Source organism: Lampris incognitus, chromosome 12, assembly GCF_029633865.1.
Source record: "Lampris incognitus isolate fLamInc1 chromosome 12, fLamInc1.hap2, whole genome shotgun sequence".
Taxonomy (NCBI): domain Eukaryota; kingdom Metazoa; phylum Chordata; class Actinopteri; order Lampriformes; family Lampridae; genus Lampris; species Lampris incognitus.
The window spans coordinates 24,871,310-24,988,359 of NC_079222.1; the positions used below are offsets into that span (position 1 = coordinate 24,871,310).

The 117,050-nt window shown below is 44.1% G+C and overlaps 5 protein-coding genes across 7 annotated transcripts; all 5 read right to left on the minus strand.

Annotated features, from left to right (window-relative positions):
• Positions 1 to 17,441: 17,441 nt before the first annotated feature.
• On the minus strand, positions 17,442 to 43,273 carry LOC130121815 (uncharacterized). 2 transcript variants are annotated; one of them, XM_056290731.1, is made up of 17 exons: positions 43,104 to 43,273; positions 42,733 to 42,833; positions 39,803 to 40,513; positions 34,902 to 34,983; positions 34,256 to 34,604; positions 32,113 to 33,255; positions 31,673 to 31,753; positions 31,451 to 31,563; positions 26,267 to 26,325; positions 26,024 to 26,113; positions 25,878 to 25,921; positions 25,519 to 25,691; positions 23,331 to 23,401; positions 22,995 to 23,140; positions 22,681 to 22,825; positions 20,454 to 20,600; positions 17,442 to 18,508 (listed from the first exon to the last, which is right to left on the minus strand). In XM_056290731.1, the coding sequence occupies exons 3-17, from the start codon at positions 40,310 to 40,312 to the stop codon at positions 18,218 to 18,220; spliced, it is 3,444 nt and encodes a 1,147-aa protein (XP_056146706.1). In that variant the 5' UTR covers positions 40,313 to 40,513; positions 42,733 to 42,833; positions 43,104 to 43,273; the 3' UTR covers positions 17,442 to 18,217. The 2 variants fall into 2 exon arrangements, with proteins under 2 accessions (XP_056146706.1, XP_056146707.1); XM_056290732.1 differs by lacking the exon at positions 31,673 to 31,753.
• A 4,859-nt stretch (positions 43,274 to 48,132) lies between these two features.
• LOC130121949 (proteinase-activated receptor 3) lies at positions 48,133 to 49,094 on the minus strand. The gene has a single exon (XM_056290940.1). The coding sequence runs from the start codon at positions 49,036 to 49,038 to the stop codon at positions 48,151 to 48,153; it is 888 nt and encodes a 295-aa protein (XP_056146915.1). The 5' UTR covers positions 49,039 to 49,094; the 3' UTR covers positions 48,133 to 48,150.
• Positions 49,095 to 51,779: 2,685 nt separating this feature from the next.
• sapcd2 (suppressor APC domain containing 2) lies at positions 51,780 to 72,382 on the minus strand. 2 transcript variants are annotated; one of them, XM_056290939.1, is made up of 6 exons: positions 71,343 to 72,382; positions 61,811 to 61,944; positions 57,165 to 57,311; positions 56,197 to 56,298; positions 54,776 to 54,892; positions 51,780 to 54,160 (listed from the first exon to the last, which is right to left on the minus strand). In XM_056290939.1, exons 1-6 carry the CDS (start codon positions 72,151 to 72,153, stop codon positions 54,032 to 54,034), a joined length of 1,440 nt encoding a protein of 479 aa, XP_056146914.1. In that variant the 5' UTR covers positions 72,154 to 72,382; the 3' UTR covers positions 51,780 to 54,031. The 2 variants fall into 2 exon arrangements, with proteins under 2 accessions (XP_056146914.1, XP_056146913.1); XM_056290938.1 differs by having other exon boundaries at positions 54,776 to 54,895.
• A 6,246-nt stretch (positions 72,383 to 78,628) lies between these two features.
• Positions 78,629 to 82,211, minus strand: tmem141 (transmembrane protein 141). The gene is made up of 5 exons (XM_056290932.1): positions 82,064 to 82,211; positions 81,808 to 81,874; positions 81,510 to 81,593; positions 81,262 to 81,372; positions 78,629 to 80,999 (listed from the first exon to the last, which is right to left on the minus strand). The coding sequence occupies exons 1-5, from the start codon at positions 82,115 to 82,117 to the stop codon at positions 80,938 to 80,940; spliced, it is 378 nt and encodes a 125-aa protein (XP_056146907.1). The 5' UTR covers positions 82,118 to 82,211; the 3' UTR covers positions 78,629 to 80,937.
• Positions 82,212 to 92,766: 10,555 nt separating this feature from the next.
• zmynd19 (zinc finger, MYND-type containing 19) lies at positions 92,767 to 111,667 on the minus strand. The gene is made up of 6 exons (XM_056291023.1): positions 111,463 to 111,667; positions 107,187 to 107,246; positions 105,963 to 106,069; positions 104,759 to 104,899; positions 95,202 to 95,382; positions 92,767 to 94,472 (listed from the first exon to the last, which is right to left on the minus strand). The coding sequence occupies exons 1-6, from the start codon at positions 111,511 to 111,513 to the stop codon at positions 94,329 to 94,331; spliced, it is 684 nt and encodes a 227-aa protein (XP_056146998.1). The 5' UTR covers positions 111,514 to 111,667; the 3' UTR covers positions 92,767 to 94,328.
• Between the last annotated feature and the right edge of the window lie 5,383 nt (positions 111,668 to 117,050).

Here is a 117,050-nt window from a genome sequence, read left to right on the forward strand (position 1 = left end):
GTTGGATCTCCTCTATTTGCATTGCGATTGGTCGATAGGTTCCGGTAGCAGTTTTGCCACAAAACACATTGTATTTCCTTGTTTTGCTGCCCTACCGTTTCCTTTTGCGAGCAGTCATAATAGAATAAGCGAATCTTTTGTTGCAAAAACAAACTTTAAAATACAACACCGACAACAAACTTAGTAATGTTTTAAATAGTTAGCAGCAACGTCGTGTCCGTGTTTTGTTTCTTTCTAGTCCTCCTTACAGGGGCGTAACATGTATGCCCCTGTACACACACACACACACACACACACACACACATTTGACTAAAGTATAGCAGCACTGTCTGGTAGTCTTCTAATTTCAGACTTAAAAACTTCACATGGGCATCTGACTTGCATAACTTATAAACATAAGAAGGGCATCAAACTTACATGACTAACTCATTGTATGAGAAATGTAATCACAGTAAAATGAAATGGGGAAAAAAACCCTTTACATTTTAGTCTTACTTTTTTTTTCACATGCAAAAGAATTTCCACTGAGTCATATTGCATTTTTTGCTTCTCTGCTGTTCTATTAACAAAACATTGACTACAGTAGGGCCGATTCGGCAGGGTTCTCTTACACACACACACACACACACACACACACACACATACACACACACACACACACACACGACAGGATCAGGGTAGAAATACACACAAAACACAAGGAAAACAACACGGGAAGCATAATCATAAGCATGCGGAATCACAGAATAATAATACTGAATAACAACAGAATAATATGCTAACATTAACTTTAGGGGAAACCACAGGAAATCAGAAATCAGAATTTACACATATAATGCAACCATATACACTACCGTTCAAAAGTTTGGGATCACCCAAACAATTTTGTGTTTTCCATGAAAAGTCACACTTATTCACCACCATATGTTGTGAAATGAATAGAAAATAGAGTCAAGACATTGACAAGGTTAGAAATAATGATTTGTATTTGAAATAAGATTTTTTTTACATCAAACTTTGCTTTCGTCAAAGAATCCTCCATTTGCAGCAATTACAGCATTGCAGACCTTTGGCATTCTAGCTGTTAATTTGTTGAGGTAATGTGGAGAAATTGCACCCCACGCTTCCAGAAGCAGCTCCCACAAGTTGGATTGGTTGGATGGGCACTTCTTTGAGCAGATTGAGTTTCTGGAGCATCACATTTGTGGGGTCAATTAAACGCTCAAAATGGCCAGAAAAAGAGAACTTTCATCTGAAACTCGACAGTCTATTCTTGTTCTTAGAAATGAAGGCTATTCCATGCGAGAAATTGCTAAGAAATTGAAGATTTCCTACACCAGTGTGTACTACTCCCTTCAGAGGACAGCACAAACAGGCTCTAACCAGAGTAGAAAAAGAAGTGGGAGGCCGCGTTGCACAACTGAGCAAGAAGATAAGTACATTAGAGTCTCTAGTTTGAGAAACAGACGCCTCACAGGTCCCCAACTGGCATCTTCATTAAATAGTACCTGTTAGAGCCCGTTTGTGCTGTCCTCTGAAGGGAGTAGTACACACTGGTGTAGGAAATCTTCAATTTCTTAGCAATTTCTCGCATGGAATAGCCTTCATTTCTAAGAACAAGAATAGACTGTCGAGTTTCAGATGAAAGTTCTCTTTTTCTGGCCATTTTGAGCGTTTAATTGACCCCACAAATGTGATGCTCCAGAAACTCAATCTGCTCAAAGAAGTGCCCATCCAACCAATCCAACTTGTGGGAGCTGCTTCTGGAAGCGTGGGGTGCAATTTCTCCACATTACCTCAACAAATTAACAGCTAGAATGCCAAAGGTCTGCAATGCTGTAATTGCTGCAAATGGAGGATTCTTTGACGAAAGCAAAGTTTGATGTAAAAAAAATCTTATTTCAAATACAAATAATTATTTCTAACCTTGTCAATGTCTTGACTCTATTTTCTATTCATTTCACAACATATGGTGGTGAATAAGTGTGACTTTTCATGGAAAACACGCAATTGTTTGGGTGATCCCAAACTTTTGAACGGTAGTGTATATAATATATACAGTGGGTAAGCTGACACACTGGAAGGGTGCCAGTTAGTGTTCTGGCTTCAAGCCAGGAAGATGTTTTGATTCAGCACACAATTGACCTTTCGCAAAGTCCCGCCCCCCTTAGTTACTGTTGCTATGCCCATCAAGCATTTCAGAATTATCCAGGAAGTAGCCGGAAAACACCAAAACATGAAGGAAGAAATCAGCGCATTGTGTGGGTAGAAGTAACAGTAATAATACGTTAGCTGTATTAGCTATCAATAATAGCTAGCAGCAAGCTTAGCTTGGAGCAGACAGGTATTTTTGTTGATTTTGGATGGTTTAAGCTGGCCATGGGGTCTGCTATACTGCGAAATCTATTGCCGACATTGCGCTTCTTGCGTTCTGGGTTTTGGGAAGGGAAAGAAAATTACACCCCCTCCAAACTTTTCAGATATCTAGTATCCGATTTGCAGATCCCATAGGCACACCGTTTCAGCATTTTGTTGTGTTTGAAAGCTCGACGGACCGTTGCTAAGGTAGGATTGGACAAACACCGTTCTGGGACGGTACTTTGCGAAAGGTCAGTTGGCAGAACTGGTTGCAGAAGTCTGCGTGTGTGTCTTCACTTACTATGCTCATGAGTTCCCCTTTCTTTCCCCTACCTACATATCCTATCGCTTAGCAACAAAAAAGGAGATATTGTAATGTAAATTATTTTTGTACTTATTTGTGGTGTTTTGATTATTAAAAGCAAACACTTCATGGCAACAAGTGTTAATACACACCTGGGGAGCAGTTTTTGTACAGGTCTCCAAATTGCCTACAGGTCTCCAGTTTGTACATCTTGTAGTAAACTGCCTTACGGGACACTGAGAATGTTCTCCAATTTGTCACACCTGAATATCAAAAATTCAGACTTAGAATCTTATATGTAAAAACACACATTCAAACATATGCAAGGCTGGAATTCATCAACCAGCTGACCAGGCCAAAGATACAAATAAAAAAAATCTGAAGTTCAAGACATACATCCAAATATGTAACAAGGTACGCCAAAGCTACGAGGGAACAGTCGTCAAAAACACCGTGATGAATGGTCAACACAACTGACTGAATAAAGTTGTTGTAAGCTTAAGCGGGCGCTATTAGACTGTCTGTGATTTGCCATACAAGCAAATCAGACAGTGTGCATCAAGCATTGTAACCTTGCTGCCAACAGGAAAAATGGGTACACGACAAGAGGAGTAATTTCCAAGACGTTTGTTTACAAAAGTGGACTGGCCATCCGGAAAATAGTCAGCATTCAGTAGTATATGCATGCATGTTTTGCACAATGAAGAGCAAAGACGACTTGCTACTAAGCCAAAAAAATGGGCACGTCTCATTAAAGCTTCTCTTGTGACAATGTCTCGGAAGTGAGTGCACACCAGGGCCAGGCTAAGAATGGCACCGTCACCCTCATGGAGAACCACATCAATCAAAATGTCCTCTAGAACAGATGCTGGCAACTGTAAGCAAATAAAAAGGAAATTTAACAGGATGCTGTGAGGTACAATTTTCTACAATGTACAATTGCTATTGTAGCGCTATCTATCCCTTTTAACTGTCAAGGACAACGCTCCTGAGTTCTCTATACAACTCGGTATCCAATAAACTATTGAAGTATGCTAACGTCGCTTCTTATGTGTTTAAAGTATGTTCTAAAGGCTCTAAAGGTCTTACAGTGTCATCTGGTAACTCCAACTAAAAAGGGTGACTACCCCTTTAAGGCGCTTAAATATGGCGTATGACCCCTTTAAGGCAATCTAACATGGTCTAGACACCTCAATGTGTCACCGAGTAACTTATATTAAAACGGTGGACTAGCCCTTTAAGGTTCTAAAATATGGTGTATTAGCCCTTTAAGGTTATATACTATGGTCTACACATCTCTGGGTGTCACTAGGTTACTTTCAGTAAAAAGGTGGACTAGCCCTTTAAGGTTGTCTCAACATGTCACTTACCATAGCCTAGACACCACAGGAATAAACACACATGAATAATCCACACTCACACAGGTACATAGAATTATATATACAAATGTATTATGAGTAATAATTATTAGAATGAATGAAAGTAATAAGCCTCAATGGCTAACAAGCATCTGCATTCATATACACACAAATGAATCAGACCAACACATTAGCATACAGCTCAATAACCCTATAACTAAGCCGGCAATAAAAATAAAAGAAAGTCAACCCCCAGTTGCAGGCCTGTTTCTTTATCGGGTACGTTGGGGCCCTAAACAGCCCTCTTCGCTCCCCTTGGAAGCCCGCACATCCAGCTTGTACTCACAAAGAATGAATGCTCCTCTTCGTCTCGCGCTTCCCGCCGCAGTGCACGTCAGGCCGGCAGCCATCCTAGCTAACTGGCTAGTTAGCCGTTAGCACCATCTCACGGTCGAACCGTGTGCTCGCCTCGGCAGCACAACACGGCAACAGACGACTCCTTCTGCGTTCCTCGATGGTCGCATGAACACACCACTACACTGTAACTGATAACGTTACTTCGCTAAACTAGAAGACGGCCCGACTCACTGTGGGGCAAGCCCTTACCGCATCCAGTCCATTCGCCCGTCTTGCTGTGCTAGCAACGAACACCGACTGGCTAGCTCGCTCCGTAACGTCGCTGGGTCCACATATGGGACTGACGAGTAGTCAGTTTGTCTCCCCAGTCCACACAAACAGTTCCCGGGATGGGTCTCGGTCAGACACCCGTACACATAACTGTTCACTAAACTTCAATTACATTTCTCTCACCGCAAAATAGCATATAACAACTCGACATCAAACTGCTCCGTTTGGCTCACACAAGGGACGAGTGACCTCCTCTCTCTCACTGTTCAGTCTGCTTGCGCTGACGTTCCCCGCTGCCCTCTCAACCAATCACATTCAAGGTAAGTTATTCTCTCCACAGCCAACCAATCACAACAATGGTAAGTTTTCAACAATAAAAGTAAATGCATTTCACATTGGTAAACAACTGTTTTGCAGAACAATATCAACAATATAATATATTCATATTCAAAAGGTAAACAAAATAACCAACATAGGCCAAACTCTTATCTAATAGTGCAATATAATATATCTAAGGCCTATAATTTAACCACAGGGTTACACTATGGATGACACTTGTCAGACATATCAAACCATAAAAAGTCCGTGGTCCTCGGGACAACCATGATGTTCTTGATAGGCTTTCCTAAAACAGTAAATGGCATCAAACACTGATCAAAGAAAGAAACCTGAAAAGAAGGCATTGCTTTGCGAAGCTGGTTCTCACCTTCCATGGCTCATGTAGGTCCGTAGTATGTTCAGCCAGCACCCTCTAATGTAAGGTATGTCGGGCTTTAATAAATAAATAAATGAAAAACACAAATTGACATAGTCTGACCTAACCAATTTCCAAAATAAATGCAAGGCTCTCATCTGAGTGAATATCCTGCCAAAAAATCCACAGTACAAAATCTACTATGTACATTTTTCATTGATGAAAATCAGAAAACAGTGTTGAATGCTGAGCATTAAGTATGGCTGAACTGATAAAGGGATAACATGGCTGAACTGATAAAGGGATAACACTTTACAAAATGAGGCAAGATTGAACAAACAAATGAACAATTATTGCATTAGCTAGATGAATGTTTCCAACATAGAGTATGGGCTGTTGTATGTGTAAGGGATTAAGAAATCGCCTTCATTAACAGTTTAGAATACCCCCCCCCATTTTATCGCCTTCAGTAAAAGTTTAGAATACCTCCCCCCTATTTTTTAGATTAAACACAATGTGGGTTTACACCACCGAGTCAGTAGGTGGCGCTGCAGCGCTTCTGGGGATCAGTACGAAAGCGAGCAAAGCTTCCTTAAGCCAGACCAAAAAATAAACTGGCGCGAGCTTGAGTGACAACGTATTTTCATCGTGCCTCTCCTTTTGATTCACAGATCCACAGTGCTATTTAGCCTGTTTATCGTTTGCTGCCGCTCCGGATATCCCCCAGGTCTGGAGCTGGTAACAACTGGGGGCTCGTCCGGGATTTAGCACCGCCCACTTGAGGAAGCAGTAATGATGACAAGATCCTGTGCCCAAAGCTTCAGGGAAGACTGCTACAACACGCGTCATCCAGAGAGCCATAGCCACAGGTGTGAAGTCATGGTGTCGACTGTAACCCCCCGGAGCTGCACAAAAGTTGAAGTGATGGTTGCAGAGGTTGATATTAATAGCTGTAGTTTCAATTTTGTTATCCAGTGTTAAATAAATGAGAAAACATACATTTTCAATTGAGCACAAATTGTAGGCTTTGATGGAAATGCTTGGTTTTGATGGGTGTGTGACAAGTTTTGAGAAGGTGCACAGTAAAATCCTGAGTGTTAATTTAACTTCCTGAGTGTTAATTTAACTCTGAGAGTGTACAAATGGACCCGAAAGGATTCATTTGTACACTCTCAGAGTTAAATAAACACTCAGTGTTTTACTGTGTGGTGTCATTCTGCAAACATTATACGTATAACACCTCTTTATACAGCTCATCTCTAGTCTTCTTACAGGAAGAGAAGTATGCAGAGGCTCAGAGTAGCTTACAATGATGCTATGAGGTTGTTTCTTAGAGCTAACCGATTTTAACGAAGTAATAAATCATAACTATAATATGAAATAAAATAAAACATGAACTTAAAACAATTTGATGTTTATAACTTATATAGTTTTTAAATCAGTTTCTTTTTCTTTAACCCATTATTTCTGGCTGGGTTACACCTTCTCTAAATCTACAGACACAATGTAACTCCTTCTGACCTTCTCTATACTTCTCAAGCAACATTCTCAAAGCAAACATTGATAACCCCCATTCCAATATTGTCCAAATCGGCCAAGCAGTTGTCTATAAAGTTGTCCATGAAGGTGATTATGCTAATTAATGATAATTATGAAAATTGCCCAACATATGCAAGATAGCATCCGGGAGTTTCCAAGTGCTGGGGACCTATACTGGAAATTTCTATCATAAAACTTTTGGGGTACTCAACATTTCCGGGTTCCCATTGCTGGCAAGTAAACTATTAGCCAAGGTTTAGCCTAAACGGCATGCTAGTTGTGAATCTTATACATTTCAAGTAATCTGGTCATTATGTAATTATGTCATGAATTAAACAGTTTGGTCTAAAATTGGGCTGCATTTAGCATGACATATTCTGAGCATATTGGGGTGTAGTGCTCAGTGGGTGATATCAAAAATGTTACTTAACACAGCTTGAAGTGAAATTCTAGACATTTCACATTCAAGATCAGTTTTGCCAAATACTTGACTACTGTAGAGAGAGCAAAACTGACTTATGACAGTAAGTCCATAACCTGCACATGGGTTAGATTTAAATATTTTTTTTTCTTTGTTTAGAGTTATGACTGTACAGAACAGGAAATCCTGCCCTGTCACAGCAGAGTCAATAGAGCTCATTCACAGATTCACTATGAATGTAAAGTGGTTGAGTGTCAGAACGATAATGAGTGATAATTTCCACAGGTTGAAATCCCAGCGAGCTATGCAGTGCAATAATTTAGTGTTTAGTTCATATTGATAAAAAAAAAAATAATATATATACTGGGCCTGTATACAATCTAATTTATCCTCCTTTTCTGCTGTTCCTGTGTGGCAAGTAGAAGTGAGCGTGTCTGGGCTTCTGTGTGTGTGTGTGTGTGTGTGTGTGTGTGTGTGTGTGTGTGTGTGTGTGCGCGCACGTGCTCGTGGAGTGTAGGCGTGTCGTGTAGGCCTAATTTTTTTTCTTTCTATTGTTGTGTATTGTTGCTTTTATGCTATGGACCGGCTGTGTGTCCGAAATAAAGATTATTAAAATTGTATGCCGTTTTGGTCATTTTGTCTTCTGTTAAGGGCTGTGTGAGCTGTTTTGAAAAAGTAAACTGTGAATGGAATCGAGAAAAACTGTAGTACAGCCACGCACCGCACAATGTGTCCCTGAACCATTTTTTGATTTTCTAATGTCCATTTTTAATGTTTAATGTTGTTGAAGATATCGCAGATGTAGGCTTGCATGTTTACATGTTTAGACCGGAAGAAAAATGCACCCACCCCGGCGCTCTAGGTAAGGGCGGAAGTTTTTGAGATATTGACATGTGTCAGTTGTAGCGCCCCCTATGGACGAAATTTCACAAAATTTGGCAGGCTTCCAAAGAATGTTGTGGCGATTGTGCCTGCCATGTTTCGTTAAGTTTGGACAATCACATCCGTCTCTGTTGGTGGGTCACTCAACAGAGACGGCCCTCCTTGCAGTGACAGAATCACTCAACTCTGCGAGAGCAAACTCTCTCTCCTCTGTCCTGATACTCCTGGACCTGTCAGCTGCGTTCGACACAGTGAAACACCAGATCCTCCTCTCTACCCTCAAGGGGCTGGGTGTCACAGGCTCTGCACTCTCAATGTTTGCAATCTACCTGATGGGTCGCTACTACCAGGTGACATGGAGGGGATCTGTGTCGGAGCCTCGCAGACTGACTACAGGCGTTCCACAAGGTTCGGTTCTGGGTCCTCTCATGTTCTCCCTGTACACGACATCACTTGGTTCTGTTATTCGCTCTCATGACTTCTCTTACAATTGTTATGCCGATGACACCTAGCTGATAATGTTCTTCCCTCTCTCTGACACACAAGAAGAGACACGCATTGCTGCGTGCTTGACTGACATCTCGGAGAGGATGGCGACACACCACCTGAAGCTCAATCTGGACAAGACAGAACTGATGTTCCTCCCGGGGAAAGGTTGCCCACACCGAGACCTGGCCATCACCATTGACAACATCGTGGTGACGCCAACTCGGACTGCGAGGAATCTGGATGTGATTCTGGACGACCAACTGCTGTTTGCTGCAAACGTTGCATTGGTTGCTCGCTCCTGCAGGTTTCTCCTCTATAACATCAGGAGGATTCGCCCATTCCTCACCGACGAGACGGCACAGGTGCTCATCCAGGCTCTGGTGATCTCCCGGCTGGAATCCGGCAACTCCCTCCTTGCTGGCACCCCGGCGTCAGCCATCAGACCTCTGGAGCTTGTTCAAAAAGCTGCAGCTTGTCTGTTGTTCAACCGCCTTAAGTTCTCCCACACAACCCCCCTTCTCATGTCCCTACACTGGCTCCCAGTAGCTGCTCGCATCCAGTTTAAGACTCTGGTGCTAGCCTACAGGGCAGTGAAAGGAACAGCTCCTTCCTATCTCCAGGCCATGGTCAAGCCCTACACCCCCGCCTGACCACTTTGTTCTGCTGCCTCGGGACGCCTGGTTGCCCCGTCGCTCAGAGGCCCCTGCTGCCGATCGACCCGGTCACGGCTCTTTTCTGTCCTGGCCCCACAGTGGGGGAATGAACTCCCCACTGGTCGCTGCCCATCATTTGGCGCAGGCTGAAAACTCACCTCTTCAAGAACTATTACCCTGTTACTTGCTCGTAGCACTTATTGTATTCACTCAGTAAAAAAAAAAAATCACTTTCTTGCGCTTTCACTTTAGCACTGGTTTTGCAGTGGGAATGTTTGGGAAAGGATGTATGAAATATCTCAAATGCGTTCCTGTGTTCAAATGCTGCTGAACGATATGTAATTTAATAAAACATTGTCTTTTTTTAAACCAAAAACCTCTTGACTGTGCCTCATCCCAAACTGTCTCCCTCTGGTGGACGTATTACATCAAAAATGCAGCACTCAGTAGCCTATTATTTCCTCACACAAGCAACCTACCGGGCATTACGTGGTAACTGTAGCCTATTAAATACTTATTTATTACTTATTTGATTATAATGAATGATACTTATTTAACTAGCCAATAATTAATTAACTAATTCTGTTATTGCACTCTGTGCGTCTCCGTCCATATTCGCCAGCTGTGTGTTATTAGTGTGAATGCTTCACACTATTGCTTTGCAGTTCTTCATTTACTTATTTTTCTTCCGCCCATTTTTTGACACTTTGTAGCTCCTTTATACTTTTAGCTACTGAAACCATTCAACTATGAAAATATTCTACTCATTAGGGACATTAGTGGTAACGGCCAATTGTGTCTGCAGAGACGCCTGACCAAACCTGAGATAAAACGGGGATTCGAACCAGCGACCCCTGTGTCGGAAGGCAGCAGAATAGACCGCTACACTGCCCGGGCGCACAGTTAATAGCGAAATCAACGGAGTTGGAAAGGCACACCTTATGGCGGTTGACAGTAATTACGCTGGCAGTTGAGTTTCAAATTGATATGTGCATCGCCGGTATATATCTCTGTCATCCGTCAGATCATCAGAGAGGACATGTCCAAGATATTTTATTTCTTTGCATGTTAATGTAAACTACTAATAAGACACGTTAGTCCCTAGCTAACGGGTCTGACCCTTTAGCCGAGCGGTTAGTGATGTCGCTTACATTACATTACATCATTTAGCCGACGCTTTTATCCAAAGCGACTTACAATAAGTGAATCTAACGTCGGAAATCAGGAGAACCACTAGTCATCAGAGGTCATAAGCGCATCTTCTCTCTAAACAAGCTTCTAAGAGCAAAACCAGTGTTAAAGTAAAAGCGCGAGAAAGAGATTTTTTTTATTTTGTAAATGAGTGAATACAATAAGTGCTAAGAGCAAGTAACAGGGTAGTAGTTCTTGAAGAGGTGAGTTTGACGTCAGCGGGGAGTTCATTTGTGTATTTAGTTGTACAGTCGTAAACACACTTGCGGAGTTTCATAACCAAATCTACAAACGACTAATCCCTGTGCATCATTCCCAGGATTTGGACACACTGTCTTTCTTCAATGTCGATAAAGAGGGAGCCAGTCCCCCCCCCCCCCCCATTCAACTCAGCTTTTGGGGAGAGGCTGTCGGTGCACCAGAGCAAGTTAGTGGCCGGTAAGAGCCTACACACTAAAAAGTACCCGTTGCCCGTCTAGAACAGGTTTTGAAGACCAACTCCACATGTATCGGAGGAGGCACGTGGTAGTCCGCAGCCCTCCCCCAATCGGCAGAGGGGGTGGAACAATGAGCGGGACGGCTCGGACGAATGGGGTAATTGTTAAAGTACAATTAGGGAGAAAAAGGGGGGACATTTTCGAAAAGGAATTTTAAAAAAAGAAATAAAAGGGCTCAGATTGTGGTTGACTTTAGGTTAGTATGGGTGCAATGGTAACAGCCAGCACAGATTCATATTCACAGCAAAGTGCCACCAGGGACTATTTGCACCTACTTCGAATGTTATCAGTCGATCAGATGGCCGTTATCAGTTGTCATCAGACCATAGATATCAGATAGTACGGGCCTACTCTACCTCCTCGTTGGCTCAGTGGGCCGTTATCACCGATTCGTTCGTTTGATCACGGCACGTCTCATGTCAGCGTCCATGTCAAGTGATTGTTTCTTTGCAGCAAAAACAAACTAACGTTAAATGCCTGACATATATTTAGGGTTAGTTTGTTCATTATCATAATAATGAACAAACTAATCATCATATACATTCACTCAATGAAGATTATGAAAATAAAATGTACATTTCTCGAACGCATTTTAATGCAGAAACCATCTTAAAATACTGCTTTTTCAACCGAGAATAAAAGAGATGTCAGCCATTTAACGTTAGTTTGTGTTCGCTGCAAAGAAACTGTGACGTGGACGCACATGCCGTGATCAGAGCCTTGGCTGTGATCAAACGAACGAATCGATGATAACGGCCTACTGAGCCAATGAGGAGGCAGAGTAGGCCCGTACTATCTCATACTTGTGGTCTGATGGAAGATGATCCCTCTGGCAACGCCCCCCAACACTACTGGGGCACTGATGGCCTCCACGACTCCCCAGAGTCCTTAAGCCCAGCCTACAGCACTAACACGAAGCAGGTAGAGCAATTATGCCTCCCTGTAACACATTTTTAAAAAGATTATTCTTCGTATCGCTCCATCAATATGTCACCTGTTTACCATTTTGAGTGTGTGAAGAACATTTATCGTTTCGAGTACAGTGTTTATGAATCTAAAGACTACAGTGGGTTCCGTTCACTTGTTTCTTTTAATTTAGACTGATTTAGAAGACTTTATTTAGCACAATCTATTTTTCTCATTATCTTGCCATTTCAGATTAATCTAAGCTGTATAAACATTAACACAACATGCAATTATTTAACCAATATTCACAGACACACTAATTTCAATTTGTGTATTTAGTTGTACAGTCATAAAAAGACATGTTGAGTTTCATAACCAAGTACAATTTTTAGACAAATCTACAAACAACCAATCCCTGTGCATCATTCCCAGGATTTGCACACTCTGTGAATCTCACATTATGGAAAACAAAGCTCACAGAGAAAAGATTTGTCCCCTTCCCAACATGCCAGTCAATTGTTGATGATGGTGCCAGAGTCAATGCTGATGAGTATATGACTGCTACTGGCAACCTGCAGCAGGAGTTTGAGCATCGCTTTTCTGATTTTAACACTCACAGCACCACTTCCCAGTTATTTGCAGACCCCTTTCTGCTTTTACGTGGACCGTGCTCCAAGCACATTTCAAATGGAGCTCAGATTTGCAGTTCAACACTGAGCTCAAGGCAAAGTTAAGAGAGGCACAAAAAAGCAGGAGATGCTTGGACAGTTTCTCAGAGAGCTTCCCAAAACATTCCCACAGGTGTCCAAACTGTTCAGGCAGGTCATGTGTCTTTTCAGCAGCACTTACGTATCTGTGTGAGAAAGTGTTCTCAACTATTAACTTTAATACATCATAGTATAGGTCCAGACTGACCAGTGAACATCTCCAGGCTGTCCTCAGGGTGTCCACTGCCCTGTCCCTGAAAGCAAATGTGCATCATCTGTGTCAGCAGAAGAAGTGCCAGGTTTCTGGCAAGAAGTAGGCTACCTATGTAGGCCTAGGCCAGGCTACACTATGTGCATAGTTACCTATTCATGTGAAAACTCTGAAAAAATGAAATAATAACAATTTAAAAAAAGATCGCCTTGGGAGGTGACTGCTAGCCAAATTTCTTGAGGGGTTAGCTTTCATTCCTTCACTCACTGGATAAATGATCATGGCAAATGCATCCTGATCCTATAGTATGCACAAGACACATACTTGTGTTTGGAGGCTGGTCATGATAGATCCGGGGTATCCGCCAACTTAACAACGACGGAGAGACACGGAGAGTGGGTAACATTAGCTAACACAAAAAGTTCACTTACCTGTCTGTTATGTATGCACACATCGACAGTGCTGCATTTGATTTGGTGCTGTTCTATTGTGCTGGGATCGATCTGGTTGGCTCTCTCCAAGTGACTGTCCGCTATGGAACCAAGCTGGTGCCCAATGCAGTTTTTCATGTGGCACGCCGTGGGGCCAACCTGATGGGCCTGGACCTGTTCTCCGCTCTGGGGTTCTCCCTCTTAGACACAAGGGGGGCAGCAATCCTGATTGTCGCCACACCTTGGCAGCAGAAGTGGCCATCGCTGTTTATGGGGCTGGGCTGCCTCTCCGCCTTCACCCATCAACCTCTCCTCAACCCTTCTGTGAAATCTGTCATCCAACCACTGCGCCGCATCTCGTTGGCTCTCCGTGATGGGGTCTCCGCCGAGCTGCAACAACTGCTGGAAGCTGGCATCATTGAACCGGTGGACGCGTCACCTTGGGTCTCAAACCTCGTGGTGGCTAAGAAGAAGTCGGGGGGCCTGCGTGTCTGCGTCGATCTACGTGCAGTAAATAAGGCAGTGGTCCCTGATAAGTATCCACTGCCCACCTCAGAAGAACTCACTGCTCAGTTCTATGGCTCTGAGGTGTTCTCCAAGCTCGACCTCAGAAAGGGGTACTTACAGGTGCCCCTCCACCCCAGCAGCCGAAACCTCACAGCCTTTGTGACACATGCAGGAGTGTTTCGCTACACCAGGATGCCTTTCGGTCTCAGCTCGGCCCCTAGCTGCTTCCAGAAAATCATGGTCTCCGTGCTTGCTGGCATACCGGGCGTGGCCATTTATCTGGACGATATAGTGGTACACGGGCCCACCAGTGAAATCCACGACAAGCGCCTTAACATGGTCTTCGCAGCCCTGTCCAAGCACAAGCTAACTCTCAATGCTGAGAAATGTGTCCTCTCTGTGCCAGCCATCGACTTCGAGGGGTTCCGGCTGTCAGCGAGCGGTGTAACTCCACTACAATCCAACGTGGACGCCATTCTGGCCATCCCTGAGCCCAGCTCGGCCGCCCAGGTCGCCTCCTTCCTGGGTATGACAAGTTACTACCTGAGGTTTCTTCCCCAGTACTCTGCGACCACAGCCCCCCTGCGCCAGCTGCTGCGTAAGGACGAGCCATGGGTGTGGTCAAAGGCATGCAGTGACGCTGTGCGTGATCTCAAGACTCAACTGACTTCACCACCAGTGTTGGCTCACTTCGACATCTCCAGCTCCACCTTTGTGACCTGTGACGCATCAGCCACAGCGATAGGGGCCGTGCTGTCTCAAACCCAGAACGGTGTGGAGAAGCCCATTGCCTTCGCCTCCCGTGCCCTCAACCTGACCGAGCAGCGGTACTCCGTGGGTGAGCGTGAGGCGTTAGCCTGTATCTGGGCTTGTGAAAGGTGGCACCTCTACCTCTATGGCCGCTCCTTCACCCTCAGGACAGATCACCAGGCCCTGACAGCGCTGCTGTCCACATCTGGGACAGGCCACAAACCCCTGAGGCTGCACCGCTGGTCTGACCGCCTCCGCCAGTACAACTTCAGCCTGCAGTTCACCCCAGGCAGAGACAATGTTGTCGCCGACCTGCTCTCTCGCTCTGTCTCCACCCCAGCTCCACAGACGGACACTGACTGTGTGGAAAAGGACATTGTCCAAATGCTACACACACCCCTCCAGGCCACTGTCTCTCTGCAGGAGCTGAGAGCAGCCTCCGAACAGGACCCTGTCCTCTCCCAGCTCCGCACCTACATCCAGAACGGCTGGCCTCACAAGGTCCCAGAGGAGCTGGCTGCGTTCGCCCGAGTCAGACAGGAGCTCTCCTGCTGGAACGACACCTGCGTGGCACGTGGGTTTTGCATAGTGGTCCCAGCTGCTCTCCGTGCACGTGTTTTGAATACGGCGCATGAAGGCCACCTGGGCATTGTGAAACTGAAACAGCGCTGCCGAGACCTGGTGTGGTGGCCGGGGATAGACAGAGATATTGAGGCTCTGGTGAAGGACTGTTCTGCCTGCCTTGTGAGTGGCAAGACTGGCCACCAGGCTCCCCCACCCCTGCAACCTCTCGCCTGGCCCTCTCAGCCCTGAGAACACCTGCAGTTGGACATTTGTGGTGAGATCCATGGAGTTCCCCACCACCAACGCTTCATGGTGGTCGCCTACGATCTACACTCAAAATGGCCTGAACTCACCACTTCCGGCACTGTGACCTCACAGGTCATCATCGACTTCCTGGACTCTCTTTTCTCTCGCTGGGGCCTCCCAAAGGCCATCACCACTGACAACGGCCCTCAGCTGGTCTCTGCTGAGTTCACTGCTTATCTCGAAAGCAAGGGCATCCGTCATATATGCACTGCGTACTACCACCCCCAGGCCAATGGCGGCGTTGAACGTTTTCACCAGTCACTGAAGAACGGCCTCAGAGCACACATGGCCCAAGGGCGCTCTTTCACGCAGGCCATCCGTCACACTCTGCTGCACTATCGGGCCACACAGCACTCGACCACAGGCGTCTCCCCAGCCTCTCTCATGCTAGGCTGGGAACTGTGCATGCCCCTTGACAGGCTCCGCCCCTCCACACCTCAGGCACCTCCCTCTGGGGTCAGAGCCTCAGTCACTCGTCAGCAGACGCGGATGAAGCAACGGTTTGACCAGTCAAAACGAACCAGGGTGCCAGACATCAATGTGTCAGACTGGGTCAGGGTCCGCAGGCCCCACAGGGACAATAAAATGGCTTCATACTGGTCCTCTCCTCTCCAACTCACCCGTCAGCTGGGCCCAGCCACTTACCTCCTCAGCAATGGCACTCGGTGGCACTCCAGTCGTCTACGGAAGGTGTCAGCTCCGCCACACACAGCTGGTGACACAACCATAGCCATTCCCTCAGCATGGTGAGACGCCCCGGGGGCTTCATGCAGCTCCTACATGGGCCCCAGACATTCCTGGGCCTCAGCTTCCCCTGCCATCTCCCTCCCCACCTCGGCCTGCCCAGCCTCAGGCCGCCCCGCGACCTGTTCGCACACGTTTACGCCCTGGCCACCTAGAGGACTTTGTGTCAACCTTTCATGTTTGAAATCCTGCCGGGGGGGGGGGGGATGTTATGTATGCACACATCGACAGTGCTGCATTTGATTTGGTGCTGTTCTATTGTGCTGGGATCGATTGGTGATGCCTGCGGGCTCTGGGTTGTTTGATCGGGTCTGCCTTTGATGCTGTGTCAGTCTAAATAAAGAATGCCACGGAGAGGTTGTGTCGAGCGACAGCGCTGTGTCCTGACGTGATTTAAAAATACAATACATGGCTCTCCAAACTGGCTAGGAAACATCTTTGCAACCCAGCCACAAGTGCTTCTTGGAATACTCATTTTGGCCACAAGTGCGCCACAAACCTCAAATTATAGTTTACATGTTAAAAGTTTTAATATTGATACTGATTATAACAAAGCGTGTTAAGTCGTTTTTGCAGTAGGTTGTGGCTATGAGTGCACGAAAGCATAGTTGGTGATATTTATTTTTATTTGTTGTTTTTACATACTAGTTATTTTTTTTACGTGATTTTAATTTATTTCTTGTTTTTCCGTTCAATTATATTTAAAGTTCAAAGTCCTCGTGTTTTAATGGTTCAATAAACGCACATGCTTTCAAATCAACGAATAATCGTGTTTAATAATCGGCATTTCAATCTCAATCAAAATAATCGTGATTGTGACTTTTGCCAGAATCGTCCAGCCCTAACCTGCAGTCAGTTGAGACTGAAGAGGTCATTTAGATGAGTGATGAAACGTTTCTCTCAATAAACGTGTCCGGATGAACTGATTCAAAGTTCTGTGATTTTCTTACCTGGATTATTGAGCATGCATAAAGACATCACTTTCCTGCGTGTAATGCTGGACAGGGGAATTATGAAAGAATGTGTGTGCTTCTATGTGTTGTGTAAGTTTGTGGTGTTTGGGCATCCTGCTCTTATCGTCGCCCACCCCAGGATGACTGCAGTTCAACACGTCACAGTGAAGCGAACAAAAAGGGCCTGTGCTTACACACACACACACACACACACACACACACACACACACACACACACACACACACACACACACACACACACACACACACACACACACACACACACACACACACACACCTCTTATCGGGTCCATCTCAGCATTTGCTACCACGACGTATATAATGAAGCATCAATTCTTTAATAATTTACTTTTCAGAAGGTGATAGGTTGACAAATGATAGAAGACTTTTACAGACTGTATCGTCTACAGCAATGTAAAAAAAAAATGGATGATGAGTGGCGCTAGAAAGGAATCCCTTCAAGTGTATAATGTAACAAACAGAAACATAAGCGTCACTGATGAACATATTATTCCTGAATGAATCCGCTGGATTATTTCAAACGCACCACTTTAAAAATACTTGTCTGTAACAGCACACTTTGGATTCGTACCTTCATTCCTATACATTTCTTCTAACACAGTGCCCTCTTGTGGCGGAAACTTGACAAGGCTCTTTATGCCGTCGAGCCTGCAATGGCAAATTAAGAAAACATGGAAACTACCAGTATGATAAAGAAAAGCTATTACAAAGCAAAACATTTTAGGTCCATGTGTTTAGTTTAACTCACTAAACATAGAAAACGAAAACGCATTTGACCTTTTTAACTAGCTGAACAAAAGAGTATTTGAGGTCGGTCTTTTGAAAATTCAAACACGCAACTGTGACTGGAAAAAGAACAGAAAACATGCCGAGGCATCGGGGGACCAAGTACGACTGATGGTTCTCATCCTCCTCAATTATTCTTGCAAGTCAATCTTTTCTGTTGAACTGCATTACTTCACAAGTAAAACTATCCGGACTTCAGTACCCAAAGTGCATATCAATACCATAACACTCCTCATTTCCCTAGACCATGAAATAACAGCGCTTTAGCGGTTATGTTGCCACATTGTGAAAGACCCCTCAGATGTCTTTACTCAGCCGAGGAATAAAGGTCCTGCGATACGTCCGTCTTTCGGAAATGTTGCGTCGGACTTTGACCACAGGTGGAGGAGCCAGCTCCAGCTCCAGCGAAGGGCTTGAGTGAGACTTTTTCAGCCCTCCCTCATCACTCAGTATGACTTCTTCTGCGGAGTCTTTACACATGGCTCCGTCAAAAAGGTTAAATTCAGTGGTCTCCACATCGGTGTCAGCTGTCAGGTTTAAGCTCCTCCAGGCCTCCAGCACCTGGATGTAGACCTCATAGCGACATTTCTGTGGAGTTTGAAGAACACAAGGATGGGTATAGGATCAAGTTTTGAAACAACACAAAACATGCAATAAAAATACTCATAATTCAAAATACTACACAACTGCATATAGACGCCAGCTGTACGGGTGCTACGGAGCTTGAGCGCCCCCGATATTTTTTTTTAGGTTTTTTTTTTGTTGCCACTTTCCACCTTTATTGGATAGCGATAGTAGAGAGAGACAGGAAAGGCAGGGGAGAGAGAGGGGATGACATGCAGCAAAGGGCCCAGGCAGGATGCAAACCCAGGCCACTGCGGTGAGGACTCAGCCTTATGTGGCACGCGCTCTACAGGTGAGCCACCGGGATGCCGCCGAACCCCCAATATTTTTGCTCCCATCCCCCCACCCTTGCCTCCAAAAAACGAAATGAAATAAAACAATACATATGCTTAGCCAAATCAAAAAGACATTGTTAAGTTAATAAATATTTGTTAAGAAATGGAATGAGATTGGTTGTGTTTCGGGCAGCACGGTGGCGCAGTGGTTAGCACAGTCGCCTCACAGCAAGAAGGTCCTAGGTTCAAACCCCGGGGTTGTCCAACCATGGGGGTCAACCCAGGTCGTCCTCTGTGTGGAGTTTGCATGTTCTCCCTGTATCTGTGTGGGTTTCCTCCAGGTGCTCCGGTTTCCTCCCACAGTCCAAAGACATGTAGGTCAGGTGAATTGGCCATACTAAATTGTCCATAGGTGTGAATGTGTGTGTGTGTGTGTGTGTGTGTGTGTGTGTGTGTGTGTGTGTGTGTGTGTCGGCCATGTGGTGGCCTGGCGGCCTGTCCAGGGTGTCTCCCCGCCTGCTATCCAATGACTGCTGGGATAGGTTCCAGCATCCCGCGACCCGAATGCGGATAAGCAGCTTGGATAATGGATGGATGGTTGGTTGTGTTTCCAACCATCAAATATTTTTTTTTAAATCAAATAAATGACAGAATGTTAACTTTGTGACTACACTGATTATCTAACTTTAACAAATGCTACAGGCTACTTAAACCTCCCGGTTTTGCCTAAAGATTAAACAAAAAAATCAGACTGCTGACTGAATATCAGTAAGGTTACTGAGTATCAGTAACATCCAAAACTATATTATATTTTTTCATATGAAGGTAGACCACAACTAGTACTAAGTGGGCCTAGCTGAGCCGGACTGCCGGCTGAATCCGGGAACTCCCAGAGTATGTGGACCTCCTTTACTTGTGCGCTCCTCCCGCCTCTGTGCCCCTGACTTGTATTGTACAATAAATATCAATTCATCGTCAATGTAATTGTGAAAGCTATTCAGTAAGATTTGAAGGACAACTGCTGGAACCATGTTGAGTTACTTTGCTTGCCTCCCCACCTCCTCCCTCTGGCTCTGTGAACTCACACTGGCAGCAACCTTACTTTTGAAAATGACCAAGTAGGGGGGTGTCCGGGTAGCTTAGCGGTCCATTCCGTTGCCTACCAACAAAGGGATCACCAGTTTGAATCCTCGTATACCTCCAGCTTGGTCGGGCGTCCCTACAGACACAATTGGCTGTGTCTGCGGGTGGGAAGCCAGATGTGGGTATGTGTCCTAGTCGCCGCACTAGCGCCTCCTCTGGTCAGTCAGGGCACCTGTTCGGGAGAAGGGGGAACCGGGGGGAATAGTGTGATCCTTCCATGCGCTACATCCCCCTGGTGAAACTCCTCACTGTCAGGTGAAAAGAAGCAGCTGGAGACTCCACATGAATCGGAGGAGGCATGTGGTAGTCTGCAGCCCTCCCCGGATCGGCAGAGAGGGTGGAGCAGCGACCGGGACGGCTCGGAAGAGTGGGGTAATTGGTCAGATACAATTGGGGAGAAAAAGGGGGGAGGAAAAAAAGACACAAGAACAGAAACACACCCCTGCACCAATGAAAGTCTATCACATTCTCAGCCACAAAAATATTCCCACCTCATATTGCAAGTAGTCCTCCCTCTGGCGGTACTCCTCTAATTCCTTGGCTTTGGCCTTACGGCTCTCTGGTATGCTCTGTCTTAGGAAGGCAAGATCCTTCTGGAACGACTCAAGCATTCCTGCATGCGACTGCAGCTGACACTCCTACAAAACAGTACAAATATTCTATGTATTCAAAAAGGCATGTATATCAGTTTTTGAAGTGCTGTAAGAGATGGTACTGACTTAGCAAGTAGTAGTACACTGACTTAACTCCTCAGGCAAGTTGTTCCAAAGGGCAGGGGCCCTAATGACAAAATGTGAGTATCCCCCCCCCCTCCCAAAGTCTTTAAGAGGCAATCTGCCTGAGGATCTGACACTATACACGTAAGACTACACAACCGAATATTGTGAAATAAAAAGAACCTGAAATATACCTTGGAGCCAAACCTGCGTAGTGTCTAGAAAATTATAACAGAGATCAAAGTTTTTGCGACAGCTAAAGATAAAACAATTTTGGATTTGTTTTCATTGGGTTGAAAAAAAATTGAAACAACCAATATTTTGTGTCGCTGAAGCATATCTTCGGTGATTTGGCTGTTTGAGTCACTGGGTTTCAGAGTCATTTCTATCTGTGTCATACACATGATGAAGGAAGGGAAAACATGTGTTTACAGATTATATGACCAAATGAGAAACTGTACATGGAAATCAGAATGGGGCATCAAATTGACTGGTGAGGAAAACCAACATGTATTGGATGTTGAAAGAGAGGGGGTTCCTGCTGTGAGAAAGACAGTTTTATGTACAGTAAGTATGAACTAAGTTTAAATTTGATTAAACTTTCACTATTTCAGTCACAAAGTCTGACCTAAGATCTAAAAAAACAAACCAAAACAATGAACTTTCACCCATATCTGAAGCAAAGAAAATGTTATTTAATAGTTCAGATAGGCTGTTTTTGTGTTACGCATTGCACACTTTACACTTGTTTTTTAATTTTAGAATTTGTGGCAAATAATATTAAAAGGTATTTAGGTATAAAAATCTCCTTCTTACCCTTTTTCGGGTGGTGTGTGTCTTCCTCAAGCTCGGGTCCTCTACCAGGGGCCTGGGAGTTTGAGGGTTCTGCACAGTATCTTAACTAATCCTAGGACCACACTCTTCTGAACAAAGACCTCAGATGTTGTTCCTGGGCTCTGCTGGAGCCATTCTCCCAGTTTGGGGGTGACAGCCCCCCTACAGTGCTGCTATTACCACTGAGACTACTATGGATTTAACCTTCCACGTCTGATCTAGTTCTTCCTTCAGCCCTTGGTATTTCTCCAGCTTCTCATTGTCTTTCTTGCTGATGTTGCCATCACTCAGGATTGCTACACCGATCACTACTGCTGTCTTCTGTTCCTTGTCAACCACCACAATGTCCGGTTGGTTAGCCAGCACCTGCTTCTCAGTCTGGAACTTGAAGCCCCACAGGATCTTAGCTCTGCCATTTTCAACCACCTTTCGCGGTGTCTCCCATTTGTACTTGAGGACTTCCAAGTGGCTCCAGCAGATTCCAGGAACAACATCTGAGGTCTCTGTCCAGAAGAGTGCGGTCCTAGGAACAGCTAAGATACTGCACAAAACCCTCAAACTCCCAGGCCTCTGGTAGAGAACCTGAGCTTGAGGAGGACACACATCAACCGAAAAAGGGTGAATGAAACTACTATGTAAAGTTAGTAGTGTATAGCAGGATCTGGTTTATCAGAACGCCTTGAATGAGAACATTTTTAAAGCGAAAGCCACTTTATTTGACATTGTATTCTTACAATGAATGTTCTCTGCATTAACCTGTCCTACTGTATAGGAGCAGTGGATAGCTGCAGAGCCCGTGGACCAACTCCAGCTCTTCCTTCCATTTTCTTGGTGAGGGGCACAGACAGGAGTATTAACCCTAACACGCATGTCTTTTTGATGGTAGGAGGAGAACATGCAAACTCCACACAGAAAGGACCTGGGACAGCCTAGGGTTTGAACCCAGGACCTTCTTGCTGTGAGGCAACAGTGCTAACCACTGGACCACCGTGCCGTCAACTGTGTGAAATGCATTGACACACTGGGCCAAACAATGAAGTGAATGGAAATGGAAAATTCATTGTAAATTTGTTTCAAATTTGTGCTCCTAAATATGTATAAACCAAAAAAAGAGAAATAAATATAAATCTATATAAATGGGATTTTTCAGAAATATAGGAATATATACCACAGTGTTAGCAGACTGTGAAGCAGGCAGAATAGGTCTACAGAATCTCCTCTGGGAGCCTACAGCAGCAGGGAAAGGAGGTGAAGAGTGAAGAGCCGAAACCAGGTTGATACGGTTGATCCATGAACTCATCTCCAGTTTGGAGCTGAAGAGAGAAAAGATCAATTAAACCAGAGACAAGACAAGTTAGACCAGTGAAAATATACTGCAGGTTAGACCAGAGGAAAGACAAGTTGGACCAAATAAATGAGCCATGATTTCCATTTTTAACTGTAGGACAAACTTAACGCAGACACACGACCATGGCGACTTACGATGCCTGGAAGAGGAAGACCCTCCAATCTGCAGTCTGCAAACGGAAGACATGAGGTTTCTTAGTGTAGGCCGCTGCCTGTTCTGCCAAGGAGTGGTGAAGGCCTACTATCTCCTCTATGCTGTGGAATTCCTTCCTATAGTCATCCTGAAACACAGACAGGTAAACACACACACACACACACACACACACACACACACACACACACACACACACACACACACACATTAGTAGAAAATTATCATTTTTTAAATCTCAACCAAATTGGGTATAGGGATATAGATTTAGATGCAAATTATTGGATTGACTTGAAATTAGAATGGAACAAGCTACTGACCTTCTGTAAGTAGAGGACCATTCCCTTGAGCACTCCAAAGAAAGTCTTCCAGCTCCTCCTACCCCAGGGAGCTGGTACATAGGAGGAACATCAAACAGGTTAAGTAAATGATGATTGGAAAAAAACAGAAGTGGTGTCAAAGCCATCAATAAGTGCCCCTTCATCCTGATGCAGACGAAGCATTGTTAAAATGTACATAACATAACATTTTATAGAAATAGAGAATCTATTTTATCCATCCATTCATTATCCAAGCCACCTATCCCAATTGGGGTCACAGGATGCTGGAGCATATCCCAGCAGTCATCGGGCGGCAGGTGGGGAGACACCCTATCTAATCTAGTTTCTTTTTAATTATTATTATTATTGTTATTTAATCATTTTTTATTTATTTTATTTATTTTCTATCTAATGTATTTTATCTGTTGATATAGTCATGAAAGCTGGACCTGTCCTTTTCATTGTCAAGATGTAAATATAAAGATGAGCTTTAAAGTCTCTAAACCACTTAGTTATATTGAAACAAGCGCATCAACAAATTTCTGATTCATCAATACAGTGTGCATAACTGATATTTATAGGAAAACTAGTGTTACTAATAGTGGAAGGCAATATGATTTACTCAGCAGCACACTACTCAGTGCCCCAGTAACGAGTCTGAGAGAATGGGATTGATTTAACACCACACACTGAACAGTCATATTTCTATATACATCAAATCTAGCAACACCTCTCAGTTATATTCTCAGATTACTAAAAGCCTCTGGTCATCATCTTTTATCTTGTGGTTAAGTGCTAATGATTCCAGGTCGGGCCCCACAGGAAATATACTCTGTTGACGGTGAAATGTTTCTGTAACACCTTCATTTTTCCATTCCATCCGAAAGTTAACGTTCAGAAAAGCCAACAGTGTGGACAAAGACATCGTTTTTATATTTCCCAAGTTCTCGTCTCCAGCCTCTCCTAACAAGTGCCCGAATTGGGCTGCTGATTTGGACAAAGCTGCCCTAGCTCCTTTGATTTGACTACATCTTGGTACTTAAAAGCATTTATTTCTTAAAACGTTTGTGTAATTGTGCGGGTTTCAGCAGCCAGAGCAAAACAATAATTTTTGCAAAGTGCAAACATTGTGTAGTGACTCAGAAAAATCAAATTTATGTATTTCACATTATATGTAATATAAAATGAATTCTTACCCAGACTTCAACATGATTTCCTAATAATATGGTTTACTCTTGTATTTGTTTTGCTTTTGTTATTTCCACAGTGTCACCTCATTCACAGTAGGACATCGAGTCAGTGCTCAGGCACTGCTGGGACTCTGTAGGGGGCATTATCTTTCACTTCACCGGTGACTCGTGAGTTCAATATGCCCCGAGAGTCAATGGTGAAGCAAAAACAGCACCCCCTACAGACTCCAGTCAGCGCCTGAGCATTACTTATCGTGATGGGAAAATCACTCCATGACCATCTCCTCATCCACGTATAAGTTGCTCTTTGAACTTGAAATTTGACAGCTGTCAAACAAGCCACGCCATGCTGTGAAGAGGATACTTTCCTCTTTTTCTTTTTTAAGATTATTTTTGGGGCATTTTAGCATTCATCAGACAGATCAGAAACAAAAGGGGAAGACCAAAGGGGAAGAGTGCAGCAAAGGTCCTGGGCTGGGATTCAAACCAAAGTTGCTGTATTTAAGCCTTGCTTAAGCCAGCGTTTGCCAACCCAGTCCTCAAGGAACCCCTATCCTGCAGATTTTCATTGTAACCCTGCATAGGTAGCCCTGCTTGTACTTACTCAACCAATCATTTCACAGCACTTAATTATTTAAGGTGTGCAACATCTGACATAATTCATTGCTGATTGGTTGAATAACTACAAACAGGTACCTATTCAGGGTTGCAAAGAAAATCAGCAGGATTGGGAATCCTTGAGGACTGGGTTAGGAAACACTGGCTTAAGCTACATGGACCAGGTAAATCTGGCTCAGCCACATATACCAACAGGGAGTAGCTTTTCTAAATGAAAAGGAAAATGTAAACATTGTTACAGTGTGATAAATTTAGTGTATAGATGCAGTGGACATAATATAGAATGTCTGTTGCATCAATGTGCTGGTGCTGGATCTTCTTTTTGGTGTGATTAGAACCAGTAATGAAAGAAAGCACCAAGGGGTATAGGTCTCACTCACTGCGCTTGCCATCAATGTCCGCATGAGTTTTGCGCTGGAGGAAGCCCCGTTTGAACACCTTAGCCTCTTGGTCATGGGGCACATCCTGGAAAGGGTTGCTCTTAGAGCGCAGCATCGCATTCTCTTTGGTATTTTCTTCCGGTAATAGACAGCTTTTCAGTTCCTGTTCATCACTTAAATATGCATAGGAGAAAAAAGGATCATGTGTAACAGTTAAGAATCAGGACGATTTGTAGAGGAAGTACAGATGCCAAATCAACAGGCAAAGGTTTATCTTAATTGTTTGATTTTTTTTCTGGAAAAGAGAACATGACAGGCTAATGGTTCCAGTTTTGTGGTAGCTAGGTTGGTCTACTTACACAGCCCATTCCAAAGGCTCACTCTTAATGGAGTAGTAGAAACCCTTAAACACAAAGAATACTTACTTAGAGGATTTAGAGCAATGTAAATTTTACTTTAAGAATATCAGCGTGCTTCGTGAAACAAAAAGAAATAAGAGATTTACCTTTAACAGATCCTTGCTAAAGTTCTCTCCTTCATTCATCCCATCCAGGTTGGACACAAAATCAGAATTTGACATGGCTTTTCCCACATTCTATGAATCAACACAGAATAACTGATGACCATAATGCCATGTAGACTAGTTCCAATAACAATGCAACTTCAACTATTCACATCACAGCTTGGCAAAAGAATGTCATCAATTAACAACATTTCTAGCTGTGTTTTCTCTACATTAAGGACTCACCTGTCCATGCAAGTCGGAGTTGAGAAGCATCAAAGCGCAAGTAAGAGTCAGCACTGCCCCTGAAGATTAACACAAAATTGAAAAACATGCAGTTGTCATAACTCATTGTTCACAGCTATATCTTTAAACAATAACACGGAGTTAAATCAGTTTCAGCAGAACTTGAACTTGAAAAGCAACCAAATTCAGCAGCGAATGATGCCGAGACGCTCCATATTGTCGAACCTCCCTGGCGGCGGTGAGCTTGGCCGGGTCGAGGCACCGAGCCCGTGCTTGGCGGTGGAAGATGAGAAGGTGGGCTGCGTGAGGACCGGGAACTCAGCGAGAAGCCGGAGAAAATTGTCTGTGGCGGAGAGCATGCTAGACAGTCTGATGGAGTCCGCTCCGCTACTAGTACACCTGAAAGTGACAGCATCGATCAAGCAGCGGTTTTTTACATCCACCAGCAGCCCATAGGCGCATAGGAAATCGGCGCCGAGGGGGGACGACCACTTTTGCCGTGACAAAGTCCCAACCGAACCGCTGTCCTCCTTCTATGGCGGGGGGGGGGGCATATCCCATATCCGCAGCACAGGATGCTACTCTCGATGCGGGCAGGACACTCCTCTGTGCGTCCATGTCGCACAGGAACCGCTTTCCAGAAATGGAGTCTTTGATAAACAGCAGCCTCGTTCGGCCGACGCACAGGGCCACTACTGAGCGCCGGTATGGGTTCCATTCTGCTCGGGTACAACATCGACTCGGGGTCCTTCGACTACATATGACGTCACTGATTATGAATAGTTATTTAGCTGTGTGTTTTTTACAATCCACATTGACATAGAGTTGGTTACTAAAGGTGCGGACCCCCCCTCGGGGGGTTCAGATAGGCGGGGACCATTTTAGTTGCTGTTTTGTAAGCGAGCATCAAAGTTTTGAATTTGATGCAGGCAGCTACTGGGAACCAGTGGAGGGATATGAACAAAGGAGTGATGTGCTGTTTTGGGTTGGTTAAAGACCAGACATGCTGCCACATTCTGGATCATTTGCAGAGGTTCGAAAGTGCATGTAGGGAGACCTGCCAGTAAGGAGTTGCAGTAGTCAATGCGTGATATTACAAGAGCCTGTAGTGAGAGTTGTGCTGCAAGCTCAGACAAGTAGGGTCCAATTTTCCTGATGTTGTACAGGGCAAATCGGCACGACCGAGCAATCAAGGCCACGTGAACCTTAATGGTTAGTTGGTCATCAATCATGACACCCAGATTTTGGGCAGACTTTGTGGGCATGAGTTCGGTTGATCTGAGCTGGATATTGACCAGTTGTTGTAAGGATGGACTGGCTGGGATGACAAGGAGCTCAGTCTTAGATAGGTTAAGCTGAAGGTGGCGTTCTTTCATCCATGCAGAGATATCAGCAAGTCATGATGTTATCCGTGCTGAGACTGTGAGGTCAGCTGGCAGGAATGATAGGAAGAGCTGGGTATCGTCAGCATAGCAGTGGTATGAGAATCCATGGGAGCAGATGATTGCACCAAGTCAGGTGTTGTTTAATGAGAAGAGAAGGGGACCGAGCACTGACCCTTGAGGCACCCCTGTGGATAAGCCATGTGGTTTGGACACGTCTCCGCTCCATGATACTCTAAAAGATCTCCCTGAGAGGTAGGACATGAACCAGCGGAGGGCAGATCCTGAGATACCAAGCTCAGTGGGTGTGGAGAGGAGGATTTGGTGATTAACCATGTCAAAGGCAGCAGACACATCTAGCAGCAGTAAAGCTGAGGACTGAGCTGAGGATCAGCTCTAGCCAGACACAGTGACTCCATTACTGGCAGGAGTGCAGTCTCAGTAGAGTGACCCCGCTTAAAGCCAGACTGATTTGGATTGTACAGATTGTTCTCAGAAAGGAATTCACAGACTTGGTTAAAGACTGCGCGCTCAAGTATTTTTGATAGAAAGGGTATGAGTGAAACCGGTCTGTAGTTTTCAACCTGGGCTGGGTTGAGTGTAGATTTTTTTTGGTCAGCGGGGTGACCCAAGCTTGCTTAAATGCAGTGGGGAACACACCTGTCGTAAGCAAGGATTTGATGTGTGTGACTGTGACCGTAGGAGGTTGGCTGGTATCGGGTCCAGTGAACAGGGAGTTGGACGAGAGTCCAGCAGAAGCTTGGAGACTTCCTCCTCAGTCAGGGGAGAGAATGAGATGAGTGAAGCACTGTTAGCTGGCAGCAGCAGACAGAGGTGGTCAGGCTCAGAGAACTGGTTACTGATGGCAGAAACCTTATCAGTAAACTATGAGGCGAACATGTCTGGAGTGAGCAGAGTGGAGGTCGGAGGAGGAGGTGGAGCGAGGAGTGAGTTAATAGCAAAAACCCTTTTTCAAGCATCAGTGGCACCACAGATCTTGTTCTAATAGTAAGGGGCCTTAGCTGTTTTTAAGCTGGAAGAGAATGATGCAAAGAGACAATGATAGTTACTGAGGTCAGTGGACTCTCGGGTTTTACTGCATTTTCTCTCTGCCGCTCTGAGCCCCGCCCTCTTCTCTCTGATGACCTCAGTAAGCCATGGACTTCGAGGGGGGGGCGTTATGAGCAGGTTTGGATGCTAGAGTGCAGAAATTGTTAAGATAGGAGGGTAATGAGGAACAGAGTGCGTCTGTAGTCTTGTTGACAGGGAGTGAAGATAATTCATTATGAGGAGGCATGGAAGCCAAGACCTCATTGGAAAGCTGCGTTGGTGTAAGGGACGAGAAGTTTTGGCAGCAGGAAACCCTCTGTGGAGGAACATGACGGTGTTCCAGAAAGGAGGCCGTGAATTGAATAAAGATATGATCTGACAGATGTAGGGGGGTGACAGTCAGATGTGCTGTGAAGCAGTTCCGAGTCAAAATCAGATCAAGAGTATTGCCCGCTTTGTGTGTGGGAGGGGTCGGGACCTATTTGAGGTCAAATGAGGACAGAAAAGACGGGAAGTCAGTTGCTTAGGTTTTGTCAGGATGGATATTCATTATCTCCCATGACAATCAGTGGTGTGTCATCATCAGGAATGGCTGAGAGTAACATGTCTAGTTCGACTACAAAGTTCCCCAGTTGACACCCTGGTGGTCAGTATCTGACAACCACAAATAGCTTAATAGGAGCAGTAACCATGATTGCATGGTATTCAAGGGGGGGGTTGTTGCTTCATGGAGAAAGCTTAGTGAATTTCCAGTATTTGCAAATGAGGACACCCGTACCGCCTCCACGCCTAACAGAACGGGGGGTGTGTGAGAAAGCAGAGTCAACAGAGAGTGCAGCCGGTGTGGCAGTGTTTCCTGGATGTATTCAGGTTTTGGTCAGGGCTAGTACCTGAATGTCTGACAGATTAGCAAGTGCTAAATTCTGTTTTACTTACAGCCGATTGGCGATTCCATAAGCCAAAAGTAAAGGAATGAATAGAAGAGGCTTTCCTGAGTGAATAGAGGTTTCCATTCAAGGGTTGCATTGTCTGCAACAGATGCGATTTTTTCAATAACTGTGAATGACAGGGATGTCTTTGTAGCATATGGTGGGTGAGGCAGGCAATGAGAAAAAAATAGTAGAAAAGGGAATTACCAATCAGTGTCCTTGCTCGGTGGACTCGCACAGGTAGACTTGCAGGTCTTTACTCAATTCAGTCTTAACACAGGGAGGGCTGACACACAAGGGCTGATGCTTCTGCTGATGCTACAGCGCAGTTGTGTGCTTAAATACCAGGAAGTACCACAGCTGAACCCACCCCCATCTGATTTTCACAACAAAGGATGCAATAGACGGCATGACCCGTGTCAGCTGACCCAGCTATTGAAGCTCAGAGAGTGAAACTAGCAAGTGCTCAGCCTAACAAAGCCTGGTAACGGCCTAAATCCGAATCAAACCTCAAAACAAGTTTCAAATCACTTACCAACCAAATGCAATCTCCTATATTCAAGAACAGCGCTTGTTCTGCTGGGTTTAGTTCAATCTCTCTTATATACTGTTAGTGAAAATTATTTGTACAACACAAAGTGTCAAACATTACAGCAGTCAAACAAAAATGTATTGACGGAATAAAAAAGTAAGGCAGCAATAAAACACTGGTGCCATAGGTTTGAGAATTCTCAGCTGCCCTGCAGATGTCCATTTTATCCAGGGAAATTTTGTTAACATTACTATCAAAAATTAAATTTCAAATGAAATGTAATGTTTGGAGTAGTCAGACAATGCAGTAAAATTAAATGAAATTTAGACAGTAGTGTTCCAGGCAGTCCAAGATGGTCCTGAGCTGAGCCCCAGATGGTCAACTCCTAGAAATGCCTGTCTGATCATGTCGAAAAGCCCTTCTCTCTGACTTTTTAGTTGCAATGTGGTTGGCAAGGACAGATTTTGATTACATATTGGCTTGCTGGTTCTTTCTGAATACCCCAGATGTTTTCCCTGAATTTCATAACCTTAATATAACAACCTAAAATATAGTCACTTGGATATTAATGTACCAAATTTTCTGCTAATTGTTTTTATCTGAATTTTTAAAATAAGTTTCATTTGAATTTTCAAGATCTGATTTTCAAGGAATTTAATTTAGATCCATTATAATCATACTGAATTTTTTGAAAATCAATTTTTAAAAATCTGAGTTTTTCAAATCTGACTTTTCAAGATCTGATTTACTGATTTATTTGGTGAATTCACACTCAATATATTTTAAAATCTAAGATTCACCATAAAAATATCAATAACATGAAAATATGCTTAGTTTATTTGGTAACACTTTATAATAACTTTCATTTATATAAGCCATATTCACAAGCAGTTAATAATGAATTAAACATTAATTAGTCATTCCTTATTATATTATAGATGTAAGAATCTGATTATTATTATTATTATTATACATTTTTACCCAGGGATGAGCCCCTCCAGCTGGGGCTGAGTGCTGACACAGGCAGCTTTTTCTACATTTTTACCCAGATTTAACAAGATTCTAACATCTATGATATAATAAGTAATAAGTAATTTATATTCAATTCATTCATTAACTTACTTCTCGCGAATGGCTTGTAAAAAAAGTTATTATTACGTGTTACCATTTTTTTCAAGCATTACAATTTCAGCAGCTTCTTAAATGGAAGTTCCTCTGAGACTGAATTAACTCCATACAATACACCATTAGAATTTAGCATTCATAATGTATTTAAGTGGCTGAGACTCACCTACTGAAGAGAAGGACTGGGGGTTGCACTGATGGAAGCGGTACGCAAAATGCTGCAGCACTCGTTCTCTTTCCTGGGTCTCCCCAATCAATATCACTACTTTCAGGAAAGACCTGTTAAAGGTAAGAGAGAAGGGTGAACAGAGGTTTGAGCCCAGTGTCCTCACCAGATATGAAAATGGAATAGGCATGCAATCGACAGATCTACTCTGACTCTCCTCACCTCAGGGCATGGTCCACAGTTTGTCCAGTAAAGTCAAAGAATTTGAGGTACGCCTTTCCAACAGCTCGACTGAAGTTATTACTGTACAGAAAAAAAATCCCCATTCTATATCATCATCAGAAGCTTAGCGTTATCAATAGTTTCCTAAAAAGTCATTCAAGAGTTAATTGTAAACAAAATAACACAGTAAAATACAATTTTCATAATGAATTTATCCTTAAATATTGATTGCACTTATGATTATGCATACATTTTTTCTAGCAATGCCCTGCTTTACACTTTCAGTTACATACAGTCTACACTGGCAACCATAACACATGGCTCAAGTGAAACAGCTAACAAACTAGCTCCTATGCTCCTGTAGCTGCCGCCCTCCTAATATACAGAGTTTTAAATATTGAAAGTCCCAAAGTTGTAGCTTGTGTAAAATGTATCCTTACTCTTTATCCAAGTATTTGACCACATCTTTGCGTTGGATCCCGTCCAACTTTTGGAGCCTATCAGCCAAGCAAAATACCTTCTCTCTGTCCACCTCATCTCCATCCATATCAGACTCCACTGTCTCAGAGGAGTTGGACTGTTCTCCATTCATCATTGCAATTTGCTGAGTTGCATCGTTTGTGCATTGTACCTGCTGTGTCTTATTTGTCTGTTCATCTGTCAACTCAGTTTCAGCTATCCATTCTGAATCTTCACTCTCAACAGATTTCAGTTCTGTTATTTTTGACTGATCTCTCTGGTCAGGTTCTTCTGACGTCCCTGAAAGTATTGATGGCTTTGGGGCCCATGTGGGCTCAGTCTGCTCCAACTGTCCCATTTGTTGTGGCTGTTCTGTCACTACTAAGGGGTTTTCTGGCCCTGTGGTTTCGGTGCATTCTGTTCCATCTGACTGCCAATAATGTATCATCTCGTCTGCCTTTTCAGTTTGTTGTGATGTTTGTGGCTGTTTCATCTGTGAAGATTGATCAAGATGTTGTGATTGCACAGGCTGGTCAAAATATTTAACTGTCTGGTAAAACAAGTTTCTTTGATCTGACTTTTTGATTTGTTCCAACTGTTCAGTCTTTCCTAGTTGCACTGAAGGTTGTATTTCTTCAGAAGCCACCGTTTGTCCAGAAAGCTGTGTTTGCTTCGACTGCTGATCTACACAGTCCATGTGCTCTGGCTGTGGAGTCTGTTTTACTCTCTTCTGACAGTCTTCTTTACCCCCTTCACCCTCTGCCCCCTCTTCCTCCTCTGTGCTCCATTCCTCCTCCGTCCCCTCTTCATTTTCTGTCTTCTCTTTGTCTATTGGCTCCTCTTCCTTTTCTGTCCCCTGTAACTGAGAATCTTCACTGTGTTCTGGTTGTTGAGTGCCCCCTGACTTTTCAGGATGCTCCTTGCAATCTACATCTTCACATGTTGCTGGCTGCTCAGTCTGATTTGTGAACCATTTCAGGTCTAGTAGATTATGTTCAGGCCTTGTGTTGTTTCCTGACTGTCTCCGTTCCTTCGACTCCTCTGATCGTTCTAAATGAATGAGGCAATCTGACATCATTGTTGGTCCAATGTGGTCATTTTCTAGTTGCTCTCCAAATGTCATCCTAAAAATTAGGGATGAAATATTTAGTGATTTTTTTTGTCTTTCTAAGGAAAACATTTTTTTTTTATTTCTCCCCAGTTGTACCGGTCCAATTCCCCCACTCTTTCTTTTTAAAAAAAATAAATTTATTTCTGATTTTTCCCTTTTTCTCCCAATTTAGTGGCCAACCGCCCCCTATTCTAGTTCAAACACCAACCCTCGTACTGCATGCATTCGCCAACTGCATCTCTCTGGCCGGCCACTTTCGTGACAAGGCGAATCCAGGCCGAACCACTGCTTTTTCCGACACACACAGAGACGCTTTCATGTGACGAACAAAAGCCGACTCCGCCCCCCTCCCGAAGACAGCATTGCCAGTTACTGCTGCTTCATCAAATCCGGCCATAGTCGGATCTGACGAGGCCGAGGCACGAGCCCCAGTCCCCAGTGGGCAACTGCATCGACACAAAGCCAATGCTTAGACCGCTACACCACCGCAGACCCGAATTACCCTACTCTTTCGAGCCGTCCCGGTCACTGCTCCACCCCCCTCTGCCGATCCGGGAAGGACTGCAGACTACCACATGCCTCCTCCAATACATGTGGAGTTGCCAGCCGCTTCTTTTCACCTGACAGTGAGGAGTTTCACCAGGGGAAAGTAGCACATGGGAGGATCCTGCTATTCCCCCCAGTCCCCCCCCCCCTGAACAGGCTTCCCGATCGACCGGAGGAGGCACTGGTGCAGCGACCAGGACACATACCCACACCGGGTTTCCCACCCGCAGAGAATGGCCAATTATGTCAGTAGTGACGTCCGACCCAGCCGGAGGTAACATGGGGATTCGAACTGGCGATCCCCATGTTGGTAGACAAGGGAATAGACCGCTACACTAGCCGCGCAAGAAAAACAGTATTTAAAACTACATACATTACATACAAGCAGATACATACTATACATTCTTCCCTCTAGCTGTAAGGTAAAAAAAAGAAGATTTTATCACAATAGAATAGAAGATACTTACAAATCTCTTGGACAGCTGATGATGACAGTGTATGGCTCTTCATGTTCTTTATTACAGTCTGCAATTGTCATAGTCTGATCCTCATATGCTACAACTACATCCTCACTCTTCTCTCCAGTCTCCACAGTGTACGTAGTAGGGCACCAAGGCTCTACTGCTGAGTCGGTTCTTTCATTAAGCAGAATGTCAAACTGCTTCTGTTCTTCTTCTGATGTCAAATCTGAAGTCCCCTCCATCTTCGCCCCAGGTTCTGGTTTTATAATCTCTTTGGGCTCTAAAGGTGACTTGTCAGGTCCTGTATCAACTTCACCATCATTATGTGTCTCTAAGTCTGTCTTCTGCAGTATTTCTGAAAGACATGAGAGCTGGACTTTAAAGTAAAGTAGCTAAATCACCGTAAAACATTCTTTAAATGACGAAATGTAGGTGAATAAAATGAAGGCAAGAAATCACAAACATAAGTAAATCAAACACAAGTAACAAGTAATAAAATAAAATGTGATGTTTAAAATTAACTGTTTACTCATAAACGACAAAACTGAAGTGGGAGGCCGATTGACAAATCCCTAATCTCCAGTCCGATTCTTAACTTGATCAATTCTTAACTTGATTTCTCAATGATTTCTATGTCTAAGATAGCACGCACCATTATTTCCCGTTAACAGCTCCTTTGCTGGCTCCTTCTCTTCCTGTGTTGTCTGTTCATCCGTAGCCACCATATCATATGACTGGAGATTGCAGCACAGGTCATTGGTAAAACAGTATGTCGTGTGAGAGAACTTGTGATTAATAATGGGTTCATCAGCAGACAACTGTGATGAGTCTCATCTGACTGAAATGCTGCCTTAAAAAAACATCCAAACCTTTCGACTTTTCATGCATTTTATGCTGGTTCATCCTAAATTCAAAATGGATTAATTTATCTCTCCCTGGCCGCCCCCCTAGTTTTTTTTCTCTCCTCAATTGTACCCGGCCAAAGATACATACCAACATGCAGCTTCCCACCCGCAGACACGGCCAATTGTGTCTGTAGGGACGCCCAACCAAGCCGGAGGTAACACAGGGATTCGAACCGATATCCCCGTGTTGGTAGGCAACGGAACAGACCACTACGTTAGCCGGACGCCCGATTAATTAATCTTAACCCTGATCAACAGTAATCTATAATGTCAAAGTGGAATATTTTTACAACTCTTTACAAAATAACTTGAATGTCGAGTCAGAAAGGATGTAACACATTTGAAGTGACGTTCCATATTACGTCATCTGCATCTATGAATTGTGTCCGACTGTGGGTAATTCCATTAGTGAGGGATTTTTTTTTCTTCTTTTTTTTTAAAAGTGTTCTAACAGTGTATGTCAAAGCAGAAACTGTGCTGAAGAACTACCTCCAGAAAATTGTCCATAACATTTAGTGATTGAATATAAAGGAGTATAAACCTGTTAAAATATATAAAACCGTTTCAACTCTGTTTAGAGTTCAAGAGACCACTGTAGTTCAGAAAAAATTCCAAGAAGAAAAAAGAAAGAAAGTTGAATCAGTTGGGCAAAAGATTGGGGAAAAGATTGAGTTATCTGAGTGATAACTCAATTTGTCAGCTGTTGATGAAAAGAGATCAGTCTGAAAGAAACCAATCAGCTTTTCATCCATCTACTACCATCCCCACTGAGAAGCATGATGATGGCAGGATCTTGCTGTGGAGGTGTTTCTCACTGGTAGGAACTGAGAGTTTCAAGGGAAAAGACAACAGCGACCAGAGGTAAATTCTTGAGGAGTGCTAAAGCTTAGATTGGTAGGAAGATTTATGTTACAACAGGACACTCACCATTGATCTACAGGTCTTTGCAAAAGTATTCAACCCCCTTGACAGTCATCACTAATTTCTGGATTATAAAAGATACTCACACATCTGTTCCTGAACAATATTATTTTTAAAAACTAAAATATAGTGCTTGCATAAGTATTCAACCCCTTGTGCTCTGAAAGCTCCAAGTTTACACAAATGACAAATTATTCCTAAAACAAACTCATGTTAACACAATTGAACATACTTAGTGTGCACCTGTAAGATATTAAAGTAATGGTCTCGTTGATGGGTATAAAAAGCACTCTGTGTAAAGTTCATTAGCCAGCCATGAACTCCATCAGAAAATGAAGACAAAGAAGCATAATATTGAAGTAAGAGACAAAGTGATTAAAATGCAGAATGTAGGAAAGAGATACAAAACAATATCCAAGTGTTTGGATGTTCCACAGAACACTGTCGGATCCATTGTCAGAAAGTGGAAGCTGTATCACACCACCCAGACCCTTAGTAGGACAGGCCATCCCTCAAAGCGAAGTGTCCGAGCAAGACGTGAGCTGGTGAGAAAAGCCACAGATGATCCTGCAGTCACTTTACAGGAAATCCAGAGGTCAATGGCTGAAACTGGAGTAAATGTGCAAGAGTCAACCATATCATGGGTTCTCCATAAATCTGGCCTGTATGAGAGGGTGGCAAGGAGGACGCCGGTGCTCAAAATTATGCATATAAAAGCACGCTTGGCGTTTGCTACCAAGCACGACAGAGACCCAGTTAGGATGTGGGGCAAGGTTTTGTGGTCAGATGAGACGAAAGTTAAAAACCTAACACTGCTCATGCCATAAAAAAATACCCTCCATACAGTGAAGCATGGCGGCAGCATAATGCTAAAGGGTTGCTTTTCATCTGCAGGCACTGGGAACCTTGTTGAGATAAGAATGGTTGGAGCTTAATACAGGGAAATATTAGAAGAAAATCTGTTGCAATCTGCCATTAAACTGAAGCTTGGGAGAAGTTTCACCTTCCAGCAGGACAATGATCCTAAGCATAAGGCTAAAGCAACAATGGCGTGACTCAGCAACAAAAAGGTGAATGTTTTGGAGTGGCGAAGTCAAAGTCTGGTCCTCGACCCCATTGACAATCTGTGTCACAGCCTGAAAATCGCAGCCCAGAGGCGCCATCCCACCAACCTGCAAGACCTGTACAAATTCTGCCAAGAAGAATGGGCAAAAATTACTCCAGAAGAATGTGCAAAGCTTGTACATGCTTACCCCAGGAGAATGATGGCTGTTATTGCAGCAAGAGGGTACTCTACAAATTATTGATATGTGGGGGTTGAATACTTATGCAAGCACTATATTCTAATCTCATCTCATCTCATCTCATCATCAGCCACTTCTCCGGGGTCGGGTCGCGGTGGCAGCAAGCTAAGCAGGGCAATCCAGACGTCCCTCTCCCCAGCAACACCCTCCAGCTCCTCCTGGGGCATCTCAAGGCGTTCCCAGGCCAGAATGGACATGTAGTTCCTCCAGCGAGTTCTGGGTCTACCCCGGGGTCTCCTCTCAGTTGGACGTTCCCGGAAAACCTCTAAAGGAAGGTGCCCAGGAGGCACCCTAATCAGATGCCCAAACCATCTCAACTGGCTCCTTTCGATGTGAAGGAACAGCGGCTCTACTCCAAGCTCCAGATGTCCAAGCTCCTCACCCTGTCTCTAAGGCTGAGCCAAGACACCCTACAGAGGAAACTTATTTCAGCTGCTTGTATCCGCGGTCTCACCCTTTCGGTCACCACTCAAAGCTCATGACCATAGGTGAGGGGTGGAATGAAGATTGACTGGTAAATTGAGAGCTTTGCCTTCCGGCTCAGTTCCACCTTCACCACAACATTCCGGTACAACGTCCGCATTACTGCTGATGCTGCACCAATCCGCCTATCAATCTCCCGCTCCATCCTACCCTCACTTGTTAACAAGACCCCGAGATACTTGAACTCCTTCATGTGAGGCAACAACTCATCCCAAACCCGGAGGGAGCAATCCACAATTTTCTGGTACAGAACCATGGCCTCAGACTTGGAGGTGCTGACTCTCATCACTGCCACATCACACTCAGCCGCAAACCACTCCAGTGTGTGCTGGAGGTCGCGTTCTGATAAAGCCAACAAAACCACATCATCTGCGAAGAGCAGAGATGCAATTTTGAGGTTCCCAAAATGGACACACTCCTCGCCTTGGCTGCGCCTTGAGATCCTGTCCATGAATATTACAAACGGAATCGGAGACAAGGGACAACCTTGGTGGAGTCCGACACCCACTGAAAACATGTTTGACTTTGTGCCGAGAATGTGGACACAGCTCTCACTTTGGTTATACAAGGACCGGATGGCTTGTAGCAACTGCCCCAGTACCCCATACTCCCGCAGTATCCCCCACAGAGTGCCCCAGAGTACACGGTCATAAGCCTTCTCCAAGTCTACCAAACACATGTAGACTGGCTGGTCAAACTCCCATGCCTCCCTCAGCACTTCCGCAAGGGTAAAGAGTTGGTCCGTTGTTCCACGGCCAGGACGGAATCTGCATTGTTCCTCCTGGAATCGAGGTTCGACAATCGGTCAGAGCCTCCTTTCCAGCACCCTAGAGTAGACTTTCCCAGGGAGGCTGAGCATGGTGATGCCCCGATATTTGGAGCACACCCTCCGGCCCCCTTTTTTAAATATGGGAACCAGCAACTGCTGAAGCCACAGCCCTTCTGGCCTCCCAGTACCTGTCTGCTGCTTCAGGAGACCTCTGGGCCAGCCAAGCCAAAAAGGCCTCCTTCTTCAGCCTGATGGCTTCCCTCACCGCCGGTGTCCACCAGCGGGTTCTTCGGTTGCCACCTTAACAGGCACCGGTGACCTTATGACCACAGCTCCTACCTGCCGCATCTGCAACAGACCACTCAGATTCCATGTCCACAGTCTCCCACAGGATACACGAGAGCACTATACTTAAGCTTTTAATTTATTCTAAGTCAGCAAACATAACTTATTTTGGCTTTGGGAACATGCTGTTAGAGCTTGTGGGTTCACAAAAATAATATTGAACAGATGTGTGAGTATCTTTTATAATCCAGAAATGAATGACGACTATCAAGGGGGTTGAATACTTTTGCAAGGCACTGTAGAGCCAAATAAAACAGAAATGGTCCAGAAAAACCAAATGAAAGCCAGTTACTTAATTAATTAAATTAGCAAAACTGAAATATGTGTTTTCACTTTCCCATTATCATAGGACATATTTTTGAGATTATTGACTAAAAAAAAAAAAGAAGTTTAACCCATTTTGAATTCAGGCTCCAACAGAAAAAGTAGAGATGCAAAAAGTCAAGGTGATTAAATAGAGGGCGTTTTTTGTTGCATTCATCTCTAGTGAACCTAATACACTAACTTTAATCCATAATCTATATTCATCTTAATCTAGTACAATAATCACAGCAATTTCTGAAAATAAAAACATGGCAAATTCAGGTCCATCTTCTCTAACAGGTCTATGTTTTCCTGTGCAATGGTTTATTGCACAAGATCTATACACACACACACACACACACACACACACACACATACACACACACACACACACACACACACACACACACACACACACACACACACACACACACACACACACACAAGACCACAGACACACAAAGAAAAATCATATCCTGGATAATGTAAAAGAACTTCCTACTGTTTTTGGTCACATACGTACCTGTGTAACAGTTCCAATCTTCTCAAAACAATTCAAAAGTTCATCTTGTTTTTCTGTGCCCTCCTGTGAAGGAAGATCATTCAAGAAATGTTGCTGAAGAAAGAGGTAACTACTGTCTTGACTAGCCACTCCACAAATGTCCAGGTCATCGGCTAAACTTTTGTCAGTTATAGAAGAAGACATATCCAGTGCGGGGTCAGGCATGTCCCACTGAACTTTTGCAATGGAAAGAGAGGCAGCAGGACGGGCAATGGTGCACACTGGCCAAACAATTGCCCCCCATTGGTTTTCTGCCTCCTCAGGACTTTGTTGTCCTTCCTTCAAGGTAAGATTGGGTTGTTCTCTTAATTGCATCTGGGTCATCTGTATCTCTACCTCTTCCCACGCAATGGCCTCCTGTTGGCCATTGAGATCTGGGTGCTCTGTAGAGGTCCATGATTCTGACTGAGACTGTGAATTGTCTGAATCTCCAGTATTTGATAGTAAGGAGCACAAGTTTGCCTCCTCCATTAGCTTCTCCCTCAGTAAGTCCACACGTCAGGATGCTGGGATGTCTTCAGGGAGAAGCTACAGCTGTAAATGTTGCGGCTATGAAATGTTATCCACTGTTGTATGAAAGGTGGACATCTCGTAATTAGGTTACACGGAGGTTTTAACTGAACAGCCTTGAGGTGTATCACAGTCTTTGGTGTAACCCAGTGTATGAATTATCTGTAAGGAGGGAACAAAAACATTCATGGTCAAGAACATTTTCACAGCAATCTTTCCATCCAAATAATATCAAGATTATCTGGCCACACCACAGCCTAAAGCACTAAACAAATTCTCCCTTCCAAAGGGTCTGAAAAGTGTATGGGAACTAATGATGTCAAATATAACTAAACAAACAATACTGTTTTGCTAGACTGGTTCTGTATGAACGCCTGTAACAAGCTGATGAACCTGCTAGAGTAAAGTTTGACAAGCATGATACCAAAAGTATAGTTACAGTTCAGCTTGACACTATCAACACTGTGACAACAAGTCCGTAATCTTTGCCAAGTAACGTAAATTCAAAGATAACTAAGGAAAGCCCCATATTTTATGGCGTCCGGTCATACATACTGACTCAACAAGCAAAATCCTGGAGTACTTCCACCGTTTTGAGCCCTGCCAGAACAAATATCCAATGCACACACAGCACTTGTATGTTAAAGTAATATAATTAATATTCCTTAGTAGAAATATCTATTTTTTTAGAGATCCTGGTTGACGTATTTTTGAGCCGGCATGGCGGATGCATAGTGCAATGACTTACCAAAATCTTACCAAAGCACATTTTTTTTAACTTCCTGAACACAAAACCAGAAAATCAGACGAGCAAGTGATCAAGCGAGAGCAAGAATGATAGAGTGAGAAAGAGAGGAAGACAGAAGAGGAATGTGGTCAAAATGAAGGGTGAAAAGTGAGAAGTAGAGGGTGGGGCTAAGGGGTTGTTTTTCGTGAACAGTTTAACTGTCTTTTCCCTTTGCTTATCATATGATCCTACTTTACTGTAAGTTATGGCTAATGGATGGAATACAACTTTATTTCATAAAACCTGAATGTTGTCAACCCAGGGCATCACTCAGAAATACAAACCCCTCAACCAAAAATGTAATCAATATTTCTTAACTTTCAAAGCTCCACACTATGTAACGTAGGCAAATAAAATGACATTGAACAAGACTTAAAATATTGCACCCTCTATATTTCAACTGTTTTCTTTCTGTTCAAAGTTCTCTCACTCGCTTTTTTTCATCTCTGTCTTTCTCTTGCAAACTCTTTGTCTATCTTCATTATGCTAGTCGCGTCACACAACCAACATCCGGAACAGGTCTTGACCACATTTCCTGTGTGGGTGCTTACTTCTCAATTCCTGTTAGGGAGCAAGAGAAGCTCCATCTAAGACAATACAAGAGTCATAAATCAACAATGGGCCTCATTTGCAAACCAATCATGCCCAACAAAACTTTACTTTAAGTTTACTTTTACAAGGCTAATCCCCACCAATTAACGTTACTGTTACTGTGTTAGCTAGCTAAGTAATCGTTTTTCAGCCGCTATCCATGGGCATGATTTTTAAAGCCATAATAAGGAAATAACAATAACTACGTCAACAACAAGACCACAAGGCACACAAATACATTGAAGGAGTAAGGTTATTACATCACAGCAAGCAGCGTCTGCCATTGCACATTAAACACATGCATGCTGTTGAAGGCCAAGCATATGAAAGCAAAGAACAGCAGGCAGTCATAACATTAAATCAAGCTATTAGTAAGCGACATATGGAACAAAAAGTGGCCGTGCAGGTGACGCATGTGACAATTTAAAAGCAACAGTACAGAAAAGCATAAAAGCAAAATTGACAGTATCCGAGCAGTGATGAGAGTATTGGCTAGTCTGGCTGTCAACGAGTCATGAAGGTGTGTGTGAAGGTGCACAGTTACAAAAGTCTATGGGTACTATCTTCCGAGGCTGAGAGACTTGTAAGATATATCATAATACAGATTAACTGATGTGCTAGAATTAAAATAGTCAGAGCAGAGGATGAATGAGAAATCATGTTAATAGTCCCAAATGTCCATCATTGTCGAAAAACTGCTTTTTTTGCAATTCATGGGTTTTACATTCAGTTAGTTATAAATAGCGTGAACAACAATATCTAATTGTTCTGTGAATGCTGTCTCTTGTCTGTTTGGCATAAAAACATATGAGAGATAATCATCTGTCTCTGGTGTTATCCGTTTTTGTTGATGCTAAAAATGTAGAGGTTAAGATATAAAAAAATTGGTATTTCTACCTACATTCATATAAATTCATGCTGCAGGAATTCTTCCAAAGCAAAGAAAGTGAGAATGGGGAGAAAGGGAGGAACATGACAAATGGAAGTGAAACAATAACAGTACCTTTAGGAGATATGTCATAGACTTCTCTTTCTGTAGAGAATACCGCTAGAGGTTGCATAAAAGGATTCACGCACAATGGAACCACAAAGCACGTCACAGACCTGGTAACATAGGTGACAAAATATCACAATGCTTAATTCTGTGGTGACATAAATTCAAAAAGCCCATACTAAAGAAAAAACGGAAAGAAATACAGTGCGAAAGTAGCCAGGGTCAACGAATTAGACATGAAGTGTGCTTGAAAAGAGCATAAACACTGGCTAATATCGAAGGGGATTGTGACTGAGAAGTAATATTGGCATTATCAATCCCATTTAAGACAATATCAGTTTTGCAAGGAATCTGTTTTGAGATCATGAAATTCGACTTACCCCCTCTGGGCTCTTAAAGGCAACATCATATGATCAGTCAGCTTGTGAGCCTTTAAGTCAAGTCTCGTGGGAGGGAAAGGCACCCCACTGCTGCGCTAGGGTTGCAACTCTGTCAAAGCCCCCACAGAAACACTCACACGCACATTCATTCACACACACACACACACACACACACACACACACACACACACACACACACACACACACACACACACACACACACACACACACACACACACACACACACAATTGTTGCTCAGTTGATTCTCTGTGGCGCTGTTGCACACATTCAAAACAAACACAGCTCACAGCTGCTCTTTCAGCCAGGCAGGCTCAGCCCAGGTCTGGATCTGGTCCTCCTCTTCTGTACTACTTCTCTTGGGGCAGATCACAGACTTCCGCTTTCTCCCATTCTGCTCATCAGTGAACACGTACAAGCCTGGAAAAGACAGCAAGAGTGAAAGGTAGGTCGCAGAGGACGCCGAAAGTGGCAACAAAAAGGAAGAAAGGCACGTTGTGATTGGCAGACAGCAGCGTAGCTCAGCTCAGAGACACCTGAGAGGCCCGGACCCACGCCCACTGGCCCGAGGGCGCGCACAAACACACACAAACATACACTCACTCACGCACGCACACACACACGACGGTCGGAGGAGTGGCTCCACTTCATTCCTCAAATTGATGCAAAGGAACGATGTGGTTAAAACAAGATGATATCCTGATTCAAGTTCACCCTTGTATTCCGTTCGGGTCAAAATGATCCGTTTTGAATAAATATTAAGCATAAATAATGCTAATATCATCAATAAATGAAGGTATATTGTGTATTATAATATATATATATATATATATTTTTACAATTGTATTGCTGTAAAATCCAAAGGTGGCCTGGGTCAGTGTGACCGGCGAACAAACAGCACGTCCACCGCTAATCAGTGAACAGAACATGAGGGCTGAACGGTACGATGGGACTCGTCTGTCTCTTGTCTCTCGTTCTCTGGTCGCTGATATCCTGACTTGCCTACCAAGTATATGACGTCTGTTGTAGCGATATGTGACACATGCGGACGTTGAAACGCATGTTCATCCAATGCCCTCATTCAAAAATAAACACGACACTCTCATAGCTGTATATTGCCTGGGCTGACCAAACCAGCCCGGTTTGTATATCCACTTCAGTCACCTAGCTAGCAAATTTTTTTTCTTCGTCGCTGAAAACCTCGATTTTATTTTACCTGTCGACGTTTAAGCGCAGGGACTCCAAAACTGTAGGGGCAGTAAAGAGCTTGGTGGGGTATTCTTCCGAGGCTGCAAAAAAACTGCCCGCCGTCCCTCGTCACTCTTGTGCGACTGAGAGGTTTGTTTAGTTCCGTGCGCGGCGCATTCAGCCGGGCTGCCAAGATCTCCGCGTTTTATGATTAAAACCCCTAACATGGAAATTCTCTGTCGGCTACCGATTCGTCAAACATGGCCAAGTTGAGAGAGCATACATTTTTGTCAGCGATGTCGCTACGCGAGATTTTAAAAGTGGCCGTTAACGACACGATGGATTAGGTGGACATGCCCTCTTCTGGGTAACCGGAGACGTCTGTGGAGGGTCGGATCTGAAAATGAGAACCTCAGACGGTTGCCGATTGGAGGGATGGAGGACACCAATGGAGGTACATCAGAAAAGGCTCTAAACGTTCATTAAGATTGCGCTAGTTAAACGATAATGGAGTGGGTTAGTTTAGCGTCACCAAACTCGCTGACCTTTTGCTCACGAGTCCGTTGACGCACAATTACATTGTAAATAAGTCTACTTTAAACCCCAAATCCAGCGTTTTTGTTCTAAACTGGGGTGAGAATTGTACATAGTTTCAAACCCCCAGCACTTATTTAGGCGTGACCACATTTAGCTATGTATAAATTGGAAGATGGCAATACTCAGATTGAACCCCAATGAAATCCTTGTGTGAAAGTGAATTGCATAAATGGCTGAGGTTAGTTTCATCAGGTCAGACAGTTTGTACAGCTACACCAACGTGTACATTTACATCAATGTTTAAGAGGTGTGTAGCTTTATTCGGGGGGGAAAACGTAAAATGGAAAAATTAATTCACTTACAGCTGTAGTACGCGAGTTAGCCCAGTCAATTTAATTGAAGGACAGATATCCTCTCACCAGTCTGTGCTATTCTGTAATATTTGCTGTGTAATTGGTGGCTTTGACGTTTTACAGATATGAGTGAAGGAGATGCTGCTCAAATGTCCACAGCTTCAAAATGGAATACTTCCACCATCCCGCCTGCTGATGGTAATTTCAGAATGACCATGCACAGAGGATTGCCCAACGTCTCACTGCAATCAAGTCAAATCGATGAGATCCCTGTGTGAATACTTAAAATGTAAGTGTGTCCAACTCAGGCTTGTTCGTTGTAAAAAATAAAATAAAAAAATACCTGGCCTGGATGCCAGCGGTGCTGTGGATCTCTCCAAGTTTTCACCTCTTCACAAACCGACTAAACCAAAAATGACAGAATGCCCTGACGTCAGTGTTGACAGTCATGATGCCTGTATGCCTCTGCAGCCATCTCCATGCTCTGACCAGGATGCCAGGGAAAGCAAAGCTGAGGTTGAAGTTAGCATTGTTTCTGATAGCTCTGTGGAGACTAGGGAGGATGAAGAGAGAGTTTGTCAAGTGACAGGATGAGGAGTCTGATGGAAGTTTACAACATGGTTATCATAGCGAAGGTTTCCCAGAGGCAGGGTGCTCCACTAATAAAGATTTGCAGAGCTATTACCCTGAGTCAGAAGTGGAAACTGCTGGAATGAGTGGGGAGGCCCTTGTGGCAGGAGATGTTGAACATGGGGAAAATGATCCAGTCTGTGTCCCAGCAGATTTGCAGGAGACTCCTGACAACCGTTTCACTGGCCTAAAACATTTAGCCACGCAGCCTCCCTCAATAGACACAGACCCACAGTGGTGAAAACACACACAGCTGCAACGACTGTGGCGAGCGTTTAGGGCAAGCCGACCTCAAGTCCCACAAGGACGCTTACACTGATGAAAGGCCATATAGCTTCAGCCAGTGCAGTAAGACCTATACCCATGCAAGTCAGCTCAAGACATGCAAATGTGTCCACACTGAAGAGAGGCCCTACTCCTGCACTTACTGCAAGAAGCGCTTTATTCGGAAAAGCCATCTTAAAGGCCACTTGCGAACACACACGGGAAAAAAGCCTTACTGTTGCAGTTGGTGTAGTAAATCTTTCAGCGGTGTGGGCAGCCTGAACATACATGAGAGAATCCACACCGGAGAGAAGCCTTACTGTTGTTCTCGGTGTGGAAAAAAGTTCACCAGTGTGGATGACCCAAGCAAACACTATAGAATTCACTGCGGGGAGAGACCTTACAATTGTGAGCTGTGTGATAGAACTTTCAACCAAGCTGGCCACCTCACCACACACATGTGAATGCACACACGTGAATGGCCGTATAGCTGTAATTTGTGTGATAAGAAGTTCACAGTAGCTAGCAGCCTTAAGCTGCACTTGAAGGCACACACAGGGGAAAAGGCCTGTTTGCTCATACTGCAGAAAAGTCTTCAACAGGCCAAGCCAGCTGAAGAGGTGTGAGTTTGTCCACACTAAAAAAAAAAGTTGCTTTGCAGTCATTGTGATAAGGCCTGCACCAATCAGTCCTCCCTTAAAAAGCACCTAAAGCTGCATGCTGTTAAGCTCAAGTAAATGTCAACATAGCCCAGACTCGGGTTTCTGAAACATCTTAAACCATTCATAAATGTGAGAACCAAATCCTTGGTGATGATTAATCCAAAGATTAAGAATGATTTGTGCTGTATATGATGTTTGTGGTGCAGTGCAGTACACTGCTGTCTAATCTTTGCTGTGATAGGTTTATAATATACTGTATGAATAACGATTCTCAAACAGATGCAGGTTATTCTTGTTGTCTACATTCAGCCTCAACTCATGAGCTTAAACTATAGATCATTCTGCCAAGCAGTGCTGGACACCATTATTGTTACTAGGAAATGAAATGAATATAATTGTCTCGGAAAAACAAGAATATTTTAAAAATTGCATGATAATCCTCTGAACACGAGAAAAGCAGATTCCCTTAATGGGAATCAGTGCATTCATGATATAGTCTACTTTTGGTTAATGTTTAGGGGAAGAAATGGAGGTGCTTTGCCAACGTTGATATGTTTTGTAATTGCGCCACATGAAATTGATTTTTACCTCTAAGTCATTAAGATTTTGCTGTATGTAGCTTTAAGTGTTCAGCTAGTGGCCTGCTCTTGAACTGACAAGAATGTATTTGTATGGTAATGCTACGGTGTTGGATGGAAAACCTTAGATACAACCCAAACTGCTTTCAGTAGGTGATAATGGGTTTGCAAGCCATACTTTTAAGAAGGTTGTACTTCTGATACATCTCTTGTAGACTGCATTACACTACCAGAACTCAGTATAATGTTATGAGAGGGCTATTTGTTTTTGTGACAGCTGATCAGTTTTTCTTCATAATGATTGTTTTGAAATGACTATTGACCAGGAATGTTTTGGGAAATTTGACTCTTGTTCTTTGAAAATTGAATAAACATTTCCCCCCCACATATTTTATTTACTTTTTATATTTGCTATTTTCATCTAAAAGGGAAGGGGATGCTTAGAATTATATTATAAATACAATTATTTTTTTATTTTATTTTATATATTATATATTATTATAGTTTCTATAATTCTATTATAAATTATTTGATTTATATTTTCCTTAATTCACACATGCAGTACAAACACATTGTATTGTAGCATATTTAGTGTACTCAGAACTGATAACATTAGTATGTATGTTAATGCATGTACACAACTCGTCTGTCTAGTAATCATCATGTCAAGTGATCTGGTAGATGTGAATTTCTTGTTCTTTATTTTGACATTAACAATACAAACCTTTGGGAGTTTAGAAAACATCAATCATACACAATCACCATTCGACATACATGAATAAAGAGACATTGTTTTGTACTCCATTTGAGTTAGTGCTACTCAGCATTGTCAGACTGACAACAGGGGCCAGGTTTCCACTGCAGCTTTTCCTTGGATAGATACAGCACAGGCTGAATGCTGCTGCTGAAGTCCATCAAGCCGAACGCCAGGTAGTGAATATAGCATCGAAACACATCGGGAGAGAAGTAGTGCTGGAATGGAAACAGTGCTACAGGTGGAAAATAATTAAAAACTATGATAGCCAAGATAATGACAACCATTTTGAATGCCCTCTTCTTCACAGGGTGCATCTCATCCCGGCCGGGTCCAGACTGCTTGAGTGCCCAGAGGATTGCGATGTTACAGAACACCATGAAGGCAAATGAGGCAAGGATCATAACCGTGAAGACCTTTTCGAAGTTGACAATGTTGCCCACACACTTCGCAGCTGCATAGGCCAGTGTGACCAGCCACACCACAGAGACCAGGACTGTTCGGTGGCGGTGGTCCTTGAGCTCGGTGAAGGTGATTGGATGGAGCACGGCCATGTAGCGGTCAAGGCAGATGCAAGAGAGGAAGAGCGGGGAGGAATCTTTGACACCGTAGAAGAAGCGCACCACATACCACGTGCTGCTGGTGGTCAAGTAGACAATGTTTGCCAGTTCTAGAGGAGGGATTAGACAGAAAAAAACATCTAGCACCGCCAGGTGAAGGATGAAGATATCAGATGTAGATGAGTCACCTCTGTTCTTGTGGATAAGCCACAGAACCATGATGTTTGCAGGGATACCCAGGAACATGTTTATAAACTGCAGGCCTAAGTAGCAGATGATGACAGCTGGCATGTCTTTGCAGCCCTCATACACCGTCATATCTTCAACATTGTTATTTGCAGGTCTTAGGGAAATGAAGAGCAAGGTGGAGTTGATGAAGAACACCTCCATTGAGGAAACCAGGTAGTTGAACAACAGAATCTGTCAGAGAAACAAACAGACATCAAATAACCGCTCTGGTACTATACTATACTATACTATTCTATACTATACTATACTCTGATACTCTGCTACTAGAGAATCTACATAGACTGAAAACACTAATCTGTCCGCATGGAAAGACTAGTTGAACTAGGAGTTGCTTTTCTGTCTTCCTTAATTCACTCACCCTAAAACCCATTTGATATCGTTAACACCGTATGAATTTAAAGGAACCATAAATATCTAAGTCAACTTTTGCAAACATCAGATGATGTTGTTTGAGATGAAACCATCGTATTCTTACAATGAATTCTTACAATAAATTCATCCTCTGCATTTAATCCATCCTATTGTATAGGAGCAGTGGGCAGCCGCAGCACCTGGGGACCAACTCCAGTTCTCCTTTCCATTGCCTCGCTCAGGGGCAACCCTAACATGCATGTCTTTTTGATGGTGGGAGGAAACCGGAGCACCCGGAGGAAACCCACACAGACATGGGGAGAGCATGCAAACTCCACACAGAAAGGACCTGGGATGGCCTCGGGTTCGAACCCAGGACCTTTTTGCTGTGAGGCGATAGTGCAAACCACTGCGCCATCATGCCACCCAATTATTAAAAACATTATTTTGAACTTTTAGCACCCCAGATTTACTAGTTATGCCTCTAAACATCTATTTGGAATTTCTCTTCTTCTGTATTAACATTTTGCATATACATGGCCTATTAGCCAGCTGTGGCATATTCGTGCTATGCAGAAAGCTTCCTAAAAGGGCAAAACCTAGTACAAACTGGACAATAAGAAAAATTGATTTTCACTTTATCAGTGTAACATTACATGTGCATGCAGTATTATCTATTGACAAATTACGTTTTGTAAGTAGAATCTCTTATTTGCAACTGATACTTTAGAGAACATAAATAGTATCTGACATGTGTTGTGCATACATGACAGGATGGTGTCGTATACAAATAAGAACCTGCCACTACTGTCATTTTGCCACTTTTCCTCTGACACTTTATACTTATACAGACTATTTGTGGACTTGCATTTATATAGTAACTCCACATTGTACACAGATATCTGTTGGGATATACCTTTTATATACTCTCCAGATTTTTAAATTTTTTTAGACTAACTTTAAGTTTCATTGTATTTTATTTTATTCTTATTGTTTCCATTTCTCTTTTGCTGCAAAGTTTCTGGAGTTTGCCAAAAATCATTTCGCTGCTCATTATGATTGTATGTGAAGTATGTGACAAATAAAGCTTTAAATCTTGAGTTTTGAATCTTGAATTTATGCAAAACCTCATTGTGCCATCAAAAAAAAAAAAAGCTATAAAAATTATTTGCATGGTGTTTGAAAGGGCTCTTGTAATACAGTTCCACCATGTAAGCACACCGTATATTCCACTACCTCGGTATCCAAATGTGCACAATCTCTGCACAATGACCTTAAGTCAAGCCTTGTCTCTTACATAGAGTTTACAATATCCAAAAAATAAGTGGTGTTGGAACATTGACAATGTGTCCTCCATACACAATAAAATGTAGGAACAATTAACTACAACTCACTATATTCTGAAGATGCTGAAATAGAAAGCAAAATAGGTATTTATCAGTGAAGAAGTCAGAAGTTAGTATTGTGTAAAAAGATATGCAACACTTACCTGTTTAAGAAGGACAGTGTGGCAGTTTAACAGTGAATGGTGTCTCCACATGTACGCGTTCTCCTTGACTCTTGTGTACCTTTCCTGACGTGAGTAAATACTGAGCAGTAACTTCAAAATTAGGTATGGAGACACCAGTGATGACCCAACACTTTGGGGACTCAACTCTGTCCAATCACAATGTCAAGTCGAGGGTGTGGAACCTGCAACACCTCCCCTTGGATGTCATGCTTGGCCGCCGCTCATTCTACGATATTCACCACAACATCGGATAAATGAAACAGAATAACCACAAACTCGATTAAAATGATCAATAAGATAATTCAGGTAATTCAGAAGGTGATTTAGAATATGGATCTGGTGTTGGGAGAGTTAGGGGTTTAACTGGTTTGTTTGAGGGACATGCTGTGGCAAGCCATTATCCATTCACTCTGATTGGCAATGATGCAATAAACCATCGGTGCCTGACGGAAATTTGGTTGTAAACAAGTGATGCAACAGTCGACAAGATCATTTCTCAAATTCAATGTAATAATGTGTAATCTGTTACATGAGGCTGACACGATTTGGAGTCGTGATGCTTGTCTCTGCTACGTGCAGAACTTGTTACATGCTGAACAGGAACTAAGGTCTCAATGGCAAAACCCAGTGGGTTATATTGGCCCAAAACAACTTGATGCTGTGATCTGAAATGAAGTAAAATGTCCTGTGGTTTTTCCTATCTGCCTAAATGTTTACATGGTTAGAGAGCATAGTGTTATTTTTTTTAAGGCAATTCCTCTTTGACCTTTCAGATGACCTTCCGCACAAATAATTTTTTTCCCATTCTGCTTTTGTTATGCTATTAAGGGATGTGGAAAAAGCTTGAGTTTTATTCATTATGAACACATTATTGAATGTTATTGTTCCATATCACATTTGTAATATTCCGTTTGCTTAACGGAGTTTAACAGTCTAGAACAAAGTAATGAAAGCCTCATTTGTTCTAACATTTTGGTTTACTTGTAGAATTTAATCATGAAGAAAGAATTACACACAGAGATACAGCCAACAGGACCCTTTGGGTATATTTATTGTGTTACAGTTCACTTGAATCTGTATTATTCTTAATAGAAAATAGAGAGGATAAGGTTGCATTCACAAGTAATGAAATTTGAGCAGCTAGAGAATCACAAAGACATACAATCAAACAAGCGGGAAACGAAGTCGATAATACTACTTCATATGCAGACATCCCAATAGTACCTACAATCTCATGACAAAACAATATTATTTTTTTTATTATGAGATACTTTATTGATCCCCATGGGGAAATTACACTCTGCATTTAACCCATCCTAGCTGTGTAGCTAGGAGCAGTGGGCAGCCGCCGTGCAGCACCCGGGGACCAACTCCAGTTTGTCTTGCCATGCCTTGGTCAAGGGCACAGACAGGAGTATTAACCCTAACATGCATGTCTTTTTGATGGTGGGGGAAACCGGAGCACCCGGAGAAAACCCACTGCAGACACGGGGAGAACATGCAAACTCCACACAGAGGACGACCTGGGATGAGCCCCCTCCCCCCCCCAAGGTTGGACAACCCCGGGGTTCGAACCCAGGACCTTCCTGCTGTGAGGCGGCAGTGCTAACCACTGGGCCACCGTGCCGCAATGTTTGTTCTACTGCCACCCACTATCTAAACCATCCCCATGTAAACTTGTGGATGTGTAGTTTTTACAATATGGTCAAATAACCACTCAGTTTCACAAACAATATCTCTTAGCAATATACAGTATTTTGAATTGAAAAATATTACTCATGCTTTTTGACAAAGGGTCAAAGAGGGTTGAGAAGAATGTAAAAAAAAAATCCACTGTAAAGACAACCAGGAGATGTGGCACAGGGTAGCCAATCTGGTAATTGAACGTTTTTGTGAAGGTGACATGACACGACGTTGAATGTCTACCAACCAAGGAGTCATTTTGTTCCACTCGCTCACGCCGCAGCACTTTAGTCTGAGCCCTCCCAACCTAGCCCAATGTAAACACTAGCTAGGGGGGCAGGCAAGGACTCCCAACACATTCAGCCAATACCATGGTGATCCTCATCAAGTCTCTTCTACATGCAAACATCTCTCCTTCCATCGCCATCTCTCCACCTCCTTGATTAGTAAGTTTTGTCACCCATAACATTTTCTACGTTGAACCACTGTCCAAAAGTCCAGAATTGTGACATTTAACAGGAAGCTCTACCACCACCCCCCCAAAAAAAACCTCTCCTCTGCTTACGTATGTGGGAATTTCTATCAACATCCTCTCTGCCTGTCTTCCATCCAGTCCCTTTAAATAAAGCACTCTACAAAAAAAAAAAAAAATGGAGCATCTCAATGTCATGATATCATTATGATCAATTATGATCAATAATTTCCATAACTTGATAAATATTCAAGAGATTAAATATGGCAGATATTGGCAGTATACAATTCTGTTGGCATATATTTTGGGTCAAAGTACCTTGATTTAAGATTTTATAAAAAAAAAGTGATAGGTCACAGCAAGTAGATGGAGATGATTTTCCAATTCAACAAGTAGAATGTCATGAAAATGTCTTTTAGTATAAATCACTCCACCTAGTGTGTATGTTCAACAGCATCTGGATTCGTATGATTGAGCTTGAGTAGATCCCTAACAATGTTCAGCACTTACGATTCCTACTTCTTATGATGCAGAGGGGAGAGTCCCCAAGGAGTGGTCAAGTATGGTATCCTTACTGAGACCAACAGACGCCATTGGATGTTGGAGGTATTTAAACAAGGGGGTCTAAGAAGGTCCCATTTAACTGGCCCTGTGACAGCACTGTAGGCTTTAAGCCTGGTGGGAGTGGCTGTTAAGACTGGGAGAAAGGGAAAAGCAACAAGTCAGAAAAATCTGGAATCCCGGGGCAGTTGTGCTACAGGATCCCAGTGGCATTCTTTGGAGTGTTCATTTCTGGGCATTTTGCAGTACATATCAACGTTTAGGATAGGTGGAGTGGTTGATATTGCAGTCTGGGACCCTAGGACATTGTGGCTAAAATTGCTACACAGCCACAAGTAGTTACTTGAGTAAACATAATCCAGCTATGCTAAAGTTTCCAGATAGGACTGCTTCAGTCATATCTGGAAGTTTTGCTGCAAATCACACGGGAGACCAGTGCAGTTTGTGGAATAATAATGGTATCACATTCTGTTCATTATGACTACTGAGGTGCAATAATGGCTGCTTCATGTTTGAAACATGCTAATATGGTGGTATCGTTTAAAGTAAAATTGTCTTCAGATGAAGGTGGAGTCCATTGTGCTGCTGTCTTGTGTGCTCCGAGCGCGAGCCTCAAACAGCTGTTTTATCAGCGCCGACTTCTCCTGTTCTAGCTGCGTGATCCGCTCACTTTTTTCTGTCACCTCCTTGATGAATAAAGATGGAGAGGGTACAAAGAACATTATCAATAAGCACCAATGAGCAATAGCCATGTAACCTAAAGACACACAAGCATTGTTCATCAAAAAGTATCAACTAAACTTTTTTTTGAATCCCCCCCCCTTTTCTCCCTAATTGTACCCGTCCAATTACCCCACTCTTCCGAGTTGTCTCGGTTGCTGCTCCACCCCCTCTGCCGATCTGGGGAGGTCTGCAGACTACCACATGCCTCCTCTGGGAGTTTCCCCAGGGGGACATAGTGCATAGGAGGATCACACTATTCCTTCCAGTTCCCCATCCCCCTGAACAGGCGCCCCAACAAACCAGAGGAGGTACTAGTGCAGCGACCAGGACACATACCCACATCTGGCTTCCCACCCGCAGACATGGCCAATTGTGTCTGTAGGGGTGCCCGACCAAGCCGGAGGTAAGGATTCAAACGGGCAATCCCCATGTTGGTAGGCAATGGAATAGACCACCACGCTACCCGGATGCAAATACACTTTCACAACAGTTTAAAAAGAAAAGGTTTGGCAGTAGATGCAGAACATGGTGGAAGCTAGTGAATACAAGTTTGAGTCAACATTACTGAAGGAATTTACCTGTGTGAGAAGACGATTCTGGTCCTTCAGTCTTTGGATGGCTTGTGGAGGGGCTGGAGGTGCTGGTTGGGAGTTAGTGGAGACAGCTGTGGTCTGAGTACCAGTGGGTGGGAATGACTGCTGAGAGAGAGAGAGAGAGAGAGAGAGAGAGAGAGAGAGAGAGAGAGAGAGAGAGAGAGAGAGAGAGAGAGAGAGAGACAGAGACAGAGAGAGACAGACAGAGAGAGACAGAGAGAGACAGAGAGAGACAGAGAGAGAGACAGAGAGAGACTTTTTATACCTAGCATTAAAACATCCATGTGTCTTGGGTGATCTAATTACAAGTGGACAGCTCTAAGTACATCAGTTCACACCTGACATTACAATGTGTCTCTGTTCGTTGCCTACCAACCCGGGGATCACCAGTTCGAATCCCGATGTTGCCCCCGGCTTGGTCGGGCATCCCTACTGACACAATTGGCCGTGTCTGCGGGTGGGAAGCCGGATGTGGGTATGTGTCCTGGTCACTGCACTAGCGCCTCCTCTGGTCAGTTGAGGCACCTTTTTGGTGGGGGGGGGGTGGACTGCGGGGGACAGCGTGATCCTCTCACGCACTACGTCCCCCTGGCGAAACTCCTCACAGAAGTGGCTGGCGACTCCACATATATCGCAGGCAGCATGTGATAGTCTGCAGCCCTCCCTGGATCGGCAGAGGGGGTGAAGCAGCGACCGGGAAGACTCAGAAGAGTGGGGTAATTGGCTGGATACAATTGAGAAGAAAAAGGTGGAAAATTCCAAAAGCAAAAAAAAAAATTACAGACGAGGTAATAAAAAAAAAAATTAAAAACTAAACTAAACGCAGAAGAGGCTTTGGTGACCGCCTAGTCAACCAACATCCTCTGCGCAGTCCTTCAGTGTGCCCGGGGACACGTGTATTTCCCCTTCTAATGTGATGTGGACAAATGCTTCCAAGGCCACCGATGTGGCCTGAGCGATCGAATCTCAAGAGGCGCTGAGGACGCATTTACACCTGTACTTAGAGCTGTCCACTTGTGATTGGATCATCCTAACGGCAGATATAAATACCCTCAGACTGGGTGTAAACATTGTGGAGCATTTGGTAAAAGCCACACATTTGGGCATGATGCTAGCTAGGTGTCTAAAACCCTACTTAACATGTTATTACTACTAAAAGACTTGCAGTTGATCAACAGTAGTTCGAAATAAGGATTGCAGCTACTCATTGAACAATCTTGCCATTGTGATTTTTACCCATGTATGTAAAGGTTAGTCAAATTCATGGCATTTGAATTGATATTCAAATCTCCTGTGTGTCATCGGTCACCGAGGATCGTATGACAAAGAACGCTCCAATCACATGTTGTTAAGCCTGAGTGTTTGTAAGACCATTCTGTGTGGGGCCTACAGCCATTACCACTCACCATCCCTGTGCCAGAAATGAGGTCGGTAAGGCAGCGGTTGACCTCTTGCAATTTGGGAAGTAAAACATTCATGCGACTCTGACTGGTTTCTGTGAAAAACTCCTGCTAGGAGAAAAAGAGTCAAAGACACAGAATATTAGAGACGCTGCGAGACCTGAAAAGTGTTTAAATAAGGACAGTGAGGTGGCAGCTCAACAAATCAGAGAATCAATGTAGTGACTGATTTAGCATCCACATTCTGTCAACTGGCAAATATGAATAATACGGTGATCGGTCATTTCAGTCTATTAGGTTTTAGTAAAATAAAAAAAAGCATAATGTATGTCAATTCTGAAAAAAGTGACAATCAAAATCTAGAAAAATTTCTTTTTTTAGTTTCAGAATATGACTAGTTTATTAAAACCCAGATTACATTTTTTGTTTTGCTTTTTTGGACCCCCCTCCCCTTTTTTCACTCTCCAGTTGTACCCGGCAATTTACTCCACTCTTCTGAGCCATCCCGGTCGCTGCTCCACCCCCTCTGCCAATCTGGGGAGGGCTGCAGACCACCATATATCTCCAATACATGTGGAGTTGCCAGCCACTTCTTTTCACCTGACAGCGAGGAGTTTCGCCAGGGGGACGTAGCGCGTGGGAGGATCACGCTATTCCCCCCAGTTCCCCCTCCCCCCTGAACAGGCACCCTGACCCACCAGAGGAGGCGCTAGCGCAGCGACCAGGACACATACCCACATCCGGCTTCCCACCCGCAGACACAGCCAACTGTGTCTGTAAGGACGCCTGACCAAGCCGGAGGTAACACGGGGATTCTAACCGGTGATCCCCGTGTTAGTAGGCAACAGAATAGACCGCTACGCTACCCGGACGCCCAAGATTACATAATATTCTACACTTAATGTGTTTCATTACCCTGTTTGAATCAAAGACTCAGTCCACCTACTCCACTCAGGTCTACTTGGTTTACCCACCGTGCAGTGGTTGTTCTGGCCAACGTGCCGCTGTCTCTCTGTAACATTGTGGATCTGGCCCTGGTACCAGTCCCTAGCTCGCTCCACCACCTCCAGGCCAGCCAGCAAGGAGTCCTTCTCCTGCTCCAGCTCCTTCATTTGCTTCAGCTTGGTGAAAGAAAGCAGGCAAAGTGGGGATGAAGTGAGATGACGATGCAAGAGCAGAAAGCGAGAGTTGGATAATGGAGAAGAGGGAAATAAAAAGTGATTTACAAGAACAAACCCTGCACGAGGACACTTTCTGTATGAACATCGATTTCACATGCAGGATAGAATACAAACGAAAACATTTAACTTTATATTAATGTTTGCTTTTCACCACTAACGACACTCATTGGCAACATTACGCGAACTATGTGAACAATATATTTTTTGACTGCTAGTATTGCATGAGAGATAAATTCTCATCTTTTCACATCTGCAGAAGGCACTTTTGTGCTAGTGGAGACAATAGTGTCGTACCAATTGTGCCTGACTCTCACCCGGTTCTGCACAGATGCAATGTTTAGAGGGGCAGTCTGCCGAGTGTCATGGCAACCACGCAGCAACCTAAGAATGGGGTAAACAGTGGACCACTTCAACTATGGCCACCCTAGAGGTAGCCATAGTTGTTTGTGTGTGAGAGAGTGTGTGACAGACAGAGTGCGGGGGGGAGGTGGGGGCAGAGAGAGAGAGAGAGAGAGAGAGAGAGAGAGAGAGAGAGAGAGAGAGAGAGAGAGAGAGAGAGAGAGAGAGAGAGAGAGAGAGAGAGAGAGAGAGACAGCGAGAGTGCAACCTAGCAAGGCTTCATTGAGTTGTGCTGACCATGCTATCCATGCGGCATATTGCAACAGCCCAGGCCCCACCTCTGGCATTCAGCCACCTGGTGTGTCATCTTTCTATCCACCCATTCCTCCATCCGTTCAACCATTCAACCATCCAGTTAAACCCCACTACATACTGTAGCTCTCAGTGGTCCTGCTGCACAGAGTACAGCCATACACTGAAATATCTGTTCCAACAATATTATGTGAGTAAGGAACTGTAGTACACAACTCTAAGTAGACTAAGCCTGAATGAGGGACGTCCGAAACCAAAACCCTGTCCTCATTTGAATGAAATGTGTTGATGAATGAAGAGTAGAGGATGAGAGAGAATGGCCATTCAGAGCAAAAGAGGGAGGGAGGGGGTTTGAGGGGTTTTTGTGCCTGGAATGAAGCATGACCAACAGTGTCAGGCTGTATTTGTGTGCCGGGCTACAGGCAGGCAAATCCACTATTTAAAAAGGGGAGCCGGGGAAAAATACACATAGAGAACAAGGGAGGGAACGGGAGAACAAATGACGGCGAAGTTACGGAAAAGTGTGTGTGCGTGTGTGTGTGTGTGTGTATGTGAGTGTCTATGAGTGTGTGCAGCACCCGTGCTCCAGCTGGCTGACTGGGCCTTCACACCGTACACAGACACAAGTACACGCAACACACTGACATGACAGCCGGCCTACACACAGCTTAGCTAAAAGCACAAAGAACAACATAAAAAGCCTCTCAACCTTAATCTACAAAGTAACTCCAATAGAACATGATCTACACCTTGAAGTTCTCAAAAAGCAACGGCGGTCCCCACCAAGTTACAATGATCACACAAGTAGCTAAGTATTTCTCGTGACTGCCACTTAAAAATTAAAATACGGAGAGATAACTGATAGCGATCTATCCAACATGGAAACTGGTGTGGCGGTAACCAAGCTTTACGGCCTCTGCTCATCTAATCCCATCTCTCTTTAATTGCATAACTGAAAACTGAATCAACGTGACAACAATCTGAAGTTGACTAAACACACCCCCACTATTCTCCAAGGCAAAGATAAACCATCCCATTAATCTCGTGTATACATTGCATCCTCTATGTCTCGTCCTTCTCTCTCCGCCTCCTTCCTTTCCCCCTCTGTCCTTCTCATCTGTTTCGCTATCCTACTCACCCAGAGGAAAAAGTGCAGGGCCTTGCTGCTGTAGAGGCTGCTGCTGAGGGGGATGAAGACGGTAGTGTAGGCTGCCCAGACAGCTGTCCAGGCTGGGCGTTGCTGGCCAAGCGAGTCCCCTGCTTCCACTTGGCCTCTGGGCCCAACCCGGCTCACTACCATCAGGACAACAGCAGAACAATTTGGCCGGGGGGTGGGAGGGACAGGGGGGAGAGGGGAGGATAGGGGGGTAGGGAGGGAGGGAAAAGGAAAGGGAATCAGTCACTCAGTTTTGCTGGTCAGAGAGAAAGAGGAAAGACAGCTCAAGGAAAAGTCAGGAAGTGCAAAAGAAAAGGGGACATTAAAGGGAGAAAGGTGGAAAGAAAGCAGGCTGGAGAAAGTGAAAACCAGTGAGGCAGGGGGAGAGAGAGAGTGAGGGAGAGGGTGAGAAAGGAGGCATGAGCAGGGGACTAGAGAGTGGGAGGGGCAGAGTGGGGGGGAGGAGGCAGAATGGAGAGGTGTGGGAGGGTGGTTTGGTGGCCAATAGAAAGTGAAACAGAGAGCAGCCTGCACTAAGCGGACAACAATGATGTCTTGATCTTTTCACTTTCTCTGAAATTCACCATACTGTTTTGAAATTTGAAATTTTTATTTTACAAAATACTCTCTAATCGCGTAGTTGATTAATTCATTCATGTAGATTAGGTTTATGAAACATGCACTATCCACACCCACACCCCTGAGTCGCTCATCTTTCTTTTTGTCAATCTAAAATGTTTAATAGGTGAAAGAGATGCAGGCCCTGAGATATCTAACCAGGCTCACATTTGTTTTTGTCTGCCTAATCGAACACCCTGTATCTGAAATAGCCTGAGGTACAGCTATCCTAAACTACCTGAAAATCTGTAATAGTGATTAACTATTTCAACCAATACTAGAACTGCTACATTGAAAGCAATATATTCTGGGTAAAAGCCAAAAACAACCAGTATAGCAGCCACGATGGCCTCAGGCCTCATTTAAAAGGCAGTCAACACACATTCGGGGGCGTTATCATAGATAATTTATCAACAATGACACTAAATCCATATCACAAGCATAAATTTCTACTGACTTTATTGCTTTTGCACACTGTAAAGAAGCAATAAATTACCCCCTAAATTAATTTCCCTTTCCTTGCCTACCTATACTTTACATGACATTACATTACAGTCATTTAGCTGACGCTTTTATCCAAAGCGACTTACAATAAGTGCATTTAACGTAGGAAATCAGGAGAACTACTAGTCATCGAGGTCATAAGTGCATCTAAACAAGCATCTAAGAGCAAAACCAGTGCTAAAGTAAAAGTGCAAGAAAGAGATTTTTTTTTAAAATGAGTGAATACAATAAGTGCTAAGAACAACAGGGTAGTAGTTCTTGAAGAGGGGAGTTTTCAGCCTGCGCTGAAAGATGGGCAGCGACTCCGCTGTCCTGACATCAGTGAGGAGTTCAGTCCACCACTGTGGGGCCAGGACAGAACAGAGCTGGGACCGGGTCGACCGGCAGCAGGGGCCTCTGAGCGACGGGGCAACCAGGCGTCCCGAGGCAGCAGAGCGAAGTGGTCGGGCGGGGGTGTAGGGCTTGACCATGGCCTGGAGATAGGAAGGAGCTGTTCCTTTCACTGCCCTGTAGGCTAGCGCCAGAGTTAAACTGGATGCGAGCAGCTACTGGGAGCCAGTGTAGGGACATGAGAAGGGGAGTTGTGTGGGAGAACTTAGGGCAGTTGAACACCAGACGAGCTGCAGCTTTCTGAACAAGCTCCAGAGGTCTGATGGCCAACGCCGGGGCGCCAGCAAGGAGGGAGTTGCCGTAGTCCAGCCAGGAGATCACCAGAGCCTGGGTGAGCACCTGTGCTGTCTCGTGGGTGAGGAATGGGCGAATCCTCCTGATGGTATAGAGGAGAAATCTGCAGGAGCAAGCAACTGATTCAACGTTTTCAGCAAACGACAGTTGGTCGTCCAGGATCACACCCAGATTCCTCACAGTCCGAGTTGGCTTCACCATTATCCAAGCCACTTATCCCAGCTGGGGTCACAGGGATGCAGGGGCCTATCCCAGCAGTGATTGGTTGGCAGGTCGGGAGACATCAGGCCACCAGTCCGTCACAGGGCCCACACACACACACACACACACACACACACACACACACACACACACACACACACACACACACACACACACACACACACACACACCTATGGACAATTTTTAATGGCTGACTCACCTGACCTACAAGTCCTTGGACTGTGGGAGGAAACCGGAGAACCCGGAGGAAACCCACGCAGACACAGGGAGAACATGTGAACCCCACACAGAGGACAACCCCCAAGGTTGGACTACCCCGGGGCTTGAACCCAGGACCTTCTTGCTGTGAGGCAATCGTGCTAACCACTGCACCACCGTGCTGCCCTCATGTTACATCATCATATTTAATGTAAGCACCCCACCAAGTCGATTATGTTGTATGTGTAAACTTACTGGACTAACAAAACTGATTCTAATGCTACAGTCTTGTTTAATAATGAAAGATGTAAGGCTATTGCACAAACATAATATACTTACTAGATACTGTGCATCAGCCCACTTCCTCTGTAAGTATGTAAGTGTGTGTGTGTGTGTGTACACAAACCATTCCATAATCCACTCCATTGGAAATGGTGTGGCGCCTCTGCTCCTCCCGACTTCTCCCATGTCGTCGTGAACCACCAGTGAATCCTGTTGCTGATTCACTCTGCGATCTCGGCAAACCCGGCTCCACAACACCTGGGCAAATGAGAGAGGAGAGGTATAATTCCACTCTGTGTGCAACACAAACATGTTACCTGTCAACAACGCAGGTTGATGGTACGAGGTGTGTTTTCATCACATACTTCGAGAACCGCGTTGGGACTTGTGGCAGAAGTAGGGCAACGTCCGAATGCCACATGACGTTTGAAACTCAACGCCGATTAGGTGAATCCTTCATGGCAGCAGTGTATCTACCCATAAACAGATCTTTTTCAGCAGTGTAATGCCTCATGCCACCTGGCTAAGATGAGCTAGGGCCGGTCAGGTGAACATGGCAATCAATTGGCCCTAATGCAATAGTATGTCCTGTCACAAGATCTGAATCATACCCAATATCTGAGCGATGAGAAGAAACAAGCTGTTCAGGGTAGCGATCCACTGACCAAAATAACTATAGCGTCACTATGTTGAAATCCCCATGGACCAGTAACCCATGTGGACTGCTATTAACACTGTTGAGTCCAATCACTGACAGACTGTTGTCTGCTCTGGAGGCTGGAGGTGGGTGCAATGCAATATTATAATGGTGTCCCTAATGTTTAGTGCACTTAGTGTACTGTAACAGCATGGTCACATCCAAAGTTTTGTCAATGTGGTCCCCCCCCCCTTTTTTTCTCCCTAATTTTATCCGGCCAATTACCCAACTCTTCCGAACTGCTTCATCCAGGGAGGGCTGCAGACTACCACATGCCTCCTCCTATACACGTGGAGTCGCCAGATGCTTCTTTTCACCTGACAGTGAGGAGTTTCACTAGGAGGACGTAGCACATGGGTGGAACACGCTATTCCCCCCCAGGTCCTCCTCCCCCCTAAACAGGTGCCCGGACAAACCAGAGGGGGCACTAGTGCAGCGACCAGGACACATATCAACATCTGGCTTCCCACCCGCAGACATGGTCAATTGTGTCTGTAGGGGTGCCCGACCAAGCCGCAGGTAACACAGGGATTCGAACTGGCGATCCCCATGTTGGTAGGCAACAGAATAGACTGCTACGCCACCCAGATGCCCCAATGTGTTTTAACATTGTAGAAAGAGACACGCATAAAACAGAAAAGGCATATTTAGTGTACTTCCTTACATCATTTAAAGATGCTCTGACTCAATTATAAATACATGTATATGTGTGTATGTATATAGATAGATAGATAGATAGATAGATAGATAGATAGATAGATAGATAGATAGATAGATAGATAGATAGATAGATAGATAGATAGATAGATCCTTCATACAGATCATTTGCATATTTGTATATTATTTGCACATTGTATATAGATATTTATTGGAGTATACCTTCTGTATACTCCCGGGATTTTTTTAACTTTTAAATTTCATTATTTTTTACTTGTGTTCTTTTTGCTGCACAAATTTCGGGGGTTGCCCATAAGCATTTCACTGCTTATTGTACCTACTATATATTATGTATGTGACAAATAAACCTTTTAATCTTGACTATCACTGGTGCAGTGTATTGCTATGGGTTTGTTGCACTTTTTGGCCAGATGTGTGCTTTCTACTGCACCGTTTAAACAGTGTGTATTTAAGGTTTTATCTACTGTACATGCAGTACCTGTGGAGAACAGAGTTTCCTCCCTAATGTCAATAAAATATATTTGTCTATTATTTTTTCCTTCTTTTTAACGAGGTGAATTAAGTGATGAATAATTATAATACCTTAAGGTTAAATAGAAGATAAAAATACAGTCAGTTTTACTTTACAATTGTACTTTAGTAGCTCTGATGTCTAAAGATGCTCAGGGAAAAACAGCAACACGGGAAATTAATGATGCATGCACTTGAGTTGTGTTTTCGGTATATACCACAGGGGGGAGCTATATTCATTAAGTATTTGTAGTAACAACAAAGTTGCATCGCCTGGTGCTCACTAAAATCCATCCATCCATTATCTATACCTGCTTATTCCAGTTCAGGGTTGCAGGAGTCTATCCCAGCACCCGTTTGGGCAAAAGACAGGGGCACACTCTGGACAGGTACATCACAGGGGCCATACACACTTGGAGACACCAGTACATGTGACATCATGCACATCTTTGGACTGTGGGAGGAAACTGGAGTGCCCAGAGGAAACCCACACATGCACAGTAAGAAGATGCAAACTCCACAAATAGACAGAAATTGAACACAGGACCACCCTTACAAATGTGCCAACTACCAATCCACCGTGCTAATTAACTATATAACAACAACAACAACAACTACTACTACTACTACTACTACTACTTTCGGCCGCTCCATTCAGAGATTGCCACAGCGGATCATCCATTTCCATCTCTTCCTGTCCTCTGCATCGTCCTCTGTCACACCAGCCACCTGCATGTCCTCCCTCACCACATCCATAAACCTCCTCTTTGGCCTTCCTCTTTTCCTCTTCCCCAGCAGCTCCATATTCAGCATCCTTCTCCCAATATACCCAGCATCGCTCCTCCACACATGTCCAAACCATCTCAGCCTTGCCTCTCTTGTTTGTCTCCAACCCGTCCAAACTGAGCTGTCCCTCTAACATAATCGTTCCTACTCCTGTCCTTCTTTGTCACTCCCAGTGAAAATCTTAGCATCTTCCACTCTGCCATCCCCAGCTCCACCTCCTGTCTTTTCATCAGTGCCACTGTCTCCAAACCATATAAAATAGCTGGTCGCACTACCATGTAAACCTTCCCTTTAACTCTTGCTGGTACCCTTCTGCCGCAAATAACTCCTGACACTCTTCTCCACCCACCCTGCACTCTCTTCTTCACCTCTCTCCCGCACTCCCTGTTACGTTGAACAGTTGACCCCAAGTATTTAAACTCATACGCCTTCATCAACTCCACTCCATGCATCCTCACCATTCCACTGTCCTCCCTCTCATTCACACATATGAGTTGTCTTCCTCTCTTCTCTCCAGTGCATACCTCCACCTCTCCAGGTTCTCCTCCAACTGCACCCTACTCTCGCTACAGATCACAACGTCATCCGCGAACATCATAGTCCACAGAGACTCCTGCCTGATCTCGTCAGTCAACCTGTCCATCACCACTGCAAACAAGAAAGGGCTCAGAGCACAACAAACTATAATAAAAATATCATTTTCCATAAATGGAAAAGACGAAAAGCATTGTCGATTTCATTAGTCCTGTCCGATTAGTCCGATTTCTCTCAGACACTTCATCATAATTAATATGCAGCCAAATCTGGTTTGTTGAGCAGCTAAGAAAGAATTTAGTGGGGGCGAGAGAAACGTGTGTGGCACCAAACTTTGAGGCGCAAAATCACACTGAAGCAATGTCTCAAAAACCCTGATTATATAGTATTAGCTCCTTGAAAAAGTTATTTCCTGAATCTAAACTCACATCATTTAACATAAACATTAGGATTATCAACAGAGAGAAGTAACTGAGATGGACTAAGGGTCGCTAACAGTGTAAGATGCAACATTTGTGATTTAGCAATTATAACAGATATAGAGCGCGTTATAAGATAAGGATGACCCCAACCCCCCCCCCCTTTTCTCCCCAGTTTTACCCGGTCAATTACGCCACTCTTCGGAGCTGTCCCAATCGTTGCTCCACCTCCTCTGCCAATCCAGGGAGGGCTGCAGACTACCACATGCCTCCTCCGATACATGTGGAGTCACCAGCCGCTTCTTTTCACCTGACAGTGAGGAGTTTCACCAGTGGGATGTAGCGCATGAGAGGATCACGCTATTTCCCCCAGCTCCCCCTCCCCCTCGAACAGGCGCCCCGACTGACCAGAGGAGGCAACCAGGACACATAGCCACATCTGGCTTCCCACCCGCAGACACGGCCAGTTGTGTCTGTAGGGATGCCCGACCAAGCCGGAGGTAACACGGGGATTCGAACCCGCAATCCCCGAGTTGGTAGTCAACGGAATAGACTGCTACGCTACCTGGACGCCGGATGATACCACTTTTGATATGTTGTGGCATAAAAGATGAAAGCTAGTCGCTGTACTAACACTACAGCTTGGTACTTGGAAATTAGCCTTCAGCTTTAAAAAAAAAAAAGGTAAAAAAAATAACCCTAAAAACTAAACTAAAAGCTGGCTTAAGACTATGCAAAAAATTGTTGACAATGTGGTGGAGTAGGCAGAGAGTGACATAATTTTCATAAGACATAAAAAGGCTAATTATGACATAAGGACAGATGGTATGTCCAAAAGTAACATGAGAAAGCTCTGACAGAAATAATCAAGGATTAGATTCAAGGTCTTGTCAACTTTTTGAAATACACTTAACGTCTGTAATATACAGATTTCAATAAAAGACATAAATCCATAGTTCTTGAGGCCAAAGCCACTGCCATGTGTTGAAGGAAAGACTTTTACGGTTGTATTTCCTAAGTAAAGGACATCCGGGTGGCGTGGCGGTCTATTCCGTTGTCTACCAACAAAGGGATTGGCGGTTTGAATCTCCGTGTTACCTCCGACTTGGTCGGGCGTCCCTACAGACACAATTGGCCGTGTCTGCGGGTGGGAAGCCGGATGTGGGTATGTGTCCTGGTCGCTGCACTAGTGCCCCCTCTGGTTGGTCGTGGCACTTTTTCGGGGGGGGGGGACTGGGGTGAATAGCGTTATTCTCCCACGCGCTACGTCCCCCTGGTGAAACTCCTCACTGTCAGGTGAAAAGAAGCGGCTGGAGACTCCACATGTATCGGAGGGGACATGTGGTAGTCCTCAGCCCTCCCCGGATCGGTGGAGGGGGTGGAGCAGCGACCGGGACGGCTCGGTTGAGTAGGGTAATTGGCCAGATACAATTGGGGAGAAAAAGAGAGAAAAATGAAAAATAAAATAAATTACTCTGTGGGAGTACCTGGGGAGTGGCAGACTGGAGTGGTGGTTCCCATATTCAAAAAGGGGGACCAGAGGGTGTGCTCCAGTTATCGGGGCATCACATTGCTCAGCCTCCCTGGGAAAGTCTACTCTAGGGTGCTGGATAGGAGGCTCCAACCGATTGTCGAACCTCGGATCCAGGAGGAACAATGCAGATTCTGTCCCGGCCGTGGAACAATGGACCAACTCTTTACCCTTGCAGAAGTGCTGAGGGGGGCATGGGAGTTTGACCAGCCAAGTCTACATGTGTTTTGTGGACTTGGAGAAGGCTTACAACCGTGTACCCCAGGGCACTCTGTGGGGGGTACTGCGGGAGTATGGGTTACTGGTGCAGTTGCTACAAGCCATCCGGTCCTTGTATAACCAAAGTGAGAGCTGTGTCTGCATTCTTGGCACAAAGTCAAACACGTTTTCAGTGGGTGTTGTCCCTTGTCTCCGATTCTGTTTGTAATATTCATGGACAGGATCTCAAGGCGCAGCCAAGGGGAGGAGTGTGTCCATTTTGGCAACCTCAGAATTGCATCTCTGCTCATCGCAGATGATGTGGTTTTGTTGGCTTCATCAGAATGCGACCTTCAGCACGCACTGGGGTGGTTAGCAGCTGAGTGTGAAATGGCCGGGATGAGAGTCAGCACCTCCAAGTCTGAGGCCATGGTTCTCTACCGGAAGATGGTGGATTGCTCCCTCTGGGTTGGGGATGAGTTGTCGCCTCAAGTGAAGGAGTTCAAGTATCTCGGGGTCTTGTTCACGAGTGAGGGTGGAGCGGGAGATTGACAGACGAATTGGTGCAGCATCAGCAGTAATGCGGACGTTGTACCGGACCGTTGTGGTGAAGAAGGAGCTGAGCCAGAAGGCAAAGCATTCAATTTACCAGTCAATCTTCATTCCGACCCTCACCTATGGTCATGAGCTTTGGGTAGTGACCGAAAGGGTGAGATCGCGGATACAAGCGGCTGAAATGAGTTTCCTCCGTAGGGTGTCTGGGTCAGCCTTAGAGATAGGGTGAGGAGCTCGGACATTCGGAGGGAGCTTGGAGTAGAGCCGCTGCTCCTTCGCATTGAAAGGAGCCAGTTGAGGTGGTTTGGGCATCTGATTAGGATGCCTCCTGGGCGCCTTCCTTTGGAGGTTTACCGGGCACGGCCAACTGGGAGGAGACCCCAGGGTAGATCCAGAACTCGCTGGAGGGACTACATGTCCAATCTGGCCTGGGAACGCCTTGGGATCCCCCAGGAGGAGCTGGAGGGCATTGCTGGGGTGAGGGATGTCTGGAGTGCCCTACTTAGCTTGCTGCCACCACGACCCAACCCCGGAGAAGCGGCTGATGATGAATGAATGAATTACTCTGTGGGACTAAAAACAAGACATTGAATCTTGACTTTTGAAAATAATACACTGTATCTATCACAGTGCCATGTTTCCAAATAGCTTGTTTCCAGTACTAACAACATATGCGACACAGTTTATGGCCATCTATATTTCTTCATGTCGCCTACAAGTGGTCATGTAGCCAGATTATTAGTGGTTGATGATGACTGTGTTTTGTCCTTCTATTCCCATAGGCATCCTGTAGAAGAATGACTTCACAAGGGTTTTGTGTGTGTGTGTGTGTGTGTGTGTGTGTGTGTGTGTGTGTGTGTGTGAGCGCACATCGCCTGCTGTGTTGTTGTACTTTGGTGTGTCCTCATGCCTCACGTAGGCACAGCATCACAGCATGCTCTGACAGGCTTCCTCCACGTTTTCTCCTCCCTTCCCACGCCATGACACATTCCCTCCAGGTAGGCTGAGCACAGCAATGAAATGTCTTGTCTCGTCCTGTATGCGCTCATTACACAATCTATAAACAATACCCACGGTATTTTATGTTAAAAAAGAAAAATCTCTGTATGTCTGAAATGAGGTACTGACCAATCCTTCAGTGTATTTATTATACGAAGGTAGGTCTAACACCTAATTCAACATTATTGTTCATCATCTTTCAATCGTATGAATTTCAGATGGTGTCATATAATGACTGTGTTTGCATAAATTATTGATAACAAAAACTCTTACGAGAAATGTGATATTGTATTTTTCGTATCATACATTACAAAACAGTTCCATGTGATTAACCTCAGCTGGATTCGTCAGCAGATAGCACGGTTATATATATCGATATTGTGTAAAATTTCTTATGATTATTGTGATGATATGTTGCAGCCACACACTAGTACCATGATGTGTAAATGAATTCAGTAAGGGACATCTGTGGTTCTTGGGGTATTGTGTTCATTAAAATTTAAAATACCTGCGCCAACAGGAATTAGCTATAGTAATAATAAATATTGTGAATAATGAAGTTACACATTGCCCATGTGTTACACATTGCTCTTGTGATTAAGATGAGCTGTACCCCGATACCCAACCAATACTCCTGCTTCAAATCAAATAAAACCACATCTTTGGATATATGTGTTCTAGTTTGGATGTATGTGTTCTTAGTTTGGATATATGTGTTCTAATTTGGATATATGTGTTCTAGTTTGGATATATGTGTTCTTAGTTTGGATATATGTGTTCTTAGTTTGGACATATGTGTTCTATTTTGGATATACGTGTTCTTAGTTTGGATATATGTGTTCTTAGTTTGGATATACCCGTATGTGTTCTTAGTTTGGATATATGTGTTCTAGTTTGGATATATGTGTTCTTCGTTTGGATATATGTGTTCTTAGTTTGGATATGTGTTCTACTTTGGATATATGTGTTCTTAGTTTGGATATATGTGTTCTGAGTTTGGATATATGTGTTCTAGTTTGGATATATGTGTTCTAGTTTGGATATATGTGTTCTTAGTTTGGATATATGTGTTCTAGTTTGGATATATGTGTTCTTAGTTTGGATACATGTGTTCTGAGTTTGGATATATGTGTTCTAGTTTGGATATATGTGTTCTAGTTTGGATATATGTGTTCTTAGTTTGGATATATGTGTTCTAGTTTGGATATATGTGTTCTTAGTTTGGATACATGTGTTCTGAGTTTGGATATATGTGTTCTAGTTTGGATATATGTGTTCTAGTTTGGATATATGTGTTCTTAGTTTGGATATATGTGTTCTAGTTTGGATATATGTGTTCTTAGTTTGGATATATGTGTTCTAGTAGTTTTTGGACATGTGTTTTTGTCTTTGGGTTGCACTGCTGTGGGCTAAAGTAAACGATATTTCGTTTCACTTCATGCGTGCAAGTACACGAAGTGAAATGACAAATAAAGTGTTACTCATTCCTGATCTTTATCTTGATCAAGTTTTTCACAAAAGAGAATGAAGTCATTCCCTGTCTAACTGTCCAGGTATGACCCCAGAATCACCTCTATTCTTCCAATGACCTCTAACGCGTGTTCTGTCTGGACCTTCCCCAAAATCAGGAGGGAGGAAGGGCCTGCTGATGATGTCCCACATGGGTCGGGAGGATTTCACCACTGTCATGCTTCAGTGAGCGTGGCCCTGTCTGCTGTAATCTGGCCTAATCCAACAGAGTTTGGCTGCATGTGGGAGATTACAGCACGGACAGTGCTTGCCTATCTATCTACACCAATGAGTGTGGAGCGGTCCTCAGTACAAGTGATGTAAGCAGTCAAGGCCCTTGGGGCTTGAAAGAGAAATAGAAAAAGAGAGAGGAGAGAGTAAGAGAGAGAGAGGGGGGGGGGATAAAGAAGCATCACAGTTACAACTCCAGACAGGCCTGCTTTAAAAAAATCATCCAAACTTGATAGCCATGTGTGTGTGTGTGTGGGGGGGGATGCTGTGTGTGAGTGCATGAGGACATGAAGAACTAAAGAGCTATGCGTGTTTCTCTGAGGGAACGAGAGACCATGGTCAGTGGAGTGGGTGTTTCTCCAAAGGTCCTCCTGCTTTCACAAACCAGAGTCTAAATGAACCCTTGAAACTGGTTCAACTCTGCCCTGTCTCTACTGCTCCAGTCAGACAACTGAGAATCACCTGTCAAATCGTTGGGGTTGTTCAGTTATTCCAGGAATTTTGGAGATGATCTATGATCTGACTCATAGATAAAAGCAGCAACAACAAAAAAACAACTTTAAAAAAATAAAATAGAAAAGGCATCCCTTATTGGAGCAGAGAAATTTAAATGAGCCTGTCTGAGCTTTTCCCTCAGGTAATTGCGTAGGTAGTGTTATAAGGGGAACTATCTGACTGTTCATGCCCCTGCTGCGAATCTTGCAAAGTCTCCCATTCAACTTTGTCATTTCTAAACGTTCAAGAAAGTAGACAATACCAAACTATTGAGAGAGAGAGAGAGAGAGAGAGAGAGAGAGAGAGAGAGAGAGAGAGAGAGAGAGAGAGAGAGAGAGAGAGAGAGAGAGATGGCAACACCGATGTATAACAGAGCTGTGACAGTTGATCTTTATTTAATTGGGGTAAAAAGTAACATTAGGGGTACTTCCTGAACTGTCCCCCCCCACTGGTTTTACGTGTCTCGTGTTATCTCAACGGATTTAAGGGGGGAAACGTGTTAAACTACACTTACTTGCTCTTTGCAGCTGTGGCGACTCTAGTGCAAGCGATTCAATCGCCCTGATACGACTTCGCTGCGGGATCGCTTGTTTCGGTCCGGCGTGGACCGATTCGGCTCGGTAACAGCCCCCTTCCGGCGCCACAGGTACCCGATCCAAACTCCGTCCGCTCCTCTCCGACCCCGCATTGTAGCGCGCTGGTGCGAAGTACCCGCTGCCGTCTTCGTGTCTGGCTCGGCTCTGCAGGGAGGTCGCACGGTGCTGCGCGTGCTGTGTGTTGGTCACGTTACTCGGGCCAAGGGGCCGAACTTTGTTCTCGACCCGCGTACCGACGCTGCACGTGGAGAGCGCGGCAGGTTTCTGCGGCGGCGTGATCTTCGCTGGATGTGCCTGTGACTGCTGGGGGTGCACGGCGGCCTGAGCCTTCACATGGTGGCTGTTCTCCGGGTTGAGCATCGAGTACCGGAGCCCCGCGACGAACCGCTCGAAAGTGAGGCAGCCGTGCGACGGCACGATCCGCCTCAGGCACTCCAGCACCCCGCCGGGCAGATCCTGCGTGTCCGCGCCCTGCCAGCGGCTCTCGATCTCCGAGATGTGGACGTAGCCTCGTCCGCCGTCATCTAAAATGTCAAAGAGCGTCCTTAAACTCTGAAGAAAAGCCTTTGGCAACCCGTCCATGGAATAGTCCATCCCTTTAGGTTGCATGTTTACCGTTTTCAAGCCGTCCGCCTTGACGTGAAAACCCTCTTTTCTTGGGCCACTTTTGCCATAAAGAGTCGGCGGTCCGTTCAACTTGCAGCTCCGGTCTGTCGCTGTCAACGCCATTAAACTACGTAATTTTTCACTTTAACTACGGCTTATTAAAGCACGCCAATAGGCCTATAAATTGGCTATGGCGTTTAATCTAACGCGGTAAATTATACATAAAAGCCTCATTGGAGGAAAAAAAATATTCGCTTTTTGACTGAAAAAAACGCGTCCTTGTGAATAATGCTCTAGAGCCTTTGGTGAATTGCGTATCCTTTTCGGTGTCTCTCGGTTCTGTCGCTGAAACTTTCGCAGCCAGCTCGCAGCTCAGCGGTCCACATACTCTGTGGCAGCACCGCCCTTCAAACCTCTGGCCCGGCTTCCGCCCATTGGCCGCCGTGAGAAAGTGCCGCACGCTGATTGGTCGAAGCTCGGCGAAGGCAGAAGTTTGAGTTGTGCTTTTGTTATTGCTAATACCGAGACGTTATTCCCTGTGATTCATACATTATTAACCCCCTACAGCCCATATATACCCTTTACACAAGTCACGACTTGAATCTGGCTTTAATATAGTCCAACCGTCACGAGAGTTTCGGGCACTTTCCGTCAGGAATTTTGTTCTTGCTTCGGAGTCCCTTTTTATTAAGACGAGGTGTACCCCAATGAAGTGTACCCCAACTGCAAACACTTTACCACCAAAGTAATGGTGCTGTTACTTATGGTGTCGATAATAAAATCAACCACTCATTGTATGTTTAACTGTTAGTGCTGATCCATTCCCTTTGTCCAAGTACAAGCATGCGCTGACTACTAGCCTACTTTTATTTAGGTTATGTTTGATGCTATTTCGTGGGTCAGGAGGAGACCACACACCATGACATCCATCCCAGTCCAAGTTCAGTTTCCACCCCCCGCCGCCCTCCCCCATACCAATCAATTCTGTACCAGTCATAATCAATTTGTGGGAATCGGTTTACCCCCCGGGGGGAGGGCGTCCAATGATTTGATACAATGAAGAACCTAATAACATAGTTGGAATTTATAGATCTCGTGGGATGGTTTTGTTTCCACTACGGTTGGGTAATTTGTTCTGGCTTATTCTTAAATGTGGGGAAAACTCGAGTTGTTTTTCGATTTCCATACTCTGTGTTAACATTGCAAAGGAGCACAAAAGAGAGAACGTGGAGTGGGAGAGAGATACAATATGACGGGACGGGGGGTTGGACGTCAAAGTGCAGGGATTTTTCTCATCACTTGACTCATAGGGTCAGACAATGCTCCTCTCCTCTCCTCTCCTCTCCTCTCCTCTCATTGGATCTCGTCCCGTCACGCACACTGCAGCACAAGTGGACATGCACGCAGTCACACATCCCTACCCACAGAGACGCCGACAGAGCAGCGTCCTCGGCTTATCTGAATCATATTTACAGTGATCTGACACAGTGCCAACATCTTTCCAGATCTTCTCTTTTTTTAGCCCATCTCTTTAGAGATGTCATTCTGTGAATGATGAAGACTATTAGGACTGCTTCACTCTGATTGTGTATTTGTCTCAGAGAGAGAGAGAGAGAGAGCTAGATAGTGACAGAGACAGACAGACAGACAGACAGACAGAGTTAGAGACACACAGAGAGAGAGAGAGAGAGAGGGAGAGAGAGAGAGAGAGCTAGACAGTGACAGAGACAGACAGACAGACAGAGACAGAGTTAGAGACAGAGAGAGTAAGAGCGAGAGAGAGAGAGAGAAACAGCGTTAGAGAGACAGAGAGAGAGAGAGAGAGTTAGAGACAGAGTAAGAGTGAAAGAGGGACAGAGAGAGAGCGTAAGAGAGAGAGAGACAAAGAGAGTAAGAGAGAGACAGAGACAGACAGTCAGACAGAGAGAGAGTTAGACAGGGTGAGAGAGAGAGACAGAGAGTTAGAGACAGAGTAAGAGTGAAAGAGGGACAGAGAGAGAACGTAAGAGAGAGAGAGACAGAGAGAGAGACAGAGAGAGAGAGAGAGAGAGAGAGTTAGACAGACAGAGTGAGAGAGGGAGAGAGAGACAGAGAGATTATAAATCATCATAAATCCCTCAAAAGCCAAGAGATGAACATAGAGAAGAGTCCCCTCAGTCAACTGGTCCTGACGCTCAACAGACCAACATGAGACCCTTCTAACACCACTCATAATAACCAGCCTCAGGACAGCGACGTCATTCCTCAACACATTCCACCCAACCAACCTGTCAATCAACATAAACCAAATTAGGAAACCTATTGGACTGAAACAACAAAAACCCGAGTAAACTTCAGTGCTATGTGGCTCTAAACAGACAGTACAGCATAGCAGAACATGTGACCACAGTGACTGATAACACACCGAGAAACACCTTGACAATGTACACACTCAGCGAGCACAGCCTGGCCATGGAGAAAGACCCACACACACACACCTGCTACCCAGAGAGGACAGACAGGCTGTGTCTCACTGTGGTCAAGAATGACCACACGTGACAAATACAAACATATAAGAAAAGAATACCACCCCAAATTCACAAAAATAACAAAAACACAAATACATTGTGACTCTGCCCAGGCAGTCCCCTACTTATTAGGTGAGAAAGCCCAATGTTCATGGTGGCAGCAAAGTGTGCAGCAGCTGCCACAAAGTGAGGCACAATGAGGGACTAGAATCACTTCACTAATATGTCTGTCTGTTTGTTTGTTTGTGTGTTTGTTTGTTTGTTTGTTTTCGACTGTCTTATCTTGTTTGTGTTGTTTGTTATGACATAAAGTATTTTGCATCATGTTATTAATGCTTTGGCAATATGAGAATGCTTGTCATGCCAATAAAGAAAGTTTGAATCTGAATCTGACTTTGAGAGACAGACAGAGAGTAAGAGACAGAGAGAGTAAGAGACAGAGAGAGAGAAACAGCATTACAGAGACAGAGAGTAAGAGAGACGGAGAGAGACAGACGGACAAACGGACAGAGAGAGAGAGAGAGAGAGAGAGAGAGAGAGAGAGAGAGAGAGAGAGAGAGAGAGAGAGAGAGAGAGACATTAGTGCTCCTCTCACACTCACACACACACACACACACACACACATGCGGAGACTGACAAATTCACATATCCACTCACACAGGATCTTGTTGCCATGACGTACCGGTGTAAGTTGTTTTATTGCATCCGTTGATGTATACATGTTGTGTATTTGTGCACTGTTATTGTCCTTTATGTGAACATGCTTTGCAGTATATTTGTCATACTAATAAAAGCACATTTGAATTTGAGAGAGAGAGAGAGAGAGAGAGAGAGAGAGAGAGAGAGAGAGAGAGAGAGAGAGAGAGAGAGAGAGAGAGAGAGAGAGAGAGAGAGAGAGACGGATGGGTATCGGTGATGGAGGGGTGGGGGGGGCCTGTTCAAAACCTTCAAATCTCAGAGGGATTTAATCAGAGCTGATTTACAGTGGGAGGAGGTGAGAGTGTGTGTGTGGGGGGAGGGGGTTCAGGCTACACAGGGATGAAGAAGAAAAGACTGAAGCTGAAGCTAATGTGTCCTCCGATATGTTGAATATCTCAGCTATTTCACAAGAGCCTAACATGTTCTTCTTTCGGCCACTTTGTGCTCAAGTTTCCTAACCTGCATTAGCGGGCCGTCTGGTTGGTTCACCACGGGGTCTGAACTTTGGCCTTTTTTGCTCCCTCAAGCTGTTACGCCACCGTTGAAAGAGTCTATTGTTTCAATAGTCTGAACCGGAACAGATTTTACATTGTTAACACCTCACTGTACAGTGGTGAAAGAGAAACTAACTCAGCTGTACAATAAGAACGGTTTAGGTCATTTACACTGGGGGCACGTGTTTTGGCAACAGAGGGAGAGCCTGTACTGACAACGCTGACTGCTTCATTTCATCCAGACAAAACTGTGACATTAGTGTTCCTGTATATGTATGTATGTATGTATGTATATATATATATATATATATATATATATATATATATATATATATATATATATATATATATATATATCTTGGTGGCAGGGTAGTTCAAGGCCATCTCCACTTTAGTCTCAATTTCAGCCTGAGTACAGTTTTTGCAGCACTAGTGCAGCAATAATCATTTGGATTCATTATTAAGATTAATAGAAAAACTATCTCCTTATAAAAGTGTGTTGTGGGGCATACAAGTAATATCTATAAACATTTGACACCTCTCTAGCAGTGGGTAATGACCCTCCAACAGTGGCCCTCTATTACTGAACGACAGTAGAGAAAACACCTGTGCACATCTGTCTGCGGAGTCAGTCATGCGGCTAGCAGCACATTTCAATAAATGGTTGCTGTTGTTGAGATAGCTAAAATAGAAACAGTTGAAATAGTTGAAATAGAAACTATGGAAGTTTCTTAGCACATACATTACGTTTCTGGTGACAATGTCTGAACATCAATGTCACACTGTCGTTTAAAGAAGTACACTTTATCTCCACCAGGACATGCATGCAGCCATCCAGTAGTGGTGTGTTTATTTGACTAGCAAGGAGAAGGGGCGACTTAGCTGTACCCACGCCCCTATTTTCTCCCCTGTGAGCCTAATATCTACTCTTTTTTTAAATCCCCCCCCCCTTTCTCCCCAATTGTACTTGGCCAATTACCCCGCTCTTCCGAGCCGTCCCGGTCGCTGCTCCACCCCCCATCTGCTAATCCAGGGAGGGCTGCAGACTACCACATGCCTCCTCCGATACATGTGGGGTCGCCAACCGCTTCTTTTCACCTGACAGTGAGGAGTTTCACCAGGGGGACGTAGCACGTGGGAGGATCACGCAGCTCCCCCCAGTTCCCCCTTCCCCCCCGAACAGGCCTCCCGACCGACCAGAGGAGGTGCTAGTGCAGCGACCAGGACACATACCCACATCCGGCTTTCCACCAATCCGGAGGTAACACGGGGATTCGAACCGGCGATCCCCGTGTTGGTAGGCAACAGAATAGGCCGCTACGCTACCCGGATGCCATATATATATATATATATATATATATATATATATATATATATATATATATATATATATATATATATATATATATATATTTTAGTAATTTCTCTGTGTCTGTAGATGAGTTAACATTTTTGTGGCTTACTGAAAGATACAAACTAAAACCCCTCTTGAAATAGAGAGCTGAGCTGGCTCGGACCTGTGAGCAACAGGAGTCTTATTGCGCATGAAAATAGCATCAGACAGCCTCGCGGCGTCTCCCCTTGCATGTCCTCCTCATCCAAATGGGATATGAGGGATACGTCTTGACATACTGTGGGCAGGGTGCTATATTCCCCCAAATAATGGGTTGATTACATCCCGGGTTGTCTTAAATCTGCCAAATCCAAGTGCCGGGTTGGAGATCCACACAGCCTCGACATAAAGCATTGCACTGACACGTTTCATGCGGTGCGACGCATGCACGGTACTCAAACAGTGCCCTTTAAGCCCTCTCGGACCAGTTGAGAAAAACCAGTGAAAATATAAAAAAAACATTTGTATTTGAAGATTTTGAGTCACACAGGACAGAAACTAGCAATAGGGTTCCTGAGTCTCAAACCTAGCAAGACAGGCATCACTAAAGGTGTCACTCAAATTAAGAAAAGAAAAGCTGATTACAAAGAGTGACATGGTTGGCACATCTGTTCCCCAGCAGAATATTACTGTCATTCATGGCATAGAGGGGCAAATGAGGGGATTATAGTCGCAATGCAAAAACTCCTGGGTCAGTCCAAAACTCCTCCTGACATTTGTTTGTTTGACCAGTCATGATGGTTACTTCTAAATTTTGATCAGATTTTAGTGAATGAAAGAAAAGAGGTTAATTGTGGAGCAGGGAAGTTATTTACACAAGTAGCATTTATCATTATATAATGAAACGAAGTTTGAGATATTTAGTCCTATCCTCCCAGTGACAGAATCGATCATGTGATACTTGGTCATACGTGTCAAGCTTATGGGCGTGGGCTGATTAGTTAGCTTCCTTTATTAAGCTTCCTGGGGGAAATTCAGTTACTGCAAATGAACCCATCCTAGTTGTGCTCTGTGTAGCTGGGGGCAGTGGGCCTTCATGCTGCGCCTGGGGACCAACTCCAGTCCTTTTCCCACTGCATGCATGTTTTGATGGGGCCGGAAACTGAAGCACCCAGAGAAAACCCACCACAGACACGGGGAGAACATGCAAACTCCACACAGAGGACGACACCCCAAGGTTGGACAACCCCGGGGTTCGAACTCAGGACCTTCTTGCTTTGAGGAGGCAGCACTAACCACTGGGCCACCGTGCCGCCTGAACCTATCAAACAAGAGATTTGACCTTGGGCTGTCTCAATACCCAGTTATTCGCTAAATGATAAGGCAAAGATACAATGATACACCATGACAATTAACGCAGTCATTTGACTGAAGTCTTAGTAAAGAGTTGTGGTTTGAGATTTCACACCCCCACTTTATGTTATGTGTGCCGTGTCTGTGTGAACGGTAGGACGAACAGAGTCTATAGAAGAAGAAAATTACATTCTGGGCAAAATAAGCCCCACCAGCCCAGCTTAAGGTTTTATTTTTCTGGCCAACTACAAGACCAATACCTTAATTTCTTGTCTTCAGTATTACCAATGATATACACCGATCAGCCAAAACATTAAAACCACCTGAGGCCACAGTCATCAGGGAATGCAGTTGCCATGAAGGGGTGTACCTGGTCTGCAATGATGTTTAGGTAGGTGATATGTGCCAACGTAACATCCACATAAATGCCAGGACCCAAGGTTTCCCAGCAGGACATTGCCCGGAGCATCACACTGCCTCTGCCGGCCTTGCCTTCTTCCCATAGTGCATCCTGGTGCCATTTCTTCACGAGGTAAATGACGCACACACACACACAAGATGTAAAAGAAAACATGATTTATCAGACCAGCCAACCTTCTTCCACTGCTCCATGGTCCAGTTCTGATGCCCACTGTAGGAGCTTTCGGCGGTGAACAGGGGTCATGACGGGTACTGACCGGTCTGCAGCTACGCAGCCCCATACACAGCAAGCTGAGCTGCACTATGTGTTCTGACACCTGTCTATCATAGCCAGCATTAACTTTTTCTTTCAGCAATTTGAGCGACAGCAGCTCTTCTGTGGGATCGGACCAGACAGGCTAGCCTTCACTCCCCACGCACATCAATGAGCCATGGGTTCCATGACCCTGTCGCCGGATCACCAGTTGTCCTTCCTTGGACTACTTTTGGTAGGTACTGAACACTGCATACTGGGAACACCCCACAAGACCTGCTGTTTTGGAGATGCTCTGACCCAGTCGTTTAGCCATCACAATTTGGCCCTTGTCAAAATCGCTCAGATCCTTACGCTTGCCCATTTTTTCCTGCTTCCAACACATCAACTTCATGAACTGACTGTTCCCTTGCTGCCCAATATATCTCACCCCTTGACAGGTGCCACTGTAACGAGATAATAACTTATTCACTTCACCTATCAGTGGTTTTAATGTTTTGGCTGATCAGTGTATATTTACAACAGTACAATTAGATTACAACTACCATGAAAGTCAAGCTATTGCAACACCCCTAGATTAACCCACAACACAAACAGTTGTAAAATAACAACGCTCAGTTCCATTATTTGAAAAATAGCTGTATGTAGGTTTTAACAAGCCCCCAACTCTACCCCCCCCCCCGGCACACATATACACACACATTGGCTGAGGCTTTTAGAGTAAGAAGTGGTTCTAACATAATTTTTATCTTTCTCACCCCACTCAAGTCTCCCCTGACATTTTTTCTTATTTTAATCACAACATCTTTAAGAGCAACACTATGCCAATCAATCAGCGTTTCCTTCAACATTTCCCATCCTATCAATTTTAAGATCTTATGCATCTTTTAAGAAACTTTACAGATTCACAAGTGATTTAAATACAGACATGATGTATGGCCGCTAATGCAGGAGCATTGGAGCATCGTAGAACTGAGTGAGATTAGTTCAGTAAACAGTCAGCGGTTAGGGGGCCAGAAGTCAGATTGTACTGGTATAAAATATCAGACTTCAGCATTTTATCCAATGAAATAAAAAAGTCATACAAACAGAAAGAGAATAATCATTAATGGCACAGAATATTACACTGTGGGGAGTGTGTGAAAGGTACAACACAATTATATATTTGTAAATATCAACTGAAAGTCAACTCAGCTCTTCTAAAAGACCAAGTCACACAAAGTCGCTCCTTTTTTGCTTCGCTGCTCTCAACACTGTGGCACAGTGAAAGCACAGTGAATCCAAAAGCTGTACACATCTCGTGATGTAGACTGACCACTAGTGGCAAACCAGTACAACTCCAAATGAATTCTACAGCAAGCCATGCCAACAAACACATCAACATAATACTAGATCCCAGGCTTAGCACTTCATTCCCCTTAAAAAAACAAAACTGATCTCTGCAGAGACATAATACTTGTCTGTGCGTTCAAACTTACATGCTGTTATGAAATCAAAAAGCAGGATGCAATTCTGAAATTCAGAAACCCAAATAGTTTTTCTCCTGTTCTGAACATTTATTCAAATAAATTAAAATACACAAGAAATTCCTAAATACTTAAACAACAAGCTTTTAAAAATAGGATGTAATTTGTGCCATCTAACCTAAGCTCTCTCTCTCTCACTTCATCACATAATTTATCATTAACATGATGATGTGACTTTCATAGAGATATAATTAATATAAATCTATTCATTCAAATAAGACACACATTTTAAGATAATGGGATAATATCAATAAATGACTATATTCAAAGACTAGAATGTAGCCGTAGCTTGCAATTATGTATTTGGTGTTTTGAAACATGGTCAGTCCATCACGTCGCCATATTTATTCTTCTTAGGTCCAGTTGGGTCCTCTGGCTTGGGCACTGAGACACACCAATAGAAAGATAATGGAGGAGGTTAGGGTTCATGTTGACTACTCTTAATATAACCTCTTTGACAGAGGCACCTGCCAGCACAGAAAAGTCTGACTGGAATCACGTGACATGACTATAACTGCAGGTAACCTACCCAGTTTAGACTTGCCAAACATGACAAATACAAAATTATTACCATTTAGCATGTTTCCTAATTTTCAAACATGAGGTACGAGTAAACGGGTCAATAGAGTTGCAGCCATTTACTCACTCTGTGGTGGGGATCGGTCTGGGACTTTGCCTGTTTCTAATAGTAGCCACAAGTCTGTGCACTTCTGTGTCTCCCAACGTGTCATTGCATAGCTCCCAATTGACGCACCCACTGAAGGAGAAGGGATGGAAAAGGTAGAGGAAATGGGGAGGGCAGGAAAAAAAGGATAAGAAAACATAAATACTGTTCCATTTGACATTGAAATAAGGTCAGTGGCTTCATGGACAAAGGTTTAGAGTCCTTCCTACCAATTGAAATGAGCAGGTTCCACTGGAGTGCATAAGGAAATATCTTCTGCACAGCCCTTTGCGTGACAAATAAGCCAACAATACCTAGAAGCAGCACAGGACATCTCTGAACAATCCACCCTGATACTCAACTGCCATAAAACTATAAAACTGTGACTGGCAAAAAGAAAAGCAAAAGTGACAACAGTGGGCATGGTGAACAATATGCTTCTAAAAAGTGTTAATTTTCCATTGTATTTTACCAAGAGGCCGGGGTGTGAAGTGGCGAGGTTGATAAAAAGGAATACAAACAGCTTACCTAATGTAAAGCTTCCAGTCCCTTTCATAAAGGCATGGGACTGACAAGCAGCATATCTCTCTAAACCCTGAGGAAAAACACAACCGTCAAAACCTCACTGACTGTGAATCACAGGCACAACTCAAAACCCAAACGCTGTCAAGTGTTTGCAGCACTTTCGCTCCGTAACGTTCCGCGTTTCAGGCCAAACCCGTCGACATGTCCCCCATTGTTTTTAACACAGGTCTCTGGGAAATAAAGACATTAAAATACCAACCGGATGTTTTGCCGCCAGAGCATCGTCCACTTTAGTCAGGCCAAGATTGACCATTATGTCAGCTTTGATGAAGTTGGGAGTCACTCCTTACGCAAAATACAATGACATTCTAACCCTACTCCCGCAAACGCGAGTTTACGCGCACACAACTGTTATTTAAATCGGATCTTTCGTAACACACGCCCAACAATATGTAAAGAGGAACTATGCGGACAAAGACAGAGAGCCGTCTGCAGTTGAGCGACACCTAGCAGGCGTGGAGGAAACACTGCAGCCGCACATTGTGCGTAATGTCACTGTCCCACCAACCACTTCACCGCTTTTACTGCATCTAAAGAAGAAGAATTTGCAATTTAGTCAGTCTGATAGATGTCAGGCTGATGGAGCAGAGCCAACTCCACCTCTGTACACTACGTTAGAAGCTGCTCTAGCACGTCAAATGACCGATGGTCTATTCCTGTCTCAACAGTGGACCAAGCATATTACTAATCATTAGACTCTGAGTGAAATAACAAAAAAACAACAATGTTTAATATCCTTTAAAAAAGGGATTTCTTGTCACAGACATATAGTCTTAAGGCTGTTGTCTCACTCTATCAGCTGACTCAGCTTGAACTTTTGAATTTAATAAAAGCATCTATACAACAACTAACACTGGACTTCTGGGCACATTTTTTTAGATTCTTAAGATAGCAATGAATGATCGGGAAACACCATTCACAATTTAGTACCCCTACTATAAGTAACAAACGACAACCTTAGTGGAAAAAGCAGGGGAGATCCAGGTGAAGTAGATGCAGGCTGAGTGTTATTTACAGGGGAAGATTATGACTGTAAAAGAAGCTAAAGGTTCATCATGATCTTTGTCTAAAACATGTAATGGCTCCTTTGAAATTGCAGTCACATACCTCAACAGACCTGTTGCAGCCCTCCTTCTTGCTCTCATGGACATCAGCTCTAATGGTAGTGCTTTTATCCATGTGAGTCGTGCCTCATCACAACATCTGAGCAGGGTTTTTTTTAATTGTCCAATTTTCTCTCTCAATTGCTCTACTACTCTGTGGATGATAGGCACAATGCTGCCTCAGATTAATACCCAAACATGTTGAAAGTTGTTTATAATAACACTATTTACAAAATGAGTTCCATTATCACTGCTGATCTTCCATGGTATTTCCCATCTGGGAATAATCTCTCTTACCAGCACCTTTGCTACTGTGGAGGCTTCTGCTTTTCCTGTAGGGAAAACTTCAACCCTCTTAGAAAACATATCAACAATCATAAGACAATATTTATTTCTCTCACATGGTGTTAGTTCAATGAAATCCATCTTTAGGTGATCAAATAGGTGGTCAGAGGGAGGGTGGCTCGAGGCTTGTGTGATTTGCCCGCTTGTGGCCTTTTTTTTCAAACAAATTAAACATTTTGAACAAAAATTTTGGGGATGATTTGTGAAGCTTCTTGTAAACCAGTGTTTGTTTACTGCGTCCACCATCCCCCGTTTTTGCCACATGGTCCTTCCCATGTGCCAATTTTAAATAAAAAAGGAAACAAACACTTAGGCAGATAAGGACGTCCATCCTCAGACTGGCATGTTATTTGCATATGTGCACTTAGTCATTTTTTTTTCTCTGTCTCTCTCTATTTTATCATCACAGACATCATAAAACCATCTTCTCCGCCCACAGTCTGTGTGAATGGTCTGTCTGGGTCAGGCAGTTCTAAACTAGCCGTGGTAGTCATAGTCTGTTTTAGTTTAGTGAGAGTTGCGTCAGCAGCCTCTGTCTATGTCCCACTGTCAGTTGGTTTTAGCCCATGGCCATGCGTAATAGATAATAGTGGAGCCTCCAGGGATGGATAGTAGTCACATATCCACTCTCTGCAGTGGCCTGTCATCCCTAAAAATGACATTAATTGCCTCTTAGTATGAGGTTTTGAAATTTTAAGGATGGCTTCCACTCATTTTGAGCTCCTTATTGTACCTTTTTTTTCAATATCTGACCATGTAACATGTTTAACTTTATTTTACACTGCTTAGATAGATGCTTAAAGTTCATGTGTAACAGAACAAAGGTAGTGTTTCAACTTGTCCATGTGAACAAATAAAGGCCTAAGGCTATACAAATAAAAGTTATTGTTATTATTATTACTATTATTATTATTATTGTTAAGTTAGCTGATATCAGAGGAATGTATGAGACGCTCACCGAGTGTATAAAGTCTGTCCAAACTAATTGGAGAAACGGCCTTGGTGGAATGTGAGCTGGAAGACATGAGATAAGGGGAAGAAGAACAGATAACTGCCCTATAAGAGAGACTGTACTGTACTGATCGGCAGGCACTTAAATGTCTAGGCTTGTGCGTCTGTTCATGAGCATATTAAAGTGCGACAAGACTGTAAGAGATTTTTGTCTTGCTCCTCATTTATTGTCAGAGTGGAATTAAATAATTGCCACGACACACATAATTTTCAAGCACTGACATACGGGCTACAGGCATTAGAGAACATCTCCCAATGTGACCCTATTGTGACCTCTGTCGTCTCAGTGACCTCAAAGAGAGATCGAGGGATTTGTTGTAGATGCTGAAGGCTATTGGTCAGAGCTGTAGCCTTGAGACTTGGACCTGAGTCAGACTTAAGTCGCAAAAATCGGGACTTGCAACTCACAGGCAAAGATTGGAGGGGTGGCCAGCGTGGACTGATGCATGACATCTCAACTACACCACCCACAATCTTCTTTTTTTCTTGGACAGAACTTGGCATTTTTTCTTGGACAGAACTAATGTTTTATAAGAGGCGGAACCATCTCCGTGGAGCTGCGGCACACTGTCTGATAGAGACATGAAAGCTGCCAGTTAAGTAACTGAAATCCCATTCGGAGAGTCCTTACAACTGTCAATGCGCAAACCAGGTGTGTCATTCCTCCCCAGTTCCCCCTCCCCCCTGAACAGACGCCCCAACCGATCAGATGAGGTGCTAGTGCAGCGACCAGGACACATATCCACATCCGGCTTCCCACCCACAGACACGGCCAATTGGGTCTGTAGGGACGCCCGACCAAGCCGGAGGCAGCACGGGGATTCGAACCGGGATCCCCGTGTTGGTAGGCAATGGAATAGACCGCTATGTTACCTGGACACCCCGTTAATATTAATTTTGTCATGAGATACTTTTCAGAAACCTTTCACTGTGAATTTGTAACAAAAATTAATCATCTGTAGTCTCTCATAAAATCCAACTCTCCATCCATACACAAACCCCCTTTCTGGATATTTACTTCCACCAATTGGTCTTTCGGTCGTGATGTCACAATGCCTCTGATCCTTGGAAGACGGCGCCCGGCGTCACGAGAGAATGGGTTACGCTTTTTTCTTCCCCTTCTTGGAAGAGAAACAAAGGAAAGAACATAGAGGACTAAACCAAGAGGCGCAGGATGGCCTGGGTTGCAGCAGCGAGACGCAAATTGGTCACGTTCAAATACATTTCGGCAGCAATGTTAGTGTGTTCTTTGCATTTTCACAGAGGTAAGCTTTCCTTTCTCTAACACACACATAATGTTAGCTAACGTTATGTAGCTAACATTACGTGGCTAATGTTATTTTACTGTCTCACAGGCACAGAGCTGTTAAACTGATTGTATAACTGCGTTAGATGGACGATGATAACGTTGGCTAACGTTGTACTTGGATATGATTTGAGTTAGCTATGATCGATTTTAGCTCGCTATGATATGAACGATTAATGATCCGTACGGTTAACGTCAGCTAGGTAGAGTTTATGCAAATGTAAACAATGCCTCTGGTCCTTGGAAGATGGTGCCCGGCAATGCGTTGCCCTTGGAAACGGCCCAAGTCTGAAAGACCGATTACAGAACAGTGATCATGTAGGCCCACTACCTACCATTCATCCATAAGCACTGCCATCAGTATTACAACTTGTAATCAACAGCCGGCGCCAGACTGTTTTGTGCGTTGCACACAAGTTGTCACATAATTTTAACGACCGAATTTTAATTTTCTTCCGGCTTATTCCATGTTTCTCAGGAGTCACCACAGTGGACTTTATATTTCCATCGGTACCCTGTGAGGGCACAGCACCAATGGTGGCCGTTGTTAACCTGGGCCTTGACCGATCCGGTATAGTCTTGTCAATCTGCATCCTGATTTGGCAAAATTTTACATCAGATGCCCTTCCTGACACAACCACTAATATGGATGGGGGCACTGGTAAAGCACTGGATGCCATCCCAGTATTCATGGACTTGCACACACACACACATCCATTGCACCCGTCAAGATTTCAGTCCAGAAAACATATATCAAACCATCCGTCATATGAAAATAAGACAAAACTCATATTGACGGTTTTATCCTCAAATCTATCATCGGGTAGCATAGCGGTGTATTCCATTGCCTACCAACAGGAGGATCGCCGTTCGAATCCCTGTGTTACTTCCGGCTTGGTCGGGCGTCCCAACAGACACAATCGACTCTGTGCATAACTGTAGTCCACTGACTTCCGGTTTCTACTGCAGCGGTCATACCAGTTTCTTGTTTGTTGTTGCGTGCTATTGACAATGGCATATTTTTCGTGATGCCTGCAAGATTTACCATGGATAAATGTCAAAGAAATGCACAGAATTGTCGGCAAACTTTCATCTGCACCTACCAGCAAACGGGTGAAAAGTTTCAAGTTGTACAAGTTACGTCCACAATTCCGTCCGTCCGTCCATCCGTCCGCTCATCCTCATAATTGTAGACCTAATTTGATATGTACAACTTGAAATTTTTCACCCGTTTACTGGTAGGTGCAGGTGAAAGTTTGCCGATAATTCTGTGCATGTCGTTGACATTCATCCATGGTTAATCTTGCAGACATCGCGAAAAATATGCCATTGTCAATAGTGCGCAACAACAAACAGGAAACTGGTATGACCGCTGCAGTAGAAACCGGAAGTCAGTGGACTACAGTTATCCACAGAGCTGATTGGCCGTGTCTGCGGGTGGGAAGCCGGATGTGGGTATGTGTCCTGGTCGCTGCACTAACGCCTCCTCTGGTCGGTCGGGGCGCCTGTTCGGTGGGGAGGGGGAACTGGGGGGGAATAGCGTGATCCCCCCACGCGCTACGTCCCCCAGGGAAAACGCCTCACTCTCAGGTGAACAGAAGCGGCTGGCGACTCCACATGTATCGGAGGAGGCATGTGGTAGTCTGCAGCCCTCCCCGGATCGGCAGAGGGGGTGGAGCAGCGACTGGGAATGCTCGGAAGAGTGGGGTAATTGGCCAAATACAATTGGGGAGAAAAAGGAGGGGAAAAAATCTATTATGTTCATCAAAGCAATTATTTATAACAGATGTACAAACAGCGAGCTGCATGTATGTGACCAGCTGGTATGTTTCGTCGGTTGCCAGACTCAGACCTAGGACTCTCTTTCCAACACAGAGCTTCCTGCAGTATGGGAGCAGATTTCCTCCCAAACCCATTTTCCATTGCTGTCTGATATTATATGAAGAGGGAAAACAAGTTCTCTTTGTTAATTTGGGGACAAAAATGAACAACATTACTGAAACCTGTGAGTTTCATCACTAAAGACCTCACACACACTTTTGCACTAAGCACTGAGGTAAATGAGTGTGATCCTAAAACTACCAGTTAGCTTGCTCGGGGTGGCAGGGACTGACAGGCAGAGCAGCCGACTTTGTCTGTATGATCAAATCAAGAGATGACCTCTCTCCCCTGGTATGGGAGTTCAGTAAATTGATGACAGTCTGCACAAACACTGTCTGGTCTCTAATTAGGCACCCATTGCCTGGATGCCCCTCTGGGAGATAAGGAGGTATAATGAAAAGTTGGGTTTAGCCGGAAAAAATAAAACAGATACACAGTCACTCAGAGCCATGCACTTGTTTACAAGACAGACAAGTGTGTGCATGTCTGTGCAACTACACAATTTGCAATCCAGCCTCTGCTAGTACACAAATATATCCACAATGATATGGAAATAGTGACCAGCCAAGAAAGCACTTTTCCAGACTTTTGTATCAGTTGTGGTCAGGATCTCTCCTCAAGCCTCCACCAAACAGTGGCTTCCATAGTCAGACAACTCTTCATCATCACTTCCCTCACCAGCAGAGACACAGGAAATGACGCTGCAATGCCTTGACGTCAGAAAATAATATTATCAACTTTGATGTTTAACCATAATGCAGCACACTAAAGTGACTTTGCTTAGTCCCACTGAAAAGAGTTCATACCTGGACCTGACTGCTATATTGTTCCATAGGTGCCCCCTCCTGTGCATATAAGGGCATATATCGGAGAGGTGCCAATGCTTTCAATAAACACTATACGACAAACCTGTAGATAATTTTTCTTTATTCATTCTGCTTGCACCTATTATGATATGTGGTAATGCTGTGGTGTTTCGGCACTGCAAATGCCAGAGGAACATTTTTTTTGACAAATTTCCCCCCTTTTTCTCCCCCCAATTGTACTTGGCCAATTACCCCACTCTTACGAACTGTCCCGGTCGCTGCTCCACCCCCTCTGCCGATCAGAGGAGGGCTGCAGACTACCGCATACATCCTCCGATACATGTGGATTTACCAGCCGCTTCTTTTCACCTGACAGTGAGGAGTTTCACCAGGGGGACGTAGCGGGTGGGAAGCCGGATGCGAGTATATGTGGTGGTCGCTTCACTAGCGCCTCCTCTGGTCAGTCGGGGCGCCTGTTCGGGGGGGGGGCGGGGGAATAGCGCGATCCTCCCACGCGCTACGTCCCCCTGGCGAAACTCCTCACTGTCAGGTGAACAGAAGCGACTGGTGACTCCACACATATCGGAGGAGGCATGTGGTAGTCTGCAGCCCTCCCCGGATCGGCAGAGGGGGTGGAGCAGCGACAGGGACGGCTCGGAAGAGTGGGCTAATTGAACAGGTATTGGAGAGAAAAGGGGGGGAAATAAAAAAAAAAAGAATAAAAAAAACATTCTTAGCATCACATTATTATGAGCACTCAGCTATCTTTACCGCCAGGTTAACTCAAGTCACTCAAGTTATTGAATGGCGTCCCCCTTGGCCGAACATGTTCTGATTTTGCCTACCAATAGCACTAAATATGTGAATGAAATTTCAGCATTATGCCGCCCAATCAATCAATCGATCAATCAATCAATCAATCAAAACGGGACAAAATGACGTTTTTGAAAAGGTAGTGCAAGTCGGGTGTCTCATCGACAGCACACTGACTCAAAGTGAAGGTAAACAGCAGCTAATTGGCCTACATTTCTCTAATTATGTTGCAAACGCTGGTAGTACAAGCAGCAGGGCAAGGCCAAAGACAGGAGGAGAGGCAGGTGGAGGAGAGGCAGGTGGAGCAGCAGGGTGTGAGGCAAGGTCTGTTGGTCTATCGCCATGTTGCGGGATATTGCACGGGGGTGTCCAGGTAGATCCACCCATCCATTATCCGAACCGCTTATCCTGCTCTCAGGGTCGCGGGGATGCTGGAGCCTATCCCAGCAGTCGTGCGGCAGGCAGGGAGACACCCTGGACAGGCCGCCAAGCCATCACAGGGCCGACACACACACACGCACACGCACACGCACACACACACATTCACAACTAGGGACAATTAAGTATGGCCGATTCACCTGACCTACATGTCTTTGGACTGTGGGGGGAAACAGGAGCACCCGGAGGAAACCCACGCAGACACGGGGAGAACATGCAAACTCCACACAGAGGACGACCCGGGACGACCCCCAAGGTTGGGGGGCTCGAACCCAGGACTTTCTTGCTGTGAGGCGACCGCGCTAATCACCGCGCCACCGTGCCGCGGTCTAAATACTATATCTCTCCTCACAATACAGGCCTTCCAAATCTGGATCTGCAGAGTTGAAGGAATTGACACGTGTAACCATAGCTATTACGCTATTTCAAAAGGTAATAAAACTATGGAGATGAGATACTGTAACTTGCAGCCATCAAAAGGCTTATGGGGATCGCCGGTTCGAATCCCCGCGTTACCTCCGGCTTGGTCGGGGGTCCCTTCAGACGCAATTGGCCGTGCCTGCGGGTGGGACGCCGGATGTGGGTATGTGTCCTGTTCGCTGCACTAGCGCCTCCTCTGGTCGGTCGGGGCACCTGTTCGTGGAGGAGGGGGAACTGGGGGGAATAGCGTGATCCTCCTACGCGCTAAGTCCCCCGGGCGAAACTCCTCACTGTCAGGTGAAAAGAAGCTGCTGGCGACTCCACATGTATCGGAGAAGACATGTGGTAGTCTGCAGCCCTCCCCGGATCGGCAGAGGGGGTGGAGCAGCGACTGGGACAGCTCGGTAGAGTGGGGTAATTAGCCAAGTACAAGTGGGGAGAAAAAAGGGGGGGGAGGAAGCCCATAAGCCCCGGAAGTGTGTGAGGATGAAGGCATATTTGCTGTATAGATAATCGATTGAGATTACTGAGTGTGCTACGGAGTGGGCATAAATCAAAGCTTGTTGTCGTAAATTACCGGCATTTACTCGTCAATATTATGGTGTGACTACGCATGCATTTAGTTACGTGTTTAAATACAAAACTTATGCAGTTCTTAATTCACGCTTTTCCACTATCCAGTTAGGTTGATTAAACATTGGACTTTAATTATTTTCCCTCGTGTTCGTCTAATTTTAGCCCGTGACTCAATAGCAGATATCTCATACATACAGAACAATAACGAGCTAAGCAGGCTCTTCCAGGTGTTGAGGATGGATTAGGATATAGCATGTGTCTATCCCCCCCCCCTTTTTTCTCCCCAATTGTACCTGTCCAATTACACCACTCTTCCGAACCGTCCCGGTCTCTGCTCCACCCCCTCTGCTGATCTGGGGAGAGCGGCAGACTACCACGTGCGTCCTCTGATACATGTGGAGTCGCCGGCCTCTTCTTTTCACCTGACAGTGAGGAGTTTCGCCAGGGGGACGTAGCGCGTGGGAGGATCCCGCTATTCCCCCCAGTTCCCCCCTCCTCCACGAACAGGCGCCCCGACCGACCACAGGGGGCGCTATTGCAGCGACCAGGACACATACCAACATCCGGCTTCCAACCCGCAGACACGGCCAATTTTGTCTGTAGGGACGCCTGACCAAGCCGGAGACAACGCGGGGATTCGAACTGGCGATCCCCACGTTGGTAGGCAATGGAATAGCTACCCGGACGCCCCCATGTGTCTTTATCTTTAATTCCTATAGCTGGATGTGGGGAAACCAATGAACATTTGACATTGGGTCGCAAATGTACCCCCGCCCCCCCCGTCCCGTCCCGTCCCAATGTCAAACTCACTCCTATGCCCTTACTTGAAAACCAAACCACTGAACCGCCAGGCCTAAATCCCAAACTCCTACCCATAGCTGAGTTCTGGACACAGAGGGGACAATCCAGGGTTACAAACCGATGTTTCAAACAGATATCTCGGACCATCAACATCACACTAAAGTTTGTAATTAGATTAATCAAGCACTCATTTGTCATCACATACACACATTTGTACAACAAAGACCCTCACCACATTCAAAGAGCCAAACCACACCATTTCAAACCTGTTTTTAACACTGATTTGCTCTTGATACTGCACTTTTACAGCAGACTAACTGGTATTTAAGCTTTGACTTTCCCCCATATCAGATGGCTAATCTGCTGCCAGAAAGGGCCGCTGACGGGATATTTCTACAAGTGTGCCACTAAAACCTCGATAAATGGTCATTACGGAGTAGCAGCTCTTCAGATATTGTACAGTGTAGCCCTTTAAAAGGCACTGTTAACACTTCATAGTGCTTCACCCAGGACGAACAACCGTTGGCTCTACAGCATCCCTGCACTAACAGCCAACATTACCTCCATGTTGCTTGTCGTGCACAAATTATAGTCTGAAAGTACTGCTAGACCTGTAACCACCAACTCCATATATTCATTTGATGCTTTTATTTTTGTTATTTAACAGTGAAGAGATTATCAGTTATCTCCAACTGTACTTCACTTCACATACTGTAGCTCTTTATTCCTAGGTGATTAATGCTTATATTCTTACAAAACAAAAGATTTCAGACAAAATCTGTACACCCTCCCATCACACCCTCTATAACAAAGACACTAACATAGGAGCCAACATTTGAGTGCACAGTGCTGAAAACATGTTCACATAAAAACAAAATAATCAAGTTGCATGTAAGTCTCAGTGTTACATGCTTATAAGTGAGTGTATGCCTGGAGTCATTATCCAAGACACAATGGGACACAAGCAAGTGTGCATTGTGGGTAATACACAGAAAAAAAGGCAGGCATTGGGAGTAAAACTGAACAAGTTTACCCTCGACTGCCACATAGAAAATAAAAACAGGTGCGAGTATCGAGGCTTCTGTACATACTGTACCTCACAAAAAAAAGCAACCTGGGTGTGCATGGTGGGAGTTGTTTTTTTTCCCGCTGAAATGTCTGTTCACATAGCAGTACTCGGTGATAGTGTGTTGTGCTATATTGGCAAAATATGGAAGGGAAAGTCGTCTCATCGAGTTTAACAAAGACGCATTGGCTTCATTCATTCAAGATCAAAAGATTTATCACAGAAAAGCCGCAACACAATGCCTCAAGTGATTGGGCCTATCCAACCCCCCCCCAATATATATATATGTATATATATATATATATATATATATATATAAACGTAAAAGGTCCCATATTTTTAATTTTCAGGATTTGTTTCAAAACAGTTCCAAGGAAATTTGTTGCAAGATGTCCACCGATAAGTTCTTAAGAAACACAACAGTACATTTTTACACAGAACACAAGACCATGTAGTCCTAACTCCCCTGCCCACCCAAAAACTAAAAAAATGACAAAAGCCTGCTGTGTGTGTGTGTATATATATGTGTGTGTATATATATATATATATATATATATACATAGTATGAAGATTATTGTGTTGCTGTTGTTGTTATTCGACGTTAACAGAGCGCGGTGAAACCGGGGTCAAATTCCATGTAGGTGCAACCCTACATGGCCAATAAAGATAATTCTGATTCTGGGGTAAGGTGGTATGGGCTCGTGTGACTATCAAAATCTGTCAAATCTGACTAATTGGAAGCACAGATAAGGGAGGGGTGCCAATCAAGACAATGTCCAGTTGTAATGTAGTAAATTTAGCAGATTTCCTGGAAACAAAGTTGAACTTGTTGATCTGGCAAATTTTAACACTTGTTTTCACAGCCCAAATGAGATTAGCATTTAAAGCTATCAACCAAAGCAACTCATCTAGAAAAAAAAAAAAAATCAAAAGCCCTTATTTAGCAGCTATTTCATAACATAAAGGGAAATCGTTTCCATATTTTCCAAAATAATTGTAAAAATTTTAAGATAATTTATTAATTGCCCATTAACAAAACAGAAATCTTAAGTCCCATCCATCACCCACGTTCAACTATGTCTTTCAGTCCATAATGGACACACACACACACACACACACACACACACACACACACACACACACACACACACACACACACACACACACAAAGACACACACACACAAATACTGGTAGTGTGATTTAATCAGTGAAATCTATCTGCTGCATATAGTTGTTGGTCACAATAGGAGAGCATAACAGGCAGAGAATTGGCCTATGGCCAAGACGACTGTAGCCATGTGCACCAAAATTCAAAAAAGGGAGCAGTACAGTGAGAAGGTCCATGTCCCATTGTACCAGCTTATACCAGGTACTGGAGCCCCTAGATTCCCATGTGCACAGACGTCGTCATACCTAGTTGCTGGGACAAAGGAATAAAGTGGATGACAACCGTCCGTGTTTAACTGTAGTCCGAAGAATCTCACCCAGGCTTTATCAGTGGGACAACTTCTTTTACCTCCTTACATATAAAAACTATAGCAGCAGGTGAAGCTCAAGGGTGTCCCTCCTCGAGAAACAATCAAAAACAAAAAACAAAAGACAAAAAAAAAAAAAAAAAAGAAACAAAATACCTTCCCCCATCATCCCCATCCACATGGAAAGCAAGCAATGGAGATTAACCAGTTCAGGGAAGTGGTAGTTGTCTTTTTGTCTTATTCTCCTTCCCTTGCTCACCCATTACACTCCATTAATCATTCAAGCAACCAACATTGTCCTCCGTTGTTAAGTCTTTCAGCAGTTAACCCCCCTCCCCATTTTGCACTTAGTCCCCACTCCCCTGCCTCCCGTCTCCCTCTCCTTCCTTCCTTGTTTAAGCTGGAGGGAGGAGGATCATCGTTCATCGTTCAAGGTCTGACTCCAGGGCCATCACACGCTTGCGCTCGCGACACTGCTTCTTGTGGGCGGGCCAGTCCCTCTGCTGACACTGGGAACCACAGTAGCGTGCCACCTGGCAGCGCCCACAGATGTTGAACTCTCGCAGCTGTGGACAGATATAGAACAACACCATTTTAGGGCTTCGGGTGCATGTGTCATCTTTCTTTTTTTCTCCCCAATTGTACCCGTCAAATTACCCCACTCTTCCGAGCCGTCCCGGTCGCTGCTCCACCCCCTCTGCCGATCCGGGGAGGGCTGCAGACTACCACATGCCTCCTTCGATACATGTGGAGTCACCAGCCGCTTCTTTTCACCTGACAGTGAGGAGTTTCGCCCGGGGGATGTAGCACGTGGGAGGATCACGCTATTCCCCCTAGTTCCTCCTCCCCTCCGAATAGGCGCCCCGACCGACCAGAGGAGGTGCTAGTGCAGTGACCAGGACACATACCAACATCCGGCTTCCCACCCACAGACACGGCCAATTGTGTCTGTAGGGATGCCCAACCAAGTTGGAGGTAACACGGGGATTCAAACCGGTAATCCCCATGTTGTTAGAGAATGGAATAGGCCGCCACGCCACCTGGATGCCCCCCAAGTGTCATCTATATTGTTACTGTGCCCTTTGCATACAAATGTCATGATATTGGGGTGCACACGTATATGATCCTTCAATGTATCCACAGCTCTGTGCCTTTTCTTCTGAACTCCACTATTTTCACAAATTTGGAGGGACATCATTTTGGATTGATCACTGCCACTAAGTATGGGTTGGTAATATTACAGACCATATACAGCTAACATTGTCAGTCATACAAATGTTAGTAATGGCACGTACCCTCCTTTCAATGAGAGAACAAGGGGGATAGTGACACTCGTAGTAGGTGCAGGAGCACTCCTCCTCTTCCACCAGCTCCCCGTTAGCGTTGTAGTAGCGTGTGCGGCTCAACTCAAGGTACTGCTCCTCCACTGGATCAGCCGGCACCTGCTGGATGGCCAGCCAGTACAGAGACTGTTCTCTGGAGAAGAGGTTGGAGAATAGGATCAAATGACATTGCTGATCAATTTTATTTCAGTGCATTTCTATGAAAAAAAAACAAAAAACCCCCCAAAAAAACCCCTGCACATTGCACTTGACAAGTTTTTCGGTCCTCGAAGATGTTTTCAAATTCTCCTGGTTGCGTTTCAGCTCATCTGTCATTTTCTTGTTTGGCTTAAGAACACCAAATATTGTTATTACGTCAGTCAGTTTATCACTCCATCAACAGCTCGAGAGAGGAGGGGCAATATTTACTGGCTACGAGGAAATAAATACTTCAGTCTTGCTTCAGTAGCTCTAACAGCTAAAATGGATGAATCGCCTCATAAGAAAACTTGTACTTGAACAAGAAGTACTCCCTGTTCAGACAAGTTGTTAGAAGAGCACGGTAAACATTTTTATTTACAAACCCCAATTCCAATGAAGTTGGGACGTTGTGTAAAACGTGACTAAAAACAGAATACAATGATTTGCAAATCCTTTTCTACCTATATTCAATTTAATACACTACAAAGACAAGATGTTTAATGTTTAAACTGATAAACTTTATTATTTTTTGCAAATATTCACTCATTTTGAATTTGATACCTGCAACACGTTCCAAAGAAGCTGGGACAGGGGCAACAAAAGACTGGGAAAGTTGAGGGATGCTCAAAAAACACCTGTTTGGAACATTCCACAGATGAACAAGTTAATTGGAAACGGGTGAGTGTCATGATTGGGTAAAAATGAGTATCCCTGAAAGGTTCAGTCATTCACAAGCAAGGATGGGGTGAGGTTCACCACTTTGTGAACAACTGAGTGAGCAAATAGTCCAACAGTTTACGAACAATGTTTCTCAACATACAATTGCAAAGAATTTAGGGATTTCATCATCTACAGTCCATAACATCATCAAAAGATTCAGAGAATCCGGAGAAATCTCTGCACGTAAACGGCAAGGCCGAAAACCAACATTGAATGCCCGTGACCTTCAATCCCTCAGGTGGCACTGCATTAAAAACCGACATCATTCTGCAAAGGATCTTACCACGTGGGCTCAAGAACATTTCAGAAAACCATTGTCAGTCAACACAGTTCGTCGCTACGTCTACAAATGCAAGTTAAAACTCTACCATGCAAAGCGAAAGCCATATATCAACAACACCTAGAAATGCCGCCGGCTTCTCTGGGCCCGAGCTCATCTGAGATGGACTGACGCAAAGTGGAAAAGTGTGCTCCGGTCTGACGAGTCCACATTTCAAGTTCTTTTTGGAAATCATGGATGTCGTGTCCTCCGGGCTAAAGAGGAAAAGGACCATCCAGATAGTTATCAGCGCAAAGTTCAAAAGCCAGAATCTGTGATGGTATGAGGGTGTGTTAGTGCCCATGGCATCATGGGTAACTTGCACATCTGTGAAGGCACCATTAATGCTGAAGGTACATACAGGTTTTGGAGCAACATATGCTGCCATCCAAGCGATGTCTTTTTCAGGGACGTCCCTGCTTATTTCAGCAAGACAATGCCAAGCCACATTCTGCACGTGTTACAACAGCGGGGCTTCGTAGTAAAAGAGTGCGGGTACTAGACTGGCCTGCCTGCAGTCCAGACCTGTCTCCCATTGAAAATGTGTGGCGCATTATGAAGCGCAAAATATGACAATGGAGACCCCGGACTGTTGAGCAACTGCAGTCGTACATCAAGCAAGAATGGAAAAGAATTCCACCTACAAAGCTTCAACATTTAGTGTCCTCAGTTCTCAAACACTTATTGAGTGTTGTTAAAAGGAAAGGTGATGTAACACAGTGGTGAACATGCCCCTGTCCCAGCTTTTTTGGAACGTGTTGCAGGCATCAAATTCAAAATGAGTGAATAATTGCAAAAAAACAATAAAGTTTATCAGTTTGAACATTAAATATCTTGTCTTTGTAGTGTATTCAATTGAATATGGGTCGAAAAGGATTTGAAAATCATTGTATTCTGTTTTTATTTACGTTTTACACAACGTCCCAACTTCATTGGAATCGGGGTATTTTCTTTTACAAATGTTTAACTGTACCATTCTTAACCCCAAACTGGATAAATTAATTCCCTAGCCTTATGTTGTTAAAGGATGTTTTGAGAAGGTCAATTTTAATTGTTTTGCATGTTTAGTTTTCTTTCCACTAATTACCATCCATAGATTATATGCATGCTCTAAATTTTTAAAACTATATTCGCACTAAATAAACCTAGCCAGTGCACAAGCCAGTGCCTTCTTAGTGCCGGTCCCAAGCCCCGGTAAATGGGGAGAGCTGTGTCAGGAAGGGCATCCGGCATAAACCCTTTGCCAAATCAAATATGCAGATCATAAATCAGACTTCCATACAGGATCGGTCGAGGCCCAGGTTACCAACAACTGCCACCGGTACTGTTGGCCAGCAGAGTGCCGGTGGAAACTAAGCTACTGTTGGGTGAAGGAGAAAACGAGGGGAAGGCATGTCTAGAGGCAGCGGGAGAGGAGGAAGGGTAGGAGTGTGGAGGTGAGAGTCAGAACTGTTTATATATATATATATATATATATTTTAATTGGAAAATATGGCACGTGAGAACATGAGAAGACAAAACAATGTCAGTTTAACAATGAGTGTCACAATTAAAACATAGCTACATAATAATAGTAATATAATCAAAGTACTGTGCATCCCAATGGATAAAGAAAAACAAGTTTTCTGCCTTTTTAAAGGTGTTTACATATTATAAAAAACAAAGCAAAGCAAAACAAAAAAACTAAACTAGAGGTAAGTACATAAGTGAATTAATTAATTATTTATTTAACTGGCTAGCGAATTAATTAATTAAACCAGAAATGAACCAGAGGGGGAAATTGGTAAATAAGAAAGGAGATGTGTGTGTGTGTGCGGGGGGGGGTGTTTCTGCCAATCAGAGGACAGAGACTGATGAGAGTTGAAGAACGCCAAAAAAGATTGCCACTTATTATAGAACTTATCAGAATTAGCTCTCCCGGAATATTTAATCTTCTCTAGCTTTAGAACGGACATGATATCACAGAGCCACTGACTGCTGGAGGGAGCTTTGGTTGACTTCCAGTGAAGAAGAAGATGGCGTCTTATCATTAAGGAAGTGAAAGCTAGAATATCTAATTGCTTGGAGGTATATTGGTTGTAGTCCTGTAGAAGCCCAAATATGGCAATATGGGGAGGGACATTTATAGTGATCCCAAGTATTTTTGACATTGCATCGAAGTATTTCTGCCAAAAACAAGATAATAATGGACAAGAATAGAACATAATAGGTCAGATTGCAGGATGAACAATGAGAGTCGGAACTTTGAATGTTGGCACTACAACTGATAAAGGGAGAGAGATGGGTGATATGATGGAGAGAAGGAAGGTAGATATACTGTGTGTGCAAGAGACCAGGTGGAAGGGGAGTAAGGCCAGGAGCATCGGAGGTAAGTTCAAACTTGTCTACCATGGTGTGGATGGGAGGAGAAATGGGGAAAGGGTAATTCTGAAGGAAGAGTATGTCAAGAATGTGTTGGAGGTGAAGAGTGTGTCAGACAGAGTGATGAGTATAAAGCTGAAAATCGAAGGTGTGATGATGAATGTTATCTGCGCATATGCCCCACAAGTTGGGTGTGAGATGGAAGAGAAAGAAGACTTTTGGAGTGAGTTGGATGAAGGGGTGAAGGGTGTACCAAAGGAGAAGACAGTGGTGGTTGAGATGAACTTCGAGGGGCATGTTGGTGAAGGGAAGCGGCGATGGGTAGGTATGGTGTCAAGGACAGGAATGTGAAAGGACAGATAGTTGTGGATTTTGCTAAAAGGATGGAAATAGCTGGAAGAGGGAGGGCCATGGGGTGACGTATAAGAGTAGATGAAGGTGTACACAGGTGGACTATATCTTATGCAGGAGGCACGATCTGAAAGGGATTGGAGACTGCAAGGTGGTGACAGGAGAGAATATAGCTAGGCAGCATCAGATGGTGGTCCATAGGATGACTTTGGAGATCAAGAAAGAGGAAGAGAACCAAGGATCAAGTGGTGGAACTGTTTGGAGTTCAGGGAGGAGTTAAGACAGGCACTGCGTGGTAGTGAAGAATTGCCGGATGGCTGGGCAACCACTGCAGAAATAGTGAGGGAGACAGCTAGGACGGTACTTGGTGTGTCATCTGAACAGAGGAAGGAAGACAATGAGATTTGGTGGTGGAATAAGGATGTACAGGAAAGTTAGCAAAGGAAGAGGTTGGCAAAGAAGAAGTAGGATAGTCAGAGAGATGAAGAAAGTAGACAGGAATACAAGGAGATGCAGTGTAAAGCCAAGAGAGGTGGCAAAGGCAAAGGAAAGGCATACAGTGAGTTATATCAGAGGTTGGACACCAAGGAAGGAGAAAAGGACTTGTACCAATTGTCTAGACAGAGGGACCAAGCTGGGAAGGATGCACAGCAGGCTAGGGCAATGAAGGATAGAGATGGAAATGTGCTGACAAACGAGGAGAGTGTGTTGAGAAATTGGAAGGAGTGTTTTGAGGGACTGATGAATGAAGTAAATGAGAGAAAAGGTTCGATGATGTGGGGATAGTGAATCAGGAAGTGTGGTGGATTAGCAAGAAGGAAGTGAGGGCAGCTATGAAGAGGATGAAGACTGGAAAGGCAGCTGGTCCAGATGACATACCTGTGGAGGCATAGAGATGTTTAGGAGAGATGGCAGTTGAGTTTTTAACTAGATTGTTAAGACAATCTTGGAAAGTGAGATGATGCCTGAGGAGTGGAGAAGAAGTATATCAGTACGGATTTTCAAGCGTAATGGTGATGTTGATGTGCAGAGCTGTAGCAAGTGCAGAGGTATAAAGATGATCAGCTACAGCATGAAGATATGGGAAAGAGTAATGAAGGGGTGTCTGGGTAGCGTGGCGGTTTATTCCGTTGCCTACCAACATGGGGATCGCCAGTTCGAATTCCCGTGTTACCTCCGGCTTGGTCGGGCAAGACACAATTGGCCATGTCTGCGGGTGGGAGGCTGGATGTGGGTAGGTGTCCTGATTGCTGTACTAGCACCTCCTCTGGTCGTTGGGGGCGCCTGTCCAGGGAAGGGGGGGGATTGGGGGGAATAGCGTGATCTTTGCACGTGCTACGTCCCCCTGGTGAAACTCCTCATTGTCAGGTGAAAAGAAGCAGCTGGCGACTCCGTATGTATCGGAGGAGGCATAGGGTAGTCTGCAGCCCTCCCTGGATCAGCAGAGGGGATGCAGCAACAACCGGGACGGCTCAGAAGAGTGGGGTAATGGCTGGATACAATTGGGTAGAAAAAAAAAAAAACGAAAAAGGACCGGCTTTGAGCCTTTTTGCCCTTTCTCGTTTGCGATGATGATAGACAGGTTGACGGACAAGCTCAGGCAGGAGGGTCCATAGACAATAATGTTTGCGGATGACATTGTGATCTATACTCACTGGCCACTTTATTAGGTACACCTTGCTAGTACCGGGTTGGACCCCTTTTTGCCTTCAGAACTGCCTTAATCCTTCGTGGCATAGATTCAACAAGGTACTGGAAACATTCCTCAGAGAGTTTGGTCCATATTGACATGATAGCATCACACAGTTGCTGCAGATTTGTCGGCTGCACATCCATGATGCGAATCTCCTGGTCCACCACATCCCAAAGGTGCTCTATTGGATTGAGATCTGGTGACTGTGGAGGCCATTTGAGTACAGTGAACTCATTGTCATGTTCAAGAAACCAGTCTGAGATGATTCGAGCTTTATGACATGGCGCGTTATCCTGCAGGAAGTAGCCATCAGAAGATGGGAACACTGTGGTCATAAAGGGATGGACATGGTCAGCAACAATACTCAGGTAGGCTGTGGCGTTGACACGATGCTCAATTGGTACTAAGGGGCCCAAAGTGTGCCAAGAAAATATCCCCCACACCATTACACCACCACCACCAGCCTGAACCGTTGATACAAGGCAGGATGGATCCATGCTTTCATGTTGTTGACGCCAAATTCTGATCCTACCATCCGAATGTCGCAGCAGAAATCGAGACTCATCAGACCAGGCAACGTTTTTCCAATCTTCTATTGTCCAATTTTGGTGAGCCTGTGCGAATTGTAGCCTCAATATCCTGTTCTCAGCTGACAGGAGTGGCACCCGGTGTGGTCTTCTGCTGCTGTAGCCCATCTGCCTCAAGGTTCGACGTGTTGTGCGTTCAGAGATGCTCTTCTGCATACCTCGGTTGTAATGAGTGGTTATTTGAGTTACTTTTGCCTTTCTATCAGCTCGAACCAGTCTGGCCATTCTCCTCTGACCTCTGGCATCAACAAGGCATTTTCACCCACAGAACTGCCGCTCACTGGATATTTTCCCTTTTTGGGACCATTCTCTATAAACCCTAGCGATGGTTGTGCGTGAAAATCCCAGTAGATCTGCAGTTTCTGAAATACTCAGACCAGCCCGTCTGGCACCAACACCCATCCCACGTTCAAAGTCACTTAAATCACCTTTCTTCCCCATTCTGATGCTCGGTTTGAACTGCAGCAGATCATCTTGACCATGTCTACATGCCTAAATGCATTGAGATGCTGCCATGTGATTGGCTGATTAGAAATTTGCGTTAACGAGCAGTTGGACAGGTGTGCCTAATAAAGTGGCCGGTGAGTGTATAGTGAGAGTAAGGAGCAGGTTGAAGAAAACCTGTAGAGGTAGAGGTATGCACTGGAGAGAAGAGGAATGAAAGTTAGTAGGCGCAAGATACAATATATATAGATAGAATATATACGCGCGAACGAGAGAGAGGACAGTGGAATGATGATGATGCAATTAGTAGAGGTGATGAAGGAGGTGTGCTTAAATACTTTGTGACAACTGTTTAAAGTAATAGGGAGTGTGGAAGAGAGGTGAAGAAGAGAGTGGAGGCAGGGTGGAGTGGGTGGAGAAGACTGTCAGGAGTGATTTGTGACAGAAAGGTACCAGCAAGAGTTAAAGGGAGGGTTCACAAGATGGTAGTGAGAACAGCTATATTGTATGGTTTGGAGATGATGGCACTGACGAAAAGACGAGGTGAGCTGGAGGGGGCAGAGTTGAAGATGCTAAGATTTTCATTGGGCGTGATGAAGAAGAACAGGATTAGGAATGAGTATATTAAGACGGACAGCTCAGGTTAGATGGTTTGTAGACAGAGCAAGAGAGGCAAGATTGAGATGGTTTGGAGATGAGTGGGGTAGAGATGCTGGGTTTATTGGGAGAAGAATGCTGAAGATAGAGCTGCCAGAAAAGATGAAAACAAGAAGGCCAAAGAGGAGGTTTATGGATGTGGTGAGGAAGGACATGCAGGTGGCTGGCCTGACAAAGGAAGAAGCAGAGGACAGGAAGGGATGGAAATGGATGATCCACTGTGGCAACCCCTAACGGGAGAAAAAAAGGAAAGAAAAAGGATTTCCCATCATGGTTTAAAGCATTATGCATTTGTGGGGAATGCCAGATAGCAAGCTACTAAGCCATTTTAAAGGGAAACCCAATATTTTGCTTCAACATAAGCCTTATTTTCCTGTTGTTAGGAGTCAAACCAAGGAATGGGTGGCAGAAACTGGTAAACTGATCTAGCATTGAGCAAGCATGCATAAGCCAACTGCTGCGCACCATGCTCCAATGTAATCCTTTGGGGCAATAGTGCTCAGCAAATAACATCCACTAAAAACAGTCCTTTTTTTTGACCTCAACAGGCTGAGAGTATGTTGAGGAGTCTACAAAGCGTTCACAGAATGATATAGACATTAAGCAATTTCTAAACCATGCTAAAAGTCACTCTGTAACCCCACAAGAAGTGAGTTGTTGCAGCAAGCCAACAGAGGAGGCATAAGAGAGTTAGGGAGAAGTGCCAAAAAATGCAAAAAGGGTCCATCATTGTGCTGTCTGGCTGTATTGGAATTGTCTTCGCATAATGGAAGGCGCTTTCAGACAACCATCCTATACTTTATACTGGACACAACTTCTGCAAGCCAGCTGTATTACAATGGAAGTCAAGAATAAAGGATTGACAATTCTCATTCAGTTCAGAAAAGCACTCCAAGGTTCACCCATAGACAACATAATGCTAGATCAGCCTATCTTTGCAAGTTCGAACGCCAATTTTAAAATGGTCGTTTTATTGCCAAATTCCTGTGTTTGCTGGATCTGTGTGCAAGGCAGTGAAATTTGCAAGTAATCTGTGGCAGGCTATGATGCGACAGGTGTAAACATGAAAACAGCATCTCTAGGTTAACACTTTAAACTCTCCATTAGAGAAACTCCACATTAGACAATAGAGGAAGATATCATAAGTAAGCTCATAAGTATCTTGATGCATGCTCAATAATCCTCGTAAAGAAACCACAGAAATTTGAATTGGGGGGGGGGGGTTATTATGGAGTACAAATTGAGGAAAAGTGCCAGACAGGTTTATGCCTAACTGCGGATAACTTCAGAACAAACAAGAGCATTGAGAACATAAATAGGTCTAATAATTTGCTGACTTAGCAGAATCTTTATAAAATCAAAACATACAAAAAAGAAAATTTTACACGTTTGATTAAAGCGACAAAGAATTCAAATAGCTTTGTTCCCAGTAACTTAAAGCACAATACTAAGTATTTTTTTTAAGCCAAAAGGAAAAAATAAAGATGCTGGCTTTCTTTCAATAAAAGGCCAAAACAAGATTATGCACTCAAACTGACAGCATGACTGCTGTCGTACAGTTACCGTTGGATGTTTAAATCTGACATGATTTAGCATCACTCTGGTGCTGTGGCTGTATGTCTACTCAATGTCGCAAAGTTAACATTTCACTTTATCATGAGACATCTAATCAAAACGTTATCAAATGCTGCTTCTTCTCTCGCATTCTTTGCTAATCATTTCGAATTGTCTGTTTGAATTTCTCTACACACATTCATTCATACAGACACGTTATATCGCAAGAGCTGATCAAGAAAAATGAAAAATGAAAATGTAATAAAATCAGCACCTATACCAACATCACAGTCAGAATAGGACAGTGTAAAATCAAATGGCTTAAAATTATTTTATTAATGGTAGCGCATTTTCTTTTTCAATTGCATTTAACATTTTGGTATTTTTCTATATCTTTATTACTTCTGTTATGGATCAACAGTTTAAGAGTCACACCCCTATTATACATAGAATTTTCTGCTTTTCCTGAAATTGTTTCCAAGTAATGTTTTGTCCTAAACTGCACCACACTGATGGGGAAACAAATGGCTATCAAAAGAAAACGCTTGACCTTGGTAAGATACCAAAAGATGCCCTACAAGGGTTGTCTCACTGTGTGGGCCAAGCCCTGATTTTCTGTATTCTGTCACCCCCATGGTCCTACCTCTGCTTGCTTGAAATTTCCTCTGGCTTGGTGCTCCAACCCACTGGTACCAGGCGGAGATTGTCCAGCCGGTTGTCTACTGTCACGGAGTTAATGTGGACGACTTGGAAACTGGGTGCAATGCCTCCTCTGTGTTTCTCCCTATGGAAAAACATTTTCAAAAATCACCAATTAGGTAGTCTGCTGTATGTTGCAAAATGAAGATAGCTGATCATTGCTTCATCAAGCTCCCCTGAAATATGGAAAAGGAAGATCTGAACTCTTTTTTTAAAAGGGGACAGAGAGGAGCTCATACATTTGTTTGCAGCGCACATACACTCAGGAGCCACTTTCTTAGGTACACCTATTCGGTACGAGGCAGGACCCCACCTTGTGCCTTGGAAACAGCCTGAATTCTTTGCAGCATAGATTAGTGCTGGAAACAATCCTTAGGATTTTGGTCCATGCAGACTCAACACTATCATGCAATGCCTGCAGATCTGTCTGCCTCACGTTCATGCTGTGACTCTCCCATTCCACCTCACCCCAAAGATGTTCTATTGGATGTTCTACTGAAGTCACTGTCATGTTTGTGGAATCAGCTTGAGATGACGCATGCTTTGTGACATGCTGCACTATCCCGCTGCAAAGTCATTAAAAAACGGTTTCAATGTGGCCATAAAGAGATGCACATGATCAGCAACAATGCTCAGGTACGCTGTGGGATTCAAATGATGCCTAATTCACATTAAGGGGTCTAGAACAGGGGTGGCTAACCATGTGCCACAGAGAGCCATATATATGCAGGTTTTCATTCCAGCAGGACTCCACACCAGGTGATTTGACTGATTAGCAACCCTTCGAAATCACCTGGTGGGGAGTCAGGTTGGAATGAAAACCTGCATACACATGGCTCTCCATGGCACATGGTTAGCCACCGCTGGTCTAGAATATGCCAAAAAAAAAAATTCTCACATTATACCATCATCACCAGCTGGTACACTTAACATAAAGCTAGATGGATTCATGCTGTTTACACCAAATCCTGACCCTACCATCTGCATGTCACAGCAAAAAGTGAGATTCGTCAAACCCCCTTCTAAAGGGTCACTGTCCTCCTGTTCCAAGAATACTTCAGCTGAATGGATCCCAGAAACACATGGGCTCGAATCCAGAGCCTTCCGGTGAGGGCAATCTATGTAGTTACTAACCATGGGTAACTCACCAGAGTAGCTCATGCAGTGGCCTGCCTGCCCAGCGCCCTTTCCCAATGTCAAAAGCATAGGCAAAGATCTTAGCCCCGTTGCCATCTGCATCTACCTCCATGCGTGCCTATAAATAGAATTGACAAATTGTTAGACAAATGTACTAAGTCTATGTGTGTAGATCCATCTCAGTCATCCAGGTAGTAACATTCAAAAGTAGAATAAAGACACAACTTGACTAGTTACCAACAAGTTGAAGACACTGCATTGTTCATCTGAATGGCTTTCAGATCTGGTGTGAAATGAGGAAAACCCATATGCATATAGCTGTGGAGATGACACTCTCCCTGATGGTTGAGGACATCATTGGACACATGTTCTGAGGACTTCAAACCTTCTCCGCTCTCTGAGCCTGACATCACACCCTGGGTGATCCCCCTCCTCTAGCTTGGTTTACACGTAGAGAACCCATGAGGTGGTGGCATAATTTCAGTGTTATAAACTCTGCAATTATGTCACTACCCCCATCCCACCCACCCCCGGTTCAGTGAGGGCAGTTCCAGCTTAACATAAATGGCTTCCTTTACGCTTCTCTCAAAACACCTGTCTTCTCAGCCCAGAATTTGTAGCACACCTCGTGCTTAAAATTTCTTGTCTTGTAAATGTGTAAACTGCTAAGTCTTGACCCAATGTGTTCACTCTCCTGTGCTGTCATGCATCTACAAAGGGGCCGTTCTGTGTCCCTGATGTACACGTCTGTACATTCCTTGCTACACTTTTAAGCATAGACAGTGACAGTCTTTAGCTGTTTTGGTATGTGGTCCATCAGATGGACCAATTGTTGCCCTAGCATGTACTGAATATTGTGTTTTGGTACAAATCCTGCAGAATTCCTCAGAAATTCCAGCCACATAGGGGATGACAGTGTATTCTCGTTTTGTGTTGTGGTCTGGTTTTCTTTGTTGGTCTGGCGTTCATAGTGGCCCTTGTGGCCATTTTGATGAATGCCCAGTCAGGATAAATGTCCACAATTAGGTCCTCATCCATCAGGGGGTGTGGCATCTCCACCACTATAAATGCTGGGGTTTCCCCGCTTCACACCAAAACTGAAGTCGACATTTGGATGAACAGTGAAATGACTTTGTCTTTTGTAACTAGTCCACTTGTTTATTTTTCCACTTTACATTTGATACAAAGTCTATTCCATTAGCTACATACAAACATAACTAATTATAGCAGTTTACCTCAAAGGCATAATTTTCTACCAGTGGTATGTCCTGTTCATCAATCAGAGTGTACTTTGTCTGAAACAAAAGAATGTTAAGATTTACTGACATGACAATAACACATAAGTTTGTAACAACTGTAGGAGAAACTGTTTTTGTCCATTTTACAAGACTATATCCAAAATATTCAAGTTCAGCTGGGTCATTATTTGTAATGCAACCACAGAAGCAATCTTTATTGTTTTTATATTTTTGAGGCAAAACACCAGGTAAGTCTTTCTTGTATAAATCTTACATTGGAGCTGCACAATCTAATTAACTAGCCATAACTCAACTCAAATATTTTGTATAACATTACTTTTGTTTTTTGTTTTTTTATTTTGAAGCTGAATGGAACACAGCAATTAAACTGGTCAAATAGCTGCTGTTCCTGCTGGAGTCTCGCCTCTGGAGACACTCACAATATATCTGTCCTGAAGACTGGCATGCAAACAAAATGTCTTTTTAGATACTTTCCATTACTGAAATATTTTAAATAATTGCTAAACCATGAATATCCAAATGCAGGGGTGCATAACACATCAGACAAAACATTTAACAGGGGCAACACGTCGACCCTAATGAGCTGTCCACATTACCACCTGCTGCTTTATAAGGAGTGCAAGGCAAGCTAACTTTTACATCAAAGCATTTGGACTTGGTAAGAAGGAAAAATGTCGTGGTTTGTCTGTCTAACTTGCCAACAGGTTGTAACGTATCGTGACATCATTTAGTAGCCGGAAAAATGACAGCCTAGCAGGGTTTCTAATACTCCAATCTGCTCTGAATACGATATCCAAAAACACATCCTCGTTCTCAATAATAAATTGAGGAACGCCGAGGACGCAGTCTGTGGACTGTCACGCGGGAAAGACCAATAGCCAAAAGGGAGCTAAGCTGACAGAAGTGGTAGAATTCATAAACACAACAACCATGACGGCATCTGCGAAAGTCCCATTTTATCCAGGTTATATTGTGAAAGATTAGCGAGATTTCCGGTTTTGAGTAGGAACTGTGGTTGTTCATTGTTGATTGTGAATGGAATCTGTTACACCCGTTTAAACTGGCAGCCCAAATCCGATTTTTGGCAAATCCAGATTAGAATCTGATTTCTTTTATGTAGTCTGTACAGCAAAAAACACATTGGAATCTGATCTTTGCAAATCAGATTTGAGCCACATTCGGAGGTGGTTTCATATTTGATTCAAATCGGGTTTCTAAAGATGCGTCTCAGTCTGGATGCTCTAGCCACTCAAATCAGATTTCAAACTGTCCATTACGTCACTCGCAATGTGACACAACACAACACAACACAACACATGTTAACGTCAGATTCTGAGCGCGGAAGTTCAAACCCACATGCAACGAGAAGGAAGACAACCTAAAAAATGGAGAATAATAGTGCCTGGACAGACGAAGAAGCGAACTATCTCATATCTTGTTGGGGGATGCCACAGTCCATTTTCCCACCAGTCAACACTTTTCGGGTTGCACCACACTGCTGGTGCAACCCGAAAAGTGTTCGCGCTGCCTAGCGAAGGCTACCGTGACTGCAGCATGGAACATTGTGGTATATATGTCTGTGAATGTTCTCATTCATCCAGGTCATGGTTATCCAAAGGAATTGAATCGAGTGCAACTGGACTTGGTATATTGTGGTATATACCAGCCTCCTCTGTCGCTGATGTTGTCTAGTGTGACGGAGGAGTTCTGCACAGCGACTTGACAGTGCCTGAAGGGTGAGATGACATATCTCCATGGTGTTTTGTTGTCTGTCTGCACAAAAGTCGCCAGCATATTACGTCATACAACACACGTGCAATGTACCCACGCCTACGTCATTATCACAGCAACCAATGCAGATCGGTCGACGATGTGGCTGCAGTCTGAACAAAGCCAAATCTGATCTGATCACTTGCAAATAACAGCCTGGACAGTCAGTCCTAAAGATCAGATTTGAGAAACAAATCGGATTTGCCTGCAGTCTAAATGGGGTGTTAGTGTATGGTGTGCTGTTTTGGCCAAATCACTGTGTGTAGTGCACACACACCAGATAATCAAACAAGGGCCAAAAATGTGAACTTTATCATTATATGTTGTTGTGTGGGGTTTCTCGCATTTTCAACATCTGTTAAGACCTGGAAAATCTTGTAGTGTGGGCAAAACTTAAGCAACGTTATGATGTCCCACAACACTAGCAAAGAGGACTTTATGGATGATGATACAGAGGCTTTCGCAAAATGCATTACGGTACATATAGACGCTGGGAGAAAGACTAAGCATGACAATTTCTCCGTCAGTACAGTACACAGTGAGGACTTTATTGCTTCAAGTTACTACATTACTCATCAATACTGATTGCACATACACAAAACCATTGGTGAAGTTTCCCTTTAAACTTAGGTTCAACTGTTTTTTGTTGTGTACCAACGGGAATGGTGTTGACAACATAGCGCTGGCAAGTGTTTAATGTGGAATGGATCCTAGATACTTGCAATGGTCAAACACCTGTACAATTACTAGTGTCACAATTGGTGCCATTAAGATACATAAACGCTGATCTTCAGGCTTGGGACTTTAAGAAGGTAATGTGTTTGTGATTAATTGTACAAAGATACTTTAAGTTGCCATGATCACATGATGCAGAATGTTACAGCAGAAGGGTAGCTAATGCTCATCTTGCAAGCTTACATCAGAGCAGAAAATGTTAACCCCATTTAAGGCTTGGGGCTGAAGGAAGATGAGATCTGAGATCAGTGACTTAAATAATGACATAAATGCGGCCAAAAGATAGCATTTAAGCAGGCACTCACTAGTGAAAGTTATCTTAAGAAAAAAAATAGTTTACATAATAGGCCATCAAGTCTATATCTACATGAGTACATTTGATAAGACCCCCTTCCCTCCCCCCAGTGAAGTAAAGTGACAACCTGTGGAAGACACAGCAACTATCAAAACCCTAATGCAAATTCTACTCATCTTGAGGCCCCACCAGCCTTATAATATTGCCATTATTCACTGTGCATTTGGATCAGACTTAAACGGTGTGAATCTTGGAATCCATAGATACAATCACCTTCAATGTAAATACTAGGTTCTGTTATAAAATGTTGCTTCACATAGAACGCAATTAATCACGTTTCTGAATTATCACTCTTAATTCTCCCCTTTGGTCAATAAGCCATCTCACTTACTACCGTCCACATCCATACTAAGATGCATGTCAGTACAATAACATTTTGAAGCCATTTGAGCTACGTGGATTCCTATTCAGTGGAAAAGGTTTATAAATGTAAACTGATACGGTACCCAATTACTCATACAGAAGCCCATTTGGAAAACATACCATCCTAGCACGAGATGGCTGTGGGTGTCTTGAGATAAAGGGGTAGAAACAAGCCTCACAAGATGCAAATACACAAGCGAAATGCTCCGTCAACAACGAGTGTGTCCTGAGACACACATTCATGAAGTAACTACTGTCCTTGCCATGCTAACTACATGCTTAGAAACACAGCAGGTGGGTGGTAGCTGCTGGCTCTGTCATAACGACACCTCTAGATTCTGTCCGTCGGAGATAGTGAGCAATTTCGCTTTTATTTACTTGAGCAGCACTACAACATGGACACTGTAATATAATACGTTTTAGCAAAGACAAAAAAAAAATAGACCACTGCTGTCAAACAACGCCGTCATGCCGGTGCTTTGTCACGTTGGACAAAGATTATGGATGTAGCGCGGCAATGGCTTCCTCATTACGTTAGCTGGTACTTGCCACCAACTTAACGTTGTGCTAGCGTGGCATGGTCAACTTTACACCAAGTCCATAGATGTGAACTACAAGCACAAAAGTTGCGACAGTACCCTCGCGTATTTCCCCCCCGACACGACGCTGGCCAACGCAGGTACGTTTGCTATAAAGACGTTCTGTTTGTGTTAACGGCAAGTTAACTAATTCAAAGGGTTAGCCGCTAATGTAACATGCTATCCGGCTAGCGTTAGCTTCCGAGCCGCTGTGACTGTAGTAGCGGTGGAGGAAAACAAGACCCAGAGCAGCGTGCCTCCTGCTCGGTCGACGTGCATTTGAAACCCAACTTAAATCCAGTGTTCAGCAATCTGCGTATCACCAGTGACTGTCGGGGGGAGAGGGGGGGCTTTGGCTGTCACCGACCACCTCCGCGGACCATTTCTCGGCGCTTTGTGATCCCGTGGGCCCTCCCCTTGTCGCACATGGCAGCCCTCGATTCCCACTCACCTTACCGGCCACACGGCCGAGGCGAACAATCCCGAGCTTGAAATCCGACATTGGGAGAAGTGGCCGGAGCGGAGCGAAACGTATGGTCAGGGTTCAAAATTCAGGTTTAAAACTCGTCAGGGCGACCCCCCGCCCCCCCTCCAGCCCCCAGTGAATTGTTGGAGTGGGCTAAACGGCTCAGTAACAACCAAATTCTTCTTCTCTCCGGCAGCCTCAGGACCTCAGTGACACACCGCTGGCATAGAAAAGCCAAACCAGATCCGGGGGCGGGGGAAGGGGCTAAATGTCTTCGACGAATGGTAATAACGCTCGGGAAAATCATCGTCCAATAAAAAAACGAGCTCACGTTTAAGGATTATAATTTGAGGGTGCTGTCGTGTTATCCAATCAAAGCCGAGAATTTATTTTAAAGACCCCCCAATTTCACCAATTACGTCATTACCGCCTCCTGTGTATTTCAGACGCGCTCTCTCCATTTTCGCGCGAAATCGTTGTTGATGGCTGGACAGCTGTGAACGTGAGTAATCCGCTGTTTGCATAGGCGGCTGTTCACTTTTGCGGTCTTCATTGACGGGACATTTGGTCGATGTTACCGAAGCGGGGTGGAATAAATTAACAAGTTTTGCCAATTGTTGTTCCTGTTGTACTACAACCACAGATGCAGTATTTCAAAACAGTTAAGGTACCGATTAAAGGATTCTAGCGGGGTTACCTCCATGATGTAGTTTAATTGTCCTAATTCATTTCATCCTAAACCCAGTTAGTCCAAATTAGCGTGACAGGTTGGTGGCTCTCACCCTGGCAGACATCAGGTACAAGGCAGGAAGATATCATGGAAAAGGCAAAAGCTGTACACGAACACATGTACTCTTATTTGAGGCAACGGGGCTTACTTTCAGTTATTTTCAATCGACGTTCGTTCAAGTGCATTTCCATTCAAATTCTGCTCGGTTCAGTTTAACTCAATTCAGTTCCATCCCATTCAATAAAAGTTCAAAAACGAAATCAGGAAAACTTGGTTTGTGGACGGAGCATGGTATTGCGGCGACCCGGCGTGGAAGAAGGAGTCGAAAGGCAGAGATCTCTGTTTAACGGCAGCTCCCGTGTTCTGCACGAACATTAACAGTCCCGTGAGCCCCGGAGCTCCCCCAGCGCAGAGCCGCCGACTTTCAGCGCGATCGCCTCCCCTGTTCGCTACATAACCCCCAGCTGAGGGGTCAGTCGCTTTCTACTGACGGAATGTCTTGAGCTGGCGGAGAAAGTACATCCTCTGCTGGGCCTTGTTGATGATTGTGTCAAGTTAGGTCCTGGGAGATCGTGGAACCCAGAAATCTGTAGGTTTTCTCCGTAGACACCATGCTGTTGAGTATGGTGGGGGGGGGGGGCGCAGTGTTGGGGGACTCCTCCTGATGTCGCCTGTCATCTCCACTGTTTTCAGCCTGTTCAGCTCCAGGTTGTTATGGCCACACCAGAGGGCCAGGTGATCAATCTCCCATCTATATGCAGACTCGTCACCACCCCGGATAAGGTCAAGGATGGTTGTGTCGTCTGTAAACTTGAATGAATGAATGATGATTTATTTCGAACATGTAAACAAGCAGGCTATAACATACAGATAAGCCATTGCCAATAATCTAAAGTGATCAACAAGTCCACGCATCAAACTCAGTGAACAAATCTCTGTATGCATCAAATTATTTGTTACATGCTGGAAAAGGAGTAGGAGGAAGTATACCTACCTCCTCTCACCTACTCTTAAGTTAATTCAGCTACTACACATTTCAAATTCAATGTCCATTTAACTGTATAGTTCAATTTCAACCCAAGCTGAGCTGCACAATACAAACTCAACTACTGTGAACAATAAGAGGGTGCCAAAGTGGGTGAGAACACACCAGTTGTCCCATCATCTACTTAATCATTACCAGGTGTTGGCTTTCCCTGCCGCAGTAGTGCAGCCTAAACTTAGGTGTTGCTGATTGACTCCAAGGGCGTATTTAAGCAGTTGTTCGGGATTTGTTGGGGCGGGGGGGGGGACGTTTTGAATTTGTTGGGGGTGCGGTGGGAGGACGTCAGGGTGTAGATGTGTGCACGTAATGTTGATTTAAGTTCAGTTGGGATGAGTTTTGTTTAGTTATTTGTTAATTTAAGCTCAATTGTTCCGAGTTGTTTTTGTTCACCTGATGTTAGTTTAAGCTCAATTATTGGGAGTTGAGTTTTGTTCACTTAAGATGAGTTAACTGTTCATTTGTTTCCTTTGTTTTGCACAGATTTTTTTTGTTTCATTTGTAGTTACACCCTGTAAATGAATTATTTTTGTTAAATAGAAACAGTTTTGAGTCTGCCCCCTACATTTTAGCCTCTCAGGTCAGGCTTCCCCACAAAGAGAAAAAAAAAGCACATCAAAAATATATGAAAGAGAACCAAAAAGACAAAAGAAAAAGAAAAGCACATCCTAATGTCATGTACCAAGAATATACAGATCTCAGTGCTACGTACAACCCAAATATCAACTTGGTGTCATAGAAAGAAAGATGAAAAATGTAGTAAGAAAAGTTTAGAGATAAATAAAATTTTAGCAGTTAACACAACTCTTCGTCATCCCTGTATCTCTTGATAATCAGTCCTTTGTACTTCCTGAACTGCGTAATGTTTGTACTTTGTTTGAGTTCCATGCTCAAACTGTTCCACAATGTTACCCCACAGATTGAAATTCCCATGCTCTTTAAAATTGTATGAACACATAATTTCTTGAAGATTAATTTCCCCCTCAAATTATATTCCCCTTCTCTATCTGAGAGTATTTTTGTATATTACTCGGTAGCAGATTGTTTCTTGCTTTGAACATTATTTGTTCCATGTTAAATTCTACTAAATCCCTGAACTTTAAGGCACTTGACTTTAAAAATAGCTTGTCGTTCACAATATCCTACATTATTAACTACCCTTATGGCTCTTTTTTGTAGTATACATAATGGTTGTAGGTTGGTTTTTTATGTGTTACCCCATACCGCCACACAATAGATCAGATATGGTAAAATAAATGAACAATACAGAGTGTACAATGATTTATGATCCAGAATGTGACTTGCTTTTCCCATGACTGCAATGCCCCTTGCCAGTTTTGCTCGCTCATATGTTATGTGAGGTTTCCAGCAGATTTTGTGGTCTAGTATCACACCTAGGAATTTATTTTCATATACTCTTTCTAGGTGGACATTGTCAATCACTATTTTTACTTTGGTGTTTATTTTATAATTTCCAAACAACATAAACTTCAAGAGTTTAACAGACGGGTCACCCGAGATGCAGTCATTTGTGTAACAGAACTGAGGCTACCGTCCACGGCGCCATCTTGAGTGATCTTTATTTTGGTTGATCTCTATTTTAATTGATCTTGATTTTGATTGATCTTGATTTCATTTTTCCTCACAGTAAAATCTGTAAAAATGTTATTTAAATAGACTTTACATAAAATAACTTGGATATGTAAGCCTAATCCAGAGTACATTTAAGATTTGGTAATGCAAATCATAAATAATTTCAATAATAAACAAATTTAAAAAAAAAGAGTTCTAAATTTTTTTCTAAAGTCATTTTATTTTACAAAAAATAACAAACATAGCAATAATTTATTTTATACATTAAACTGAAAAAGAATCTTCCAAACATCCCTTGTTAGAGAGCACACTGCTTGGGGTTTTTGATGCCAAAAATATAAAACGCGCGTCCGGGTAGCATAGCGATCTTTTCCGTTGCCTACCAACACGGGGATTGCTGGTTTGAATCCCCGTGTTACCTCCGGCTTGGTCGGGCGTCCCTACAGACACAATTGGCCGTGTCTGCGGGCGGGAAGCCGGATGTGGGTATGTGTCCTGGTTGCTGCACTAGCGCCTCCTCTGGTCGGTCGGGGCACCTGTTCGGGGGGGAGGGTGAACAGGAGACGAATATTTGTTCCTAGGATGAATCCGGAAAGTTCCCGCCCTCAGGCGCTAGGATTGGCCTGTCAGTCAAGGCCGATGCGAACACGCAACAACCCTAACCCTAACCCTAACCCTAGCCATGTTTGCTAGCTAACTGTTAGCCATTAGCCACGTTTGCAACCAAGCTAACTGTGCCAACTTAACTGTGTGTTTGTACGGTAAGCGAATATTTTTTTCCTAGGATGATTCCGGAAAGTTGACTGACAGGCAGATCTGGCCAATCCTTGCACTTGAGGGCGGGAACATTCCGGATTCATCCTAGGAAAAAAATATTGGCGAACGGGAGGGCGCTATGTCCCCCTGGCCAAACTCCTCATTGTCGGGTGAAAAGAAGTGGCTGGCAACTCCACATGTATTGGCGGGGGCATGTGGCAGTCTGCAGCCCTCCCCGGATCGGCAGAGGGGGTGGAGCAGCTCAGAAGAGTGGGTTAATTGGACGGGTGCAATTGGGGAGAAAAGGGGAGGAAAATCCAAAAAAAATATTAGATATAAAATGCCTTGAAGCACACATCAACTGCCCAGGGTGCTTTGCTCTAAGGCCTGTCTTGCTAGGATGAAAAATGCCTGGGAGCATGGGTTTTCATCTCCATGTGATTGGACAGACGTAAGGGTACCCAGACAGCAAAATTAAACTGGGCCAGATGTATCACAGCATCCGCCCCACTGTCTTTCTGAAAATGCATGGCAGCATATTCAAGGATTCAAGGATCGTAAATGTTCTTTCTCTTAAACAGTCCACTGAAATCTGTTTCTAAAAAAATGGATGCGAGAAATAGGGAATTCAGGTGCTGACTCTTGACTCATTTTAGATCCACAAGGCCTAATTCAAAAATGGGTTCCGACTTTCATAAGGAGGCCAGTCTAGGAGTGGATGTGATTCCTATGCAGATCTGCTGTGTCAGCTGCTGTATGGGAAAGGAGATATATTGACTGAACTGTCCTGGGGCCCAGGAATAACATGTGAATTCCCAAAATGAATGACATTCCCCTTCAAATATCCTTAATCTTCCTCACAGGCCAAAGGTCCGTGAAGGCTTGTCTGGCCTCGTCAACGCTGGGCTGGACCACTTTTCGGCTAAGTCTAAAAATAAGAGGTGGAAAGATGTTGGGTAAGCAGTGGTGCCGGCAGCCGTAATCCTGTACGCACCACGCACTGTACGCTATTAGCCAGTAATGTTAACACCATTCATCAGCCTTCAAATGTATTTGCGTCAAACGGCGTGAGCGGCAAAAAAAAAAAAACGAACAAAATCATTAAAAATGTACGTACAGTGCATACAGGATTACGGCTGCCAACGCCACTGGGTAGCAGCCTTCAACCGGGTATCACGAGATTTGGTGTCATAGTCACGAAATTTAATCTATGAAATCGTGCTGAAAACACAAAAACTACCCTAACCACCGTAGTTTTTGTGTTTTCAAATATACTTAACACAAAAAGTAAGGAAATTTGTGTTTGGTAGATTATTTCTTTGTTGTAACAATGCTTCTTGGCAATAGATATTATACCGTTGGAAAGCCTGTTTATTCCCCTTTTAAATGGTGCCACATTTGTAAGGAACATGCATTTGTGGGATGAGCAGCAGAGCTGAGTATGTGGGCTGC

What these genes read in the sequence shown, in the direction of transcription:
- LOC130121949 (XM_056290940.1), bottom strand. Translation starts at nt 49,038, where the DNA reads ATGGAGGTGTTCTTCATCAACTCCACCTTGCTCTTCATTTCCCTAAGA.
- LOC130121815 (XM_056290731.1), bottom strand. Translation starts at nt 40,312, where the DNA reads ATGGAGGAGGCAAACTTGTGCTCCTTACTATCAAATACTGGAGATTCA. An exon ending in AGATTGGAACTGTTACACAG is followed by an intron (nt 34,984 to 39,802) that starts GTACGTATGTGA and finishes TGCAATCTCCAG; the next exon opens with TCATATGATATGGTGGCTAC. An exon ending in GGACATTGATGGCAAGCGCA is followed by an intron (nt 23,402 to 25,518) that starts GTGAGTGAGACC and finishes CCTATGTACCAG; the next exon opens with CTCCCTGGGGTAGGAGGAGC.
- sapcd2 (XM_056290938.1), bottom strand. Translation starts at nt 72,153, where the DNA reads ATGGCGTTGACAGCGACAGACCGGAGCTGCAAGTTGAACGGACCGCCG. An exon ending in GCCACAGCTGCAAAGAGCAA is followed by an intron (nt 61,945 to 71,342) that starts GTAAGTGTAGTT and finishes TCATTTGCCCAG; the next exon opens with GTGTTGTGGAGCCGGGTTTG. An exon ending in AGAATCGTCTTCTCACACAG is followed by an intron (nt 54,161 to 54,775) that starts GTAAATTCCTTC and finishes TTATTCATCAAG; the next exon opens with GAGGTGACAGAAAAAAGTGA.
- tmem141 (XM_056290932.1), bottom strand. Translation starts at nt 82,117, where the DNA reads ATGGTCAATCTTGGCCTGACTAAAGTGGACGATGCTCTGGCGGCAAAA. An exon ending in CTCTGGCGGCAAAACATCCG is followed by an intron (nt 81,875 to 82,063) that starts GTTGGTATTTTA and finishes GTTTTTCCTCAG; the next exon opens with GGTTTAGAGAGATATGCTGC. An exon ending in GACTGGAAGCTTTACATTAG is followed by an intron (nt 81,594 to 81,807) that starts GTAAGCTGTTTG and finishes TGCTGCTTCTAG; the next exon opens with GTATTGTTGGCTTATTTGTC.
- zmynd19 (XM_056291023.1), bottom strand. Translation starts at nt 111,513, where the DNA reads ATGTCGGATTTCAAGCTCGGGATTGTTCGCCTCGGCCGTGTGGCCGGT. An exon ending in TCGGCCGTGTGGCCGGTAAG is followed by an intron (nt 107,247 to 111,462) that starts GTGAGTGGGAAT and finishes CTTTTGTTTCAG; the next exon opens with ACAAAGTACACTCTGATTGA. An exon ending in GAAATTTCAAGCAAGCAGAG is followed by an intron (nt 95,383 to 104,758) that starts GTAGGACCATGG and finishes CCTCTTCTCCAG; the next exon opens with AGAACAGTCTCTGTACTGGC.